Source organism: Crotalus tigris, unplaced genomic scaffold (assembly GCF_016545835.1).
Source record: "Crotalus tigris isolate CLP2741 ecotype Arizona unplaced genomic scaffold, ASM1654583v1 scf7180000024391.5723578, whole genome shotgun sequence".
In the NCBI taxonomy this organism is placed as follows: domain Eukaryota; kingdom Metazoa; phylum Chordata; class Lepidosauria; order Squamata; family Viperidae; genus Crotalus; species Crotalus tigris.
This window is the reverse complement of record NW_024100561.1, coordinates 3,169,159-3,313,337: the sequence shown is the minus strand read 5'-3', so window position 1 is coordinate 3,313,337 and position 144,179 is coordinate 3,169,159. Positions and strand designations below refer to the sequence as shown.

General features: G+C 37.0%; 1 long non-coding RNA gene across 16 annotated transcripts; it reads left to right on the top strand.

Moving 5' to 3' along the window:
* The first annotated feature begins 45,252 nt into the window (after positions 1-45,252).
* LOC120301751 lies at positions 45,253-107,409 on the top strand. Of its 16 annotated transcripts, none has more exons than XR_005555003.1 (9): positions 45,253-45,411; positions 49,102-49,225; positions 50,439-50,514; positions 50,919-51,021; positions 51,623-51,768; positions 58,312-58,411; positions 68,763-71,863; positions 80,458-80,646; positions 103,534-107,409. It is a non-coding gene; the product is annotated as an uncharacterized LOC120301751 (long non-coding RNA). The 16 variants fall into 16 exon arrangements; XR_005555009.1 differs by lacking the exon at positions 49,102-49,225 and having other exon boundaries at positions 45,253-45,430; positions 68,763-69,791; positions 70,810-71,863; XR_005555002.1 differs by lacking the exon at positions 49,102-49,225 and having other exon boundaries at positions 45,253-45,430; positions 68,763-71,473; positions 71,777-71,863.
* Positions 107,410-144,179: the final 36,770 nt, after the last annotated feature.

The window sequence follows — 144,179 nt, the reverse complement described above, 5'->3', positions numbered from 1 at the left end:
TTGTGGCACCCCTGAGATATTGGAACACTGCTATCATGTCCCCCCTCGTCCTTCTCTTCGTTAAACTAGACATACCCAATTCCAGCAACCGTTCCTTATATGTTTTAGCCTCAAGCCCCCTAATCATCTTTGTTGCTCTTGTCTGTACTCTTTTTAGAGTCTCAACATCTTTTTTACATCGTGGTGACCAAAATTGGATGCAGTATTCCAAGTGTGACCTTACCAAGGCATTGTAAAGTGGTATTAATACCACTAATAGTTCAGTGGTTCTGAGATCACATCTGCCAGTTCATTGAGAACCTTGGGGTGTAATCCATCTGGTCCTGGTGATTTGAACTCGTCTAGGTTCACTTACCATTTTCTTGTCTATCTTAACTTGTATTTCTGTTTTGTTTTTATGGCACTATTTTTGATAGGTTGGTCTGTTTTTTCCCTTTGTGTAAAGACAGATACGAAAAATGAGTTAAATAGTTCTGCTTTCTCCTTGTTGCTTGTCACCTTCTTGCCACTTTCACCCACTAATGGACCAATCATTTCCTTCACTTTTTTCTTGTTTTTTACATGTTGAAAGAAGCTTTTTTATTATTTTTGACTTTGGTTGCAAGCCTTAGTTCATTTTGGGCCTTAGCTTTCCTCACTTCATTTTTGTAGGGTTGGGCTATTTGCTGATATTCTGACTTAGTTATGTGTCCCTCTTTTCACTTTCTATACTTGTCCTTTTTATCTTTCAATTTATCAGAGAGTTCTTTATGCAGCCGTGCTGGTTTCTTTTGAGAGCTGTTATTTTTCCTCTTTGTTGGTATTGTGCTAGACTGGGCCTTTATTATCTCACTTTTCAAAATTTCCCAAGCCTCTTGAATTGTTTTCCCCTGGAGGATTCTCATCCATGGAATCCTTCCCAAACCCTCTCTAAGTTTATTGAAATTAGCTCTCTTGAAGTCCAAGACTCTAGTTTGACTGTGTTCTATTGCTTGTGCTTCCATAATGTTGAATTCCAATATTGAATGATCACGTCCTCCCAAGGTTCCTATGGCTTCAACACCTTTTATCATTTCATCTCTGTTAGTGAGAATTAGATCCAAAATGGCTAATCCCCTAGTTCCCTTCTCTACTTTTTGGGAGACAAAGTTGTCTGCTAGGTTTGTCAGGAATCTGTTTGATCTTCCACTTGGTGCAGAGTTTGTCTCCCAGTTGATGTCAGGGTAGTTAAATTCCCCCATTACTATTGTGATATGCTTCCTACATACCTTAGTTAGCTGACTACCAAAAAGTTCATCTACTGTATTTCCTGTGTTTGGTTGGTGGCCTATAGTATACATCTATGGCAATGTCGTTTCAGCCACCTTTTATATTGACCCATATGTATTCAGGGTAAAATATCTATAATTAAGATGAATGTTTTACCAAAGATATTATTTCTATTTCAGACTTTTCCAATACTTATAACTGATACTCCTTTTAAACAATGGCAAATGAGCAATTCTAAGTTCATATAGGAAAGAAAAAAACAAGAATTAGATATAAATTACTACAAGATGCTAAAGAAATCGGAGGTTTGGGTTTATCAGATTTGAAATTGTACTTCGATGCTTGTTGTTTGGTCTGGTTCATAGAATTGGTGACTCTCCAAAACAAGAGGTTACTTATCTGGAGGGCAATGAATTTTAAATTTGGATGGCATGCCTACCTATGGTATGATAAGATTAAAATAAATGTTGATTTCAACAACCACTTTGTTAGACGTGCCATCCTAAGGGTTTAGAATAAATGTAAAGTAAGGCTCTCTGCAAAGATGGAATATATTATCTAAGCTTACTAGAGGATTGTATTGTCCTCACCTTATTAGAAATAATACTTTGCCTACATTCATTTAACACAGTGGGGACACATTTTTATAGTTAGGAATTACAATATAATGATTTGGTGGAGGATAAAGACCCCAGTGAGTGAAGTAATGGGAACAGGTAGAATCTCACAATATGTATGCAGAATAAAAATATCCTGATAATGGGTAGGAAGGATTTTTGTTTTTAACTATGTTAAGACTATTTTAAGACTCTCAGCAGTTGTATTTGATATGATGTGATCTGGGCCTCCTATGTATAGTTCTTCTCCTTTTAAACCAAACAATAGCTTCCCTCTATCCCTTTTCTCAGAATTTAGCAAGTTTATTCATATTATAATTCCACGACATCACAGCTCCTCAACTAATGGCAAGATGCAGTTGATTCTTAGCTTATCTATATATAAATATTTACTTTTATATCAAGTCTAAAATAGGTTGCATGGAAGCCAGGAATAAATATGGTTTTATTGTACAGCATGTAGCTAGGCTTTATAACTATCCTCCCCTTAGTTTTCTTATCTCAGAAAACTGATGTGTATTGGAAAGTGATCTTTTTGTGCTGTTTGTGATAAGTTAGATATCTCAGAATTGGTTAGTGGTTACCTTGCCTACAAAAGATGAGTTAGAGATTCTGATCCGTAACAAAGAAATTGGTGGGAGGCAGTTTAAAAGAACAGGGTACAGGAAGAAATGACAAGGAACAGCAACAGAAGCAACCACAGATGGATAACTTGCCCTTGCCCTTTGCCTGTTTCAAATAGCAACATGGCCTGTTTGAGTCTTATCAGCTTTGTAGAAATGGCAGCATACGTTTAAGCTGGACTCTCTATAATGCATACTGTAAAACCCTTCAGCATTGCCTTAACCCCATTAAAAGAAAAGAGACATGCAAGAAACAGAAAGTAAACAAAAGCCATAATCACCTTGTGAAAAATTCTTCAATATACAGAAAACAGTTAGGCTCTGGGTATGATAGTAAAAGAAAAAAAAAAAAAACCACTACAAAGGAATAAGGTAAAAATAAACTCATGCTGATGGTAGCAAAACTGTATAAAAAAGCCTGCATTATCTTTTTCTTGTACAACTGAGTATAAACCAAATTAAACTGCAATCATCCATCTAAACAGACCTATAATAATAGGTACATTTGCCATTGAATCCTAGAACTTTAGAAACTCTTGGAAATTGTTCCTAACATTCAGCCCCTCTTTCATACCTTCCCTTTTAAAGACCAGGCCATTCTCTTTAATTTAGATATGTACCTCTTCCACTCACAAGACATGTATTGCTTTTATTGTACTCTCAAGATCCTTAGCAGCTGCCAGATTTTTTACTTCAAATTTGTCTCTCAGAGAGTGTAATGTGCTTGTAAGTTGTTCATGGCATACCTGATCTGAAACTGAGCTTCTTAATACTTCTGGCAGAGCTTCTGAGTGTCTTCCTTTTCTCGAAGAAATTTGTTGATGCGTATTGAAGCTATCTTGAAGAACTGCTAAGAAATAGGAAAGCTATTTTGGAGAATGGAACATATCTTTCTTTTCTTGCATTATTACTCTCTCCAGTTAAAGAAATTATAATCCAGTTGCTTTGAATCTAATTTATTGCCATTAACCATAGTTAAAAATAACCAAAGTTCACTTCAGCTGTATTCCTAAACTAAAGTTGTTTCTTCCAACTTTGCCAAAAGAAGAAACTAGATGAAGTAATTATACAGGGTTTTCCTCATAATACTAAACCATGGCTTTTCATGTTATACATGAACTATGTGAATGTAGAATAGGTACACAATAGGAAATAAAGTTCTCATGAAAATATCAAATTTCTTGACTGTCTTTTATCACTTGTGAAATATTCTGTGAGACACCAGTTTGCCTGCACAATGAAGAACATTTATATTTCAATACAAACTGAAAGGTATGTGTAACAATGCTACATACAGAACTGAAATAATATATTTCTCCCGATGTATTTTAATGCAAGGGCAAGTGGGCAGCAAAATCCTAGAAAATGGTTGAAATGTTAAAACTGGCCTTGAGAGACCTGTCAGTTATCAAAAGCTGTACAACGCAGGTGCCAAAAACTATGAACTAATATAGGTCTGCAAGGTCAGATATACTGTAACTTGCACAAACAAACAAACAAAAAATCTTTACTTAAGAACTGGTTAAGGTTAAAGTCTAAAAGAAGACTCCCATCTCTTAAATTAGCCATGTCAAACATAGGACTGTACACCTGATTCTATGGATCAGCTTAAGCAACCATTTATGTTCCCCCTGAACTGTAGAAGGATACTGTTCAAAATAGGCACCTTTGTTTTTCCATTGCTAATATACTTTGTTGTTCTAGCACCTATTTCCAATTGTAGCATCAGCAGTAGCCAAGCAAATGGTTCCAGGTAACCACAAAGAGAACATAAAGACAGTAGGTGTTTCCTGTTGGTATAAATGTCATCCTGGCAATTGGTCATTTGAGAGAAGCTACCTAACAGCAACAAAGAGATTTCATTTCCAAGAACAAGTCTGTTCTGAGTCAATGGCATGCATCACATCTTGAATTCTATAACAGTTCATCTTGTGATGAAGTATTTTCTTTCCTCTTTTCTGGCTTCTGTCAATCAGTTTTAATTGATCTTGGGTACTACTATCAAGAGAAAAAAATGTAAGTCCAATGCCTGTATAGGCAACTGGAGTTAAGCAATTTGTACAAAGACCAATGGGTTTGGACCATTATAATAGTTCCACTTTTATTTTTTGTCTATCATAAATTGTTGAAAACATACCTTGTCATAATCATAAACAGAGCCATAGACCAACTGAGTTTATTGTGGTCAAGTTGTGGTCAAATTGTGGTCAAGAAGTATTAGTACTGCTTTATAACACCTTACTAAGACTACACCTGGAATACTGCAGCCAGTTTTGATCACCATACTACAAAAAAGATGTTGAGACTTTGGAAAAACTTCAGAGAAGAACAACTAAGATGATCAAAGGCCTGGAGACTAAAACATGTGAAGAATGGCTGCAGGACTTGGGTTTGGCTAGTGCTAGTCTAAAAAAAAGAAGAAATAGGGGAGACATGATAGCAGTTGTCCAGTATTTGAGGGGCTGCTACAAAGAAGAGAGGGTCAAATTATTCTCCAAAGCACCAGAGGGCAGGACAAGAAACAATGGTTTGAAACTGATCAAAGAGAGAAGCAACCTGGAATTAAGGAGAAACTTCCTAACAGTGAGAACAATTAACCAGTGGAACAGCTTGGCTTCAGAAACTGTGGGCACTCCATCACTAGAGGTTTTTAAGAAGAGACCAGATCAGTGATGGCGAACCTTTTAGAGACCGAGTGTCCAAAAACTGCCTCCCCCTCCAGCCCACCTGCCTGCTCCGCTGCCAGCCCCTGCTCTAACCCCACTCCACACCCTGCTCCACCCTTGCCCACTTGCAGGGCCACCCACCACCTCCACGGCCCACCGCAGATCGCCCAGGTGGCCCTGTAGCGCCATGGTAGCCATGCCCTCCACCCGCACCCAGCAGCAGCATCTGTGCACATTGAGGTGTGATAGAGGAGTCTTGTCCCTGCTGCCTGGCTGCCATGTTCTTGGCTGCACTGCTCTGCATGGGCTGCTCCCAGGGTGACTCTCCGGGGGGGCTGCTGGTGAGGAGGGGCCACTGGGGAAAGCAGAGCTGGGGCAACAGCACGCGTGCCCACAAAAAGGCTCTGAATGCTGCCTATTTTTTGTTCCTGTGGCATATGTGCCATAGGTTTGCCACTACTGGACTAGACAGTCACTTATCTGAAATTGTATAGATTCCCCTGCTTGAGCAGGGAGCTGGACTAGAAGACCTCCAAGATCCCTTCCAGCTCTATTCTATTCTTCCTAAAATGGAAAGAAAACATCCTATTGAAATGACTAGTGTAGCATTTATTTCTCGACGGATATGTATGTACAGAATGAAGCTTTGCAAATAGCTGAGGAAAGAAGGGAAGCGAAAGGCAAAGGAGAAAGAGAAAGATACACCCAATTGAATGCAGAATTCCAGAGAGTAGCTAGAAGAGATAAGAATGCCTTCTTAAATGAACAGTGCAAAGAAATAGAAGAAAACAACAGAATAGGGAGGACCAGAGATCTCTTCAAGAAAATTGGAGATATGAAGGGAACGTTTCATGCAAAGATGGGCATGATAAAGGACCAAAATGGCAGAGACCTAACAGAGGCAGAAGAGATTAAGAAGAGATGGCAAAACTACACAGAAGAACTATACAAGAATGAGCTTAACATCCCAGATAACCACAATGAGATGGTCACTGACCTCGAACCAGACATCCTAGAATGTGAAGTGAAATGGGCCTTAGAAAATCTGAGCAACAACAAGCTAGTGGAGGTGACAGTATTCCAGCTGAGCTATTCAAAATCTTAAAAGACGATGCAGTAAAAGTGCTACACTCAATTTGCCAGCAAATTTGGAAAACTCAACAGTGGCCACAGGATTGGAAAAGGTCAGTTTACATTCCAATTCCAAAGAAAGGCAATGCCAAAGAATGTTCAAACTATCACACCATTGCACTCATTTCACATGCTAGTAAAGTTATGCTTAAAATCCTACAAGCTAGACTCCAGCAGTATGTGGATTGAGAACTACCAGAAGTACAGGCAGGATTTTGAAGAGGCAGAGGAACTAGAGATCAACTTGCCAACATACGCTGGATCATGGAGAAAGCTAGGGAGTTCCAGAAAAACATCTACTTCTGCTTCATTGACTATGCAAAAGCCTTTGATTATGTGGATCACAACAAATTGTGGCAAGTTCTTAAAGAGATGGGAGTACAAGACCATCTCATTTGTCTCTTGAGAAACCTATATGCGGGTCAAGAAGCAACAGTGAGAACCGAACATGGAACCACTGATTGGTTCAAAATTGGAAAAGGAGTCCGGCAAGGCTGTATACTGTCACCCTGCCTATTTAAATTATATGCAGAGCACATCATGAGAAAGGCAGGGCTAGATGAATCAAAAGTTGGAATTAAGATTGCCGGGAGAAATATCAACAACCTAAGATATGCAGATGATACCACTCTAATGGCAGAAAGTGAAGAGGAACTAAAGAGCCTCTTGATGCGGGTGAAGAAGGAGAGTGCAAAAGTTGGCTTGAAACTCAACATTAAGAAAACCAAAATCATGGCATCCGGCCCTCTCAATTCCTGGCAAAGAGATGGGGAAGAAATGGAGGTAGTGACAGATTTTATTTTTCTGGGCTCAAAAATCACCTCAGATGGGGACTGCAGCCAAGAAATTAAAAGACGCTTGCTCCTGGGGAGGAAAGCTATGGCAAATCTAGACAGCATACTAAAAAACAGAGACATCACCCTGCCAACAAAAGTGTGTATAGTCCAGGCCATGGTTTTCCCAGTTGCAATGTATGGCTGTGAAAGTTGGACCATAAGAAAGTCTGAGCGCAAAAGAATTGAGGCCTTTGAACTATGGTGCTGGAGAAGACTTCTGCGAGTCCCTTGGACTGCAAGGCGTTCAAACCGGTCAGTCCTAGAAGAGATCAATCCCAACTCCTCTTTAGAAGGCCAGATCCTGAAGTTGAAACTCAAGTACTTTGGCCACCTAATGAGAAGGAAGGATTCACTAGAGAAGAGCCTAATGCTGGGAAAGAGTGAGGGCAATAGAAGAAGGGGACGACAGAGAATGAGATGGCTGGATGGAGTCACTGAAGCAGTAGGTGTGAATTTAAATGGACTCCAGAAGATGGTAGAGGACAGGAAGACCTGGAGGAACGTTGTCCATGGGGTCGCGATGGGTCGGACACGACTTCGCAATTAACAACAACAACAAATGTATGTACAACTCCTTTTCAAGGCTGCAATGCTGTTAATTTAACAGCAAACCATATTGAGTGTGGCATTTAAAATATGCTTTAGATAAGCTATATGTACACAGTTGCTGGGATATTTTATACACATTACCTGAAATGGTTTGAAGCCATACAACTAAACATATTATAGAAAAATATAGTCCAAACATGAAAAAAATATTCCTTGAAGTGTGGCCCTAAATATTTGTTTCATTAGCTTTGGAGCATAGTTGGATGCATAAGTCTCTTTTGAAACACAAAGCAAATAATTAATGGGAAAAGCCCCTTAATTATATGTTGAGGAACCAAAAATTTGGTATACACAAGCTTTTGGTGTACTGTACCTTTGATGACTGAGAACAGATATGTTAAAACATGCCACAATCATATTTTTAAGAGATCAGATAATCTATTCTTTGTGTGGTTTGTGTTCAGTTATTTTTAATTCCCCCAAGAATGCATATTTTTCATAATTATAGTTCATCCACAGTTCTTCACTTCAATACAAAAAGGCATACATTTAATCCTAAAAAGAGAAAAATGGCAGATTAGGCGCGAGGCACCCATTTCTTTTATTCTACCTGTTTAAACTGTATTTTATTTAGGCCTGCATCCTCAAACCAATTGCCTTTTCATCTTTCTCATTCTGCTTGCTGTAATTTTCTTAGCAAAATTTGAGGTGCACCTTTTTGCTGCATAAATGTAAACAAATTGAATCCTATATGTCGAATGGGCAGGGTCAACCCTATATATTTTGGTTGCAATTAATAGGAAATCCCTGGCTTGCAAGCCATTTTTAGCCCCAGACATTCCTCTGGAGATTACCTGGAGCTTATCAAACTGTTTAAACTAAATCTAGCATGAGTTATGAAAGGCATGATCTCAAAATATTGTCATTGTTTGGCAGCTGAGCCAATTTATTCCCACCTCGTGTGGGGGACTATAGGCAGTGCACTGAATCAGACTAGTAGAAGCACTGGAATTCTTCAGGGTCTGGCAACAGGCCATTTTCCAATACTAAAGGAACACTTGCCTCCCCCATCTCATGGCCCCTGGTTCTTCCCTATAAGCTGATGTAGCTTAGTAAACTAAGCAAGGGAATAACAACTTGGTGGTGTGTCATTGTGGAGGCTTTTCAGAATTCCCAATTGCAAACATTCAACTATTTCACATGCCAAACAAAATGAGGTATATAGATGTGATGACACAAGGGTCCACTTCTGGACCCTTCTGCTGGCCAGATGAAAGGTACGCTAACGGCTGCATGGAGCATTTGGGAAGTGAAAACGGTGGTGTGGAAGTGACCTGGGTCTTCCTGCATATCATAAGCACCCAGCTTGGTCAATTTGAAAGTGTCCAGAAAAATGGATCACTATACAGCAACAATATGCACACAACCTGAAACTTGGCAAATCTCATAAAAGCTAAGTAGGGTCAGACTTGGTTGATATGTAGATGGAATAATATTGGGAAATCTCAGGCATGTGAACTAAGCTATGAAATCTCAGAGAACTCTCAGAAAAAGGCAATGACCACCAATATCTGTATTAATGCCAAAATAATTTTGTGGATTTCTTCATCTAGTCGCCAAGACTTGAATTAGATTTGATGGAGTCCTTATGGCACCTTAAATACTATATAAAATATCTGGCTGAGAAATCAGAAAGTCAGAGGCTGGGCATTCTAAATGGGAAGCAGTCAGAAGTGTCTCTGTTATTGAATGTAGAAGGAGCTATTTGTCCAGGACATGCATTTCCTTTTCCTTGAGAATTTTGTCTCATTCACTATAGGCTATTGGGTAGCTGCATATGTTTCAAGGTTCTCTGTTTCCTGGGACATTTTTTTAATGTTGATTCTAAATGAATTATTGTTCCTATGATTGCTTTGTAAGCATGTCCCTTTGCGTACAGCCAGCCACCAAGTTAGATTTTGAACTGAATTAAGACTTTGGTGTGATGTGGTGATACTTATTTTCCACGGCCCTATCAATTCAGCAGACACCTATGTTTATTAAGCTCCAATGGGCAAAGATAATTATTTCTCTCTGCTTTTATTGTATTGCTTAGACAGAGAATGAATAATAGAGCAGACCACCCACTATTTCCCAAAACCGTGATGTCCTACTTTTACTTTTCCCAGTTTTGTCTTCGTTGGATTCAGTTTCATTGAACTGCTAAAGACCTGGCAGAGATCTAGAGAGTCTAGATCTTCCACATGTAGGCACACCCCAGTACAAGACTTTGTCCTGGTAAGGGACCTCTTCCACCTAGTCCTGACCATATTTCCCATCCTTTATCCTGGCAAGAAATTAATTGGTGCACTATGAAACCTTGCGCTAGTAATATCTTGCAAATAATAGTATCCTTAAAAAGTTATGCCAGGAAAATAATGATCTGTGAGCTAGGATGTCATCATGCAAATGATATGTAATCTTGTCATGATATCTAGCTTAAGTATATCAACTGTGTCATTTGCATGATGAAATCATAGTATATCTATTGTCATTTGTCTCTCACCTCATCTGTGGACACCAACAAGTGCAACATTCTATGCAAAATGTATGACTAGGTACCCTATAATGTACCACAGTTTGTTCCAGAACAGCATAATGTGGCATCCTGTGGAGAATTCTTTCTTCCTTATTGGCATAAACTCAGTTCTTGATAGTTTCCAAAATCATATTAGAAAGACAGATGCAGAGTCTGTCCTATTTTTGCATCTTTTGTGGTGAGTTTTTAATGGATTTGTGAAATGTATTATTTGTTCTTTGAGCATGTGAAAAATCACTTCTGCAGCAGAAGGCTAAAATAACTTTTTTTTTAAAAAAAAAAAAACCCTTTAACTCGCTGTACTCGGGCATTTTTTTCATAAGAACAGCTGCCCTTTTATCACTTACCACTTCGATTAGCAAAAGTTGCAAATGTTTAGGCTGAGTCTCAGAGGTCTGAGAAATATATGCATTGATTTAGTTTGCTATCCCTTGAGGAGGAAAATTGTCTGTAGGCATAGCAAAGAAATAAAGCATGAAGAAATGTTGAGTTTCCAGCATTTCAGTGCTCTTGTTCAGAAAGGATACCACCTTCTGAATTTAAAATATGCATCCGTGACCAAAGAAATATTACCATTTTTCCTATAAAATGTTAGTTAGTTGCTAGCTTGTTATCATCAAATCAAATTATCTAACAGCAAGAGGAGTTTCTGACTTAATTTACTGAATCTTGAGTGCAATTGCTTATCTGTTTGGTTTAATTAACGTAACTGAAAATATTTAAGTAATCTCAGAATTATTTCAAATGGTATAATAGAAAATTAGCTTTGAAAACTAGCAATACCACCAACAACAAAGCAAGAAACAGAAGCAGAAAGAATTATGTGGAAACACAATAGTCTTTCAAATTAATCTGGCTTTCCAGATGAATAGATTTCTGTTACATTATTTACTCCAGTTTTGTTTTTTTATAGTGATTGACCTGAGTGATAATCAAGCAGAATAAAGAGTTTAAGAATTTAGGTCTATAAGTATGGTCTTCATAAGAAAGGAATATTTTTTTATTCAACATTATTTCAAAAGTCAATAATGGCACCTTAAGCGCCTGTGGATCTGTCCTTGTTTTGTTTTGTTTTCTTCTGTTTGCTCATCCATTTATAATTAAAATGAAATCCGCACTATAAACACACATGTACAGTTTGCTTTATCTTCATTTTTCCCCCTTCCTGCTGATTGAAAATGTTGAAACTCAAAGGATTTACAACCAGAACCCATGTTCCCTTCAGGAAAAATCACCAGAAATATCATTTCCTACTGAGCTTTCCTGATTTTTATTAGAACCTTATATTCTTTGATATCTAGTTCCGTCTCCAAAAGAACTGGTATATTTTTTTTGGGGGGGGAGGGGCATTTTTAATTATTTGGTTTTTTTTTCAGCATTTCCAATTTTTACCAGTCATGACCAAAGCACTCAGTTGATCTGCAAGGGAAATACTATTTATGCCCCTTGCTTCCTATTAAAATGCTTTCAAAATTATCCTTTATTTCATTTAGCTGCCTTCACTAGTCTTATGCTCTCACTAGATGGTGGTCTAATTTGACCTAATGTGGTCATTCAGTGACAGATGCTGTTTTATAGATGAAGCTGAGAAATCTTTAGCGCTTTTACATAAAACAATTTTTAGGGCCAAATTGTCAGACTCATGTGAAGTGAAGAGAGTAAAACAACTCAATTATGACATTTCTTTTCAATGTGCAGAAACTACATAGCATAAAGGCTAAAGCCTAACATTCACTGAAATATTCAGCCTACAACTGGTTATATTCATTCATTCATCAGCAGAGACAAAAAAGAAATGTCCACTATATGGTGGAGAGTAACATCCTTGAAGGTTTCTTTCTGATATCTCTTAATATGTAGTCAGTCCTACAGCCTGAAGCCCTTATTGTGTAGGGTTTGTCAGTGAAAATTAGATTGACATCTAATAAGTCCTCTCTGGAGTTCAAAGTGCTTCTAGGGAGCATCTGTTCTATTGTGGGTCCTGACTAGCTTACCTAGTGAAGACACAGTGAACACACTTAAATATACTTAAATGTGGTTTGTAGTGACCAGACTGGGCTACCGAACATCTCTGCTTTAAATTCTAATTTAAACTCAATGAACTCAATGTTAGATGCAAGCTAATGGCTCTCAAACCTTCAACAACTGAGATTAAATTTAAAGAAACATTTTATGAATTTCTAAGGAAACATATTAAGTGTTTTGAAAAATTTACAATGTAAATACTTATACCATGAGCTATGTTTGTGTACAGTTACATTAGGGAAGGAAGGGTACGAGGACAGGAAGCCTCTTTGCAAGTTCAACTGAGTGCAGCGTCCAAGCATGATAGTCCCACGTCTGGGGTGGGAAGGGTAAAAAAGGCCAGTGAATGTGTACATGACGGTTACCACACCGCTGCAAAGCAGCAGCAGCTTAACTCAGCTCTGCAACTAACCTGATGTTTTGCCAAGCCCCCTCCAGTCAGTTTGCCTTATTTAAATCCCAGCTGCTTTTGGGTACTGACTTTCCAAGGTGGGGCAATGGGGGGGGGGGAGAAACGGCAGTGGAGAGAGAGGATGGGGAAGGGGCAAAAAAGGTTAAACTGCCTAACAATTATTGAAGGGAGCTGAAAGGATGTGGAGCCCAATTAAGCCTTCCGTGCAGCTCTGGCTCATAAATGCATGCTACTTTTATTCCCACTGGATCATCTCTCTGAGCCAGGCTGAGAGGAACCCAGCAAGAACCTTTTCATGAAAGCTGTTACTGAGCCTGGGTCCAGCCCAGTCCTTCTGAGTGAGTGCCTTCATACTCCCTCTCTATTAATCATCATCTGGCCTTCCAGCACCTGGGACTGGCTTCCACCCCCACTGTTGCTATATTGACAATATTCCCTGTTGATTTCCTCATTTTCTCAGCCGGGGCTAGAATGACCTCTTTAAAATTCTTTATAAACGTCCATAATTGCTGCATCAAACTTCAATTCATTACTTTCCTGGGCCTCATGTATTTTGATGATATGAAAGTTGACCACATTTACATGCAAATTGAAGTTTTTATATTAATAAGGGCCAATAAAAGGAGAAGACTGCATGGGTAATGCTCCATTATGACTTTTAAATACATTTGCCCGTGTTTCGCCACTCGGCATTAACGTGGTCTGACCACGAGGAAATCATGTTGGCCTGATTGCAATTTTGTTTTCCAATTGAAAGTACAATTTCATCAGGTTCCCCTGTCATTTCTAATAATGGCTTAAGTTTGTTTGCTAAATTGAGGAATTTCTCCCAGTCTCTGGCTGGGCAAGAACACAGGTGAGCACCGGCAGCTGTTTTTCTATGAAGGGCATCATTATGAATTACACCAGAGTCAATCCCACAAGGTTTGCAAGTTAAAAGGAGCAAAATGACTGATGGCCCAGAACTACAGAAGTTCAATATTTTTAAGCTTATTTACTTTTAATGGAAATACAAGTTTATTACATATATTATGTAGCTTATTACATAGTTGTGTGTGTGTGTGTGTGTGTGTGTGTGTGTATTTTCTTCCTTCCTTGTAATCTGGAGATCTAAAAGTTACCCAGGTTGAGAAACATTGGCTTGGAAGATTTCTATAACAGGTGAAAGAGCAACTACAGGACCCATTTTCTTTAAGAGATAAGTATGATGGCAAGAAATAAACTTCTGCCTAATTCCTATAATCACAATGTAGAATTTTGCCTGATGATGTTCAAATGGGGATATGAAGTAAGCACAGATTGGAAGTTCACATTAAGAAACAAGACGATGCAAATCACTCATTTCTCAACCATCCCATTTGTAGGCTTTGTTAGCTCTCTTGCCATAAGATCTCCTAATGATTTGTTGCATGAAATGCCCAGTGTATACTCTTTCTAAAAAGTTAGGCATTTTTTTTCCTAAAAAAATGTCACTTCGTTCTTCTCTCATCTACCCCATCTTCTCACACAAGGCTTTTTTTTCTTTTTCTCAGTGGGTGGTTTTGGATAAGGTGCTTCTCTCAGGTAATAAGGTATTGCAAGCCTATGTTTTTCTCTGAATATACTTATCTTTTCCTTTTGTTCCTGGGTGACTCTCACTCTCTGAGTTTGCTATTAAAAATAAGGGAAAAGGAATAGAATCTCTTTTTTCCTTGAAGGATAACCAACTCTGTACCTAATCTTTTGCTTTTCCAAACTATTACATAGATACATTGTCTTCTAAATAAACCATGCTTGTGTGTGTGTGTGCTTGTTTGTGTATGTGTGTGTGTGTATCACACACACTGATTACCTGGACACTTTAAAATTTGAAGTTTCCTTGCCTTTTTTTCAGCCACTCATTTACTCCTGTTTTTTCCCCCTCACTTCAAGATTATCTTCATTTCTGACTAGCAAACAATGTAAGTTGTTCCTATAACTCTCTGAGCCACTGTATTGTAACATCAATGGCCTGGAGCGTACAGCTTTTCCTTACGACATTTCAATTTAAACATTACTGCACTGCAGCATTGTCACATCTCATTTACACTGTGGGACTCAATGGGAGACAGGGATCATTACGTGGAGAACATTGAGGAAAAAATGCATTACACTCTGATCATAACCGTAAAAGTAACTAAAGAGAAGTAGACAGATCCAGATGCAGTAGCAGTCAATATAATAAAGCAGAATAAGCATCGCACTGGAAAAAAATGCAGAAAGGGCGAAGTTTAAAGAGAAAACTAGCCACTTCACTAAAATTGCCCAGCTTAAGTCAAATGAGATTACTGCTGACACCTCTGGCTATAGTACATTGCTTTGAGATTCAGTTTCTCCACTTTTCTAGGTTATCACAGCCAAAGCAATTCTCTCCTGTTTCAGATGTTGAGATTATCATTTCTTATGTTGTTCTTGTTATTTCTTCTCCTCTCCCACCCCCTTGCTGAAAAGTAGTTGATGTGAGGATATAGGTTATGTAGATTCATACTGTATGAATTATTCTGTATTCTGGCTTGATCTGAATGCAAAGATTGATCCAAGCACAGAGAGTCTGTATGCAGTTGATGTAATTTATGGGGTGCCTCTGTTTTGTCACACTTTGCAATGCTATTTCTTTATCCCATAATTCAGGGGTGTTTCCATTTACTCCACAAATTATATTTTATTCATTGTTATTAATAGCTTTCACTACTAATTCATATTCAACTATTAGTATAGAATGCCAATATGTTTGTGGTGGGAGCTGTTAAATAAAGTCATGTGCTTAACTTGAGTAAAATGGGCAAGGATTCTTTTACTTCATATTATATAGCAATAATTATAAGGATTTTGATTGGTGTGTCTTGGCCTACTTCTCTATCATGGCCCCATAATGGTCAACCACATGCGATTGGAAAGGCCTTCAGCTTATGTACCCTGGAGTAAGGAATGTGAAGCTTATTTGCTCTGGTCCTGCAAATAGTCATGAAGAGTGTACTGCTATGGATGTGTCTAGTCATCTTTTAAAGCCATCAAAATTAGTAAGCAACACTGCGTCTAATGGTTTAATAGCAGAGTTTGATATAAACAAGTTCTTCCTTTAATCTGTTTCATGACACACACACTCTCTCTCACACACACCTCTTTTATCATAATTTGATGTCCCAAGGTCTAATATTAACAAGGAATTTTTTTCTTTACATTGGACATAATATTATGCACTGCTCTGATAACATTCTCCCATATTTGTCTATTTCCTAAACTAAACTCTGTACATGGTAATTGTTTTTCATAAGAGAATATGAAACCTCTAAGTGTGTTTTCTCACCTCTATCCTTTAGAACAGTAGTGATTAGATATATTTATCTTTATTTTCAGTGCTTATTGTAATGATTCTCTATATGAATTGGTTGTACTCTTTTGGTATTTTCATCTCTCTAGCCACCTCCCCAAACTCTCTTTTCCTATTTACTATAGGAATATTTAAATAATATGCCTTTAATATTTCAGTCTTGATGCTTCATGCTAAATCTGTGGTTAGGGGAAGTGGGTGGGATGTTTGCTCCACTAGTTACTTGCAGGACTCCCTCTTGGCTGTAATCTTATTCAATTAGCAATTCAATCCCTTCTGACATTTTTCCTTTGGGTTTAGTGGAAGCAGGGGAAGCTAGAGGGGTGGCAGACCACAGGAGGGATTATTGTACAATGAGGGATAGGACATTTGCATGTAAATGTTTATTCAGCTCATTACTAAATGCAAGAAGATCTAGACTCTGTTCATGGGAACTTCTCCAAAATTCCCTTTTCCTTTGGAAAAATTGCTGAAGGAAATTCTCTTCCATCAAATTGCATGAGAACTAGCAGGAAAAGAAAAAGAAGAAGAAAGCTTTGTTTGCCAATTGATTTAGAATTTAGAATAGAATAGATTTGGAAGGGATCTTGGAGGTCTTCTAGTCTTGCCCCCTGCTCAAGCAGGAGGACCTATATGATCTCAGACAGGTGATTATCCAGTCTCTTTTTCCCTCCGCCTGCCCCCACTGGGTCTCATTGTGCGCCACTTTACACTTCCTTACTCTAAATTATATTTGCCATTTTAAAAATCATTTCTCCAGGCTGAACAGGTCTTCCTGGAATTCTTAACTGGCCCTCTTTGTCATAACCACTCAAGTTAATTTGATATCTTCAGTACCTCAGTGCTCTCTCTTAATTTCAGAGCATATTTCAGATCATTTATGAACAAATTAAAAAGCACAAGGTTCAGTAGTTATTCTTTGGAAGGCCCACCTTTTCTCCTTGAGAGAATTGTTCATTTTATCCCTATATTCTGGTTCCTATTTTTGAATAGTTTATGATTTATCAGAGGGCCTCTCCTCTTATCTCATTATTGCTAGGTCTATCCAAGACTCTTTGTGAAGGGTTTTGTCAGAAGCCTTTTGAAAATTCAACTGAATCAAGCAGTAAAATAATGATGCACCTTTAAAAAGATGTTATTTTTTTTTTCAACCATTCTCTTCAGTGATGGAAAAGCAAAACCCCATTGATTTTGATGTTCCCCCACAATGAATGGAAAAACTAGGTGAAATTCTTATGTGGGTGTGTAGATTTTTATTATGAAATTGTACAGGATTTCTGACTTTCCTCTGATTTCCCACAATCAGATAAATCATGATACCACATGCACCCATAGTCCTAATATTTACTTTCCCCTATACAGATTCCCTCTTTGTTAAAACACAATTTAAATACCTAAATTAATTAAAGCCTACAATAAGATAACATAAGCCACAAATTAGCAGTGCATAAAATATTTTAGGCATTCAATCAGCCATACCTTGAGCAAATTTCAGATCCTATAGGAGCTATTACTTTCTCTGAGGTACTTAAAAGAATGTTGAGTAGGTGTGATAATGACTTACTAGTCTTATCCTCCCACACTATTGATGTTTAAATTTCTCCAACATGCTTTTAACTAAAATGACATTTGAAAGTTGAATCAAAGCAAACTTCAGGAAAACTTTTTTCCAGCCTCCACTTTAATTCTGCCCTGAAGGGCGCACCTGGATTTATAGAGCAGCTATGTCTGCTTCCCCTTTCTTTTGTGATGAGTTTCTGTTAGGATAATAATGACAGATCATTATAGTGGAAGAGATTTTCTTTCTTTCTTTATCATTATCAGTATTTATAATACTTTTCCATACTTCATGCCCCTACAGTCATGCCTAAGCACAATCTTCAGCAGTAAGATGTTTCTTCCAGAAAGATATATTTAGTATTAGTGCCTTAATGCTCTCTCCACTCCTACTCTTCAGTAAATGCTATGAACAAGATGAAATTGCAAACTTAGACTATTTAGAATCAACCATGCCAGACACAACTCAGAAATCCTGCATTAAAATCACAGCAAGGCTCGGGACACTTTCTTTTTTGTTGCCTACATTAATTTGTTTAGTGCCAGCTGAGTCATATTTACCTCCTTGTCACTGCATAACAAAGTCCGGCTTTTCCAAGAACATTCCAGTACTCCAGTCATCCCTTTGATCTTCTCCATCCTCATTATCCATTGTCTTCTCTTTCTTCTATTTCCCTCAATCTTGCCAAGTGTAATATTTTTTCTATTCCCAAAGTATGTGCCCATATGCGTGAATTTCTGCTAGCTCATCATTGCTGAAAGTCAAATTTCATTTGGTCCAAGATAGTTTCTTCTGCCTTCCACTGCACTCTTAATAACCATCTCTAAATTTATTGTTTGAAGAAATCTTTATTTTCTTTCAGTTTTTTAAAATTAATATTTAGTTGTGAATTACCACTAAAAAAACAACCCTTGGTTTCACTTTTTTAATCCTTGTTGTAACTGAAATGTCCTTATCCTTTATGATCTTGTCTGTCCTAGAGAAGTAAACAAAGCAATTTATTGTAGGGTGGAAGGCAATGACAAGCCTTCCTTCTGAAGAATAATCTCTTTTTTTACTTTTCTAACACATTGTCCATCTTTATCTATATTTATCAATTATCAGATGTTAACCATAAGTTCATTAAACATGCTGGTTGACATTACCATTTTAATATTGATCAGTCAGACTTTTTTTTTCATTTTTGATTTTTCACTTTCCTTCCAAAGACTTCTTTACCTTCAGCCAATAAGATGCTGTTTTCTGTATTTTTCAGATAGTTTGTATGTCACCCTCCAATTTTAATTCCAGTTTTCCTCTAGTACTGTTACTCATACTATATTTTCAGAGTAAGTGAAATAGATACAGAAACACTATGTTTTCCCATTCTGAACCACTCTTGGCTAAATACAGTTTTTACAGTGGCTTCCTATTTCATCTAAAGATTCCTCAGAAGAAGAATCAAGTATTATGGCACATTCATTAGTTTTAATATTTCATATTCTGACATGAGGCTTTGCTGTAGGAAAGACCTCCTTGTATTTTATTGTTTTCATCATTATCCACGATATGTTGGATATCATATCCTCTACCTTTTATGAAATCTGACTGTTCATTTCTATACTTCATTCTATATAACAGGGGTCCCCAACACCCAGGCCATAGACTGATTCTGGTCAGCAGCCTGTTAGGAACTAGGCTGCACAGGTGAGCGAAACTTCATCTGCGCATGCACAGGATCTAGGTAGCATGTAAAACCATTCCACCTCCTACCACTGCTGTCACTGCCAGTCTGTGGAAAAATTGTTTTCGCCAAAATTGGTACAAAAAAGGTTGGGGCCACTGCTATATAAGATATTAAACAAAACTTTGATATATAAAAAATGAATACAGTGATTTGGCAATTTGTGTGTTCTTTTTCAGAATAGGTACATGCACCTATCCAAGTTTCACGATCATGCTTCATGTACAAACATGGTACTGCTAGCAATTTAGCTGTGGCTTCTATAGTTTTTAAACAGTGTATCAATTTTCAGCCCAGAGTTTTCACTAAGGTACAAATGACCAGGATCAAAATTTTCATATTATGGACAAGTCATGCAATGTCCTAGCTTTGCTCAGAAGCCTATAATGCTGTGAAAGATGGAAGGAAAGAAAAGGAGTTAACGATTACTGGCAAGATAGGATAGACTTAGTTATATTGGTGATGGGTACATGAGGAGACTCAAAAGGTCAGGGACACTTAATTTTGGAGAAAATTTACCTATGTTGGCAGTAAGAGTCAGCACCAGCTTGATAGCACATAATCAGTCAGACAATCATTCATCTGGTGCTTTCCTATTTAACAGTTGGTCTATTTTTGCTGGTCTTTGATATTCCCATCGAACTGGTCCCTAAATATATTTTTTCCATACATTATCCTATAATCCTGTTTGTAGAGAGTTTCAGTGTAATCTTTCCATTTTCCTTTCATTTCTTTTGCTTGTATCAAACCTATTCTGTGACTGAGTACTCCTACTTTATCTCTAAGTTTATCTCTAAGTTTTCTTGTAATGTCTCTAATTTCCTCCTTCTATATTCTGTTTATTGACATTCTAGACTGAGATATCTTTCCTTGTTCTTCCTTACTTGTTACTGAAAGTCTGTGTTTAGTTGTCAACCACCCTTCATGTTACCCAAGGCTTGCATAGGATTAAACAAATACAGGAAAGAGGTAAGCATTTTTAAATGGCTGCAATAACTCAGCAATTCAAAGTTGTCATTTAACTGGTACAAAACCTTCATGCATCTCAAAGAAACATATAATGATAGCAGTGAGGAAACATAATACTGCCTGGCACAACTAAGGATTTTTGTACAGCAGATTCAATTTCTCTTGTCTCCAATCGCAGCTGAGGGAAGAGGACTAGGAAAGATCTCTCAAGATAAAATAAATGCTTTTCATATAGAAAACTGCAGATTCAGGGATTTGCTTCTCTTATCTCTGGAAAAGAATCTTCTCTAAGCCCTTAGAGAGCCACTGCTAATCAGAACAGTAAATAATAATGGGATGAATGAGCAAATGCTTCTTTGCAATTCTGAAGGCTTTTCACACTTGGCCTAACTAAAACATTGTGTTAAGAGAAGGAGGAGAGTCCCCTGCTATGCTCTCCATGTAGGATGTCCCTCACTACTCTCCTCTTGATGAATTTGTTTTCATAGTTTGATGTAATTAGCAAACTAGTCACAAAAGATAAGTGGGCATAATGAGAACTCATTACCTGAAAAACAGAGACAAGGTAAATAACCATGGGACTACTTGTTTTCAGCATAAAGTTTGAGGTTAGACATGCTTACTAATATTGTTAAATTGTTTGATTCTGAATGGAGACATATGACAATGAAGTATTTTTCCCCCAACAATTTGAAAGATAAATGTTTATTTCTCCATTCCCAGCAGCTTTCCTTACTTGTTCTCACCTATCCAATTGGTTTCCTTTGCATTCTTTTCATGTTTTTCCGGTTTTTTTTAGCCTTGTTAATCAATATGCTAATGATATGATACTGGTTCTCCACTGAGCTGTATCTCTTGTGCTTTCCAAACAGCAACAATTATTAGCTGACTGCTTGCCACCTAAGTCGAGGCTCAGAGTCATCTGAAAACAAGCTTCAAAAGTACTGGATTTCCAAAACAATGGAGCTTACCAAAGCTGAGATAAGTTAAGTAGAAGAGTGATTCCTTGGTGTAATCAGGCAAAGTAATGCAGTATCATACTGGAGATTAAAGCTTGATCTTTGAAACTGATCTCTCAAGCCTGGAGGATAAAGCTTGAATAGCATTTTGAAAACAATAGATGAAATGTGTATTATCTTTTATTCAGTGGTCAAATGATCACTGATTTCTCTTGAAGTCAGCCCTGAACTCCACAGTATTCCTGCAAGCTTTTGTTGAAATGCATTGCTTGAAAGATGCAATCCTATTTATCCTTGCCAAACAATAAACCTCCCAAAATACAGTAGGAATTATTGAAAAGTCTACACACATTTCTGATAGTTGATAAAGTCTTGGACAAAAGATATCTGGATATAAATTTTTATCAGCTGTGAAGTCAGTTGCTTTCAAGGCCCAACTAAAATACCATGTGTCTGCCTTATTTAAGTACAAATCGATGAATTTAAGGCAAAAGGTCCCACTTTACAGCTTTATCAACTCTTGTTCTCCACAGGGAATATCCTAGCACTAGGAATTGGAGTCTTGTAGCAAAGAGGACTGCCTTTCAACATCCGTGCTCCAAAAGGGTGATAGTATTGTACAGTTAATGGTAGAGATTATGTCTTCCATAATATGACATTCATAAATATCTGTTCTGAAGACAGGCAGGTTGCAAACTTGAAACTACTTCAGAGCAACTCTAGATCTTCTTATACACTATCTCAGAACAAATGAGATATATTTATATTTTTAAAAATTCTAGAAATGTTTTTAAATAATGACAAATCTTACACACTAGCTTTCTGTACTCCTTATATGATGGTGGATATATGCATACATGTTGAGTGTATTTGATCAAGTAATGTCATTATAGTCTACAATCAAGGCCTTTCTCAGCACTGAATAGGATGTCTTACAATGTTCCTGAAACTTCATAACTTGGAAAAGAATCTTATGTATGCTAGAAGTCCTTGTACCATATAATTCTTCTGTGAACAGAATTGCTAATGTTTTGAAGAATTGCATTCTTATATACAATTAGACTGTATTAGTCTTGCTTAGTTTTACAGATAAATCCAAGGCAACTAAATTTCTGATGCAAGAATAATTAAGTACATAGTATGTCCAGGAGATTAGGAAACAAACTCTCAAATATTATTTCCAAGAAAAGAACATTGATATAAGCATTGAGTAACTATGGGTCAAATCAATTTGAGGAAGTAGCCAGAAATGTAAAAACAATAAAGACAGTAAATAAATAAATAAATAAATAAATAATGCCGCTGATTAAATACTGATATGTGAAATCCTTGGTGTTCTCTGAGCTTGCTTGCAGAGATTTTGTTACCAGGGTAGGTAATTTCTTCAGTGCCAGTGCTTCAATGTCAGAAATTCTGATATTATATTTTATAATTTTAATGTAATTTTAATTTAGATTCAACAGATCTAAATCTGGAAAAAAATTTGCAAAAATCTGGATGACCATTAGAAAAGATATACAGAAAATTCCAAACAGATTTCTGCATCCAAATTTGCTAACTCTAGCCTAGGTATAGCACATAAGAGCTCATATCTGATGTTTGTTAAAATAATCAAGAAATCTCAGTGGATTTAATTACCTGGCTCTTAAATTAAATTATACAGCATATGAAGATACAATCTGACATACCAAAACTCCATCTAATTCAACATGCTGTTTCTAATACTATCAACCAGGTGCTTTTGAGAAATCTATAAACATAGCATGAAGGCAGCAGCAGCCATTTATCTGTGTTAGTTGTCCCAGAATCACAACTGGTATTTAATGATAGAAACACTGCAACAGATATGCAATATTCAGATCTCTAAAAAGCCATCCTTACCTTTTGGCTTCAGTAAATAACTAGGGAGTCAAGCAAACCAAATAATTTTCCTCTTATGCTTCAGTTTCCTTTTTTTTAAAAAAAAATAAATAAAATAAAATTCCAAGGCTATAGATTTATACATACTACATTTGGCCAATTCTTAATGGACTATTTTTATTATCACTAAAGCATTTTTTCCTACAAAATCCTTGCTCTGGTTATGTTGATATATCCATTCTGATTTTGGGGGGGGGGGGCAAAAGTGCACAAGAAGAAGCAGAAGAAGCAATAATAGTTTACTGTTTTGTGTAAAAATGGAATGGGATAACTAGAATAAAATAGAATACAGTATAAAGATAAAAATCTAGGACCTTCCAATAGCGATGGCAATCAAGCAAAATGTATATTCCTAGAAATTTAAATGGAGAAGAACAGATAAAAAGTGAAAACTTTGATTTCAGATCAGCCTATACAAGAGTGAAAAGAGGGGTTGTGAGTTCTGTACACCAAGCACAACAGAGGGGGCAGCAAGATAAACAGGGCCTCCTGTTTGATTGTTGTGTCCGAAAATATGCGTAAATGTTCTGCATAAACGATGTTATTATATCTCCCCAGCATCAAGGCTAAGGCAATGAGTTTTGCTAATGTGAGTGCTCTTTTGTGTATAACAAAAGTAATTCCGTAAATATAACTGGAGATAGTGACTATGAAAGAGGTCCTTGAGCAAGTAAGATGGAGTTTTTGATCTGCATTCTTTATATCCAGATCAAGGACTTTCTAGCTACTTGCACAACTTAGTCTATTCTGAGTGATATTGATAATGGGATGGAAAAACCATAGGAGGATAAATTGGCAGTTGTCTTCTTCTAAGTGGGAGTAAACATAGCTGTAAAAGTAAGTTGGTGGGTGATTTGCTCTAGAGCAGTGGTTCTCAACCTTTTTAATGCCGCGACCCCCAACCGGTCGTAAGTCAAGGACTACTCAACCGGTCGTAAGTCGAGGACTATTCAACTGGTGCAGCACCGTTTGCAGAATGGGACTTTTGGCGGGCTCAGCAGGGCAGAGACAGCCTGGACAATTCCTATTGGCTTTTGAAAGCCAATAGAATTAGACTCTATTCAAGAGAGTCTCTTCTATTGGCTTTCAAAAGCCAATAGAATAAAAGGGAGTAGCACAGCTAAGGAAAAGGGGGAAAAAATGGCGGACTGCATTGTTTGGCAACCCCCATGAAATGGTCGTTCGACCCCAAATGGGGTCCCGACCCACAGGTTGAGAACCACTGCTCTAGAGAGTGTGTGTTTCAGGTTTCTCATTTAATTCTCATTTAAACTGGTGTAGAGAAGAGAACCACATTCTAGCCAGAGAAGTGGATTTGGAGTGGACCAAGCAACTGATAAGAAGCATCTTATGAATTTGGATTGGAAGATTTCAAAATGTGAGGTATCAGAGTAAGCACAGAACTGGGCACCTAACAGTTCAACACCTTAGCATTGGAAATGTTAATAATAATATATATGACTACATCGGTAACTTTATATTGACTTGGTAGGCTTGACACAAGAACATGATTGGAAATAGGTGGTTAGATATTTTTAAAATAGTTACTTATTTAGTGGAATGGGCATTGGGTTTCCACATATGCTGGCAATGTTCCTTCATTTTGGAATTATTTATTTCCAGTCAGTGCCAAAAGGCTGGGACACAGTGCTAATTCAGATGAGGGAAATCATGACTATCTCATCTGTACAGGAATGTGAAAATTGATCTCTCATTTAGTTGTGGGAAGCAAAGTGGAATTGACATTTGCAGAGGACCCAAACATTCCAGTAACATGAAAGTTGAATAAAAGAGGGAAGGGTTCAGAATGCACCTTCTCCTGACTCCCATTTACATGGGGATTTAACAGTACCATTGACAAGGCATTTAACTTGCATTGTAGAGTCTTCATGTAGCATTTTAATTAGCTGCAGAAGCTGGCAATCAATAGAAGAGGCAGCCATAGCCACTCCCAGAGGATCGAATCAAAGCCACCTTCAAGTCAATGAAGGCAGTATAGAGGTTCCCTAAGGGAAGTCTAGAGGTTGTTTTTTTTTTTTTAGGCTAAATGTTGCAAAGTGATGCATTAATCAAAGATCGAGAAGCCTGGCTCAAAGTTGGCTTGTCCTACAGATAAAATCTTTTCTTGACTCAATCATTTTACAGTTTTGTTTAGAGATGCCTAGCATATATTTTGATTATTATGCTGAAGAGACTAATTGAGTGGTAATTGTCCTGATCAGACCTTCCCCCTTTTGAAATATTGGAATGGTAATTGAGTGATTCTACATAGCAGGTAAAGGGACAGATCGCCCCACACCAGTAAATAAACATGCTGAAACAGGAGACCACCATTTTGCGTTAGATTTAGAAAGTTCAGCTGGGAATAGATTGACATTGTCAGCTTTGCATATTTTTAGCTGAGAAATTAATTTAAGTATCTCAGGTATCATGACAGCAAGGCTTGGGAAAAGTCATCTAGGGGCAGGTAAACAGTGGCATTGTTAGATGGCTTGCTGAATACATCATAAAACTATCTAATGCAGATTTCAGAGGTGACTGAGTTTCAGGTGCCAAAGGCTTGCCTAGGGACTGAACTGGCAACTAAATGCTAAAAGGTGGGTGATTGCTTGTTTGGGCTGTCCATACCATGATTTCCCAAGCAGCCTTTTACCTCAATAGTTTCTTCTTCCCTTAAAGAGCCCTGTATTCTGTTATTAGGGAACAAAATAAGGCACAGGTGTCAAACTCACCACTTCATGTGACATGTCGCGACATATTGCGACTCTTTTTGCATTGCCTGCAATGGGGTGGGTGCGGCTTCAGTTTGATAAAACTGGCCCATGGGCCGGCAGTTTGACAACCCCTGAACTAAGGCATACAATCAGTCATCATTTTTCTTTGGTGTTTTTAAAGGCAGTTATTAAGCTGCTCTGTCTAAGATGCATCCTTTATCTCTGGGGTTCAAAGGTTTCTTTGCAAGCCTCCTTCCCCCTGGAGTAGAGCTCAATGTAAGGTGATCTTGTGTGAGCTTTAGTATGGATAGAAAGGGTTTAAGACTTCATGGTCATTCTTTGTTAGTCCAATCAACCTTTGAAGAGATGACACTTCATAGAAGTTAGTAGCTGGGACATTGCCTCAGTACTGATTTTGGACCATCTAGAGTTGGGGATTGTGTATCTATAGGGATGTTAAGGGAAGTGGCCACGTTCAGGGTGTAAAACAACTTCAAAGTCAATTTGGTCAATGAGTAATGTTAGATACTACCACATCACTGAAAATACTTCCTCCTCTAGGCTCCCAGAAAGTGAATTCTCCCTCTGGGTCACCAAGATCTGAGCCTTTAATCAATTAGATGTCTAAATGGATTGATGTACAATCTTGTGTTGTATACTTTGGCGGGGAGGGGAATTGTGTGACTTGTCAAAGGAACTTATTGAAATAAAAAAAATGAAGTATGAAAATGCAGGAATGTAATTCATCATCAAGCCTCCACCTGATTTTAAAATCAGAACTTAAAATCACCAACTAGGAAGAGGAGGAGGAGGAGGAGGAGGAGGAGGAGAAGAAGAAGAAGAAGAAGAAGAAGAAGAAGAAGAAGAAGAAGAAGAAGAAGAAGAAGAAGAAGAAGAAGAAGAAGAAGAAGAAGAATAAGAAGAAGAAGAAGAATAAGAAGAAGAAGAAGAAGAAGAAGAAGAAGAAGAAGAAGAAGAAGAAGAAGAAGAAGAAGAAGAAGAAGAAGAAGAAGAAGAAGAAGAAGGAGTAATTGACAAGAAGGACTATAAGTAATCATATGGGTCATGAGGCCACATTTGACTGCATTTCCACAGAATCCAAACATGGAACAACCACATCAATCTTTTATAGGCAAAATCTGATAGGTGAAGTCAAAGATTCAGGAAATGCCATTAATGCAGAATATTATTAATGTACCAAAAATGCTCATATAACATGTCTATCAGTGATCCTTTCTCTAGATCTTATAATCTCTGTTAATTAAAGGAATCAATATTCACATTGATCAAGACCTGTTAATAGGAAAAGTTTTACTTTAATGGCACTTTGATACCCATTAGTAGCCTGTTTCTAAGGAATTCTTTTTTTAAAAAAAAAATGTCTTCTAAACAACTCCATTGAATAAATGAACTAAATCATATATTAAAACAAATTTGGACAGAATAGTTCATAAAAATGTCAGTGTGATGATAGCAGGACAAATAATTGCAGCTGCTGTCAAAATGTGAACAAGATTATTCCTTGAAATTATTCTTTGAAAATTACCTTATCTCTCCTTTAAACAAGTTTCAGTTGTTCCACTGAGTAATGTGTGTCCTATTTTTCACATAAAAACCCCTAGAAGATAACTCTAATATCTCTTGTAGAACCAGGATTTTATTGAAAATATTAATCTTTAATGTGGCAGCTGCTAAATTCTAATATCCATTTAAGCAATTTACAAATAATAATGGTGTTAAGAAAGATTTACTGTGCATTTGTACAACTCTCAAATTTTGCCATTTCCTTCTGGTGCAACTAATATCGATCCATTAATATAATGTCAGCTCTGCTAACTCTGTTTTGTTAATCCATGTTCAAAAGAAATTTAAGTCAAGGCAGTTGGTAGTATATAAAATGCAGAGTTGCATGCATATATTCACGTATGTGCACCTACTCATCTCTGTATATTTATTCATTTCTTCACACATGATAGAGAGTCCCACTGATCTAAAAGGGAAAAAATATTTATCATTACCACGGACTGAACATTGAATATCAGTGGTAATGGAAATCACTTTTCCTTCTGGATCAGTGTGATTTCCTACAGCAAGGGTGTCAAACTTGCAACGTCATATGATGTGTCACAGCATATTGCGACTTTTTTGCCATTGCTGGCAATAGGGTGGGCGAGGTTTCATTATGATGCATCCAGCCTGCGGGGTGGCAGTTTGACACCCCTGTTGTACAGTGTCACAGTGTGAGTAAACAGCAGCTCTATGCATGCATTCAACCTACATATATCAGTAGTAGCAATGAGGAGAGAACAAGGGCTTGCACAATTCCTGCTTGGCTTGCATAGGGTAGGGACAAATTAAGAGGTATTCCACAAATGTTCACTTGAATGTAAGAACTGTAAAAGTAGAATTTTGCTTTGCTAAAGAGCCCACCCATTCCTGTGGATCTTCCATTCTTTCATTATATTATACTTTCAAATGATCGTACTTCTTCCAGGATTTCCCATTCAATTTGGAAAACCCAAGCACAGGAAGGTTGGAGATGCTGGAGGAAAGATGGGTAAACAGTCGCTCCCCATTTTTTACTCTCTATCTTTGCATATTTAATACTGCAGTAAGTCAGTTATTAAAGCCACAGTACATATTTATCAGAAGGAACTGACAGTATTGGCAGAGCACTATCGTATCAGAATTAATCCAACCACCACCAATCATGCAAATGCGAGTAGTACCACTTCAGTGGGAAGATAGCAATGTTCCATGTAGCTTTGGCATGTAGCTATGCTGGCCATATGACCACAGAAAATGTCTTCAGACATTGCTGGCTCCCTCGTACCAATGGATACGAACACCCATCCCCTAGAGTTGAACATGACTGGACAAGGAAACCTTTACTTTTAGACCCCTCCCCCCCTCCAGAAAGGCAACATCCAATTTTGTCTCTTTTACATCAAAAATGAAATGATGCTCCCCAAGACTTTTTGCAGATCCCGGCCTCTTCTGTGGATATGGTTTTATATTTTATTGCAATTAAACATATTGGATAAGGTTGAAAGGATTTGAGAGAAACTGATATAAAAAGTGGATGTGGAGTAGCTACTCCATTGGGTACTTCAACTACTTCAACTAGTCCTGGTAGCATGTGTTTATGACAGTTGTAGGGTCACATGATCACCATTTGAGACCTTCCCAGGGGTTTCTGGCAAGCAAAGCAAATGGGGGAAGCCAGATTTATTTAATGACTTGTGTGATTAGTTTAATGACTGGTAAAAAAAAGGTTGTAAAATCAGATGTGATTCACTTAGTGATCAAAGTTCTGGTCCCAACTGGCTGTATGCTGAGGACTACTTGCGCATCCCTTTCCTTTTTCTTACTCTTTTTGCCTCTGAAAAATTCCAGTTATATGTCTAACAGAATTTTATATATATATATTTGTTTTCTGAGGTTTTCGTGGGTATTTGTATGTAGGTCTTTGGTTGTTCAGGTTTTCTCCCGCGTAAAATTGGAAGTGTCTTGGCGACGTTTCGACGAAGTCCCATTCATCATCTTCAGGCTGGTGTTTTCAGCTTCGTGCTTTGAGCAGCAATGTGTGGTCTTAGCTGTTTCTTCCTTTTAACTGCCAGTGGAGGTATGAACTGATTGGGTGGGAGCTTGGCTGTGTTCTGATTGGGTGGAGGTGTGTTCTGAATGGTTAGGGGCTTGGCTGTGCTCTGATTGGCTGGGGGAGTGTTCTGTTTGGTTGTGCTCAGGTTAGTCTGAGTTGCAGAGGGGTTTAAGATTTTGGGCTGCCTTGCTATTTTTTGGCTTCTCGTTCGTGGTGTGCCTCCTCTTCATGGAGGGTGTCAGTTTGCTTCATGTATGGATTGGAGGGGTTTAAAGTGGCTAATGATGCAGCTGTGGTCTGGCTTCTGGTTTGTGGTCGTGCCTCATCATCGGTGTGGCTTTTGGTTTGTTTTTTGCGTGGATGTGTGGTGGTGACATCCTGTGTGGTTTTTGTGAGTGTGGGTCTGGTATCATTTTTTGTGTTAGGAAGTCGTTTGTCAATAAGGACGGGTTTCCAAATGGCTGGTAGGCGGGAGGTATCATCTCGCTTGTTCATGCTGTGTGGGCGTTTTTCTATCTCGATGGCTTCTCTGATTAGTCTGTTATTAAAATGTTCACTTTTGGCAATGGTTCTGGTATTTTTAAAGTCAATTTCGTGTCCTGTGGCTTTAAGGTGTTGGACCAGGGAAGATGTTGGTTCCTCTTTTTTGACTGAGTTCTTATGTTCTTCAATGCGTGCACATATCATTGTCTTCTAAACATAAGCTGAAGAAAATATGTTTCATTCTTACCCCTAGGAGTCTATCTTTAAGGAGAAAGAGAATTGAAATGGTCAGATTTTAAAAGAGCAGCATCTTCCATGTTTCTGTAGAAGAGTCATTGCTTGGAACATACCCAGAGTAGAAGGAACGTCTTAGCAACTTTCCTGGAGTCCAGCATCTCTCTATCAGAAATGAATTAATGACCAGGTACATCAAATGCATAAGTAGCATACAAGTCTATTCCTTTACTGGAATAATATGTGGCCTTCTTTTAATAATAATAATAATAATAATAATAACAACAACAACAACAAATATCTACATCTGTGTTTATGTTTTTCCAAAATAGATTGTTAGGGAGACTTCCGGTGGATTTTGCGTGCGTGATGGCGGCTACTTTGTAGCCGTCCTCCTGGGTAAGTGTAAGAACCGCTATGAACAGCAGATATCAGCTGTTCATCGGTTCAAAATCCCCCTCCCGGGCAAAGGGGGGGGGTAGAGAGTGTCTGAATAGTGGTAGAGCCTCTTTCGCACCCCCCAAGTTTTTTTTTTGGGGGTGTGAAAGGAGTGCTCCCACGGAGTTCAGACTTGTCTCCGCTTCCCAGCTGTTTTTGTCCTCAGGGACAAAACGAGCCGCCGCAAACACCTCCGTGCTTAAAGAGAACTGGTGAGTTTTTTTTTTTTTTAAATGGACAGAGCTGAGTAGAGGAGTTAGTTTTTGCTTTCTTTGACTTATTTGGATTTTAAGTTTTAAGATTTGTTTCTATTTTTATTCTCTCTTTTTATTTTTTTTCTTTGTTGAAAGGGAAATTAAAATGGCGATCGGCAAACTCCTCGGTGTTTTTTTTTTCTGGAAGTTAGAATGCTGACCGGCAGGCTTTTTGGTGTTTTTTTTTTTTTTTCCTTTCCCTTTCTCTTTTTATTTCCTTATGATTGGAATGGTTGTTTTTGGTATCTCTAAGTATTTTTTTTGGAACGGACTTTTTTTATTTAATTATTTTTTTTTTCCCTTCTCCCTTTTTTTTTCCTTTGAACTCCCTTTTTTTTTTTATTGTAATGACCCTTTTTTGAAGGACTTTTTTTCTGTTTAATTTTTTGTAATTTTTAAGAAGGAGTAAAACTTTTTTTTAATTCTTTTTCTCTTCCTTTTTTTACCTTTTTTCTTTTTATTATAATGACCTTCTTTGGAGGGAGTTATATTTTTGAAGGAATTTTTATAATTGCTTAAGAAGGACTAAAGGTTTTTCTTTAAGATGGCTCCAAAGCGTCCAGGGATTTCTACAGTTTCTAAATCAACAGTTTCACCCTCTTCTGGGGGTCAGCTAATAACTATGAAGGACTTGCAAGACATGATGGGAGATGTTATAATTCAAATTAGGGCAGAAATGAAAAAGATTTTAGAGGAAAACAATAAGATCTTGAGACAAGATTTTGTTTTGGCTTTAGAAGGTGTTGCTTCTGTTCTTGAAAAGGTGAACTCCCATGTGGAAGAGGTAGCTGAAAAAGTGGACATAATGGAGGGGAAAATTGAAAGTATGGAAAAAGAAATGGAAAATGAGATTCTTATGCTTCAATATGGACAAATGGAATATGCCTTAAGAATTAGAGGCCTGGGAGAGTCTTTGCAAGGAGATCTGAAGGAGATGGTTGCAAAGGACTTTGCATTGATTTTGAATAAAGAAAAAGAGGGAATACTTAGTGAAATTGAAAAATTATTTAGGGTTAACTCTGTGGTGGCAGCACAGAAGAATCTGCCAAGAGATGTGGTAATTTACTTTGGTAAAAGATCTTTACGCAATGAAATTGTGCAAGCCTATTATAAGAAGAGATTTCAAATTGCTTCACAAGATGTTATAATTTTTAAAGAGATCCCATCTAAAATTTTAAGAAGAAGAAAGGAGTTTGCTTTTTTAGCAAATGAACTTAAAAAGAGAAAAATTTCATTCAGATGGGATGTTCCGATTGGAATGGTGGTGAATTACCTGGGGACATGTTATAGACTTAATACTGTTTCTCAAGCAAAAGATTTTTATACTTCGGTCCTGGGGGTATGTGCATCGCCATCAATTAAGTTTAAAGCTTTGGAAGAAAAGAATGTAGAATCACAGTTTGAAGAGCCTATATTTATGAAAACTGGAGAATCTTTGTGTGAGAGGCCTCAACAAGTCCAGGTTGAGGAGCAGAAGACAACTTGTGCAGTATATAATCCCAAAGAAAAGCAGCAACAGAAGAAGGTTAAGGAAGTTTCATATTTAGTGGTTTCTGAATCTCTGGGAGATGTTAGACCTACAAAGTCTTTGGAGCAATCTTTAAGGGTGGAATTGTTGCCTGAAATGGAAACTGGGAAATCTCAGTCTGAGGGGCATCAACAAGAGAGGAATGGGCAGAGGATAACTTGTACAACTTACAATTGTAAAGATCAATACAAGGAGGAATTTAAGGAACCCTTATTGGCTTCGGAGTCGATGGGAGATTCAGGAATTTTGGAGCAGTCTCCTAAGGCAGAACTTGCAGCATTTCTTACGAGTTTGATACAAGAATGGAGAAGGGAAATGGAAGAATGGAAGAATGGAGAATGGAAAAAACTGGAATGTGAATAATTAATAATACTAATATAATTGAGATTGATAAGGATGTAGTTTTTTATGGATGGAATTAGTTATTGGTGAAGATTGAAATGTTTAATGTGTTTATTAACTTTGTTGTTTTAAGTTTTGAACCTTTAATGATAATATTGTTTAAATTTGTGTTTTGAAGGGATTATAATTTGCTTATTTTAGTGAGTGGATTCTAATATTTTAAATTTTAAAAATTTGTGGTTTTGGAGGGAGTTTATATAGAGTGATGATTGTATTTAGATTTGTTTAGGATTTAAAAGTGTTTTTAGTTTTTAAATATTATTATTAATATTTTTAAGACAAAATAATTTGTTTAATTAAATGTGCTTAGATTTGTTTAGGACTTATAGGTTTTTTAAGTTTTTTTTTTTTTTTTTTTTCTTTTTGGATAGGAGAGAAGATTATGAAGATTGAAGGAAATATGTACTTACTTTAAGTTCTTTAAGAGTATTTAGCTTTAATGGTATAACAAAGATTTGTATGTTTATTTTTTCGTTTTAGGATAAAGAAAGAGGGAGAAATTAGATTTTATATTATAGATATAGATATTCAAAGAAAGTAATGTTTAAATTTGTGTTTTTGGAGGGAGCTTATATAGAATGATGATTGTATTTAAATTTGTTTAGGTTTTAAAAGTGTTTTAAGTTTTTTTTTTTTTTTTTAATTAAGCCTGTACTCAGCTCTGGGAAGTCCAGGGGAGGGTTTGGGAGGCTGGGAAGGGGGGGGGTGAGGTAGGGGGGGGTATGGGAAGGGGATTTGTTTTTGTAAAATGTAAAAATTTTCAATAAGCAAAATAGATTGTTAGAATAGTGGCTTGGACAGAGTTCTCAGTATATTGAAAACAGTTCATAAAGACCAATATGGAATAGGGTTTTCTGTCTGAATTAGCATCTTGTACCAGTCTCTGCCCTTAGACATACTTTTATTTGCTTCTGGTGAGCAGAGTTCAGTTTTAATATTAAAAAACAAACAAAAATCAGATCCTTCAAATCTAAATTACCTATAAGTAATGAAAAATATTTTACAATATATCAGCCTCAGTTCCTTATCTATCTATTCACCCATCCTTCCTTAGCCATATTTTGTTTCTGTATGTAGAAAATGATAAGGAAGAGAGCAGATAAAGAACTAGACCAGACTTAGTTAAGCACTTGTTTTCCTAAAGTTGTTGTCTTCATTCAAGTCAGAAATTGCCTTTTGGAAATTGCTTCCAATTTGAATTACATTGAGCAGCCTGGAGACAGACAGCAGTGCCATTTTCCTCCTCTTTTCATTTAGTCAGAAATTGCAACTTCTATACTGTGAGTTGCGGTATCCAACTTTGTTATGCATTGGAAAGGATGATGGTCTCAGCATTCCCTTTAACCATAAACAAGTCCTGCAACAATCTTATCGTATGGGCTGGGGATGATTGGTAGTAATTCCACTTTGGAAGCTAAAAGATGGTGGGCCTGACATTGTTTATGGCATTTCTGTAAAGGTCTTTGCATTCTTCCGGTATCATTTTGAAGCTATGTGTTTCCATGCTTTTATCATGTTTGGCAGCTGAGCCGATTCATTTCTAGCTTAGTTCCAGCATATTTTTAATTATAGAGAAAGTTAACTTTCCGGTGGTTGTGCTGAAGTCCTACAGAGTTTGTGAATGGTTTGCTTTCTCATTGACAGACACCTTTGCTTTACATTCTTTCCCAGACACTGATCTTCAGCTGATGCTTTATTTTGTTCACAGATCCTTATTATAAAACAAATACCTTGGTGAATGTGCTTTCGTTATTTTCATACTCATTCTTAATGGTATACTAATTAGAAGAATCATAATCATAATATTTGTAACATTAATATCCAAAATTGTGTGTGTATAGTATAAAAATAGTAATTATTTATAATTACTCTAAGCCATCTAAATAGTATATTAAGAATTTAAGTAATCAAATAATATAAGGTATTAAAACTGGAAATTAGAGTAATAGATGCACTATGTGGCTAGATTTAATGATATGTTAATAGTTGAATTAGTTCTATATTAATATTTCATAGCTTTAGTTCCTTCAAATGTTACCCAGTTAATTACTATTTTGTATATTCTTGATTATACTAGTGATGTTATATTTTTGGTTGTACTTCATACCTTCTAGTTGTTATACTTTACCAATCAAAATTTATTTCACACGAAAAGCAGAAGTGGAAGGAAATGAGGAAAATATGGTTTCACATAGCAGCCTCTCTAGTATTTGTTATTTTTGTTCTTTTCATTTGTTGTTTTAATACAATCAGACACATGCAAATCAGCTTTCTGTATCCTTTCACGCTTAAGTTCAAGCGCTCTGCGACAGAGATGGAAGGCCTAGAATATGCCAGAAAAATAGTATGATATGTAGTTTCGTATTCCTCACCCATAAAAGGAGAAGAAATGTTTGAGAGCCAATATGGGATTGTGGTTGAAGACAGTGGACTAGAAACTGTGTCCTGTGAGCTCCAGTCTTCCTTAAGTACCAAGCCATTTTAGTGACTGTGAGCGAGTCACCCTTTCTTAGACTGGGGAAGAAGAAGGCAGTGGCAGCCCATTTCTGAAAAATGCTGCTAAGAAGATCACATGGCTTTATGTAGTCATCAAGATTCAAGACTGACTCAAAGGTGCCAAAGGAAAAAAGAAAAGAAAAACATATCAGTGGATATACTGATTGATTGGCTTAGTTTAAGTGTATGTTATATACTTTTTAAAAACAACAAACAGGTGATTATGGAGACAAGAGATTTTCAAAATCTCTTCTAAAAAACCCTGCCAAGAAAACTGTAGAACTTGTCCAGGCAGTTTCAGAGAATTGGACATGATTGAAAGGAAAAGAAGAAGAAAAAAATCATATAGCGAATGGATGCGTCAAGAAACAGCAAATGTGGGCCAGGCATAATTTCTTGGCCTGGCCCACCTGCACAATCAGGACAAAGGCTTACCTGATGGGACTGCTGTGATTCTGATACCACAGAGCAGATATGGATTTTGACCACGACTTGGTCATGGAGTTTCTATGGTCACTTACTTTCAGTCAAAAGTAATTCACAGGGCAGTTGTGGGGAAGACAAAGGTGGAGAGAGGGGAAAAAAAGAACAACAACCTGTATGTTTCAGAAGATATTCTCAGACTCAAGTCTTTCTCTGAAAATGTGAACAAATGCCATCTTTATAGTCTAAATTGCATAGTGAGGTTGCTGTGTTGTCGCAAATCACATTTTTTTCCCACCAGCAAAACTAGCGAATTGCCTTGCATTTGGAAAGCTTCAGAGACACTTTGCTGCTTGCGATTATTCATGCCACAACATGGGGCCATAGAGTCCAAGCGGACTGTTTGTTCTAAGGCTGAAGCTGAGGCGTTTGAAAACTGCAAGAGACAACCAGAGGCCCAGAGATCACGGCTAATGTGACACCCCCAGGCCTAATCTTCTTAGAGTACTGGGATAAAATAAGGATCCATTACAAAATCGGCCTTCATCCTGCCCCCTTCTGTGCTCTGCCTCTCTCGTAGCCAAAGCTTGAGACAATTGCTTGATTCGGGGGACTTAATCAGGTATTAGCAGCTAATGCAGTAGGAGAAGAGGCTAATCTCCATATTTATTCCATCTGTAATGGTGGACCTTGCTTACTTGCCACTGGGAGATCAAAAGGATCTGGCAAAAATCAGATTAGGGCTGAAGAAAAGAAAGGGAGGTCCAAGGAGTAGAAGAGGCAGGATTCTCCCTCTCTGCCTTTCTTGGTTGTGTATATTGTGTCTTAAGATCCTGCGCTGTAATCCCTTCCCATTGTCTTTAACTTTTATCTTGCTCTTTTCATTTTGAAAATGGCTAATTCTGTATTTATTATCAACTCATAAAATGACAACATTAATTAACAGTAGAATGACACTCTCCACATTAGCTTCTTGGCCCAAAACTAATTATTATAGCAAAATAAAATTTTTTTCACTCTCTCTCTCTCTCTCTCTCTCTCTCTCTCTCTCTCTCTCTCTCTCTCTCTCTCTCTCTCTCTCTCTCTCTCTCTCTCTCAAAAAAGGTAAATATTCACCTCTATTACACTAAGGATTATTATTCCTGCTGGCAGTTGCTGTGTTCTGGTTATGATGAATCATATGAAATGCTACCAATTCAGACATCATATGATAAATGAAATAACCATAATCCTCTGCACAACAAAGGTAACTGTTCTGTGCAGTGACTTTGTAAAGACAAATGAATTAATAAGGCTGGAGTAATCTATATTTTACCTGGAAATAGGGCATGTTGATCACAGTTGAGCTTATATTTGAGTAAACAAGCAGAGAACGGCACTATTATATAAAGGAGCAGAAGGTTTCGAACAACCAAAAACATTTGCCTGACTTTCTTCTCCCATTAGTGCTTTATTTTCATCCTTAATACACTTTAATTGTCACATATTATAGATAACAAGGAAATATTTCTGCACAGGTTGCAGTGCACAACTTGCTAAACAGATCATCCTGGCTCTTTTTAAACAGTTTAATATTTCACTGTACCAAATTATCAATTAGCTATGGATATATACAATATGATATATAGAATCAACAGAGATTGGATGGGAGGTAAGAAACCTCTATTCCAGTGGTTCTCAACCTGTGGGTCGGGACCCCATTTGGGGTCGAACGACCATTTCACGAGGGTCGCCAAACAACGCAGTCCGCCATTTATTCCCCCTTTTCCTTAGCTGTGCTACTCCCTTTTATTCTATTGGCTTTTGAAAGCCAATAGAATAGACTCTCTTGAATAGACTCTAATTCTATTGGCTTTCAAAAGCCAATAGGAATTGTCCAGGCTGTCTCTGCCCTGCTGAGCCGCCAAAAGTCCCATTCTGCAAACGGTGCTGCACCAGTTGAGTAGTCCTCGACTTACGACCGGTTGGGGGGTCGCGGCATTAAAAAGGTTGAGAACCACTGCTCTATTCAGTCATTATGTAATTGTTATGAAGATACTCAGATTGTACCCCTGAATCTCTTAACTGAATGCCATGATTTGAATCTGGGACCACCTGCATAAAATTGTATACTTTTCTGCAGAGCTGTGTTCCCAGCCATTCTGCATGGTTGTTCATTTGAAAAGTCAACTAAAGAATAGTCCTGCAAGACTTAGCCCCTGAAACCTGGATGGCTGATCCTAACAATGTTGGGATCGGAGATCAAAGAAGGGGAAAGAAATATTTGTTTGGTTGACTGATATCTTATTTTTTCCCGGGGAACTCTTTCATTTTATTGTTACAGGTAGGTTTGGCTGAGAGAGAGTCATCAACCTAAAACTATCACATGGTGTCTTTGGAATGTGGAAATCAGAGAATGAAATTGAGAATAAAATACACAGGAAAGCAAAAAGAGAAACGTGCAAATCGGCGTATATAATGCAAATTTGTGATAACCGACTTGCAAAAATAGGTATAGTTATGCCACTTAAATCTCATCATAAAAACACAATGAAATGGGTTCAGGAGTTATTTACTTCCATTAATAAATTATGTTTCCCCTTCCATGAGAATATTGGACTCCAGTAATAAAGCTGGACGAGATAAAAGAGGAAAAGATATTGGAAATTCACATACTCACCCTACTGTTTGTAAAGAGTAGCATATGTTGGCTGCAATGGGCTTCAAGCTAAGTGAAGCCTGTACAACAATGCAATAACTACCTTGGTCCCCTTGGCTTGATGTTACCTTAATGATGGCCACATCTTATCAAGCTTGAAAGTCTTCCTGTGCAGGGATGGAAGGGGGAAAGAGGCTGAGGGCAGTAACTTTTCAAAAGGCTACCTTGTCCTCCTTGTTGGAAGACATTAAAAAAGTCGCTTCTTTTATTTTGACTTCCTTGCAAGCCCCGTGGTGCCAGGAGAGAGCTGTGGTGGCTGCCGTCTTTTTGGCAACAAAGCTCACCTCATTAGAGTGGATTAAGTCACAATGCTGCGAAGGATAAAAGGTGAAGCTCGAGAACAGGGGATGGTGAGGGAGAGGAGCTGAGTGTCATTTGTATGCGGACGCCATTATTGACTGGAGCCCATGTGGGTCGCACTTTTCAATTACCATCTGCTAGAAAGGTGGTCCATAATTGCTAAGGCTGATGCCAGGGCTTTAAATGTCAGGGGAGCCTCCCTAACCTTCATCGCCTTTTCTTGATGCTTGACTTGAGGATGTTCAAAGGCCAAAGCCAGTGCCTCTGGATCCCCTGAGGAGGAAAAGGATGCCATTTATTTTGTTGTTGTTTTTCAAAAAGCTCTATTTAGCAACCACCCATTAAATTCACAGTCTGATGGCCTGATCCTGGCACATGGGACGATTCCCCAAAGGCTCTCCAACGACAGCATATGGTTGAGGTGTGCAGGGCTGATGCTTGTCCAGGAAGTGACTATCAAAGATTTGCAAACCTCTTCACCTTACTTTGCTGGATCTTTTGCTTTTGAAATGGCAGCTTCATGGAAACAAAGAAGCACTATTTGAAGCTGTTTAAAAATAACATAAAATATTGTGAAGGGAAGAAAAGCTTTGCAGTATTACCTGCAGGAGTTTGAAAAGCTAAGGGAGTATGATTCACCCAACTTGGGCAGAAAGAATGCCAAGTGGGAGATGTAAAAATAGGCATTAGGAGATTTGTATTTTGAGACTTGCAAGACTGTTGCCAGCCTCCCCATGTATTTGGAACAGACCAAATACTACTTTATTGCATTGCTACCTTAATAGAATCTTGCAAATCTGAAAGTGCATATCTCCCACCATTCCTTTTTACAATCTGATAAATTAGGGAAGATCCTTTCTGAAATTCTTTCTCTGCTGGTTAGGCAATTGCAGCCTCCTCCCCCCCCCCATTGAATCATTTCATAGTCAGCATCTCTTCCCCCTGACCCCTAACTCTGAAGGACATCCCCACCTACCATAACATATACTTCCAGGAGGTGAAGGAAGCCAAGGCTTGTTCTTTATGGTGACTCCATTGCTCCTGGTTGGAGATTAGATTGTCTCTCCCCAGTGGCTTTCAAAACATTTTAAAAAAACAATTTATTTTGAAAAGCATCTTCAGGATTTAATTTATTGCACCACTTTTATCATTTGTACCATTTTAAATATTTCCTTTTTTTTTGTCCTTTATTTTGATATCTTGCATAGATATTTGTCATTGTTACATGCCTTGTAAGCTACTGAGAGTCAATCAGTTATGGTGGAGTGTAAATCAAATAAATGAATGAAGACATGTGGCCACTTGTGCCAATATCTTGTTACCCCCACTTGTTATTATTGCCCACCTTCTCTAGTGCATGCAAAATACTAAGAAGGAGCAGTGGCAGCAGCAACAAGTGTACGGGACATGAAAGCTCTGTGATAAAATTGATAACAACCTCACTGCAAAACAAATTTCAAAACCAAAGGCAATTAGTAAATCAAGTCAGTCGCTATCAAATTTCCATCATTATTGGGATTGTGTTCAAGCTCTATATTGCTTATATCCTGATACATGGTCTTAATTATAGGCTCATAAGGGGGTCTAACGTTATTCCTTGTTTATTCAAGAATATAATCCTGCATTTCTCTATTGCAGTTTACTGGTTGATCTGGTACCTGTAATGAATTTCCAAAGAGTTAGGGTAGAAATATGGTCATCTTGTATGGAATATGCTGAATCCCAATTCTTTGTATCTCAGTTTATCATGGGCAGCTCACACAGGAGAATTCCAGATTCCTTGCTTGTTCATGGATGACATAATGTGCTTTGCCTGCTTGGTTAAGCTAGTCCTTTTTTTTTTCCCCAGTTAGCCATCTGCCTCTTTTTCTGCCTGTCTGATGTTGGGTAAAGTAGCAGCGCTCGATGGGTGTCCCAAAGCATGCTTGCATCTGAGATTGCTGCCTCTTGCTGTTTTGCTTTGCAGTTGTTACTTGCGTTCCTTGCTCATCTGGCTGATCTCTCAGTGCAGTACCTAATTTGAAGCACAGCATTAGCCACAACCAGACGAGAGTAGGTGCTGCTCCTCAGTTCATTAGTAGTTGCCTTAGTAAAAGTTTGCTTTTAAAAAGTGCAAAATAAAAATTCAATAGCATAAGGAATCTTCTTGTACAAAACTTCCTGGATTTATCTTTTTGAAATATAGCAAATTTTAGCCTAGAACAAAGACTATTTACAACATTTCTTTTTACTATAAACCATATCGACCTATAAAGGAGCCTAGCAGTAAAATTCTACATGCATCCTAAAATTTAGGAGATGTTATCTGCTCAGAAAATACTAAAGTGTTGGCAAATATCATCCAATTTAATTTCTACAAAAACCCATTGGTTCATTTCCAATAATAGACAAAGGGACAAAGCTTTCTGATTCAGTCCTGAGTCAAATTGGCCAGCTTCCAAAGAGTGTCCAAGCTGAATCAGGCTGTTTTACAAAATACTGGATTTAGGATGTAAACCTAATTTTGTAGTCAGGGCAGATCCAGTATCTTAACCTTGTTAACATTTCTGAATATGAAAATCTCTTTTTCTGCTTACTACCTTGTGTCTTCAAATGAAGCTTATAGGCTTTCTGGCAGGTTGCTAAAGCTGGCTGTGCCTGAATTTTTTCCCCTAAACACCAGGAACTCTGTTGTAGATGTCGTTCCTCTTTAAATAGCTTAGTGGTGCTAGGTCAAGAGTAGTTTTTTCTTTCTTTCTTTTTCTTTTATTACTGGTGACTCTCCAATAGACTCAGGGGAAAAGCTTTATCTCCCTTGGCCCTGAAAATTGATATTGAACATGGAAAAGGGGGAGGGAAAAAGCTCACAAGCTGATAGCAATTAGCTAAAAGGGATTTGCAACTTCACAATTCATGACACCAGGGGAATCGAAATCATTTGCAGACACTGTTTCCACAGGCCCTGCATTCTCCTCCAAAGACATACCTCTGTTTATCTTCACATCGTGATATGACATTTCCTTTTTCATGAGCCGTTTCCTTGGAAATAGAGGAAAGGTGCTGGGGCTACACCAGCAGTCTTTGATTATCCACTGTCTGCTTCTATGCCCTAATACAGTGTTTCTCAACCTTGACAATTTTAAGGCACGTGGACTTCAACTCCCAGAATTCCACAGCCAGCAATGCTGGCTGTGGAATTCTGGGAGTTGAAGTCCACGTGCCTTAAAATTGTCAAGGTTGAGAAACACTGCCCTAATAGCAGCCGGTGAAGAGTGTGTTCAAAAGGAGTGTGTGTGTTGACTTGTTATTTGTATAGCAGTATGGACAGATCAAGACAAGGCCTGGATGGCAGAAGGGAAAGAAGGTGCCTTCTCTTGCCACAGTTCAAATGATGGGGGCTGGTAGCTCCAAGTAGATTCCCTGCAGAGTCATATACACTTTTATTTAGAGCTCAGAAGAAAACTCTTGACTTACTTTGCTCTTTAAAAAAAAACAAATATCTTCAGTACTTGCTCTAAATTTTATTCTCTACACTCTTGATCTCTGGAAACTCAAATACTGTCCCTCCATTATTGGGGGGGGGGAGAATGGGGCAAGTGTAACCAAGGAATGTGTAACCATTATTCACCTCTAACTGTTTCAGGATTTATTTTTTTTAAGCATTAAGCCATTTTTCAGGCATCAGTAGACAAGTATCTGGTTGTTCAGTGACTTACTCCGAATGTATGTTGGCAAATGGAGACCATTTCTCTTTTCCTTCCTCTTTCCATTGCTGCATTCTACTCCAGTTGAAGGTTTTGAGTTCAAAGGCAGCCCCATCTAGAGTGCATAGCAGCAGTTACCCTGTGAGGTGCCCAGAGCATGTCTTGAGATCTCGATCTTGGAAAGGGCACTACTGCACTTTCATTATTTTATATTGCACTTATAGATACATAAGAAAGGGGGGAAAAATCTCTATTATTGTTACTTCTGTAATAAAACTAGACAACCCTTGACCATTGTATCATTGTTTCAGACTTACTTTGTTACCTAAACAGAGAAACAGAATGACCATGGGTGGGTAAAAAAAGCAATGGGAGTGAAAACAACTTCTGACTTCTTGCTGGCTTGCCCAATGACTTTGCATGTTGAAAGCTGGCAGGGAATATCATAAGTGTCCCTTCCCTTCCCTTTCCTGCTGCTGGGTGGGGGTGGTGGTGGGGGAAGGAGGGAAGAATTGAAGACTGGCTGGGAAACTGTCACAGAATTTTGAAAATGAAAATGCAGCAGTAGTCCAGCATTGCAGCAGTTTTGCTTAATTAAATATCACAACAATGAGATTTTTAGTGGTATATAAATATATCAGCAATGGTACTATCAATTTCCCTTTTTTTAATTCCAAAAACTAAAGGGCAGCAAGGTAATCCATGAAAAAAATCTAAAACAGCTATGAGAAATTTATAGCTTATATGCACGTTTAGAATGTGACCTATGAAATCTAGAAGAAAACAAGTCGATAGCAGATTAGGGAACAGGAATATATAGAGGGCAGAGAATCAAAAAGATGGTCACCATTTTTTGGATATCTCCCTGTGCAGTAAACACAGGGATTATATAATTATATATTTTTTAATTATTATTTAAGAGTTTAACTTGGGCTGAAAGTTTAAATAGAAACATAGCAGTGGACTGAAAAGTCCACTTCTTATCAGCAACTACAAGTGTCAGTATGCAGTGGCAGGCACAATGGGGTATCTGATGCTGATCATAAGAGATACTCAGTGCCACCCTCACGTACATGGTAGAAAGTACAAGTGTTAGTCTATGCACTTCTCAGAACAACAGAATAGAATAGTGCCTGGGTGAAAAGATACAGGTTCCCCAAAGGATTGATTTACATTTTTTTTTTCAGACAGAAAAACTGGAAAAATACTTCGTGAGGATTACAACAGACAAACTGATTCATACTAGAGTGAGCTGTATTCTATAAATGGTGTGATATCAGAGGTTCCACTCTGTTCAGGTAAACAAGCAGATTGCATACCTTTCCATCTTTCCCTAATTGTGTCAGAGCCACATTTATCAAAGACATGGAAAAAAGGAAGTGTTCTATGAATTATATTCCAAATCAGAGGCAGCGACTATAGAGTAGTTAAATGACTATTGACTGCGGTTTGTTCAGAGTTTTACAGGCACCCATTGTACTGGGCTTAGCAACTGAAATTTATGTATCTGGACTAATATTAAGACTGCAATCCAACAAAAACAAAAAGGTATTCAGTATTGCCAACCTAGTTGAATTTCTTCTGTGTTTTGGTTATTGGGAAAGTAGCATTACTATATTACAAGACAAATATGAGTACTAATTTAAGTTCTTTGTTGTGAATGAAAACAAGACTATTTCTGCTCTGAAATGCATTAATCATCCCAATGTTTTTTTAAGGAGAAATCTATTGCATATAAGTTGCTCTGTGACTATAGATGAATGTAATGTTCATCCAGAAAACTTTTATAAACAAGGAAAGGAAACAGTTCCAATGTATAGTTGCTCCTCAGATAAGACACGAAGAATCCAATTTTTAACCTTTTTGGGATTTTCAAGAAATGGGGATAAAATTCCAAGTATGTAGTGTGAAGCCAGGAAGAAAACTGTTTTCTATCATTTAACTTGTAGATCCTTAATTTTAACACAACGGACTTTGCTGTTCTGCTGGGCTCTAGGCATTAACCTTTATTTGGAATTAAAATGTCCCTTATTTAGGAATAATTTTCAGTGTTATTGACAATGATTTATATAATATATATAATTCTCTCTCTCTCTCTCTCTCTCTCTTTCTCCAGCCATCTTCTAATGATTGGTCTCCAGAGGATAAGGCAAGTAAATAAAAAATAATGAATATTGGGGGGGGGGAATCCCACATACAAAGCACATCTCTTCTCAATTTTAGGTGCAGTATAAATGCAAGACAGTAAATTTGATTGAACATATTATTAAAATTTCTTGAGATTGCTTGTTGTTGAACTCTGCTATTTTTTTGAAGGCTGCATTTCAAAATCATTTATTATTCAGTAGTATTCAAATTAAAAAAAATTTCACAGGTGTATCACTGAATGCACATATGAATCAGATTTCTCCAATGAGAAGATTGTAACAGATTGGGAATTCTTACACCATTACTAAAAACAAAAAACAAAAAACTTTAGGTTTTTTTCCCAAGATTTTTCATGTTATAATATCAACCTCATGAATTCTCAAATTTCCTCTTTCCGCTATATATTCAAAATAGACAGTGATTAATATTTATATGTATGGGTATGGGTAGATATATATATTTTCTTTGGAGAGCAGGCAATCGAATTTGTGTGTGTGCCAGTGTGCTCACAGCAGAAAAAAATGACAATAAAGGTTATCTTACCTTACCTTATTTTATCCTATCCTATCCTATCCTATCCTATCCTATCCTATCCTAACCTATCCTATCATCTATGTTGACTGAAATCCATGGATATGAACAGAATTAATGCCATATCTTATGGGTTTTTTTCTTCTTTGCAGAATTTGGAAAAGAGATTGCGACATTCATCTATACAATGGATGCAAAGGTTGTCCTCAACTTACAACTGCAATTAAGACCAGAATGTTTATTGTTAAGCAAGGCGGTTGAATGCAAGTCATGTCCAAGTGCCCAAATTTTGATCATGGAGATGCTGTGAGAGTTGTAAGTTCAAGGACCAGTTGTAAGTCACTTTTTTCAGTGTTGTTGTAAATTTAAATGGTCATTAAACAAATGGTTGTATGTCAAGGACTACCTCTATAGAGCTTAATATTAATACATGGCATGAACTTTAAATGTTCTTTATTATGCTTGTTATAACTGATTTTAATGTTATTTTATCATTACTTTTATTCTATACCTGTACCGCACTCAGTTACAAATATATAGTAAGTAAACAATTATTGACTAACTATATTGGAAAAAAATCTCCTTTAACGTATCTTGCTGTTGGCAGTGGACATATCTGACACCTTCACTTTTGCCCACATTCATTGTTTCAGAATCTCAAATGCTCCCCTTCCAATTTATGGAGTAAAGTATGCATTTTGGTCTATTCCTATTAAAAAAAATATTTTTTCATCCATCTTACATTAACCAATTCAGAAGGTATCTGGTAATCTGAGAGCCATAATGTATTGTTCTGTCCTGTTGTTACTAAAGATAGATTTGGCAGATAAAGAAAATTGTCATCCTAATTTACTGCAACAACCTTAATTTAAGTACAGAAAGATCAAACTGAGACTTTAAGCAAACTGTTATTCTGGCTTTTATTTATTTTTTTCTTACCTCCCCACAATATCTTAAACCTCAAATTTGTTCCATTTCATTGCTGAAGAAATGTAGAAATAACAGTAAGTTCTTGAAAAACGGTCCCAATGAAATTTTCATTCTTTGTTATTTGAGGGTAGTACTAAAAACTGACTGGCACTATATATTCCTGAAGGAGCAAGCTGCCAAGTTGGCCTAAGTTGCTTTTCCATATTCTTTAGACAACTTGTAAGACAATAACACAGATTGGTTTCTGACACAGTTAATGCTGCCCTGCTGTTCACATTAAGATTTATTGTTGCCCAGCAATATCTCCCTGATGTACGCTAGCAGCAGGCCAAAACTAACACACGTGTTAGCCTGCTTAGCAAATGTGTGGGAAAAGACTTTTGGAATAGTCACTGGACCTTTGCCATGTCTGGAGGCATCTTGGGCTTCTTTATTGAAGGGCACAGGAAGAACACACAAACACCTTCATTGACTTATCTCCGATCTCTAACCACCAGGTTAATCGGAGGAACATAACACCCTTCCCCATCTGAATTGATATGCTTCACATGGTGCATCTGTGTGTATGATTTTGAAGATTTCATACATTAAACAATTTATTTTCCTTTGAAAATCATAACACACATAGGGATGAAATATGTTTTAGCTTAATTTAACTGTAAGTAAAAAAAAGAAATGTAGCATGCCTTCCCACTTTTTGGAAAGTAGCTCTGCCAAAGTCACATGCAGCTCTCAGTTCTATAAATGTTCTGCATCTCAGTTCTAGATATTTTGACTGTAAAGAGGTATTTGTAACCTGATTTTTATTTAGCAACCTAATCAAGGAAAAGGGTCTAAATATATTGCTGCTGCTTTTTTATTTCAAATACTTGGATTTAGTCTGTGTTCACTGTAGACATAGCATAATGCTTTTTAGTGAAGAAACTCTGAAAAATCATTACCATGTGGTTCACTGATTTCCTAAACTAAATTATGGACAATATGCCACAAGAGCTAACAATTTTGTGACCACAACACTAGCTTTGTTTCACAAAATCTAATCCCTTTCATTGGCTTATTTTGAGCTTTTGCCCTCAACCCGTATTATGTAATGACACAAAATAATAATCTCATTTAGCATAATACAGGGGTTTTAACTATCTACAGTATTATTCACTTGTAGTTTTATTTTTAAAAATACTAAATAGTAATTTATATACATTACACAAACGTCATTTTAAAAACATACTTAGTGTATTTTTCAATGTTAGAAAATTCATGATATGCCTAAAAATGTCTATGGATTTTATATGTTCAAGCACTTATTTCTAATGGAAAACAATGGATTAAATTAAGATGGGACAAAACATTCACAGATCTTCAGTATTTGTCCGGTTAGAGTAGCTAGCCATAATTTTCTTATGAATTTTGGAAATTGGAATCCAAACAGTGGTGGGATTCAAATATGTGAACAACTGGTTCTCTGTGTGGATGCCACTTCTGGAAGTCCATTCTGGGCCTGGACAATGTAAAATTAGCTACTGGTTCTGCCGAGGTGGTGCGAACCAGCTGAATCCCACCACTGAATCCAAATATTTCTGAAAGACACTAGGTCAGGGAAGGCCCCTTGAAAATATGGTCTGTTCTGGAACTCAAGACATTTAATATAATTGCAATATCTAAGCAATTGATATATCTTTATATTTCTTGGATAATTTGTGACTAACTGCAGTTTTTTATTATCTGCCCATAATTCTAATAGCATTCAATAATATAAGCACTTGTTTTACTTTAAAACATGTTCCAAAACATTAAATAAATTTGACCAATGTTGCATTTAATTGAGTGGCAGACTAGTAGCAACGACCATCTTTCTATTCCATGCAGTTGATGGTAAGTACTAGTTTCCTGGAAGCAGTTAAGAAAAAACAGTAGATTAGTTTTCCATATAAACTTCATCTAAATAACCAATAAAGATATAATAATAAAAACCTAAACAAAATAAAACCTCGTATACATAGGAGGCCGTCCTTGGATCTAGTGGGAAAGATAAAGCACAAAATGTAGACCCATATAATAGTGGTGGTGTTCCTTCCCCCACCCAAACTTAACCATGTGAGCTAGACAGAGCATTAGATCAATATTATTTAGATAAACAACTTGAGCTCTCTAATCCCAGACTGCAAACCTTCCACTCATATTTCTTGAATTGCTTGGCAGTTCCATGGACTAAATGTGAAAACTTCTGTATTATTGCTGAGTTACAGAATCGGCCACTCCTACATTTTTACATTATTCAACATAATTTCCTTTAAGTAAAACCTGCTATTTTACTTAAAGGAAAAATGCTCTTAAAGGATGGTGAAGAAGAGTTAGATTGGTTGGTTTATGACCAGAACTAGCAACTCTGAATTGATCTCTTCCCTCCCCACACAGGAGGAGGAGGAGGGGGGGAGGGGGAAGAAGAGGAGAAGGAAGATCAATCCAGGTATTTTAAAGAAGATGGAATATATTCATGATCAAACAAAATAGATAAAATAATAAAATACAATGCAGTGTGTTTATGATCTTTTCACCTGGTATTTTTTTCTTCCTTCTCATATTCACACATTTATAGTGACTTTCCTGTATGAAACAGCCTTTATATGATGAGAAATGTATTTCAGTTTTAAAGGATTTTTTTAAAAAATGAACAGATTTTTCATTTAAACATTTAGAAGTTTTAATTTTTCATGATAGTGCTGTAAATGAAGCCTGGGTGTCCTGCCTTATGCATGTTTACAGATGTATTTACTTGGTAAATATTGCAAAACTAAGAACTGTTTATCTCAGGAGGTTTGGTTCTTCCAAATGCAGCCAGCAAATACAGTCAAGTGCAGTTCATGGTCTCCTGACTGAGATATGCAAAGTAGCTATGACAAACTTCTGCATATGCTTAGAAAAATAGTTCATTTGGGGAGTCATTCAGGATTAGGCCCCAATGATTAGCATCCTTCATGATGCTATTCTTGTGTGTAAGCTCTGTGCCTGAGGAATAAAACAGGTGATGAACACACAAATTATGCCCATCTCCTTAGTCAATCTTATTGGTTACAGGTACAGGGATATATGGAAGTTACAATGTGAAGTTGACAATATGAAGCAAAACAAAAATAGCATCAACAACAACAAAACACACACTGCCATGACTTTATCTGTGTGAATGTACATCTGGGAATGGGTGTGTATTTGTCTACAAGAGCTAATTTCCTATCTTTAATTGTTTAAGCCATCTAGTCAGATCCTACACAGACCAGACATGCAGACAATGCTTTAAAGAGCAACCTTGGCAAATAATGGGGGAGAAAAATGTTGCAGCTGGATTGTCCCCACATTCTTCAAATGAGAGTATTTCTTTGGGTCTCAGATCTTAGATCTGTGGTGGCGAACCTATGGCACGGGTGCCAGAGGCGGCACTCAGAGCCCTCTCTGTGGGCACGCACACTGTCGCCCTAGTCCTAGGCCTTCAGCTGGGTTTTATAAAACCTTTTCACTTTAGGCCTCTGCTGCTGTGTGCAAAAAAAAAAAAGATTCACTCAATCAGTCAATTTCAACTTCTCGCAGAAAAAAAAAGAGCTCGCAAAGCTGGAATTGATTGATTGAACTTTTTAGTCCCACCCAGTCTGCTGTTACCACTGCAGCCACGCCCACCTAATGGGCCACACCCACCCAATGGGCCAAGCCCACCAGGCACCCAATGATACATAAGTGGGTTTTGGGTTGCAGTTTGGGCACTCGGTCTCTAAAAGATTCGCCATCACTGTCTTAGATGAACCTGCCTATATTATGTCTTTGTTCCTTCCCCTTCTTTTTTCCCCTTTAACTACCATTTGTGAGCTGTGGGAGTGAAATAAGGGTAGATTATACCATTCATAACTTCAAAATGCAAAAGTCTGCCTAGAGTAACTGAACTCTCGACCATTTTTATATTTGCTATTTGGTTCTCAGTTTTAGACGTTTGTGGCCCTGAGCTTCACTTTGAATATAATGATTGAATGGCAATTTGGGAAGAGGGAAGCAATCAAGGATGTCCAGAAAAAGTATAGGAAAAAGCTTATTATAACTACCCAAATATAAGTCTAAAAGAACATTTTACTCATGTATGAATCTAAAAGTTAATAAATCTAAAAGTTAACAATCAACTAAGCTCTTCTAGAACTTGGGTGATTGTGTGGGCCTGTTAAATAAAAATCACAATGTTATTAACTTAAGAAATGCATATAAATGTTACAATTTCAAAGATTTCATTATATTTTGGCTTGTTACATTATGCCAATGCTGTAGCCCCAAGGAATCACTAATAATAGTACTTTTGGTTCAAGCCAGTTGGCTTTCATAAATTGTAGTTTTTGTTCCATTAAATCTGAATTAACATGTGACCATTTTTATTATAGGTTCTGGACTTGGATTTTCAAAATATTGCCTGGATAACATCATGGTTTAAACATCAAAATCTGGCCATGAGATATAGTAAGTAGCTGGACTTCTGTTCTGTGCTGCCACTTAAGCACAAAGCCAGTTTCTGATGATGATCTCAAGGTATTTATTACAGTCATAAATCTTTCACCAAAATAACATAAAGCACACTGCAAACTCCAACTTTCTGCATAGAAAATACTAGATATGAGAACTTGTTTTAGCAAGAATCTAAAGAGACAAATAATCAAGTCTGGAAAGATCCAAGAACAAGATTCCAAGTAATACAACAACAGTGTATGAACAGAGCTAGGAAATTTGAATATTTTTTGCCAGTCACAAAATCCATCTTTTTTTACCTAGTCTTGATTATCAACTTGAATTAATTAGCTGAGGCACATTTGTTTCTTTCAAATAGAAGTCAAGGCTTGACTTCCTTTCTTCTTCTTAATTTGCAGTGGATTGTTGCGTTCAGAACCTTGCCTGGATCAGCTGACTCATCCTGCACTTGTATCTCCTCTGGCACCATAATTTTTATGGTGCACACTGACATTCAGACAGGTCAGCTTCTTCAGTTTCTGACTCTGAAGTCTCAGACAGATCCCTAATATCTTCCATATATTTATTTTGTGAACATTTTATGGGCAGCTGTGGCTGTAGGTATCCCAACTGGCTGCCTTCCTAGCTTATATGGACATGGTTAAAAATGATGAAGTAACAGACAGTTGTGGCAGTTTTCACATGTGTATTCAATAGCCTTGAAATGGAGAGAATGTGGGAGCAGCTGCTTATAGCTGATAAGAGCTTTTGTAGTACTTGGATGATTGTGTGGGTCTGTTACATAACCATCACAATGACATTAACTTAAGAAATGCATATAAATTGAAGCAAACCACACTTGTCCAGCATTCATTAAGTACAGTTGTCATTTATTTCAGCAGCAGTGAAATTAAATGAGAACTCACTGCATGCATTGTTTTAAAAAGTGTAACAAATAGGAGGTCAGTATTTACCTAGTTTAATATTTATGTTAGATCTATAAATATAAAATACCACTCTAATGCATGAGTTACTATAGCAACAGTTTGGAAAGAAATGAATTGACAATGTGATTTTTGAACTTTAAAAAATATATCTTTATTCCTTTCTCTTTTTTTATTAGTTTCAGAGTTAAGTTTGAGCTTAATTTGTACCAGGAATTAACATTTTGAAATCTAAAGGCAGAACTAATGTTCCATCCGTAAGCTGACCAAATTAGTCTTCTATTCCTACAGAATAGCAGTTTATATTCCTTCTATTCAACAGGAAGTAAGTGATCCTCTAAATCAGGTCTCTCATTAATAGAAGGGGGTTAGCCATAATTTTTACAATGTATGGAATAATAAGTGCTAATGGACTTCAGGCCTCTAAATTGCATCCTAATCAAATGACCGTAATAAAACTATTACACTTGTATGCACTTGTAATAACTCCGGGGATCTCTGCTACACTGGCCAAAGCAAGGCTCAAGACAGGATCTCACAGATTCCTTTTGAGGATCATAGCTAAGTACTGGATCACACGCCACACTCTAGGTTTTCTGTGACTGGATGGCACAACTGTAAAGCTGCTCAGCAGCCAGGGATAAGTTAATATCAAGAGTGAGGGCAAGATGCTCTCTTTCTCTTTCTCTCTCTCTCTCCCTCCCTCCCTCCCTCCCCCATGCATAGAATTCAGGTAAATATTTTGATTCACATTGAGTAGGGCTCTTGTCCGAAGTTGCTGTTGCTTTATAGATGGTTCTTTTCCATAGACTTCCATGGTTTTGTGTTGTATAGTACTACAATAACCTACTGTTCTTGAATTACCATGTGACCCAGCAAAAGGCCTTGAGATCTCCTCAATTTCATTCTGTTGAGCTATTTAAGGCTACCAAAACATGCCCTAGCTAAACCTTTGTAGTTTTCCCCTATAAACTAAACACCAATTCAGTGGGAGATGACAGATTGCTTCATATAGCATGCACACAAGCCCAGACAATAGCCGTAGCCATGACTGATTGCCTCGCTGTAACCCACTTTATGTTAAATGCATTCTTGCTGTTCAATTCCACAACTGTAATTTTGTTCTTCTGCATCGCTCAGCCCTCTGTGGACTAACCAGGTTCCTTCAGTAATGATTTCTTTTCTATTGTATTGTTTTCTGCATAATCAAGTTGGTAGGTAGGGGTTTAGGTGACACAGCCATCTGTCAAGTTCATTTGCTCTGAAAATGCATGGTATAATGGCCTCTACAACTTCAGGCTATCTGTTATAAAGAGAGAATATCAGCTTTTACCCTGCCTGGCCTCACCTTATCATCCTCTTCAATTTTTTTTTGTTTTTTTCTGGACCAAAAGTATAAAAGCCCCTCAGTGTGACTGATTAAGGCTTTCTTTGGTTTAAATAGCCCGCATATGATTGCCTTATATTGCAATTTATGTAAATAATCCAATTAAGGAAAAAAGAAAGTAATGTTTAAGCTAACGTGCTTGTCTTGGAAATTAAAGAGGTTGTTGCAAACTGCAGCATTTTTGAGTTATCATCCCTGTTTCATTGACATGCTCACTGCTGTTTTCTTGAAGTTTGCATAACATGCAAGAGGAAAGTAGCTTGGATGCCAAAGAGAAAAAGAGAAGATAGTGATACATCTTCCTTTGCACAAATGAAAAAGCTCATAATAATTTCTATGAAACCTTTATCAAATAGAGGCTGTTTACGGAGCTGACAGATTTTCATGAGGAGCAAAAAAGAACCAGTCACGCTGCTCAACTTTTCTTTTTAGTTGCATTAAATTTAGGAGAGTTTGGGAATGAAGATAATTAGAAGCATAGAACATAGAAAACCACTGGCAAAAAAAGACCTAGTGGTCCATTGAGTCTGCTCTTTTTTTGTTTGTTTGTTTTCTTTTTAATTTATGCATTTATTTTTTTTATTTTTGTCAGTTCATGTGTTTATCCCAGGCATGTTTAAACATAGTTACTGAGGATTAACCCACTACAGCTGCTGGAAGCTGGTCCCAAGCCTCTATTTTCCATTAAGACAAGCAAACAAACAAAACCCCAATTATTTTTGTTTTAAGTTATCATGGCTAATTTAGGACAAGCAGCACGTAGTAACACTAAAAGCTGATATTTGGTGGAGAATTATTAGGTACATTTAATGATGATGTATGAACAATTTTGTTCATAAAATGAAGTCTATATCTATTACTTAAATTAAAATATTTAGGAACATGCCACATTCTGATTTCAGGCAAAAGTTATGGGATTAACTTGTCTCTGTGTGTTTTTATTGTTCTTTGTTTTTAAATGTTTTAAAAATTGCCAAACTATCCAGAGTCATGGGAGTTAGCATATAAATTTAATAAATTATGGTTGGTTACACAGTCAAAGATCTTTATTTTGGATTTGGAATTTTTGTCTATATGTCGAATCCTTTCCAAGGATCTGGGATAGGCAAATGTGGTTGTTTAATAATATTAAAGGTATTGTTGCACAGTGTAAACTGTCCCAAGTAAACCTGCCTTTTGCAATTGACTGGTGGTGATTTTGTCTATGCCAATGGTGTTCAAATGAGTCTCCAGTTGTTTTGGGATTGTAATCAAGGCATCCATTATTATGGATACTATCTTTGTTTTATTTTGCTACAGTCATTCTACTTCTATTTCCAGGTATTTATATTTTCGGATTTCCCCCCATTCTTTTCTATTCTACTGTCTCCACATATAGCAATGTCTACTATCTAGACCAGACATATCAAACTTGCGACATCATGTGACGTCACGCAACATATCGGAGCTTTTGGGGGGTGGGCGTGGCTCTGGTATGATGAAACCAGCCCGCGGGCCAGCAGTTTGACACCCCTGATCTAGACTTCTTTGTCTTTCTTATCAACAATTGCTAAGTCTGGCAGACGTCTATCTGAATTCTAAAATCCCAGAACACTAACTTTTTTCTTTTTTATTACTTTGTCTGTTTTGTGGTCCCACCAGTTGTTGCTTGCAGGCAAGTGATATTTTTTTCAGATATTCCAATGCACCATTGTTGCTACTTTACCCTGCCATTGTTTGTAGTCAGTCTGTGCAAACTTCTTGCAACAGCTGACAAGGTGGTCCCCTGTTTCTTCACCTTCTTTACAGAAGCTGCACTTGCTGTCTATTGCTGTCTATTGCTGTCTTCTCAATTCTGGCTTTGTATGCAGTTGTTCCTAAGGCTTGGTCTTGTGCAGCCAGAATTAACTCCTCTATCTTTTTCTTTCAACTTTCCTGCTCTTGCCAGGTCTTGTTGTTATCTGCTTTACCTGCTATTTTTTTTAATGTACTGGCCATATAAATCCTTGCTTTTCAATGTCTTTTTTATTCTTCACTTAGTCTTTCCTATAGGACAGGAGTGTCAAACTGCTGGCCCACAGACCGGATGCGTCGTCCAGAAGCTACGCCCACCCCATTGCCGGCAATGGCAAAACCATCCTGATACATTGCATTACGTCATGTGACGTCCCGAGTTTGACATGTCTGCTATAGGATATTTTGGTCTCTTTGGTATTCAGTAAGCCTGATATGGTAGACATGGTATATTAGCTTCAATGCATCTTCTTCACTGTCCTTCAGATACTCTTCAATGTCCTTTTTACTTCTTCAGTTACTCAGCTGCAACATGCCACACCCATCTTTACTCCTTGGTAAATAAGCCCTGTCAATCACTCTGTAAATGGAGTACATAAATACATTGTCATTATTTTTCTGATCTTCCTATTCATCTGACTCTTGTTATTTCTAGGTACTTGATTTTCCAATCATGTGGCAGGGAGTTACCGTAAATGCATTTTTGTAATCAGTCAAATTTACATTTAAGTTCCAAGATTATATTGTCAATTAGGAGCTGATCTTTTGTCTCTCTGTTCTTTGGGCAGTTTTCTTTCTGCTCCGATAGAAAGAGCTTGCTTTCAACTAGATGCTGTTGGACTGCATCAGCTTCCATACCAGTTAATAATTTCAAGTTATTGATAAGCAGGTAATTGATATGTAGCTGCCTGGTGCTGCTCCTTTTGTTTGATCATTCATTATCAGATAGGTTTTGCCAAATGTTAACCAATCTTGGTTTCAGCTCTTTACAGTTTGTTGTTAAACTGTTTGGCAATGAGAGAGAGAACAGACCAATCAGATATTTCAACCAAAAGCCATTCAGTTCGTCTTTACCCAAGCACTCTTGATCTTCCTTGCCCTATTCTCCACAATTTCTGCTTTATTACAAGTTCTTTTCATTTTAACTTCTTTTCTCCTTCACTACCTCCTTTCTCCAGGCTGCATTCTTATTGTATTTCTTGGGTTGGCCCACAGTTGTCACCAGAATTGCACTGTTTCCTCTTTATCGGGTGTCAGCTGGTTCTTTGCAATCCATTGATGGATTGGTAGAAATGTTTCTGATCTGACTGAAATTAGAGAGTCTGTTGATTTTCTTGGCAATGGCTGTTATTTGCTACTATATTATTTCCAGTGCTTTCTTGATTTTTCTTGTCTCTGAGTAATATTTCTTGATCAGGTATTCTTTGGTTGTCTTGTTCTTCAGCTTCTTTCCTTTCATCTGTTCAAGTTCACTTGCATCTGATCTTAGCATGCGGATCTTATTTTGCAGCTTGATCTTCCGTTTTGGTGGTGCACTGTTTGGCTTTCTTTCTTCTTTCTTGACTCTGCATCCAGACTCTTCAGTTATAACTACAGCTGCACTGTACATCAATCGAGTTGTTTCTTGCAGTGAGCTGGTGCTTATATCTGATATTACGGCAGTGTTTCTCAACCTTGACAATTTTAAGGCATGTGGACTTCAACTCCCAGAATTCCACAGCCAGCATTGCTGGCTGTGGAATTCTGGGAGCTGAAGTCCACATGCTTTAAAATTGTCAAGGTTGAGAAACACTGTATTACGGTATTGGTATCTTTTAATACTTAGACTAGCAGGGTTTTTTTGTTAACAAGCTTCATTGCAGGCAATCTTAGTCTGTTGTTTTTGTGCTGTTCTAGATGCTGTTATTCTTTGTGTAAACTCCTTTTGTTTTTCTAGTTAGAGGACTTTGTTCTTTATGAAGAGAAGGAAGAAGAGAGGTGCGTGGTTTGGGAATGAAAACAGTTCAATAACAATGCTGGCTTTATCTATGACTGACTTCTCCAGCTTCCCTCTACTATATGACCTATTTTTGGCAAATCTTTGATTTCTTTGCCCTGGGTAGACCTTTGCAGTTTTTCCAATTCTTTTTCCGTGAATACTTTTGTATCATAAACTGACGTTAACTTGCTAGGCTCTGTTCTGTTAGTTATGATTCTAGATGTTGTTCTTTCTAGAACATTTACTACTGCTACTAATGTTCTACTTTGTAGAATATTTACTACTGTTATTATTACCACTACTATTATTATATATAGAAAAATATGAACTCACAGCTATCAGTTCTTGGACCTCCTTCACTTCTTTTCACCTGTCCCTCCCTCCCTTTGTTCAATATTTCCAGATATTGAGGAAATCCTTTAGGTATTGCTCCAAGGGCCCTGATCATGATTGGTACAACAATGGAATTCTTTTTTTTTTTTTTCATAAATGTTCAGCTTTGAACTGCAAGTCCCAGTATTTTATAATGATTACCAATTATTTTTCCTTAATCCTAGCATCCCTGCAAGGCCTCAAATCAGGAGTAACGGCAAGGTGATTCTTCAAGCTGAGGTTTTTATTTCACACTTGTAGACAAAAATCCTGCTAGACTGAGCCCTCTACAATATACTCTGTAAACTACTGGGGAGGGGCTGTCTTTGCCTTCTTTCCCTCACACATAATATCTGGACTGAGTTGCCTCTTATTCCTTTGTTTGGCCAATTCATACTCACAGTTTATCTTGATTAAAATTGTTGCCAGTGGGCTTACTGATAGTATAAAGAATAAAGTTGTATGGAGTGTGTCACTATAAAAAGGATCAGCTGCCCAACTAGTCTCACTGTTTCTGAAAATCTGTACTAAAAGGCTACATTTTTATTGGAAAAGTTGACCACAAATTTCTCATGCAGTTCTGACTATGAGCACCGAGATTTATATTTATTGTTGACGTTAGTAAATTAGGATTCACAAAAGATGGCTTTGTTTTGCTTTTTAAAGATCATTTTGTTAGGTTTTTTTTTTTTTTAGTTTTGTTGTTTTAGTTCAAAGAACTGATTATAAGAAATTTACTAGGTTTGTTGTGGTTGATGATTCATAACTGGAGTGCTATGACCCTGGATGGGTGTCAGATTACATCAACCTGTTTCAATTATAAAGGAAAAAACGTTATATCTCATTTTTAGAGGATGGAGTTTTTCTAGCCACTCTGCAGATAGGCTTCGCTGTAACAGTAAGGTAGCTGTGTTGTCTCGACAGCTGGCTTTTTGCATGAAGGACTTCAGAAGTGGCCTGTGGTGGGATAAAAAATAATTGCTTTTGCCCAAGATATTTTCCATACCATTATATGCTATAATAATCAGGCATGTACATGGAAAGTGCCACCTGAAGTGAGCTTTCCCCAGCAGCTGTGTTGGTAGTAATGAGACCTGAAGCTTTGAAATAAGCAGTTCATGGCCAGTAGCATCTTTCAACTTGGGCTGCAAATAAGTCCTCAGAAGCTACAGCCTTATTCTTCCACATTTGGGAATGTTAGTCAAATGTGTCCTGGTCTCTTGGGGCCAGAAGACCCAAGTTTTGCAGTTGAGGTTAGATAGCTGCTGCTTTTGACTAGCGTTAACTATTTTTCTTCTGGACCTTTGATTCAGTCAAACTATTGAGATATCTGACTGTGCTCTCTCTTTTGCATCCAGTCCCAGGGAGATGGTGGCGACAAAATGGAGGTGCTGGTCTTTGGAGTTCAGCTTGTTGCAAGTGGAATTGCAGTTCCTCTGAACGATCCTACATATATAGGTTAGTGGAGGTCTGGATGATAGGGACATATTGGCAGCTTAGGCGAGTGTGACAATTAAGGCTTTACCTGAGGAGAAAATCAGGCTTGACCGTAGCCATTCATCTCCTTGATACAAGTTGAATTATTGCAATACACCCTATGTAGGGTTACTCTGTGTTTGGAAACTTCAGAGATATTTGGACAGATCACCTGCTTAAGCTGAACTGGCAACCTGTTTACTCTCAGACTCAATTTAAACTGGAAGCCTGACCTTCTAATGCTAGAAATAATCTGGCCCTCTCTTCGAAACCCAGAGGCCCTGCTGCTATCTGAAATCCATCTGTAGGGATCTGCCAGGAGGCTTTTGTGAAAGCAGGACTTGAGCAGTTGAATTATTGCGACTGCTCTTGCTTACCTTTCTTTCTGCCTATTTATCTCTCACTTATAAAGCATCTAAAATTTAAAAGGTAAAACAGTCCCTGCCCACAGGCTAATGTAATAGACACCACGCAGAAGGAGAGAAAAGAAAGAGGGAGGGGAGATAAAAGCCAGCTCAGGACTGGCATGTGCTCTCTAGCAGAGAAGAGAGAAGAAAGCTTTTTGCAATTATTCCCCTTCTGGTCAATAAAAGCAGTGAAAATGTTCCTCTGCTTGTCATATTCACTTTCTGAGAGATCTGTTAGTTCATAGTCCCCTGACAAATAGCAACGAGGAGCTCCTAACTGCTAAGGATGTAACAAAGCCCCCCCCCTCCGAGTTACAGCTATTAAGCTGTAGCCACTCTAGAGGTGTAGGATAGAAAGAACAGCTATCAGTGCTTTAATAAATAAAAATGAGCATAGCAAAAAGCTGCAACTGAATAGGGCAATCCTAATCCACCCTTAACAACGCTGTTTGAGAAGAATCCTCTGTCTCTCATATTGTGATATTATCACTAACGAAGAGGTACTGTGAAGATCTGATTTAAAACACCTGTCGGGAACTGTGAATGAATGTTGAATGCGGCTTGTCGCCCATATTTTACATATGCCTAAAGCCAGCGTCCAAAAATTGCACTACTTTACATACTTCCTAGAGGAGAGAGGAAACCCACCTCAGAAAACCTGCTGCCAAACACTTAAGGAGGATCTTAAGATTATTAATGCTGAAGATGCTGCGAATGGTCAAAGGCGCCTGAAAGCACTTGCTGCCTAATGTGCTCTGCATAGGAGATGATGATGATGATGATGATGATGATGATGATGATGATGATAATGATGATTGCGTCCTACCCCTACTTGGAAGAACTTTGGATATGGCAAATTGTCTGCCAGTGGAAAAAAGCTTCAAGCCCTAAATGAGACATGCAGAGTTGGCAATAGTCACTCTACTCCACAGAGAAGCTGAGAGATGGCATTAGTTGTCTCCCCAAATCCTACTTCAATAAAAAGCCTCCACAAACCTCCTTCTGGTTTTTCTCTGATGCATTAACATTAACAAGTGAATGTTTATTTCCAACAATGGTTGAATAACTCGCTTCAACCAAATCATTCTTCATAAAAGGCTAATGCACACACCTGATAATTAATTGAAGAAGTTTAAATTGAGGTCGTTTAGCCAAAAACCTGTTTGGATTCTCCTGTGTGCTTGAGAATTGAGAAGAACCTTCGGAACGTCATCTCAGCAGAGATTCTGATTTTTATTTATTTATTTTTACTTATTTATTAAATGTATAAGCTGCCCATCTCGCCAAGAGGCAATCTTAGTTCATGACAGTGTCATTACAAGAAGGGCTGGTAGAAGGAAATGGCCTTTTTAGAAATCCTTCAGTAAATGGCTGACCTTGTACAAGCTCAGAATCTAAGCAAGTTCAGGCTAGTTGGTACTGAGGCTGGTAACCTGCAAGGAATGTAGTCTAGACTAGGAAGTTAGGGGGAAACCCCCCCCCAAAGAATAAAAATTCCATATCTGCTAATAAAATTACATGATTATGGATATAGAATCACCTCAAATCACTTTTTTAAAGGAAGGAAGGAAGGAACTCAATAGAAAAAAAATGACATGATTATGACTTGAAAGCAGAAATGTGATCATCCCCTAGAAACTTATCTTATATTCCATTGGTTGTCTCTGACATTCTTAAGAGAAAAAAAAGAAGAACATTTTAACTCTTTTTCTTGACCAAAAAAACAGATAAATTTCTTTTGGAAAATTAAGATACTTCAGCCCACCCCCAAAAATAACCTGAATATGACTGACCTCCACTGCGTTGTTGAAACATATGTTACCAGGTCCTGTATGAATACAGAGGCCACTATCAAGAAAATATTAATTTCCTTCTTTAGGAGAAAGATAGCAAAACCCCTATACGGTCCACATTGTCCAACAGATTTATTTCTCTCACAAACATTTCCAGCAAATTTGCTGAAAGCTGTTTCCCACCTCTGCAGCATTGGTAATCTCCCACCTGTCGAGCATTAATATGGTGTACAGAGTGGCAGATTTATGAGTTGTACCAAAGACAAGCATGAAACAATATATTTTCCCTTTGCTTGATAGGGACTCTGCATGAGGCAAACTAATACATTATTGCAGCCGAACGCTCCTGATAGTTGTTTTCCTTTCCAGAATTAAAACAAAGGAAAAAGGAGATAAAACAAAGCAACAACACAATCTACCCTGAATTGTATGTATTCAGCCTAGTTACTGAAGCTTTAAAGTTTATTAAAGTTTATCGACCATGTGTATACATTTCTGGATTTAGGCTCAATTGCTTCTCTCCAAGCTGGAACATTGAATTAAGATGCAGAGCCTCGCTGTGGCTCTCATGGACTCCAACTGAGCTACAGGTAGCAGAAGTCTCCTTCAATTAGACATAATCATCACTCACAGTCAATAATTGTGCTAAAGGCTGCTTTCAAATCTGCGAGGGATTCGCATTTAATGTACTGATTCAGCTTGTCTGAGCCAAATTCACTGTGTACTGAAACCAAAGCAATTTAGATCTTGCCTACGGCCCTTCTGGCAGTTCATCTAGTACTCAACACTGTTAGGACTGTGAGATACAATTTAATCGGAGACATCTGTGTGCAGAGAGGACCCTTTTCCTGTGGCAGAGAAAAGACTAAGTAATGGATAAACTGTAGGATTTTATATGAAGAGCCAGGCTTCTGAAAAATATAACACTTAAGATATAGCAGAAAGATGATGGGTGTAGTTAATTACAGACACACACAAACACACACAAGGCCACACTTTAATGTGTGTCATGTTACACAAGAAATACACATCAGGGCAAGTCTTTTTTTTTTTCCTCCTTCAAACTTTAAAGTATAAAATGCTTGAGAATTTGGATTCCTTGGTTATCTGTTTAATAGTATCATAACATTAATTGTCAGCCATATCAAAATTGATGCAGAAATGCTTTACACTTCACATTTTTAAAGCAGATCACATTTGTCTGCAGATATGTGTGTGTGTTATGGAAGGGGCTTTGAAAGCTTCCTCTGATGTGACAATTTTAAATTAGCTAAATTAACTTACGCAACACCCTATGGGTTAGTTTTACAATTCTCATACCAAGAAAGAAAATAAGTGCATCTGTTTCTCTTAGTGCTTTAAGGAGCTCTTCATTAAATATCACATTATATTATGATATATAACATATATCAGAATATGCGCATGGTAAAATATCAGAAGGTAAGAAAAGAATATGAGTGCCTGATGGGTTATGTTAAAGTATAAGTCAAATACACTGCAAATAAATTTATACAAGCCCAGATTTTCCAGGGTTGTTTAAAACAGGGGTCCCCAACCTCTGAGCTGCAGTGAACCATAAACCAGGCAGTGCAAATGAGCAAAACCCTATCCATGCACAAGAGGGATGCAGGCAGCACATGACACCACGCCCCCTCTGGTCCACAGGAAAAAAAAAGTCTCTCCATGGAAGTCACTGGCACTCAAAAGGTTGGGAGGGGGGTGCTGATTTAAAAAAATGAACACTTATTACAAAACTAGGTGGAATGGAATTGTACCTGAGCACATGGGAGTACTGACTTCCAACAGTTTGCACACAGCCATCAGCCTGTTATACACTACAAGCTCTCTAAAATGAGTTCAGTTGTGACTCTGAAAACAAAGTCCTGCACTCAGAAAATTCTAAGGATCTAATGCTTTGGAAGTCTCATCTTGATAGTTTACTAAAAGCCAATGCAGATTAGATAATCATTATGTTAGATTGCCCACCTGTGCTTTGGGCTGGAGCTGGTAGCAAATAACACTGATATTTATTTCTTGCATTTCTTGCCATTTCTAATTCATGATCTAAAGCAGTGGTTCTCAATCTTTTTAATGCCACGACCCCAACCGGTCGTAAGTTGAGGACTACCCAACTGGTCGTAAGTCGAGGACTTTCCCTGCCTGGGAGCGCCGCGCATGTGTGGTGCCGCCCCCTGCACCTGCCGAGGCATAGCTGGCAAGCGGCAGAGATGGCGCATGCCGACCACCGGCTGGGCCACCAGCTGGCCCAGCCCAAGGGAGGTAAGGCACCCGCCAGGCCCCACACGTGCCAGCAACCCTCCCTGCGCCCGCCAGCCTCCCACCTCCCACCCCTGGCCCTCTTTTACTTACATTTTTAGTAGTTGCTCAGCAGGGAGGGGTGGAAACTTCCAGACAGCTCGCCTTCGCTGCAGACAACTTTCAGTACCACTTGCAGAATGGGACTTTTGGTGGGCTCAGCAGGGCAGAGACTGCCTGGACAGCCTGGACAATAGAGAGTCTATTCTATTGGCTTTCAAAAGCCAATATAATAAAAAGGAGTAGAGTAGCACAGCTAAGGAAAAGGGGAAAAAATGGCGGACTGCGTTGTTTGGCGACCCCCGTGAAATGGTTGTTCGACCCCAAATGGGGTCCCAACCCACAGGTTGAGAACCACTGATCTAAAGGCAGCTTCCATAATGCCCCATCTGCTTATATTTTTCCCCAAACAGTTACTATTTTTTTCATTTATTCAACTTATGGTCACAGTCTAAAATATAGAAAGGGGAGGGGGGAAAGGTAAAGGATTTATTGTTGTTACTTTTGTTTAAAAGTCAACTAAAAAAAGGGAAAAGACAAAAAGCAGTTAGTATCGTATAAAAGGGAAAGTATTTCTCTTCCTAGATCAGAATTTGGTTTCTCATCTTAAAGGCAGTAAAACAGAATTCAGCCACTGCCAGAAGTATAAGATTGTACTAATCATCCAGCAGTAGTTTAATGTAACAAAGATTTATAGATCCTGAGATGCAATTCTTTTTTAAAAAAGTTTTTTATTTATAATACAGTTAAAAAAAGCAAAAACATTGGACATGATGTAACATTCCAGTATAAACATTTCTATCAAATTATTTCTCTTCTTACATTTAGTTCTTTATCTCTATAGATACATATGAGTTTTTTATACAATATTTAATCCGTTTCTCTATTTGTTAACCTAAGATTATATACATTTCCATCTTAATGCTAATCTATAACCCCAACAGTCCTCCTCGATTCCCACCAATAGTAAAATTTATCCCAGATTTCAAAGGATTCTGATCCACTTTTATCCTTCAGTTCCATCATAAGCCTGTCCATTTCAGCATAAGATAGTATTTTATATAGTATCTCTTCCTCTGTGGGAGTTTCTTTGTTCTTCCATTTTTGTGCAAACGCCAATCTGGCAGCAGTCAAGATGTGCAGCATCAAATAAACTATCCCCTTACCATATTTCTCTGTGGTTATGCTCAGTAAAAAAAAGTTCAGGTTTTAGCTCTGTCTCCAACATTAATATTTCTTTCAACCATTTTCTTATCCTATTCCAATAATCACAAGCTTTAGGACATTCCCACCACATATGGTAGTAGGTCCCTATTGCTATTTTGCATTTCCAACATATGGGTGAGAGATTTGGGCCCATTTGGGCTAAACTTGTGGGTGGGAAATGCCATCTATAAAACATCTTGTAGAGATTTTCCTTATAAGAGGTAGCTAAGGTGAGTTTCCTGTTTCTTTCCCACAATTCTTGCCAGATGTGCAGATCAACATTAAAGCTGAAGTCCCTACTCCACATTAACATAGTTTCCTTGACTTGCTCTTCATACATTGCCTGATCTAGAAGGTAATGGTATATTCTTTTAATCATTTTGTTCTCAATTCCTAATAATATTTTATCTAGTTCTATCGACTGTTTTTATACCCCACTCTTTTTTACCTTCCCTGTATCTTGATTGCAGTTGGAGATATGCCCACCATTGCAATTCTATCCCTTCATCTTGAAGATTTTTCCTTGATTTCAATTCTCCTCTCTCATCTAATATATGTTTATACATTATTACTTTCCCTAATTGTATAAACATTGGGTGTATGTGCATTTCCGATGTTGAAATCTAATTGGGAACTTGCATATAATTTTGTTGCCTAATTTTAACCCATACATCTATTAACACTCGTCTGATGTAATGCCTCCGGAAGTACTGGTGAACCTTATATTTCTTGTCTCATAACATAGCATGCCACCCAATCTGCATATCATGACCTTCCAATCTTAATAATCTCCTATTTTTCAATTGTATCCAGTCCTGAGCCCATATTAATATTGTAGCTTGATAGTATTTTTCCAAATCTGGGAGACCGAATCTGCCCCTTTCTTTAGAATCTTGCAATAATTTTAATTTAGTCCTTGCTTTTTTCCCTTGCCAAATAAATTTAAGTATGGTTTGATTAAAATTTCAAAAAAAAATCCTTATCTAATTTGATCATTATGCATTGAAACAAGAATAGTATTTTGGGTAGCATGTTCGTTTTAATTACAGCAATTCTTCCCATAAAAGAGAGCTGTAGATTTGACCAGGTATCCAAATCAGTTTTAATCTGTTCCATTAATTTATCATAATTGTCTCCTTTAAGTGTGGCACATCTAGCTGTTAATTGTATCCCTAAGTATCTTATTTTCTTTGTAATCTGGATGCCTAATCTATCAAGTAGTTCATTTTTCTGGGTTCTAGTCATATTCTTAACAAGCATTTTAGTTTTTTCTTTATTTATCTATAATCCTATTTCACCATATTCACCCAGTACTTTCATTAGCCTTGTCCCTGATTGTAATGGCTCTTCAATTATAAAAACAAGATCATCTGCAAAGGCTTGCATTTTAAATATTTCTCTCTTAATCTCTAATCCTTTGATCTGCTCATCTTTCCGAATCATTCTAGTTAATACCTACAGGAACAGTACAAACAGTAATGGAGATAGTGGACAACCTTTCCTTGTGCCTTTTTGAATTTGAAAACTTTCAGTTGTTTCTCCGTTAATTATTATTTTAGCTGCCTGTTTGGAATAAATTGCTTTAAACATATTTATAAAATTCTCCCCAAATTCCATATACACCAGTTGGTTAAGCATGAAATCCCATTTCACCTTATCAAATGCTTTTTGTGCATCAAGAAAAATTAATCCCATTTGTTTTTCATTGTGAACCTCATAATATTCCAGTACATCCAATACAATCCTAATGTTATATCTTATATATCTTTTGGGTAAAAAACCATTTTGATCCATATGTATAAATTCTACTAAGAATCTTTCAAGTCTTTCAGCCATTATGGCCATAAATATTTTATAATCTGAATATAATAAGGAAATAGGCCTATAGTTTTTAATAAATGCCGAATCTGAGTTTTCCTTGGGGATAAATGTAAGAATTGCTTCTTCCCATGAAACCAGTATTTTTGCATTTTTTAGGACCTCATTAAATAGTTCTATGAATATTGGATTTAAAGATTCTTGCAAAATTTTATATATTTCTGCTGGTAAACTGTCTGGACCTGGGGCTTTATTGTTTTTTTGTTTCTTAATTGCCTCTGATAGTTCTAGAAATGTTAACTCTTTGTTCAACATATTTTTAATCTCTTCTGGAACTTTCAGTAGTTCAGCTACTTGCAAATATTTTAGTATATCATCATTACTTTTCTGTCCTTCAACCTTATATAATTTCTTATAGAACTCATAGGCCACCGTTTTCTTCCCTTCATTCTGATACACCATGTCACCTTCTTCATTGTATAGTTTACTAATCCTCTTTTTATCATTATGTTTCTTTATTTGTAAGACAACCATTTCCCCGGTTTATTGGCGTTTTCAAAAAAGTTTTGCTTGGTATGTTTTATTTGCTGCCCCAATTCTTCCTTTTCGATAGTGTTCATCTTGTGCTTAATTAGGTCTATTTGTTGTTTCAAGTCACGTCTTTGTCGTCCATTTTGTAGTTTTTCCTCAGCCCTACTAAGTTCTTCTTCTAGCTTTCTTTGTTGCTGTAGCTTGATTTTATTTTCCTTGGCCGTGTAAGCAATTGCAACACCTCTCATGTAAGCTTTGGCTATGTCCCATAAGTTTTGGCAATTTGTATCTTCCTTTTTGTTCATCTGAAAAAACAGACCCATTTGGTCTTCCATTTTCAATTTAAATTCTTTATGTTTTAGAATTGCTCTTTTCAGAGTCCATCTCCTTATTTTCTTTTGCCCTCTCCATCTAATTCTAAATGGGTTGTGGTCAGCTCAAGAGTTTGTTTCGATTGTAATAACTTCCACTTCCGAATTTAAATTTACGGACAACCATGCCATATCAATTATGGACCATGATAGATGTTGACCCGAATAATAAGTATACTGCTTTTTCCCTGTATTCCTCTCCCTCCAAATATCCTAAATATTAAACTCCTCCACCATTTTTAGGAAGGTACTGGGTAATATTCCTCTAATTCCTTTTCTAATCTTATCACTTTTATAATCTAGATGTCTATCCACAATTTCATTAAAATCTCCATTATACAGATATTGTCATATTCAAACTCACTAATAATACTATGTAATTTTTTATAAAATTGTTTCTGCCCTTCATTCGGGGCATAAATTCCCACTAGAGCTATTTTTATTTTATTCAATGTGACTTCTATTGTTAGAATTCTACCATCTTCTGAGATGCAATTCTTCTGTCCCTAATATCTCTGTAGAAGAACCAGTGTAATAAAATATAGTTTAAAGGTTCCACTGCATTTGAATCTATAAAGACATAATCTGTCGTTATAAGGGAATTTTTTGAATTTCCTTTCCAAGATAGTAGTAGGCAGAGCAACACAGCAGGCCAGGGTGAACAACAATAATTCTGAGAAATAGGCTGAGCTGAGAAGGAATCAAAGAGACCAATGACCTTCCATGACTGGGAATCAATTAGAACCTAGAACTTCTCATTCTTAATCTGGTATCCTAACCAGTATGCTGCACCAGTTTTAATCTTTGACTTTCCAACCTCTATAAACTACAGTAGGTTTGTATTATAGCTGCGCAGAACATTTAAAAGAAATTTTTCACAAAGCATGCTAGCATGAGCAAAGCACCCCTCTTTACTTCTCGCACAGTCACAGCAGAAATTTGTGCAGGCTCACACTCATATGGAAAACCAGAAATATAGCTGTTGATGCAACAGGCAAAGCTAACAAAACCTTAAAGAATTTGGCTGCTTTATCACTTTGAACAAAGATACTTTGTTAGTGGTAACATGCTTTGCATAGCATCTCCTTCAATTCCTTTGCACTGCTCTAGTCTGCATAGGCCTTCATCTATTTACAATCAGTTCAGGGCTTGGCTAGAATGTCAAACAGCTCACAATTGTGATAATCACATCTTTACCTTTTTGATGAAAGGTAGATCCACAGATTGCTTCATTAAATGTTTTGTTTATCCACAACTACCAATTCAGTTTTCTCTGCTCCTGTTCAGCTGGGATAAAAGGTATGGTAAGCAGTGCCTCTGCTGGACTTGCATAGCCCCAAATCATACATAGGAATAGATAATGAGATATTGGGAGTTAAGACAAAAAGAAAATCTACACTGGGGCTGAGATTCATAGTGAGACTAAAGCCTTGTTTTTAGACAGAGTCAAAGTAAAATTGGAAAAGGGACAATTATTATTAGTCCTTAGATTTGACAGATCCATAGGTTTTTATAGATTTCATACATGAATTCATATTTTATAGATGAAATAATGATGTGACATATAGATATTTTCTTAATATTATTATTATATATGCTCCAGGTTGGGCTTATCTCTCCCATGAGTATCCTAAAAGGCATTTCTGATTTAAGTCTGCTGTGATTTAAGCCTAACTCTTCCACTCACTTTTACCAGTATCAGAAATATTGTGGTATGTAAAAGAAAGAGTGCAAGTTAAAATGTCAAAGCCTCTCTCCTTAGAATTTTCTCATCTCTTTGGGCTTTAAATGTGTAAACAATTATAGACGGATGCATCGATTCATTTTTTTAAAAAAAGATTTTAAATATTTCATTACAAACTTTATAATTAACTTTGTTCATTTTTAATAGGACACGTTGACTTCTCTTAGGCCAACCCAGCAACCACCAAGGCAGATACAGAGTTGGAACTGCTACAATATGAGCCGTGGGTCAACAAGAGAAGGTGTTGTCAGACAAACAGGTCACAAATATTGTCTTGAAATCATTATGCTTTCTACACAGGAAGTGGCAAGTTCAGTGATAATTAGCCATGTCTTTATAGTGCATTTAATTTCCATGATGCCACAATAGCTGCAACAGAATGTTCACACAGTATGTTCAATGGAGTTGAAAGCTGGTAACCTTATAGGTGAACTTTAATTGGAGTATCCTTAAATTAAGACTCTAATAGATAATAAGATCATTATTGTTTAGGTCAGCTTCTGCTAATCTGTGTTTGTGTACTGCATGTATTTACCATATTAGGCCTGTCAGCTACAGTATCTGCACTCACACATGTACAACTGCAATATATGCTATTTTGCAATGGATTTTTGACATTTTTTAGTTTTTAAAAAAGCAAAGAGAATTCCATGCAAGTTGCCATTTTGTTCATTTACATGATTCATTTAAATCAGTTTTTAAACCAATGTGCTCAGAATGTATCAGCAGCAGCTCTAGGGATGCATATTACAATTATGACTTTGTCAGAATGTAAAGGCAGTGGGCTGAGTCATGAGATTTAATAGAGCCATTCTGAGATGCTGTAGCCAGGCACGCTGGCTGAGGAATTCTGGGAGTTGAAGTCCACAAGTCATAAAGGGCCAAGTTTGAAGACCCCTGCCTAAAAGTTTCTGGTTGGCTATGATCGGATGGAAACAGAATGCATGATTCTTTGGAAGCTAGACACAGTTTTAGTTTGATCCAGCAAAGCATTAAGCATTCATGTAAGTAGCACTTTATTTATTTCATAAGCATAAAAGATAACTAAATGCCTTCAAAAGCTCAGCTTCAGTTTTTGCTTTCCTTAGGGCAAAATATCACATTTCTAACACCAGAGAAGGTACTTCTCATTGGGTTGACATTACCAAATTAGAAGAGCTGCATTTCTTATCTTTGGTAACATTGTACTTTAATCCTCTTATTGTTCCTGCCAACATGTGACATACACACAATTTAGCTACATTATATAAATTATACAACTCGCAACAATTGCTTTTGATTGTTTTTATCACTTGAAAAAGGCACGGGCAATTCTTCTGAATCAGGGAGAAAGTCTATAATTGTATAGCTGGAATTATTGTAGCCATACAAGAGATGTGGGATGTCAGCTGATTTTGTGCTGGTTGTGTTCTAACTAAACTCATTCCATTAAATTTACATTGTCAGCACAAATAGTGCAAGTAGCACTTCACCAAGTTTTCTGTAAAAATAACTACTAGTTTTTCTTTGTAACTTGTAAGTAAATGTTAAAACGGCTGAAAATTGCATTTGTTATTCTGTCTTACCTCTACAGTGCCTTTGCACAAGTCAAGGTGGATAACAGAATCAACTAGTCATTGAAATAATACCCCCCCCCCAAAAAAAGGGCAATATAATAAAAACAGAGACGGTGGAACAAACAAAACAGCAGCTTTGAATCAAATCTTTTTAGCCAAAGAACAGACCCCTTTCTAAACTAGAAAATGGTGCAGTGATATAAGAGAGTGACTTCATAGAGTCCTAAGAGATTAAGTTGATCTCCTTGAAATTCTATAGCTCTACTGAAGTTCAACTGAGAGAAAATCCTTGAAAATCGCTTTAGGCAAAATCTGATGGTAGCTCAAGAATATATGAAGAGGTTCCCGAGAACTTGAACTGAAGTGGTTCAACTTCTATTGCACTTCTAGCAATAGTTGTAGATAGATCTATTTAGCATGTTCAGATGCCATGGGAAACCAAATGACCAGGCTTATGATTCTAGTGTCTTATATATAAAACTCAGTCTTGCCAGAGATGATCCATTGCCTCATTTCAAAGGGTTTTTAGTTCTGGTAAAAAAATAATAATACACAACACAGTAAATGTAGATATTTATTTCATGTGACTGTGAAATGTGTGCTTGTCTCAGTCTAGTTTTGTGTTTTGTTTTTCATAGGAAATGGTTGTGTGGGTGGACAGTATCCTGTTTCTCTGCCAAAAGCATACAAACAGAACATCCTAACCGCGCTTCGCGAAAGCCAGGAAACAGGAACGTTGCAGCATTCAACAAGCTTTATTCACTAAGTTGAAACTAAGTTAGCACTGGAACAAAGCACCATTCATTGCCCTAAATACATTCCTCCAACCACACCCAGAGTACACACCCCAATTAACGGTTAATTGGTCATCTAGAATCCACCTGTCCCCCTCCCCATACTTGCCTCGTGATAGTCCTCCACCCCACCGACACCCCGATCCAGCTAGTACTTATGTTCGAAACTTATATTGAGTCCATGCGTTCCGTTCACGCCATTCTCATTCCCAATGTCCCACTCAACCTCTTCCTATAATACCCCCTCCCGGTATCCAAGTGTTGTCAGACCCAGCGTCCCAGTTCCCATCATTCACAGAGTCACGGTTCCAGCAACATAAGCTATAACAGCTCTAACAGTATTCGGCTTCTCCATATTCCATTTCTACGTAGCCTCCGTCTGGTTGTGTGCTGGCAACATAGGATGTTCACGTGACCCATTCGGCCGCCGCTGTTGGCGATGTAGCTCATGAAGCTACCGGACTCGGCCGGAACACATGGTTAACTGGAACATTCCGGACTTCGGAAGGTAAGTATCACGCTGGGTCTGACATTCAGCCCCCCTCACCACAGGGCCCCCTGATGGTGAGAAATGGGAAATTGATTAATCATGCCAATGTACAGATACAATAACCTTTCTAGTCACTCCCTGGTTTGTGTGGTAGTGCGCTGTGATACCGACGGATTAGATTAGGGGCGGATATATCGTGTTTTTCTACCCAAGAGGCTTCGGACAGAGGGTATCCCTTCCACAATATCAGATAATAGAGTCTACCCCCCCTTACTCGTGAATCAATTATGTCCTGTATTTTATATCATCCTGGCGTAACAGGTCCTGGGGGTGTCTCATGGAACGGTCCTCCCATGGGTTTCAACAAACTTACATGAAAAACCGGGTGTATCTTACCAAGTAGTTTCGGTAAGTGGAGCTTCACCGTCACAGGATTGAGGATCTGGAGTATACGAAATGGTCCGATGTATTTTGGTGCTAATTTCCTGCAAGGCACCTGCAACTTAATATACTTGGTTGACACATATACCAGGTCGCCTACCCGCAATTGAAATGGCATTCTGCGACCTTTATCTGCCTGATGTTTTGATGTCTGAGCTGCCCGCTGCAGGGCGTGTCGTACTGTACTCCAAACCTTACCTACTCGCGACAACCACTCATTTGGTTGACCGACCTGGGTTTCCCAGTTTCTACTTTCTGGTAGTGGAGCAATATCATGTCCATATACCACTTGGAATGGGGTTAGACCAGTACTTTTATGTACCGCATTGTTATACGCAATCTCCGCAAATGGTACCAAATCTACCCAATTGGTCTGTTGGTAGGACACGTAACATCAAAGATATCTCTCTATAGCCGCATTGGCCCGCTCCGCCGCCCCATTAGTACAAGGGTGATATGCAGAACTCAGTACCAATAAACTTCAGAAATTGCCGCCAGAAATGGGCTGTAAATTGGACACCTCGGTCCGAAATAATCCGGCGAGGCACCCCATGCAGCCGGAACACTTGGTGTACAAACATTTTAGCCAATTTCCTCGCCGATGGTAGTCCCTTACACGGTATGAAATGGGCCTGCTTTGAAAATAAATCAACCACCGTCCATATAACTGTATATCCTTTTACATTTGGTAAATCTACTATAAAGTCCATCCCAATGTCCTGCTATGGCCGAGTTGGATTAGACACTGACTGGAGTAATCCCATTGGTTTTTTAGGAATTACCTTCGCCTGTGCACAAATATGACACCTTTTCACATAGCTTTCAATGTCCTTCCGCAAACTCAGCCACCAGAACTGCCGTCTCGCCAAATGTAGTGTTTTCAAGAAACCAAAATGGCCTGCTAATTTGGAATCATGGCACCAGTGGTACACTCGGTCCCATAACCCCTGTGGAATGTATAACCTATCACCGTACCAGGCTAAACCATCTCGGTAGGTCAACAATCCAGGATTAGCTAGTGACCAAGAGTCATTTAACAAAGCAGACTTTACTTCATCCTCGAATGCTGTCATTTTTTTGCAGGCATCTGCTCGTATGACTTCAACACTGCCAGAAGGCATAATAGCTTGGATCACCTCTTCCTTTTTGCTGTCGTATTGTGGTAGATGTGAGAGTGCGTCCGCTAAGAAATTCTTCCCTCCTGGAACAACTTTAAAATGGAACCTAAAACGTTGGAAATATTGCGCCCAACGGACATGTTTGGGAGCTAATCTCCTCGGTATCTGGAGGACCGTTAGATTCTTGTGGTCTGTCCACACCTCGAAGGGATGCTGTGCGCCCTCCAACAAATGGCGCCACGTGGACAGGGCCCATTTCACGGGAAACGCTTCCTTTTCCCATACCGCCCAGCGCCTTTCTATATCAGTGAACTTCTTGGAGGTATAGGCGCAAGGTTGTAGAGTACCTTGGTCATTACGCTGCAATAATACTGCTCCGACTGCTACGTCACTCGCATCGGCCTGTACAACAAACGACCGCCCCGGATCAGGATGTATTAATACAGGTTCTTGAGCGAATAATGTCTTTAGGGACTCGAATGCTCTTTGACAAGCAACAGTCCAGTTCAAGGATTGTCCCGGGCGGGGTTTCCCTGCAATATGCTTGGTATGCAATAACTGGGTCAATGGAAGTGCCACATCAGCAAAAGAGGGAATAAATTGCCGGTAGAAATTAGCAAACCCCAAGAACCGTTGTAATTGACGACGGGTCTTTGGGGCTTGCCACTCTAATACAGTTCGTACTTTACTGGGATCCATCTCTATACCGGCTGCTGAAACTCAGAATCCTAGGTATTCAATGCGCTCCTTGTGAAATTTGCACTTTGATAGCTTACAATATAGCCGAGCGTCTAACAATTTTTTCAGCACAATGCGCACCAACTTCACATGCTCCTCCAATGTTTGGGAATAGATGAGTATATCATTCAGATATACCAGCACACCCCGGTACAGATGTTCGTGCAAAACTTCATTAATAAGCTGCATGAATACAGCCGGGGCCCCTTGCAACCCGAAAGGCATCACTTTAAATTGGTAGCTGCCCAGCGGGCAATTAAACACTGTCTTCCACTCATCCCCTTTCTTAATCCTCACCCTATAGTACGCTTCACGAAGGTCTAATTTCGTGAAGATTTTCCCAGCAACTAGATGGGCAAGGAGGTCTTTCATCAATGGCAGGGGATATGTCTGTTCTATGCATACAGCGTTAAGACCCCTAAAATCCACACATAACCTTAATCCTCCATCCTTTTTCCCTTGTAATAATACCGGGGCCACTATCCGGGAACGTGCTGGTTCTATAAAGCCTCTGGCCAGATTTTCATCTATGTATTTCCTCATTTCCTGAAGCTCCAAAGATGTCATTGGATAAATCCTGGGTTTCGGCAACCTCGCACCAGGAACAATTTCTATTGCGCAAGCCGTTGACCGATGGGGTGGTAAACTATTACATTCTTGCTCGCTAAAAACTGCTGCCAGATCACTATACACCGCCGGATATCCAGGATCACTCCCAACCAGCCCTGATTTCGAGTCTTCAACCGCCCTATCCTCACTATGCTCACCCGGATGGGGTGGCTGGGGACCTACTGCAAGCCTTAAATGCCAGGACCCATCCGCCCACCACATGTTCGGGGTCCATTTATCCAACCACGCTAGGCCAAGGATGATGGATTCGGACATAGTAGGCACTACTATAAACCGTATCACCTCCCAGTGAATACCTATCTCCATCCTCACAGGCTCCGTCACCCAGTTGGTCGGAGCTCCCCCCAAGAGGGAGCCATCTACTTGTTCGAAACGAATTGGAGACTTTAACCGGGTCACCCTAATACTCATCTGCCGGGCCACCTCCTTACTAATCAGACACCTAGTGCACCCGGTATCAAGCAATGCCTGAAATGACCCTGACTCCCCGGTAACCGGACTCGTTAATGTTATTGGGATGGTGAATGGAACTATGGGATCACTCACCATCGGATCCTCCACCGGGCCTTCTTCTTCATATTCTTTCAATGCCGGAGAAATATCACCTGTTTGTCCTACTTGATGGGCGACTCGTGATTCCTCCGTCATCTTCTTTGGTGTAGTACCGGGTCTGCCCACGGCTGTTGGTATGTTAGTTGACTCGGGGAATGTGCACTCCGCCACACGGTGACCCGGCCGGTTACAACGGAAACACCGAAAAACCGGTTTAGGACGTGCATTACTACTTGGCATCTGATTGCTACTGTCCTTGGATTGATCCTGGCCCCTACGAGGCTGCAACCGTACTTCACGTGCTCCAGGCAATTCCCTTAGCCCAACATCTAACTCCACCGCTGCCTTGAACCATTCGGAAAGGCGTCCTACGATCCCTCTAACCACACATGCCCGGCGTAGGTTAATATCTAGTCCCGTGCGGAAATGATGGACCAGTAAATGGTCTGGCCATGATCTAAGCCTTCCTGCCACTTTTTGGAAGTCCCATATATAATCTTGTACTGGTCTGCCCCCCTGTCGCAGACCTACTAACTGTGCTTCCTCCCGTTGTAGTCGGGTTGGATCCTCAAATCTCATTTTCAGGGCGTCCAAGAATAATCCTATATCCAACAGCTCTCTGGCATGGTCGCTATACAGGTCAGCGGCCCAAGCAGCAGCTTCCCCTTGTAGGCTGGCTGTTACTGCAACCACCATCACCCAATTAGACTGACATAGTGTAGTAAAACGATCCAAGTGGCTGAGCACATGGCTTAAGAATACAGCCAAACGATCTGGATTGCCGTCAAAAGTAAGGGTAATGGGAGGTGGATTCCACATCATGGCTTGTGGCCAAGGAGCTGGTATCTGGCCTCCATATGGGATATTTTCTGGAAGTAACATGGGTCGGTCACCTGAGCCTACTGGGCCCGCGCCTTGCCTACCTGAATCCACCGGCGGAACTCCGGCCCCTCGTGCCTCCTGCCGGTATTGGGAACGTTCAGCTGTGCCCTGCCTCCCCATGGTATTCTGCAAGGGAAAGCGGCTACTTGGCTGTAATTTGAGCCTCGGACTCGCTAACTGGAAATGGGAGGACTCAGATGTTATACGCGCCCCTGGGGCAGCCCTAGACTGGGGAGGGATACTAGCGGGAACTGAATAACCCTTCTCCACAAACTGGTCTCTAAGAATGTCCAAGGTGTATTGCCCCGGCACCGTGGAATAGCTCCACTCATCTTCATCGTCTCCAGTGACCCGCTGTTCCCTCCATCCGCTCAAACTCGGCACCAATCCCCTGTCTCCGCGCTCCTCCGGATGCCGCAATGCAGGACTCAGCCACCACTCTCCGTCTGACGCTGTGGTCATTCGCGGTTTCACTACATGCTCCGTAGCCTCGGGAACCTGCAGCTTCTCCTTTGGTCGAACCACCAGTTGAGGAGCCTCTGTATCCCCAGCTACCGGCACCTCCATCTGCTCAGCAGCTTCCAACTGCTCCTCCTCCAACGGCTCCACTCCCTGTGTCCCCTCCGCCATTATGCTGTAAGCTAGATGGCTTTGGGGTGAGTGCTAACTTACTAAACAGAACGTCCTAACCGCGCTTCGCGAAAGCCAGGAAACAGGAACGTTGCAGCATTCAACAAGCTTTATTCACTAAGTTGAAACTAAGTTAGCACTGGAACAAAGCACCATTCATTGCCCTAAATACATTCCTCCAACCACACCCAGAGTACACACCCCAATTGACGGTTAATTGGTCATCTAGAATCCACCTGTCCCCCTCCCCATACTTGCCTCGTGATAGTCCTCCACCCCACCGACACCCCGATCCAGCTAGTACTTATGTTCGAAACTTATATTGAGTCCATGCGTTCCGTTCACGCCATTCTCATTCCCAATGTCCCACTCAACCTCTTCCTATAATACCCCCTCCTGGTATCCAAGTGTTGTCAGACCCAGCGTCCCAGTTCCCATCATTCACAGAGTCACGGTTCCAGCAACATAAGCTATAACAGCCTTAACAGCATTCGGCTTCTCCATATTCCATTTCTACGTAGCCTCCGTCCGGTTGTGTGCTGGCAACATAGGATGTTCACGTGACCCGTTCGGCTGCCGCTGTTGGCGATGTAGCTCACGAAGCTACCGGACTCGGCCAGAACACATGGTTAACTGGAACATTCCGGACTTCGGAAGGTAAGTATCACGCTGGGTCTGACACATACACCAGATAGTTGCAAAAGGGCACCTAAGGTTAAATACAGATAAGCACAGTAATATAGTTCAGCATGCTGAAGTTTGAAATTGTCAGCAAGTATAACTAATCTTCAGTAAAGTCATCTCCCAGGCACAACGAAACGCAACATTACTTTCCACTATAAACTACATTGAAAAGTAGCTATTAGATATAAATACTTTCACTTACTGAATTGTTGATGCTTGCCCTTCGTAAATCACAACATTGCTAAATCTTTCCTAAGGTGAACAGTATAAAAAAAAAGGGTTTATGTTTCAGCAATTTGCTGATGACACATTTCTTAACCACTGCTTGGTTACAGTCTTTAAACATTGACTGATATGTATTCCAGTTCATGCCATCATATGAATTTGGTGGATCAAATTGCCTATTTGGCTATTACAAATCTGTCCCATTACCTTTGCATTCATATATAGTAGGAAAAAAATGAAGATATAAATAATAAGTGCAAATGAGCATGTAGAGATATATATGGATACTGGATTCAATTCTTCTTTAAATATGAATAAAAGGTAGATTTTTTTGTATGCACAAGCACAAAAGCACAAAAGCACACACAAACATATACATGATGCCTCATAGCCAAATAATTGTATTATGGGAAGTTTCAGTGCAATTTTCCTTTAGAATTATTTTTTGTATGGCTGCCACGTTGATACCATGAGTGAACATTATGATGTACGTAGTCAGCCACTTTTGTAAACAAAATGGAAGGAATAAGCAAAATTAATTATAATATATAATTATATAATTTAATTATAGTTAAAATGAAGTAATATTTGAAGAAATGGATACGCAAATAAATGGTACATAATGTTTTTAAATTCATGAAGAATGACTGGGCTCATTCTATATTAACTTAAATTTTAAAAAGGTTGCAATTACAATTCATTCAGAAATTATCATATATGTAATGGGATGTATAATATATGGAATTGAGTATAACAAGAAAAATTGAACATAGACAAAACTGGCATAAAAATATGGATCGTTATAGAGGAAATACTAAGATTTAGTTCTTTCCACACCCTATTCCCTCCAAAATACAAAGAATTTTCTATAATACTAGCATTTGTCTTAGGAATTAATAAAAGTCAAGAAAAAGTGTTAAATGTTTGAATTAACTTTTACACAATTTTTGCAAGGGAACATCCAGGATTTAAAAGTTGAAAACTTTTATATATGGTTTCTAATCCAGCATTCTAAGCATGAGTCTGGCTTTAACACAACTTAGGCTAGTATTTCCAACAAGGATAAATGCTACTTAAGAATGGGTATATAGATAAAATTATATCTATCATAAAATTAATAATTTCATAGATGGATTCCGGAAAATAATTCAATAGTTTTCTTTAACTCTGGCACAGATTTTATTCAGTGTTCACATTACACATCTACTAAATCAAAATGCTTCCTACTGGATAGATAAGACATAGTTAGTGGGGGGAACAATATGTCCAAATTATAGTAAAGTATAAATGGGGAAAGTATTTGTGGAGAACAGCAATTGTAAGAGCTAATCAAAGAGGCCTTAATTATCTTTGGCTTATGATGATGATTCATAATCTAAGTTCTTCTTCAGATACTGCATTATCTATATTACATCTCTTTATTATGATTAACCGACTTTGTTTGCATCAGTAATTGTTAAATTCTGGGAGTGATTCATTGTTCTAGATGATAGAGCAATGCAGCTGAAATTTGCCAATGAACATGTGACTGTTATTAATATGAAAGATGCAAGAAGTATAAATTAAGAACTGCATTTAGCCTATCAGTCACAGTTAGAACACTTTTTTTATTTTGTGGAAATTAGATTCTGCAAATTAGGTGATGCAATATTACAAATTATTTTAACATACTCTGCCACCCTGCCTGGCAGGCATGGCTCTTAAGAGGTAGTTGGGAATTAGTGTTACATGTCAAGGAGATATCTAGACACCCACTCATGTCTATTATAATTCCTGGCACAGACAACTAGTAACTTTGCAGATTTAAAATATGATTGAAATTAAACTTTAAAAGGGAGTTACAAAAAAAGGACCACCCCTTATCTAGACCAGTGTGTTTTTTTCTGCAGTGGTCAACCAAAGCCTATGAGAAACTAACAAATAAGATATGAGAATAATTATTGATTAGGATAACTGAATAGTTAAATTACAGCTGTACTATGTGGTTATTGTACAGAAGAGTGAAGTTCAAAAACTGCCATTTCTTATTCAGCTGTGACCAAGTTTTTCAGTCCAAGGTCCACACTTATTGTCTGAGGCATGTGCTGCAGACTACTGTCAAAAATTAGCAAGGGACTAAGCTGAAAATTAAAAATGATCAAATTCATTTTTAATTTAATTAAATGTATATTTCCCTGTATATTTAATAATTTCCTCCCTCATTCTTACTAATTACACTTTGACATCAAATTTTGGAGGTGGTCTGGGAGCAACATCCAAAGCTTTGAGAGTTTGTAAACATTTCTGGAACCTTGCTTTCAATATTTGGAGAACAATTGATAACAGATAGGACAATCTAGATCAGGGTTGTCAAACTGCTGGCCCCACCTCATTGCCAGCAATGGGAAAAAAGTCATGATACGTCATGATATGTCATGTGACATTGCGAGTTTGACACCCATGGTCTAGATCAGACATGTCAAACTTGCGATGTCACATGACATATTGGAGGTTTTTCCCCATTGCCAGCAATGGGGTGAGCACAGTTTCCTTGTGACATGTCCGGCCTTCAGGCCAGCAGTTTGACACTCTTGATCTAGATGGTCAAATGGTTTGGTCAGTAATTAGATAGCTAATATACAGTAGAATAGCAGTTAAGAGAAGAAAAAAATGCATGTTAATAATCAGATTTAGACCATTCTTAAATACTACTGTATGCCAGTGTCAGGGTTTCAGCCATATTGAAGGACTGCATATAATAAAGAACATTCTGTTAATTTTGTAATATTGTTTAAGCCTATAATTTATTTCATTTAGTGTCTTATTTCATTTTTCACATGGAATTTAAGAGGATGGAGATGATGGTTCCAGGTACAATCTGGACCATTAAGGTTACTTGTGAGGGCCTTGTTCAGGTATCAGTTAATAGTATTATCTAAGATTAAATGTCTAACTGTTTTTATGCTTCAGCTAATCAGTGCTTGTGAAAAATTATTTTACTTTTTTATTAAAATGGTTATTAATTCCATCAATCCTTAAACCTTTTGTGATCTCTACATTATGAAATTAAAAAATGAACATCATTTTTGAAAATTAAACACTGTTATCAAATTATTTCATTAGATGACAAATTCCAGATGGCTAACCTATTGGCACTTGATGTAACCCAACAATAACAACGTGGGGAAGACTTGAACATTAAAAGATGAACATCAGAACACACAGTGCAGTAGTTTGGAGAGCCATGCATTGTAGCCTTATTTACCTCAGTAGCCTAATCACGTAATTCAAACCCATGTCAAGAACATGAAGGTGGGTTTCCAGTGGATTTATGGGTGAGAAATTAGAAACATCCTTTTAACAACTAATCAGCTTTTCTTATCTGATAGTTTTTGATAGCTGGTGTGTCTCAGTATGTTGTTTTTGAAAGGATACAGAAACCTCATGTTCAACAGCTTCCAAAAAAGAAGAATTTATGAACAAAATATAAATTCAGATTTTGCATTCAAAATGCCAGTGTTGGAAATGTCCAGTGCTTCAAATTTGCAAGCATTAGTTTAAGATCTAGACTGATTGAATTAATTATGTGACTGATTTTGATAGAAAAATGTGTAATTATATTAAATCAACTTAATTTTATAGAATGGAGAATTATGACTATTAAGTCCTTTACAATGCTATGGTCTACTTCTCAAGATGAAGATTAGGTTGATAATTTTTGGTCAAAATAAACTAAAATTGAAATAGAATGTGTTGTATATGAAGTCTGGCTCACTGCAGAGTTTAATTAGTTTGGTATGCAAAATTATCCTGTACAATTTCCACATTGAGGCCTAGATCCAAAAACACCAAGACAAGTATATAATATCAGTTTAATTGGCAGTAGAAGAGATGTCCCTTGTTATTGCAACCGCTTCTTTGAAAAAATTGTTCTAGATGTCCCCTATCTCACTGGATATACTGTAGCTCATAGGAAAAAGAGAATTGGACAACTTTCCTTATAATATGACTTCTACCAATAGAAGCTTGCATCATGGCCAATATTGTAACTTGACTAGAAAGATCAGGTAGGAGATTCACTACAATATTTATAAAAATGGAAAATGAAAAAAAGAGATACCAGAAAAATGTACTATGATTTTATCACCACATTTAATTTTAGGCAGCTTTAATCAGTAACGATGATCAAAATGTAGAGTTCCCATGCAAATATATTAGTTTTATCATTATGGAGGTATCACTCAGACTTCTCTGGATAAAAAAAAATACATCTTGGGATCATTGTAGTATGAAACATTATCCTGAGAATCAGCGAAGAGAAATTAAGATATTAAGAATATATGTTTTGTTTAATTCAGCTCCTTTTTCAAATAGGCATTTTGCATAATCTATTGAATGGAAATAAAAGAAAGTGTCATCTTATTCAGCTAGTGCATTTTTCTCTCACTTCCTATCTGACTAGCTTGTTTGTCTAGTTAATATTTCCTAAGCAAAAAGAGAAACGCTGCAATTGTCTCAGTTATATATTTCCACCCAGTTAGAGACTAACAGATGGACAAGGAGATGCTTTTTCCTTACTCTGGAGTTCTTCAGTTTGTCATGTTGCTGCTTTCTGGTTTATTTTTTCTGCATCCTATTGTCAGCAAGATTTAAAAAAACCCTCTCCCCAACCCTGCCAGGACATTAAAGATAGTGGGAGCCAGAGTGCTTTCCTTTTAGAAGGGAAAGGTCAGACCCAGTGTTAAAAGGGCAGCCAAGGGTCAGCATAATACAGTAAGAATTGGTGGGAGGGTGAGGGGAATGGGAGTCATTAGGTTAACATATTGTCCTGAAGTTAAGAGCACTGCTAAAGGCCTGATCCATCTTCATTCTTGTAATGAGGCTATTCTTACTTTCAAAGAAAGTGTTGCTACGAAACACATTGGCAAATTTGAGGCCTGCTTCTTTAAGTTCTGGGCCTATTGTTCTGGGTGGTGTAATTGGTGATCAAAAAAGCCATAAAATAGCCCAGCTATTAAAGTAATCTGAACTGAAGCTGAAAAGAGGGTATTTCTTCAGTGGTAGATTCTCTGTAGAGCCAACTTTTCACCCTCACATGAACCAGAGTTTATGGAAAGATTTGATGACATAGCTCTTGTTTAACCTCTAGGAGAACTGGAATAGGAGGGGGGCTCTTTGGAAGGGTGGGGAGAAGGGGATGGGAAATCAAAATGAAATAGAATTAATGAGCCTTCACATATTGTCCTGTTTCTTTTGTTGTGAAAAAGCCAGGAGAAAATGAAGTAGAAAGTCAAAGGATAGAACAGAGCCCCCATTAATATCAGGTTATAAATTCTACAAAACATTAACTTCATTACATAGCAATTACTATCTGTAATTGGCAGAACGGAAGATTCTACTTTCTCATCAATTGCTCATTGGATGGGACTCAGCATTTTCTCCTTTGCTGGCAAAGGTCATGCCACCATGGAAGAGAATACCTTCAATGCAAAAAGAGAATATAACAGTTGACTTTTTCTCATTGTAACCCAATTGTAACTTTAGCTGTAAAGAATTGCTAGTCTGACTTAACTATTATCAGTATTTTCCATCATCATGTGGAAGAAAACATAGACAACACTGAACTATGGAAGCTAATGGAAATGTTTGCAGTATCAATCATAACTTATTTGATACTGGTTTGGCACTTCAGAGAGTGTGATGTGCTTTGGGGAAAGAGATTAGGTTCAGTTCCAGGCTGAAACCCAAATGTCATTGGACTTCTTAGCATAAAGTAATTCACAGGAGAAAGGTCTTCATAAACACTACCCAAAATATCTTCTCTGACATGAGAGCAGCCATCAGACCTACATTTGGATGATGCAAGAATCAACTGCAGTATCTGCTGTGGCCTGGCATTGGTTACCATATATCTCTATATGTATTTTCCAACTAGGTCTTCTAGTTGTCTCAGACAGTTGGATTTAATCCTGCTTTAATTTCCCATAATTCTCCCTCTTCAGATGACAAAAGAAAATTTTTATTAAAAGACACTTTCCCAGGACACCTTAAAAGACAGAAGTAGAAAGGATACAGAAACAAATGCATTTTGAAATATGCATTAACACTAGAAACAGTCAAAAACCTGCAAAGAGACAATAGTATTTCTTCAGGCTAATTCACATTTAGATGTACATTGTTTAATTAGAACTCTGCTGGATGGGTTAGAATGCCTACATCCAATCCAGCATCCTGTTTCTCACTACTGTCAGCCAAAAGCATTCTAAATGCCATCCTCCAAAGCTATGAGGATAATGGGCTTTTCTTGATTTTCCTAAGTATTGAGACTTGGAGGTTAAATACTTCTAATATGTCCTTTTTTACCATTTGATTATGCAGCATGTTGCTGAGTAATGAATGCATGATCTAATTTTAATGAAGTATTATGACTGAGGAAATACTGGATAACATGAAGCATTTTATCTGTGATGGTTCATTTGCACAGCAAAATTGGCCATTGGCAGTTTCATAACACATCTAGTCATTCAAGTGACAGATTTCTTTTAGGATCAATTACATGGATTGATGAAACAATTTAAGATTTATAGAGCCCTTCTTTGAATTGGATTATTTATTCCCATATGTGCGTCTTCACGTATTCCATACAATATCTGAGACATAACCCTGTATACTTATCTCAAAGGCTAACATGCAGGGGTGCTTATTGAAAAAAGGGTCTTTTTCAAGTTGGCACCAACCTTGTGGATTCCTCTTCTTAGTTCTACTATAATACACCTTCAGTATAGGACTTCCTGTCTAGTTGAAATGTAACATATCAGAAAAAAGGCTTTTTAAAACTTGAAATTTGCTTGGTCTTTTCTTATTCTGCTGGTCGGATGTTTTACATAATGATTTTCTTCCTTCATGATGTGTTTTAATTTGGTGTGTAAGAAATAGACTAATGTATGAGAAAGAATGATAAAATATTCAAAGTAATAAGGCACTGAACAACATTAGAGAAATCAGGGTTTTTTTACTGACTCCAGTAACAGAAATAAACAAGTATAGTCATGGAATGCATATTTATTCTACTGCAATTTTTTGAGTTTTAGGCTCAAGACCTAGACCTTTGCAAAGATTCTGAGCTGCTCCCTCAGAGTAGCAATCTGGGCATTTGAATTATCCAAGACAAACGGGAAGGGACACAAGATCCAGAGGACTGAACTATAATGGGGAATGAATGTCAATTAGGTAGTCAGAGGGGCTAACTTTGTTTGGGCAAGAATGTAATGAAATTTGCAGTGTTAGTAAATCTTATAGTGGGGAACAGATGTCAAGAAGACAGGTTAAAAGGACGGGATGTTAAATGGAAAGGAATGTTTGCGAAGAATGATAATGCTCCAGAATATCATGCAGGTTAGCACACAATTCCCAATTGTGTTAAAAAAAAAAAAATACAACTACAAGCTGAAAATAAGAATATAAGAAAATGAAAGACAATGAGATGGAATAACTGGGAAAAGTAAGGATTTTTCTTAACCACCAAGCCTCTACAGTATACATAAACACACAGGTTGTGATTGGAACAAATAATGATAACCTGACCAAAATGATCAACCTGATTTAAAAGCAGCAACCTGTTGGTCACTGAATTCTATTCTTCCATATTAACATCGCTATTGTTGCATTTTTATATTAACAAGTAAAAGTGGAACCAAGTTTTGTGGCCTCCCAGAATTGGCAAAAAGCACTTTGATATTTGTTCATTCTATCTTGGATCAGTGAACATCTGTTGTAAATCATCCATGTTAACATCCGAGCTTTAGCTGAGCTCAGTGCAGAACTGTAATGACAGACCTCAGTTAAGCACCAGAGTTCCTCGTGACAAGTTTCTGCTTGGAGCTGTCCAAGGTTCTGCCTGCTCCTTATGAATTGACTCATGTAGTTAGACCAGGGCAAAAGATACCATAAGACAGAGTTAACATACTGTAGAAAGTGAAAAATAAAGACTTAAATGCTCACTTTATTTTTTTATAGGTGATTTGTGCGAGCCACATGCTCCAGACATAGGCAGTTGGCTTTGAGGCCATAAAAAGCTATTTTCTATTGCTCGGACTAGATGGATAAAGGACATCACTCAACATAGTCTAATTTTATATCATGTCCTATTTTCTTGTTGAGACCATTTTTCTGATATTTCATGATTTGAGAGGCTTCAAAAGCTGTATTTTATTCAGTGGACAAATTAAGCTATTAGCCCTTTGTTTTGGTCATGAGTTAGACTGCATCATTTATTTATTTAAGAAAATGGACTATTACAAACGCTTCACAACTTTAAAGTGTAATTATGGAACTGTAGATCATTTTATTATTTAAATAATACAGCAATCATTATAAGAAACTAACTACAATTTCTAGCATTTTGAGAAATACTTGCAAAACAAAATAGTTTGGCACGTCAGATAAGTGTCTTTACTACAAATGTGTTGGTGATGAGACTGCGCATTGATAATATTTTTCATTACACGAGTTTATAAAACGATGAATGAGTACTTTATTACTTCTGCATCAGTAGAGCTCTGAGCTGATAGTCTTAAGCCATTTATGGCTTAATGACATGGAGCAATTTGCAACATTATATTGAACTGATGTTTCACGCTTTTGTTCTGTTTTTGCTTTTTGACACATAATACACCTATCTGGTACTGTTTTGTACTGTAAATATAGTATAAATGACAACAATTGATGATACTCAAGAATTATTGAGCTGTCAACCCAGGATTAGATCAAATCTAGAAATCAAGACATCAACAAATATATTACTTTTATTAAGCTTGGCTATAGTAGCAGAATCTTTCCAGGCTGATTATGCTTTACCATCTCCCTTTCTTGCACTCATGTGGGGGATGTCATCAGAGGGGGATGTCATATTTAGGGGCTGCCACAAAGAAGAAGGGGTCAACCTATTTTTGAAAGCACCAAAGACAAGACAAAAAGCAATGAATGGAAACTGAACAAAAAGAGAAGCACTAAGAGAAGAACTAAGCAGAAATTTCCTGACAGTAAGAACAATCAACCAGTTGAACAGCTTGTCTTCAGAGGTTTGGGGTTTTCCAACATTGGAGACTTTTAAGAAAGGACTGGACAACTATTTGTCTAAAATGGTATAGGGTGTCTTGCTTGACTAGGGGTTTGGAGCAGAAAGACTTCCACAGTCCCTTCCAGCTCTGGTATTCTAAGATATTTATTCATTTCTTCTTCATTATTTGGGCTTAAGCAACATTCCCTCCTGTTGCTTTGGTAATGGCTTTCACCTCTTTCCATCAAGGCCATTCTCTTCATTTCTGCATCTGTACATGGATCAGCCATAGAAAAAGAGGAAGCGACATTAATAATGTGACTGCATGTATCACTTTATCTTTCTCCTTCTCATTCCAGACACTTTTGGAAGTTTAAATGATTAGGATTTTTTTTAAAAAAATGTATAAATAACGTATTGTACAAAGATAACAATAGAAGAACTAAATGTGTTTTATAATTACAATAGGAAACTAGAGCAAATTTTTTTTCCAATTTTTGTTATTGTAGTCATAGTTTGTTAAAAGTGTCCTCAGTTATAATCACCAATTTATGGCCTTTTTTAAAAGATAGAAACAAAAAGTAGAGAGATCATACTTGTGTCACAGTCTATGTTTTTCTGCTCTTCCCAAAATAATGTATTTTGTTTTAATTTTGTTTTGTTTTTTTATTTGCATTTATTTATAGATAAAATGTGTGTGTGTGTATACATACATACATACATACACATACACATACATATACACAGTGCTTTTTTTGTAAAAAAAAAAAAAAAAAAAAGGTGCCGGAACTCACACACGTCATACAACCCGCCTTGCCTACCCTACAAGGTTCCATCCAAAAAAGGTGCCGGAACTCCGTTCTGGGCGTTCTATGAGAAAAAAAGCCCTGCACACACACACACACACACACACACACACACATTTGGAAGCATAGGCATTATATAAAGAACATAATTCACTATAGAGAACCACAGCAGATGGCAGCACTTGGCTAATATTGGTTCATCCAATATTTAGTTCCAAACTAAATAAGGTTAATATCTGGATGGGAGACTAGCAGGAAATCTCATAGGTGCAGATTAGGTTGGAAAAAAAAAACATTCTGGGAGAGACAATGGCCAAACACTTGTCCCTGGTTGTAAGAAAATGATATGGACAAATCCATGTTGTCACGAGGGCTTGAGCTTAGTTCAAGAATATATTTACTTTTAATGCAGTATAAATCAATATAAATATAATTGATATAAATATAATCAATATAAATTGGGGGCATGATGGCTCAATGGTTAAAGATGCTGAGCTTGTCAGCTGGAAAGCTGACAGCCTGGATTCAAATCGCGAATGCCACATGAGGGATTGAGCTACCATTACATGTCCCAGCTCCTGCCCACCTAGCAATTTGAAAGCATGCAAATTCAAGGAGAGAAATAGGTACCACTTTGGTGGGAAAGTAACAGTGTTTCCATGTGCCTCGGCATATAATGTTGGCTACATGACCACAGAAATATCTTTGGACAATGCTGGCTCCCTTGGCTAAGAAACAGAGATGAGAACCACCTCATACAATTGGACATGACTGGATAGGAGAAACCTTTACCTTTACCTAACTCAATCCATTTTAATTTCTTTAAGGGAACAAAAATGACATATCATAATTTTATGCTACTTATTATCTTACTTAAAATACAACCTTTTAAAAAGGAGGTTAAAAAACTATTTCAACTTTTCTGATACTACTTCCAATTGATATAAGATTAGTTTATTCATTGGAATTATTTTGGAATGCAGGATTATTGGAATCCTTTTATTTGCTTTTCTAATTATAATTAATATGTAATATTACACATTAATTGAAACCAGGATTAGGTATTTTTAAAGAAATAAACCCAATGAAATCAATGGGACATAGAATTAGGGATGGCTATTCTAAATTACATTGATTTCAGCGAGTGTGCTGTAGGAGCAACTAAGACTGGATCCTATCCAATCTCTCTAGTAACTATTCAATGGCATAATGACAAAGCAGCTGTAAAAAGAAGCTTTCTGAACATGTGCAGATTGTCAATCCCTTGCCAAAAAGGAACCACCAACCCCCAACAACCCAACCTGAACGTAGGAGAAAAGGCCTCTGAGTCAGAGGAAGCTTTGGGTTTCAGATCAAAGGCTGATTAATCAGTGGAACTTTTCTTTTTTAGGAATTCTGTCCGGCCTCTCATAATCACGCTTCATAAATGAAAGTAATTAAAGTTAGGTCATGCTTTAGTGGCCTACTCTTATTTTAGCATTCACCATTAGAGAAGAAAAAGACAGGAGATTTTATAAAGAAGCTCTGTGTAACACTAAAAAGATTATTTTAGCAAATGTCACTTAAGCACCAACTCCATAGAAAATAGGGAAATAAGACGAGAGAAGACTTAGATGACAACAATGTCCTGATGTTACCCACCACCACCACCACTGTGACTCTTACTAATCACCTTCTGATCTCTTGCCTGCTGTTTCATTCTAGTTCTGGGATTATGCAAAGGAAAAAGTAAAATCATGCCATATCCTATTCTGCCTTTTAGTGGCCAAGTCAGGCTACTTTTTTTTATGTGTTACAATTAAACACAAGGAAATGTTATGAGTTTATATGCATAACTTCTATGGAGGCCACAGGATTTTCATCACGCACAGCTGGTTTTTATTTGTTTTGAGGGTTTTTTGTGTGTGTGGTTTAGTTCTGATTTTCCTCAGGAAAATGTTCATCAAAGCAAATGACACGTAACATGTGAATTGGGCAATCGCATACACACACACACACACACACATACCAATTATGGTCTGACAAAAAAAAGAGTCCCTGGTACATTGAGGTACTTCTAAGCAGTTTCCTTTAGTGTTCTTCGCTTATAAACAGAATTTTTTACCAAACCAAAGCAGATTACTTACACGATTAAACATATGTTCTAAGAACTCCTAGAGAGGAGCTGCCTAAACATTCCTGTCTTTTGCTCCTCTGGAATGCACCCCTTCCCTCATGGGAAATGAGATTGTATTCCACCACAGCTTTCCATACACCACTGATATTTCCACACCTCTTTTAGAAAAGAATAGAGCTGGAAGGGACATTGGAGGTCTTCTAGTCCAGCACCCTGATCAAGCAAGAGAACCTATACTGTCTCAGACAAGTGAATGTTTAGTCTCTTCTTAAAAATCTCCAGCGATGGAGCACCCACAATTTCTGGAGGCAAGCTGTTCCACTGGTTGGTTGTCCTCACTGTCAGGAAGTTTCTCCTTAATTCCAGGTTGCTTCTCTCTTTGATCAGTTTCCAACCATCATTTCTACTCCTTCCATCTGGTGCTTTGGTGAACAACCTGATCCCCTCTGCCTAGTGGCAGCCTCTCAGATATTGGAACACGGCTATCATGTCTCCCCTATTTCTTCTTTTCTTTAGACAAGCCAAACCCAAGTCCTGTAGCCATTCTTCATATGTTTTAGTCTCCAGGCCTTTGTTCATCTTTGTTGCTCTTCTCTTGAATTTTTTCCAAACTCTCAACATCTTTTTTGTGATATGGTGACCAAAATTGGCTGCAGTATTCCAGGTGTGGTCTTACTAAGGTTTTATAAAGCGGTAATAATACTTCATGTGATCTTGATTCTATGCTTCTGTTTATACCAGGGCTTTTCAACCTTTTCACCCATTGTGCCACTTTTAGGATATGGCAACATCCAAGTACCACCAGTCGCCTAGCAAGGTTTCAAAAACTTGATGACCAAAAAAAAAAAAAAAGGAAAAAAGTGATAAAGTACAGGTAGTCCTCGACTTACAACAGTTCACTTAGTGACTGTTGGAAGTTACAATGGCACTGAAAAAAGTGCCTCCCAAGCCACAGCCGAGCAAGACACCTGCCTGCCCACTTGGCGGCACCTTTCCTCCTGACTGAGGTTTTCATTGTTGTGAGCATTTCTGTTGAGGATTGGTAGCGGGGGTGGGGTGGGGAGGTGTTTGGTTTTTATTCCCCCCGTCTGCTGGGTGGTTGCAGCAGGTTTTGGTCACTTCACATGACCCTGGGACACTGTGACTATCATAACTATGAATCAGTTGCCAAGCATCTGAATGTAAATCACAAGACCCTGGAGATGCTGCAACATTCCAGCTGATCAGCGCTTCTTCTGGGCTCAGCAGAAGCGCCAGGATCAGCGCTGAGTTCCAGCTGGAGCCTGGCGTTGATCCTGGAGCTTCCACTGAGCCCTAATAGCCCTGCAGCTTCAGCCATCTCTCACTCAAGCTTGTGCGGTGCTGCCACCAGTTCAACTCATTCCCCTCCCCCGTTATCACTTTTCTAGGATGGTCACGTACCACCTGCCAGATGCCAATGTACCACAGGTGGTACCTGTACCACTGGTTGAAAAGCCCTGATTTATACAACCCAGGATTGTATTAGCTTTTTGGGTTGCTGCTGCACACTGCTGGCTCACTTAAAAACAGGTCTGAGAGGACACCAGAAAGTTTGTTCATTCAGATCCAAGAACACATAATATATATATTATATATTCCATTATATATTCAAGATGGACAATATTTAAAATTTATTTGCTAGGCATATGTAGGGATGTGGGTCTATACATATGTTGTTCATAGTATGTTTAGGTGTGTGTCATGTATGTGTTTCACTTTGAGAGCGGGCAACTAAATTTCATTTTTGATGTGTGCCATTGTGCCCACAGTATAAAAATGACAATAAAGGTTATCTTATCTATCTTAAAACAAAACTGATGAATGAATAAATAAAAGTGTTAAATTTCCATACTGATGAATGGTAAAAGAAAAAATGCAAATGGCATGTATATTTAAGAGTCAAAAGGAGAAATCAGAAAGTTGCTTGTACATGAAATACTTCATGATATAATATCAGGTAATATTTCAAGGCAATAGATTATATCATATTAAGAAATGGCCCATATCTGTGTTCTACAGGTAATCTATTCATTCAGCAACTGAACAAGGGGTGGTTACAACTAGTCCTCATAGTTGTGGTCATTGCAGTGTCCCCATGATCATGTTTATGCAATCTGGATGCTTTGCTATGAGCTCATAATTAGATGTCACAGCATCCCATGATCATGTGATTATATCTGCAATCTTCACTGCTGGCCCTCTGGCAAGCAAAGTCAATGGGGAAGCTGGCAGAAAGTTGAATAAGCTGATCACATGACTAAATGCTGATCACATGAAGTTGATGGATTACTGTACTCTAAGCTGATGCTCCGCCTTTGCAGAATAATGAATGTTTGAACTGAATGTTTCCTCTTGCTTCCAATGGAAAGCATTTCAGCAGAGGTATGTGAACTGAAAAAGGGGCAAGGTCTTTTCTCATTGAAATCTCAGAAGCTACATTCATGGATAAATACAATTTCCTATCTTGAAATGGGGTGTTATCTAAATTAGGCAACCACCAGTTTCAACAAGAGTTCATTCTGTTAGCCCTTCAAAATGAGAAGTAATTAACAATCTGAAGTAAAATGGAAAAATTACTCTGTTCCAATCACCTATCAAAAACCAGTTTTCATAGGAAAAACCTATTGGCCTCTCCATAAATCTTTTGTAGAACATCCCTTTCTCCTGATTTGGGGCAGAATTTCAAGTTAAATAATTTGCCATGTGCCAGTCCTCTGGTACTTCAGCTATTAGGTTTGGCCATGTGCAGGTTTCTTCAATATAATATAATTTTACATAGTTAATCTGAAGGAATTCTCTGTCCATGTCTCTAATCAATATCAGTCTGTGATCTTGTTTTTTATATCTACCATGTTAAATACAAAGCCCCTTGTTGAAAAAAAACTGAGTCAAAACAGGGACTAAATAATTTGTATTTAAAAATGAAATGAAATATTGCAAGAAATTCAATCCACGCTACCTTCAATATCATTCAATAGCTGCATATTTTGTTTATTAACCTATTATTTTCAAGAAACAATAGAAAAGAACTATAAAGTTCTTTTATAAAGAATTTCATGCTTTATCTCTGTAACCAGGTCTTGATGGTTCTTTCCACGTCTTTCTAAATTCACCATATTTATAGTTTTTGGTCCAACCATAATAAGCACTTGCAGCATTACTTTTCACTGAACCCTTGAGCAATAGTACCTATTAAAACATTTGAATGTGTATAGTCTTAATGAATTGATTGGTTATGATGCACTTATTTGCTGTTCAACTGCTTTTTGATTATTCTATCCAAAATTATAATAAATTTTGCTTGTCCTTCCGGGTTTGTAAGAACGTGGTAGATTTCTCATAATCATCCTTTGCAGATGGTACAGTAAGTATCTAGGATGTATATTTTTAAATAGTTTGTGCTGTTTTCCTTACCAGATTACCTTTTATGAATTATGTATCTTTAATGCCATTGAATACTACCTTCTATATATTGACCTGGGGAGCATTTCCTTTTACATCCTTCTTTTGATCATTTTGTGATCATTATCCATCAGTGTTTATTTTGTTTCTAAACTTTGGGTTTCTCCTGCCTTTATCTACAAGTTTGCCCTGAGCTTTATAGAGAGATACAACAGCTGTCCAGCCACTCCTTGATAATTCAGCAATATGTTGTACCTAGATAACAAAAATAATATGTTCAAGTAATACTTTTTAAATGTACACATAGAGGACAAAATGGAAGGAACTAATTGGTTTAGCCTTATGGGAATAATGAATGTATGTATGGGGACTGTGAATCTTTTCCATGGACCTCCAGCCCTATTGATTCTGATTGTTGAAAAAATGTGCCATATAAAAGCAGGAAATAATGTAGAAATTGTTGTTTAAGCCCTAAAATAGGATTACCATGGTTATGTAAACAAAATGGAAGCTAACTCTTCACTTTAACAAGCTAATAAAATTCCACTTTCTGTCAACTTTTTATCATTAACCTGTCCCTGTGGCCCTCAGGAGTCAGAAAACAAATATTAAAGGCAAACTACCATGAGAAAAATATTATCCCCCCTTAAGGGGAATTTTTTTTAGTTGGAACATTCTTCCAGAAGGTTTGTCGCTGTAAATTAAAAAAGAAAGACTCAAAACATTTATTTTTGTTGTCTTTATTCTAATACTAAAATCCTTTGAAGTATCTTAAAATAACAAGATAAAACAAATTTAAAATGATTAAACCAATTCAAAAATGAAAATTCAGAAAAGAACATACAACATATCCTAGTTTTATTCTTAGCTTTTTCCTAATGCAGGTACTTATTTAATTGCAGTTCAATTTTTAATTGTAGCTTAAATATACTTGTGTAATTATTTCTTCTGCTTCAGAAAAATGAAAAGGCAAAACCAAACCAAATCAGAATTTGAAAGCCCTTGAAATTTGATAGATCCAATGCATGATATAGCTGTATCTCCTGAACCATGCCACATTACCTGCATGTTAACTGTCTTAACGGAGCCCACCCTGTCAAAAACTGCTACTTCTTCACCTAAAGTGATGGCAGGTGAATCTGTAAATCCAACATGATGGTCCTTCCTGCTTATGTATTTGTTGACAATAATAAATATAACTAACTTTTGGCCCATCACAGAGTGCCCCTACAGATATTATAGGTTAAGGGTGATTAACTTTGTCTATTTATCAGGCAGGATAATCCATGCTTTGCATTAATAATAATAAATAATAGCTGCTCATAAATAATTCATCACTCATTTTCCCCTGGAGAAAAAAGAATGCTTTGACATAGCTGAAACAAAAGATTAAAAGTAAAGTCTACTGTATGGGTTAAATTATGGTATAAAATCAAGAAAGAAACCAACCGCCCAGAGAGTTCATGCTCTTGTTATATAGTCTGTATTTCTTTTTTATATCTTCTTTTGATAGCATATTATACTGCCAACCTGTGCTTAAGCATTGTGCCATACATATTGAGTACAATGTTATAAAAATAATGGACAAAATAAATGCCATTTATCTGTTGTGAAACAGGAGTAAGTGACATGGAGGTATATTATCTACATAATGTTTTGTTTCAGGATAAACCTCAGGCATGAGTTATGAGAATCCACATGAAAAGTAGGCAGATTGCACAAGGCACAACATAGATTTTGGGTAGTTCCCATTGATTTAACCAGTTTACTCACAAGGACTTATTGGTGGATTTTGCCCATCATCTTTCTCATGTTAAAAACAATTGCAGCTATGCTAGAGATATAAAAAGCCATTAAATAACAAAATTATGGTTGTGCTTGCATGTCAGAGTTATATGACAGGATGAGGATAACGATGATGATGGTGATGATGATGATGATGAGAAATCTTGTAGTAAAAACATTAAAATATAAATCTATCCATTTGCCACAAAAGTAAATAACTCAGAATCCACGAATCATGATCTAATCCAGAATTTTGTAAAAAAACTCGCATAAATATATATTCCCCTATATATAAATATAATTAATCCATATGTTTATGTAGACAGACAGACAGAACTTTATTTCATTGACCGATAAGACTATAATCAATGAAATGAATAACACAAAACTATGCCCTAACACAAGAACTATCAGCAACTATTTGCAACCATTAGCAACTATTTCTAGAGCAGAGGTCTCCAACCTTTTTGGTTTGGCAGCCCGGAAAAGGAGGCAGGCACCACACACCTTGTGCGTGTGCATAAATGGGCCCCACATGCCTGCATGTGCAAAAATGAGCTCCATGCACACACGCTCAAATGGGCCGTATGCAAATACATGCACACATGCAAATGGCCACACATGTCCTCATGCATACATGCAAATGTTGCTGCATGGGTGCTAGTGCTGCAAATGAGGCGGTGCTAGCACCGGCAGGATGCTTGGAGTGTTGCTAGTGCTGGTAGGACGCTTGGGGGTGGGGCAGCACTAACACTGGCAGGATGCTTGGTTGGCGCTAGTGCTGGTGGATGCTTGGGGCGGGGCAGCACTAGTGCCAGCAGGACACTCAAAGGTGGGGTGGCACTAGCACTGGTGGGATGCTCAGGGTGGCACTAGTGCCGGTGGGATGCTCGGGACTGGGTGGCGGGATGCTCAGGGTGGTGCTAGCGCAAGTGTGTGGGGGGGGAGTGCACATGTATGTGCATGTGCACTGGTCATCCCTTCAAGTGGCCCAGTGGCCATGTAGACATGGCCCGGTAGTGGACCATGACCCACGGGTAGGGGACCCCTGCTCTGGAGAAATAAATCTATCTTGATTATTTAAGTGATAATGCAAATAAAAGCTATCATAGTGCCCTGGAAATTTAAATAAGAGAGGGGTAATCAGCTGGCGGCCGATATCCCTGTAGAATTGGCAATTCAGGAGAAGATGGGCTGTGGTTTCTATGGTACTCATATCACAGGGACAGTATGGGGTTTCCTATGGCATTTTCCTTTATTTCCCTTTGAGGATAACTATGGGAAGAACTTTAAATTGAGCTAGAAATAAGACTCTTCTAAACTGTGATATGTTATAAATATAAATAAATATGAGACTGGTTTGGACACTATAATTTGGTTATTTGCAATTATATTATGAGAGAAAACAAAGCATTTCTGTTTGACTTTCCATATCTAAGATCCTTTGCTCTAGGATCCTGATCTAGCTTGGCCTGACTCTAAGATTAAAATGGCATCATTGGAGAAAGCATAAAGGGTCACTTTCTTTTGGATCACTGTTTCCCAGCAAGATTTTAGTTGTCTACCAATATTAGGTAGGTCAGTCCATGAAGGTTGTGATATAGTTTCAACCATAGGTAAAAGTATTTATTCCGAGATTGGATTCAGGTTTACTTAGCCCCTGCTTCCAGTCAAAGTATTGCATTTAGAAAATTATATTTATGTAATTAACCATGACATTTATGTCTAGAGAAGGCAGTACGGTTATCAAATTCTTTTCATTTGTTTCTTATTATCTGGTGCAGTATATTCCACTTTTCCAGGTCAGTTGTGGGAGGAGTCAACAAAGTTGAGATGGTGACTCTGATCAGGTGACTGAAATGCTGTCTCAACATGGATTGAGGCTTGTTAAAAAGATGGAAAGGTAAGTGCACAGTCATGGCTGCCATTTTGACTTTCTGACACCCCCTCCAACTGCCCTGGATGTAGTGGTGATGTGAACACATTCCTTTTGTGTATACAGTTGCTCTTATGCTTGAATTCAGAGGCAAACTTTATCTGGGATAGTTCCAACCTTGGAACACAAAAATAACATTATAGTTGATTAAGATAATCCATTATTCCCCTTATCCCCTTAGTAAAGGAGCCGTGGTGGTGCAGTGGTTAGAATGCAGTATTGCATGCTAATTCTGCTGACTGCTGGTTGAAAGCAGTTAGGCAGTTTGAGTCTCACTGGTTCAAGGTTGACTCAGCCTTCCATTCAAGGTTGGTAAAATGAGGACCCAGATTGTTGGGGGCAATATATTGACTCTGTAAACTGCTTAGAGAGGGCTGTAAAGCACTATGAAGTAGTATATAAGTCTGAGTGCTATTGCTATTGCTATTGTTATCCCAGTTCTATGGGCAGAACTTTTTAAATAAGAATTTGTCTCCTTTATTGCTGGGGGATTTGCTCGTTTTACCTCTTTGGTGTGGTTGACATAGCTGCTATGCCTAGATGTTTCTATGCTTCAAATGTGCTTTAATGATCAATTTAATTTTTTAATACCTTCATAAGCTACTCCAGGTGATCCATTTATTGAAAAAACAAAACCTAAAACTCCTTTAAATAATAAATACTTTCCTGGCACATGATTTTTTTTAAAAGTAGAAACGGTATATCAGGCCATTTTCTCATGGGCTGCAATACCCTGACAGCAGCAGAATGTAGCCTGAGCATTCCAGCTCAGGAGAAAATTTGTGTGTGTAACTTAACCATCCATTATCTTCTCCAATGATCTCCTTTCAATTACCAGATTCAGCAGAAGAAACCAGGGCATTTTGAGTGACACAATCAAAATCTTTTGCAGTGAGGTTTTTTTTTTTAACCCCAATTTTGGTGTGACATAATATTTTTGTTGGCCGGGGTCCCTGAGCTCAACATACATCATCACTAACTTATTAGGACTTGAAGCAATTAGCCGAAACAAACAGAAGAGACAAGATCTGCATTGAGCCATAGAAATTAGGGGAATGTATAGCCCTTGGCAGTCCATTATTTGAGAGCTTCATCAAAGCTCAGGTATTGGAATGGGTTTAAAGAAAGGTGCACATTGTTTTCATACAACATCTATACATTGTTCCATTATTTTCCAAATGATTCAGGTTACAGGAAAAAAATTGTGTCGGCATAATGAGGCAGTCGAAAGAACTTTTCAGTTTTCGTCTCAGGGGTCTATGAAGTGCATTGCATGAGTGGCTAAGGATTAAAAATCCAATTAGATCTTCCCCTGACAAGAGAAGTCAGATGGAGAAGACACACTGAAAGCCCTGTGCAATTAATAAAAATGAATATGCCATCAAGCGCCATAGATTAAAAAAAGAAACAAAGGTTGTGTGGGTCCTCACAATAGACTGATTTGGTTTATGCTCTGGGACAAAACTTTTTTCAGCTTTAATAATAAGGTCTCTTGTCACCTGGAGCTGACAATCAGTTGTGGAAAAGATTCACATATGCACACACACACACTTTATTTGAGGTCTAGAACATATTTCACCATTAATCAAGGATAGTTTAAGAGGCTAGAAGAGGTAGACTGGGACATAGTAACTGTTTCAAATCCAGTGTAAAATTGCTTGGCCACAAAGTCTGGTGGGCTTTAAATAACTATCTGCCCAAGTATTTATCACATATCTGTGGTAAGAACTTTTGGGCATCTGGTTACAGCCTTATACTTTCTCTATGTTTTCTTCAGACATAGTGTAGTATTATAACTCAATTAATAGTTGTTCCTGGCTCACTCCCAAAATAATCTGCTCCCTTTTTTGCCTTCCTAACATCTGAACTCGGTTGTCAGGGCTGCAAAAGTTTCCATGAGCTTGGGAAGAGAGATTTGGAAAACTTAGCTCTGAAAGGGGATGTTAAGGCCATCCACTCAATACAGGGCTTAAGCTAAAGTATCCTCAGGTGATGGATGTCCAGTCTCCATTTGAACACCCACAAGGAAAGGGAACTCATTCTCTTGCTACACAATTCCATTGTTGAACTGCTTTTACTGTTAGGTAGATTGCTCATAGAATATAGTTCAAATGCATAATTCTAAGTCCTATGCTCAAGATGATAGAAAGCAGGTCTTGATATTCTGTTGCATGATGTTTTTCTAGGAACTTATTTCCAGCCTCTTGGTTGTATTTTCTCAAGACATGAGCAGTCTCTTCAATTATTTTTTGTAGGCTTAGTTTCCAGTTCCTAATTATCCTTATTGGTGATATCTCTGCCAGTTCAGAATCTTTTTTTCATATAGTGCCCAAATCAGAATACATCACTTCATTGGATCTGCCCAACTAAACATTGCTGGCATAGTGGAGCTTGATTTGGAAACTCTCCTTATGCTGCTGCAGCAAAACTGCATTTGCGTTTTTAGCAATTAAATTATACTGGAGATTCATGTTCGTGAAGTAGTTATATTTACAAATTCTTTTCATCCATACTATTGTTAAGCCAGCTAGTCCCATTTTATAACAATGTATTTTACTCTTTTTTTCCCTTAAATGGAAAACTTTGCATTTCTCCCTATAAAATTTCATTGTTTCCCCCCACACACACCATTTCCTAACTATTATGTTGCAATGATTGTAAACTGTTTCTATTTTCCATATTATTAGTGATTCCATCCAGTTTTCTTTTTTCCTGGCAAATTTAATCAGCATTTTTTTTTTTTTTTTGCCATTTCATCCAAGTCATGAAGATGTTGAAGAGCAGCACACTCAGGACCAAACCTATATGACATCTCCCTTGATGTTTCACACCATTGGCAATCACACCTTAAATACAGTGTGAAATAAGGTCTCTCTTTATTCTCCCAAAACTCAGGGGACTGCAAGACTTGTGCATGTAATTAATTCTCAACTCACTCACTCACTCACAGAATGTAATCAGACAGTTTAATTTTAACTAAATTCTGTCCACATGTTCAGCAGTATTAGGAGACAAAAATGTCACTGTGCATATACAAACCTTTGAAAATATATGATGGGAACTAAAGTTAATCAGGACTTAACATGTGTCCCGTGGATTCCAGTGGATCTTGTCCAGCTTCGTGTGTCACATGGTACATTTCATGCAAATGAAAGATGACAAGTGGGATGAGGATTAGCTGCAATCATAATTTTGACATGGTGAGCATGATCTGTAATAATCAAAAAGAAGCAACTAAGGCCACATATGGTAGATATTACAGCATTTCAGCTGCAAATGTTCCTGTAATTCCTGCCATTAAGAGAAGAGGAAGGAAACACAGACTTGCTCACATATGTTTGGTCTCTTGTGCCTGAGGTCTAGCTCAGAAAAAAACACCAATAAATGGCCTGTGCCCTGAAGTCTACCATTTCAAACTGCAAGTGGGGAACTGTATGGTCAAATGCTTGCCATGAAAGAAATTTCCTACACAAATAAAATGATGACACAAGGGAAAAAAATCGGCTGCAACTCTTCTTTGTGACATCCAATTTTCTATGTTTGGGAATTGTTTTTTTTTTTTTTTCCAAAATGTGGAGAAACTATCAGAAATGGTAACTCCTCTTTCCTCTCTATGTGGTATGTATGGCTCAGAAATCCTAGATGAACCTCATTCATTTGGTGGGGCTATAAGCACACATGGCTAAATAAAAACAGCTTTAATTCAGAACCCAGAAAGTCCTCAAAGGTACTGCAGAAAAAGAATAATAAGAAAATAATCAACAGAAACAGAGAATAGAAATGTAAATATGTCTGCATATTACCAAGCATCACCATTACAAAGGGGGGGGGGGCAACCCCAAACATAAAATGTAGCATAAGATAGAAAAAAACTGGAAAGATAATTTTTTTCTTAGAACATTCCATTAACTTTCTCCTACAGTTATCTCAGTATAAAGAGGAAGCCCCCCTCATTTTACTATTTTACCTATTCTTTGTTTAACTTTCAGTCATCCTAAAGTTATTTTAAATGGACTTGATATGTGTCAATAGTCTTTCTTTTTAACTTTATTAAACACATAGCAGATCTATTCTAAGCATGCCTTCTTAAAAATCAGTGCAAAGGTGTTCAATGGGTCTTGCTGCCAAGTATATGCGTGCAACACAAACACACAGCCTTAATTAGTATGTTAAGAAATAGCCGAATTAACCCTATATCACGTTCTGAGCCTTTGTGAGCTAAGTAGCTTTTAGTCCAATTACTTGCAAAGAAATAAACTGAAGGACATGTTTAATACTTGTGTCAGAATTAGTGAGACTTAAAAGTGCTTAATGTTGGATTCTTTTCACAACTGGGAAATTGTATATCCGTAGTCTGAAGTATGTTTGATTCCTTAAGTCTAAGTGCGAACTGTGCTCAGTCTGTTTGAATTTCCCGGCATGGTTCTGAGAGAGAGGAAAAGAGGTTTTGTCTCATCCCATATGTATTATTACCAATAGATCATGCCATGTCCTCGTTTGGCCTTCAGCCAATATAATTATTTTCCTTCCCACTGAAAGATCCTTGGTTAATGTTAGAGGCATGTTGAGTTGCTAGCTTTACAAATCTTCACATTCAATTTAACCAACACACTTTTAAAAAGAAGAGTGTGTAAGGGTAGATGATGGTCATGCAAGACAAATCTGATCCCTTACCCCAAGGGCACAGCTGTTCAATGTTAATACCAGGCTGCATTAACTTTGACAATTTTTACAATGCTTGTCTTTATCAGTGACAGAATCGACTTTTTCAAGATGAGATGATGAAATTGCTAACTTCCATTTTACTTGCCTGTCTCTGGTTCCTTAAAACAGTTTGACATATATACATAAAGCTTTGCCATTTTTTAAACCTCCACTTTTTTTTTAAAGAAACTTCCCGTTTGATTTCTGGTCAAAATGCTCTTTATTGTATAACTGTTATTGTCATACTGACAATAAGTTTATAAGTTAGATCATAATTCCTGGGTTCATAAACAGATGTGATGTAGTAACAAGGATTATTTTTACAAGGAATTTTGAGTTAGTTTTTACAACTTTTTGAAACTGAGATGAATTCCTAGTGACTTAAAATACATGGTGAGTACTCGATCAGTATATTTTTTTTGTTGTTAAAGGGCTGATAAATATCACAGGTTTGAATATTATACTAACTCAAATTCTTCTGGTAACCTAATGCATATTTGTGTAGACTTGTTTGATATATACATATTGTTTGCAATATTTCAAGTAATGAATATAACACCCAATTTGGAAAAGTGCATTTGGGATATATAACTGCATATGCAGTGAAACGTTTGGGAAGGGTAAATGGTTGTACTCACATACATGCACCAGAATATCATATTCCATGACTTGTCTGAATGTATATTGTGGATACAGTGGTTATTTAGCTTTGGCTAGACTAATAATGGATAAAAGATATCCATTAAAGATAACTATTCACATTACATATGTGTTAGATCAGCATTCCATAACCTGCTGTTTTCTGGACATACTGGATGACAGATTTCAAGTTGATTGGAAACTATTGGGATTATAGACCAGCAATCTGGAGGCATCAGAATAGAGAAGGCTGTATTTGATTGTTCAATTTATATTATTTGTATTTCTATTCCTTATCAATCTTATGCAGAGATTAAGAAAAGCAACCATTGTAACTGTAAGGCATCCATGAGTGAACATTGGCAAATAAATAAAAGCATCTCAAAATTCTACACAAATTATCTACCCAATTATTACCTTATCCTTTTCCTGTGAGGGTTAGGGGTGCAATAATCATTCCATTTTACCTTCAGAACAATTATCTGAAAAATCATATATTGGAGACTAAAAATTATCTGAATTATTTGGAAGGAAAAGATACAATTTATGTTTCAAACAAAGAATCTTCTTTTCCCATCTGATTTAGACCTGGATTTCGGCATTCCATACTACATGGTGTTGTTTCTTGTGTTTCCACCTCTGTATATGTATTTTATTACTTAATTTGGTTTTCCCCAACCTGGTGTCTTTTATATACCATGCAGTATAACTCCTTTTTTCCCCAGCCAGTAATCATATTTTTGCCTAAGTTTTTAAGCAGATAGTTACACCAGCATGGTTTTCTATAGGCAACATTGAAATGATCCATGACTTTATCTGGAATTCAATGTTCTTCCTTCTTCTTTGCCACACTATTTTTTTTATAGTATCCTTCCTGTATTAATGTTTTTTTTCCCAAAGTCACTAAAGTGATTTACAAGAGTCTTAGCCATTTCATGTGAACACACTAAGGAATGCGAGGATTTTCTCAATTTTTTTCCCACAATAAGTTTCAGTTTGCTCATTGTTTCCTCTTGGTATCTAGTTTCGAGACATGATGTGCTGAATTACCTTTAATATCACTTCAGCAGATACAGTGCATTAACTGAGTCAATTAGACATAATTCTTTTATATATGATGTGCAGCTTTCATTGCTCTGTTGTCTGTAGCTTGTCTGACTCTCAAATTAAAGGCAATTGGAGAGATTGGCCCATAACTTGAGAGATAGCTCTTAAGGGAAAAGCAAGACTTTATATCTCTTTCAGGGAATAAAGATAAGAGAGGCAGCTGTTGCATACGTGTTAGTCACTAAATTTAGTTATCTCATTACTCATGTTTCCAGTGGTTGGCTCATATACATGGCTATTAGTTGTTGGCTATCACATTAAGTTGGTTTGCATGTGTGAATGAGTTGGCAGCAGTCTAATCTCACTGAGCTTTTATTTAACGCAGCATCCATTTTTAAAGCAAACCACTTGTTAATGGAGACAGATCACCCACTTGGCTGACAGTCATTAAGGAATAAATTTGTACATGCATGTTCTTCATTTTATGATTGCTTGCAGTTATGGTCTTTTTGTTGATTAAATATCCTAGTGATATTTTATTCACTGGTACTCCCAGAAGTCTGGAAATTTGGATGAAATTTCAAAAAATTGACAAGATTTTAGACTCTAGTTCTTGGTATTTACCTTAATAATATCTTGAGCTACAACATTTTCTTTTAACATTCTATTCCCTTGCATTCTACAGGCTCCACCCATATTTCTTGGCTCTCTCATAATGGACCTCAAGTATAACAGTCTTCCAAGGTTGCAGAGATGCCCAGCAGAAGTATTAAAAGAAAGAAACTACAACCATTAGGAATTGAATCTTACTCCTGATAGTTGAAGAGAGTCTCTGTCCATATTGGTCAGCAAGTCGCCCTCTTCTTTTAAAACATAACTTGGTATTTAGCAGTTAATGCAGCAATAATTACAGTAGACTCAACTTACATAGGAGTTAAGCTGTTTGCTCTGCCGTACATAATACAAGATATATATATCTGTATATTTTACCAGAAAATTCTGAAAATTTATGTTGTATACAAAAATACTGTTGGGGGAGGCACTCCCTATTGATACTGAAAATCATAATAAAAACATGTAATCATGAAAGCCAACAGTTGTACATACATAGGTTTTGAGATGGATGGTCATTCCCAGCTTACTGTTTTTGTTTTGTTTTGTTTCCAATTGTAAAATCTTTGAGGCTCATAGCAATTAATACTATTAGATGAAAAAATATAATTTAGTATTTGCAAACTGGGATTTTTTTTTCCAGAAAAGTCCAGTAAGATAATCTAGTTCAAAGTAGAGCATAGTATGGACCAATTGATTGTACTTTCCCTTCGGGTTTTAATATAATAGATCCTGTATTCAGTCCACAACAGGCTAATCCATGCATATTCACAATGGAATGGGTTTTTTCTTGTAATTTCTTTTCATATTTCTGTCATAATATTTTCATAGATAAGACAAGTGGCTAATTTACAGTAGAACTCTGCTCTGCATAAGCCACACAGGTGAAAATCAAGGATATGATGATATATAATAGATTATGGTATAAACTGACACTTGTAAATTCTCATTAATTTCAAATATATTTTGTTTTTTTCATTAATAGCCAGAGCCTATTCCCAAGGTCTTGTGCTAAGAAATAGCCATGATTCCCAGGAGTTTTCATTAGGAGCTGTCCTAGGTCCTGCTCAATGAGACTCAAGATTAACTGTTACTCAAAAGAAACATACTGCTATTTGTTATTGGACCTTCTTCAGTGATCAGTCTTTTCCAGGTTTTATTTCACACTATTTCAATCTGGGGCTGTAAAAAAAAAAACACCTCAAGGCCATAAAAATAGACTTGGATTTCTGGATAAAATAGCTTTCAATTTAGTCCAATTTAAAACATAAAAAGACATTAAACAATCTATATAGCAAATGTTTTCACATTTCCATCTTTTGCTATGCTATGAAATTCTATGTTATCATCCATAAAATAATTAAGAAAGGACAAATTTGGGGCCAGAAATCCTTTTATTTATACATCATAATGCCTTTAAAAACTGAGCTATCAAGCATATTCCCAGCTCTATATTCTTGTCATATATTCCAGTGGCACATGGGTAATATTACTTTGATTGATACACAATTTAAAAAGTCCTATATTTTACAAGGAAAAATGATCTACTCAGGCAAAGAGCCATTGTCATAAGCAAGCCCATGTTTCCTGGTCAAAGATGAATTACAGATTCAAAGGTTTATTTCCTTTTCACAATACAAGAGAAAAGAATATTTGACAGGTTTCTAGGACTTCAGAAGTCTGCTGACAACCAAAAATAAAATAAATAAAATAAAAAATATGACAGCTCTTAGATCCCAATGTAATTCAACAGGCTGCTGTGCACAAATCAAAGGCAGCATTCAAAAGGGAAATTCTTTTTTCCTCCATTTTGTATGGGAACTATGTGTGATATAGTGGATTAGTTTGCAGGATGTATGTTTGATAAATAGTATTCATTTTATTACTTGTGGGTTTTTTTCCTGCTTTGTCCAAAAAGAAAAGAATTCAGAGCTTTATTTTTAAAACTATATTTTAAAAAGTTTAAAATCTAAGTAAGCTTGCAAACCTTTAGGGAGAATATCTTGGTCACCAACAGATGGTTCAGAGATAGAGTCTCCAAGGGTGATTGAGGAGATCAAAATCAGAAAGTATAGTCCAACTTTGGAACTCGCTTATAATTTTTTTAAAAAAATACTCCTTCTAAAGTTCTTCTTTCTTCTATATTAGAGCTCCAAAATTTGGAAAAGGAATGGGGAGAGAAGAACAATGTCCCTTTTTTAATGTCTGCTGGTGTTGGTTTAGAGCTTTAATATTTATATCTTCAGAGTCTCAGATATGGAGATAAATTTATTAGTTCTGTGGTAAAGGATATTTCTGACTTGGCAAGGAAGCTAACCCAAACTCAAACTCTCTTGCACCATTGTGCAAGTCTAGAGCTGGCAGTGTTTTAGATGACTAAGAGGCTTTTGGATTATAGTTCTGCAAAATTGCAGGTAGATTGCCTCATAAATACTAGTCTATGACAAAAAATAAAGATTGATTGACTCGGGATTTTGATTTTAAACACATACACAGAGAAACACAAACACACTTTCTTTAATCATTAAAATACTTGAGACAGCAATACTACTGGATTTTCAATAGAAAAAAGCATGAATATTTGCATAGCTGCATTATGTATAGACCCAGTTCATTATAGTGATTTAAAACAATAGACATAATTAGTTCTAATCCTGCTTAGGCCCAAATGCAGCCTGGTGGCTTTGGGCCAATCAGTCTCTTCCAGTCCTAGGAAGAAGGAAGTGATTTTTTTTTCCAAAAATGTTGTTCAGAAAACTGCAGGGACTTGTCCAGGTAGTCATCCATAGTTAGTAATGACATGAAGCTCCATATACACACACATGCACACACACAAAACACACATACACACACACATGCATATACAAATCTGAATTTAAGAATGCTTAAGAAATTTGATTTTTGTGAACTGTTAAAAACTAACTTGACATAATATAATATATTCATCATTTTTTTCTTCTTAAATGATTTGATGCAATTTTTTGCTCAGAAAAAAATGAGAAAATATAATAAATATAAGGTTTGAATGGCATTTTTACAAGTTATTGCATGCAATACATTTGGAAATATTATTTTCGATTTTTAAAAAGAATCCAAATATTATGGAAAGCAGGCTAGCATAGACTTTTGAGGAAACACATATAAAACTGCATGGACTGGAAATAGACTGACCTACCCCTTCCCAGACAAGACCTATGGGAAAAAACCCAATTAAATTAGATAAATGGGATATAAAATATGGATATTGTCTCATTAGTAATTGAAGCAATCTGCTAATGAAATGACAGAAATGAAATCAAACCACAACAGAATACATATAAAAATAAAAACCCTCCTCTCTAACTAAAATTGATATAGTAAATGAATGATAACTGACCCTTGTTTTCTCAGGAGTCTGATACATTTACAAAAAGTAGAAATATATAACTTGCTTTTGTCACTGTTGCATAGTGGGTAGAATGTTATACTTGGATTGGGGTTCAACCCCTTTCAGCTATGATACTCAGTGCCTTTGGGCTAATTCTTCTGGGTTTGTCTAACTTCCTCTGGGTCTATCTGGCTTCCTAAGATATAGTGTGACTACTCCATCTATACTGGTCTGAGGTCTTTGGAGGAGATAAAAAAATATCTGTTACAAATGGCTCTGTTAAACCAGGGGTCTTCAAACTTGGCCCTTTTATGACTTGTGGACTTCAACTCCCAGAATTCCTCAGCTAGGCGTGCCTGTGTTAAACCATGCTATGATAATTAAAGTATTTAATATGTTGGTGCAAAGCAGGCACAATCATCCTCAATCAGCAGCTTAAGGCAAAGATCATGTTCACATGGCAAAAAAGAAGTGGCTGCAGATTACTTCCAATCTGGGAAGGAAATGTGCCATTTTACTTCTAAAATTTGTTTCCGTGGGTGGATTTCATTTAGTGGACTATCACTAAAAAAAAAAAAAAAACAACTGTCAAGAGTTTTTGAACTACCTGGAACTAAGGAGAAATTTCCTGACATTAACCAATGGGTCATTATTTTCTAAGAAAGAATGTGCCAGCTATGTAAGATCTTTCCCATGGGCATTGTGTGTTTGTTTTTTTAAAATGAATCAGGGGCATGTAAATAAGTCTGAGAAAAATAACCAGACCTATCTACAAACCCAGAAGGTGACAATCTGATGTAATAGTCAGAATCTTTATAGTTAAATTTCTTCCTTATTAGTATTGGTAAACAGTAGTATTTAACATGGATGAAACTTGCATTAATATACTGTAGCTGATAAAATGTGTTTTTTAAACAATTGTGACTTCATGTGAAGGTTTCTCAAAATATCTATTTTACATGAGGTACAAGCCTCAACTGACATTGCTCAAACATCTCTTTCTTGTTAGCTAACAAGAACAATTAGGAAATGTTTCCAGTAACTTTAATCTCTCTGCCTGAATACACACTATTCATTTTTCTATGTCAACAAATGCTGATACTTAAAACAGATTTCCATAAACTAATTTACCTATTTTTCTATCCAAAAGACATGTCTTCCCTGACTGTTAATTCCATTTGACAGTGAATGGCTGGGTTGCTTAGCCCTGGCAGAACATGGCATTGTTGTGAAGTGATTTCTAATGAACTCTACTTAGAAAAGGACCATAATACTGATAAATTTTGACAACAACAACAAAAAAATACATTATTAATGAAATAAAAACATTGACAGCCTCTGAGAAATAAGCTGATTCCAAAAGAATCCTTAGAAACCACCAGTCTCTCAGTCTAGATATCTACCTCAAAAAATCATGACAAAGAAGAAAATTTTATTGTCCTTTTTTCAAGAATAAGGTTGCTGAACCTATTCTTTAAGTATGGAGAGACAGATTTGTATTGTTATTGGTTGTTTTTTTAAATAAGAGCTCTACTATTGGCTTTTATTAACCAATTGACAAAGTTTTATGTAAGTATTTATTTGCTAGAATATTTGTCTATGGTATTTGTAAAGATTTATAATAAAAGGTTGTGAATAATCCACTTCTTCACAATAGTAGCCCCACACTTTTTCTGAATTCTCTGAAAATTAAAGATGTTACCAATATTCACAGTGCTATATAAGAAGTTTATATATTCAATCATGTATAGATTTCATAACATATGGGTTGCAATTTTGTCCATAGATATATTTATGATAGGTATATCCAGAAACTTTCAAGTGGCTGGTTATTGAGAATCAAATGCAAATCATTTAGGCCTATAAGTAAAACCAGACCGTGAACCCTTGAAAGGCTGCAAGGAGTTGACAGTGCAAACAATTTATTCTGCAATAAGTCTTAAAATAAATGAAAGTGATGGAAACATTTTCTAAACAGCCTAAATTGAATCTAATGACAAAGCTTCTGTGGTGGTTTAAGGTGGAATAAGGAATCTTATTGGAAGGACTTGCTTGATCCTTCTTGATTTGTTTCATAAGAGGTTTATAGATTAAAGCTGTTCAGTGAAGTTTGTTAATGATGCCCAGCTTAAACCGTATTGATTTTAATAGGTGTATTCTGGAAACTGAAGTCCACACATAGTAAAGTTATTGAGGCTGAGAAACACTAAGTTATATGGCATGGGGAAAAAATCAAATATAATCATTGTTTCTTTCTAACAGTTACTCATTTTTCATTCTTTTTCCTAATTTGTTTTAGAAATGGTGTTCCCAACCAATAAAACTCAAAATGGTAGAATATCTGACTTTATAAGGTCATGAATGATGGTTTAGAACATTTGTGTTAATGAAACATTATGTTTTTAATAAATTATTATCACAAAAGACTGAGGTTTATTATATATCATTTTTGTTTATTTCTATTTTTTTCATTTTTTTAAAAAAAAAACAAAAATATGTGAATACAAGGAAAGCACAACAAACTGAAGAATTCTATTACTTAAGTCCTAAGGGTTGACAGATTTCGGTGAACCATTTTATGCAAATGCACTTTCAAAAGCATGTGGTAGACTTTCTGCAAATGTTTAAACTTAAAGCTAAAGTTATTTTTAAATGGAAAAATTCAAGATTTTGAAAAGTAGTCTTTATTGAATTGATTTGCTCCCCATCTCGTTAAGAAACAATAGTATAATGTCTGTAAACCTGGTTCATCACAGTAAGTTTTCTTTTTGGTCCCTTCTGAACAGTCTTGAGTCTTGGAAACTGCCTGGACAAATCACTACAGTTTTCTTGACAAGTTTTTTTCAGAAGTAATTTGCCATTGCTTCCTTCCTAGGGCTAAGAGAGAGTGACTGAGCAAAGATATCCCAGTTTCTAGCTTAACCACTGCACCAAAGTGGTTCTCTTGTAAGAACGACATGACCGAAGTATGGCTCATGTCAGTATCTTAATACTTTTAAAATTATTTCAAACTATTACAGTAGGAAAATAATTAATCCCCCCAAAAGAATGAAGGGAAATACATTCAGATATGCCCCTTGTTTGGTCCAGATGTTTTGACAACTTCTACATAGCTTTGAATATATTAGGGTTTTTTTAAAGACTAAAACAACAATTCAATAGGACAATTTTTAAAAAATGCAAACTTATATTTGAAATATGTATCAGAAATTTACAGTTTCTGAAAATTACAATTTTCTATGGAACAAAACCAATGGTTTCAGATATTAAAATATTAAATAGATTTCTTATCTTAAAACAAATTGATTCAACTACTGCCTCAAAAAAAAGACTTGAACATTGGGTGCTTTCTAATAAAATGAAATTCAATGGTGAAAAAAGTAAGGTTTTACATTTAGACAAGAAAAACCAAATGCACAGGAATAGTATAGGTGGTACCTTGCTCAATAGGAGTAACTGTGAGAGGGATCTTGGAGTCCTAGTGGACAAACACTTAAATATGAGCCAGCAGTGTAACGCAGCTGCCAAAAAAGCCAACACAGTGCTAGGCTGCATTAACAGAGGGATAGAATCAAGATCACATGAAGTGTTAATACCACTTTACAATGCCTTGGTAATGCCACTCTTGAAATACTGCATCCAATTTTGGTCACCACAATGAAAAAAAAGATGTTGAGACTCTAGAACAGACATGTCAAACTTGCGACATCATGTGATGTTGCGCGACGTATCGGGACTTTTTCCCCATTGCCGGCAATGGGGTGGGTGCGGTTTTGGCATGATGCATCTGGCCCGTGGGCTGGCAGTTTGACATGCCTGCTCTAGAAAGAATACAGAGAAGAGCAACAAAGATGATTAGAGAACTGGAGGCTAAAACATATAAGGAACGGTTGCTGGAATTGGGTATGTCTAGTTTAATGAAGTGAAGAACAATGGGTGACATGATAGCAGTGTTACAATATCTCAGAGGCTGCCACAAAGAAGAGGGAGTCAAGCTATTTTTCACAGCACCTGAAGGCAGGACAAGAAGCAATGGATGGAAACTAACCAAAGAGAGAAGCAAACTAAGGAGAAATTTCCTGATAGTTAGAACAATTAATCAGTGGAACAACCTGCCTCCAGAAGTGGTGAATGCTCCAACATTGGAAGTTTTTAAGAAGAGAATGGACAGCCATTTGTCTGAAATGTTCCTGCCTGAGCAGGAGGTTGGACTAGATGACCTCCAAGTTCCTTTCCAACATCATCATCATCATTTTCATTATTATTATTATCATCATCATCATCATCATCATCATATTCAAAAAAGTTTGATGCCATTCTTCTCTTACTGAACATCAGTGAATATTTGTGGTACATCTTAAATCTAAAATCTGTAACATGACTCTTATACATATAACAATTTCCCTACATTTTATTCTAGTAAATATTCTCGAATATTCTAATAAATATGTAAAATATCTCCAGATCCATTCATAATTAATGAGACAATAGAATTAATGGAGAACATGAAAGTAAAACTATAAGTTGCAGTCACAGGATTTCTCGCTTAATGACTGTGGGCGATTTGCTTAAGAACAAAACAGGAGGCGAGGTCGTAAATCCATTAAGTTGACATGATTTTTGTTTTGTTTAGCAACTGAGGATTTAACAACAGAGTTGTCAGTCACAATAGTGGTCACTAAGTGAGGACTATGTGCATTACATGCAATATTAATTGAAGGCTTTTATGCATTTTATTTTAACAATTCATTTTAAATTTGAGAGGAATACTTAGGAATACATCTTTATTTGTTTATAGAATTTTAAGGCTGCCCATTTCAACTTAGTAACACTGGGTGGCTAACAGCTGCTAAAACCATAATATACAGCAAAATAGAATAAACATAATAGAATACAATGTGTCCCAAACAAACTTCCCATACTGTATTATAAAACGGATATAGTGGGCTCCACTAACAGCCAGTCCCATTGCCTGAAGAAAGGCCATACATTCATACTAACATGGACTATATTTAGGCCAAACTATATATTAGAAGAAAGCATTTCAGCAAATGACTAATTAGTTGAGATTCTTTTACACAAGAATTTAAATTGCAACCTCCCCCCCCTTGTTTATGCCTATTTCTCCACCCCTCCAAGATGCAAAGGGATTGAACCAAGACATATAGTGTTATAAAATTCAACTGGTTAAGTTTACCTGGTTTCATAGATTACATCCAGCCCTTTCTTGCTCCCTAAAACAAGTTTTGTTCTCTATTCCTGCATTGGAGGGTTAGGAGAAGGAATAATTGGCTCCCAGAGTCAATAGTGTGGTTTACAGCTTGTCTTTGATTTCTGTGAGGGGGTTTATGCCAGAGTAAGTTAATACATTTGGATCTTGGCCCTTGTTCATGCTTGTTTATTGGCAGAAAAGTTACAATATAATTTTAGAAACCATTCAACTACATCCAAACCATATTTTAAAAAATGTCAAGCAGTACAACATTTTCCGTAGCTCCCTGGAATGCCCTGTGGTAGAACATGAAAAATCAAGTATATTCATTTGCAGATAAGGTTACAGTGTGCCTATCTTCCAATGTACATGGACGGAGAACAAATTAGCTCTTGCCAGTTCTGTCTGGCAGGCAAAAGTTCAAAGTTTAGTAAGTTCAAGACAGGCTGTTCATTTGGCACAGGGATAAAAGGTTTAGTTTGGAAATGCAAAGATTGTGGCTTCCAATTCAGCCTCAGCTGCAATAAAAAAGGGATGGATTCTATTCAAACCTTGGTTGCGATAAAAGAAAGCAAAATGTTTAAAAATGCAAGAAATCACAAACGCTGGAAAAGGAGCAGAGGAGGATCAGGAAAAGATGAGACCATATCACCAACACCTATTTAACCAATGGGAACTAAAGGACATATTTTAACAGAAATCATAGTAAATACTTTGTTGTTTTGGAACTGGTAGAATTAAATGCAGGAGAAACAAATTATAATACCAATTCTTTAAACTGTCTCTTCTACTTTCTTCTTCAACTGCAGTACATTATTGAGGCTTGTTAAAAACTTGAAGAATTTTGTGAGAAGGGACAAAGAAAAAAAATGAAAAGGAATCATTATTTGAAGGGACTAAAGATCAAAATTGTTAAAAATAAAAGAGGGTAATATAAATGCTACAATTATAATAATGTAATTGATCAAGGTTAAAATAGGAATGTTATTATCTCTGGTAACAAGTTTTACTTACATCAGGACTGAAATTATGAGATTTTATGGATCTGTGTACAGATAAGAGATGGGATATGGAAAGAAGACATTGTTTTATGTATTTTAAAATATTGTGATAAGTTACTAAAATTGTTTGTTGTGGTAAAGGGGGGATATATCACTTCATTATATATTTTTCTTTTTCTTTACCATAGTCCTATTTTTACTATCTTTTCTACTTTCCTTTCCATTTGGTTTTTTCCTATTCTGCACCTTCTATTTTGTCCTTTTTAAAGTTTATATTAGTTTTTATTGTTGTAAATTAGGATCTTTAATAAAATTAATATGAAAGAGGATGAATTATAGGCGGCAATTAAAGTAACCCAGGTTCAAGTTCCAGATACCCCAATTGCACAGCTATTTTGTGCCAGTGAATTACACAAATTAGAAAACCAAGAGGCCTGGTGGCACTGTGGTTAGAATGCAGTATTGCAGGCTAACTCTGCCCGCAGTCTGAAGTTTGAGTCTGACAGGCTCAAGATTGCCTTAGCCTTCCATTCTTCCAAGATGAGTTGATGTCAATATGCTGAAATTGTAAACCACACAGAGAGTGCTATAAAGCATCATAGGGTGGTATGTAAGTCTAAGTGCTGTTGCTATTCCTAGAAAACAACACAACCAATAACTGTAATTAGACCCAACTCTGTCATGATACCAGTCAATGACTCTTGAAAATATTATTAATTTGCACAGGATATCAACAGTCAATGACTCTTGAAAATATTAACTTTCAAAGATATATACCCTATTCATGCAATCATAGATATTTCCATATTCAACAAATGCGCCCATTTAAAAAAAGAATTCCTTCTTTTAATATCTAATCTTCCATTGTTGTTTAAAGTTATTGCTTGCATTCCACAACAGTATCAGTATGATTCCACTTTAAGAAGACTGTTGAGAATTGGATTCTTTATTCCTGAAATGGAATTTTGGAATTGAGGACTATAAAATGCAACTTTCAGTCTGACTTTGCTAAGAGCCTTTTTGTAATTTAGGGGTTAGAGGGGCAAGTATTGTTTCAGTAGAAAAGAAAAATATTCTGCATGCTGGACAATTATTAGACACCTCTTTTAAAGGAACCATGATAAAATGTATTTGGCTGTTTTTTGAAGCAGAGGAAATTACTGAACTCTGCAGTATTTTAGATACACAACTATATTGTGAATTAATGCATTCAAAACATAAATAGAAACTATGTATTGTTAAAACTAAAGTGCACCATCACTTTGTAAGTACAAACATGCAACATTTATTCTTGTCTGGTTCATGCATTGAAAACTATGTCAGGGACTATCAAGATTTTACTCAAATTCAAACTACATATCCTAGTAATATTTTTTTCTTAACATTTATTTATTTGTAAAATCAGATGTGGGAAGTCAAAATCTTTTTATTAATGTTTATAGGTCGCAGTGTTAAACATGTTAGTTGCTGATATTATCAATAAAGGCTTTCATTTTTAGGTGTAAAAAAATACCTTCTAAGATTTTTGATAGGCATTTCTTCTTGCAAATTTATGATCATTAAAACACTCCAGGCTTAATAGTTTTGATAGTAACTAACAAAAACAAAAAGAGATTTGTGGTATTTCAAAGATCAATAGGATGAGCTACATTGTGTCACATGCATGAAATAATCTTATTCTACAACTATATGCTGCTATTACTGTTACTGTTTAGTTGTTTAGTTGTTCATTGCTTCTATTACATAGTGACCAAATTTACTTCTTATTGCTGTCATTAAATAGTATATAGCCTATGGCTTCTCCATGTGGTACGTGATTTTTTTTCCTTTAAAACCTAAAAAAAAATAAGTTAAAAAAATCAAATGCTTTGAAATATTACTCTAATAAAGAAATCAATAATAATTTTTGCTTTTGCTTTTGGTTCAGATACTACTTAGACTTGTGAAAAATTTTGTGAAAGTGATGAACAAGGAAGGTGAAAGTTTTTGTTCTTTGAGACAGATGCCTCCAAGAATAACTGATGCTAAGATTAAGGAAGGCATTTTTGTTGGTCGACGGATCAAATACATCATCAATGACAAATGGTTTGAAGATCTGTTAGTGGGGCCAGAGAAAATCATCTGGAAAGCAATCAAGGATGCTGTTTTCAGCACCAAACTACATTTAGCTGTTTGACAAATGTTTTACAGTATACAAAACCATGAAGTACATTATGTCACTTGAAGATTCATTTTCTGCTTTTACACTTGGACTACTTTCCCAAAAATCTAGGTGCAGCCAGTGATGAACATGGTTAAAATTTTCACCAGAACATTGCCATAATGGAAAAATGGTTTCAGAGCAACTGGAATCCATCAATACTGGCTGATTTGTGTTGATTATTATTACTGCAGTGAAATGCAGCAGACACTGGGCACAAACAGCAAAACATTTTTTTTTAGCCCTGTTGAACTCATGTAGCATGTTGGAAGCGTTATGCAATTAAATATATTATAGACTTTAAAATGCTTTTAAAAAAGCTGGCTAGAACGTAACAAATAATGGACTCTTTTTAATCGCAGATAAAATGCTATCAGGGATAGTATATTCCACTACTCATAATCAGATCTTACTGTAATCAGTGGCTGAAGTGTGATCCAATGTGAAGTCAAGAGTTAGTCTTGAGGTCGTGCTACATATGACATTCTATTCAGAGGGGAAAATCTGAGTTGCAAACATCCCTGAAGGAAATCAAAAGGCAGACATATCTCTGCAAAGCAAGGCCCCTCTCTCTTCCTCTCATCCTGAAAAGGCCAAATTATTCTAGAGGAGAAGTCCTGATCCTGCCAACTCTTGAAGTCAAACTTTCAGATTTCTTTTGCTCGCCAGTCTCTTGGGCTCCAAATGGCATGTATTACAGTGCCTCCTTAGCAAGAGATGTGTCTCCTAGTAGAGAGCTGATTGCCTCAATCTCTTCCCCAGCTTTCATCTGGGATGCCACTGTCTCCTGCACATTCTGAAGAAATATTAACTTTTCTTCAACAGACAAACTTACCGGAGGCAGGCGTGATATCAGATGAAGTAAATGAAGATGAATTTCAGAAAGATGAGAGCCCCCTGGGAGTTGTTTTGCTTTGAATTGACCATACATATGTTGGGGTGAAAGAAATCTCATCTCAATGCTTCTGTCATGGTATATTTGTGGCTCCATGGTATATAACGATATCCATGGCCAACTGAATGAAGAGATTCCATTAAAGCATACAAGGCACTTTACTTTAGCTTTACAGTTTGAATGACAAATATATGTGCTTATAATCTGATGATAGCTCAGCCATCTGTTTTGCTCCTCTCCTTTTTCTCCTTTGTATTTTTTTTTTAAATTGTATTTTTTAAAAAAATATGCACATATACTTATTAATCTACATTTTGCACTTCTGCTGAACTTTGACTTCTAAAAAACACAGTCTAGAAACAATCACATTCCTGGATCAGGGCACATCAGAAGAAAATGTGTTGGTAATGGCTCAAATGTTTGCCAGCATTTTCCACTGCTGACTCTGACTTGGTTTAAACAATTATGGTGCAAATTGGCAGGGAAAGAAATGTAAAACATTTTTTACATACAGGAGCCAAATTAGCACACTGAGAAAGTTATTTGTGTACTTCTGAAGATGCTCCTATTGCTCAAAGTTGCTGCTGATTTATTGCAGATAGACAAATTCTTGGGCATCACTGGTGCTGTCTGTGGAAATATTATTTTTCATCCTGTGGACTTCTGCATCAAGACGTAAACACTTGTCAGCACTGTCTCCAATCCTCTCATTGTGACTGGAGAAGCTGCCTCTCTGCTGCTCCCCCACCCTTCCTCACATGCCAGGCTGTGGTTTGCAAACAGAGTCAATCGGAGTGACGTAAAGGATCAGCAGGTCAGGTCTGTTCTCCACTGGGGATCAGTTTGCATTCCCAATAGGATACAGCATGGCAAAGTTCATATACACAAACTGCTCAGAATACATCTTACGCCCAAATCTCCAAAAGCTTTTCCTCTAAGGAATCTAACCTTTTAAAAGGCTGCCTTTGGAATGTGCAACTGTTCAAATGAGTGAGAAGAATGAAATTATATCAGCATTCAGCATTGTTCACAGGTCCATGTACAAGAGTTGGGATCGTTTCAGTTCTGTACATCAAAAGAGAGGCTCCGGTTGACTCAGACAAATGCCATATTCCATTAATGGGTTAATGATTTTAGCATGCTAGGATTTTCTTCTTTTTCTTTTTTTTCTTTTTGGAAAAGGCTTATTTAAATGTTTATCAGTTGTGCAAAGTGGAGCAGCACTAGAGAGACGCCAGGGAAAACCGATCATTGCCTATGCATGGCAGCGTTGTATGAAGATTAAAATAACATTGAGTATATTCTGTAAATGAAGGAGAGAACTAAAAAAAAGCCTCCAGAGTCCATTATAAATTTTAATAATACATCAAGGTAATGTAACTGAATAACCGATCTCTAAGGGAAGAAACACAACATTTGGCTAATATTACAATTTAAATTATGAAAACAAAAAGTGCTTTTAGTTAATCTTGTCTTTCTGCTTTTATTCTTCAGGCTTTTTATTTTTTTTATTTTTCCCTGAATCCAAAACACCATGTAAACAAATAAAAGTATGGGGGAAAAATAAACAGTTTGGCATCTCAGTAGATTAATTAATGCGCTTCAGCCTTGGCACCAGTAGGCGAAAATTATGTGCATAAATAATATCACTAATTAAAAAGATGCAGATTAACATGCAAATAATGTTAATGAGGATCTGCAATTCCAGAGTGGATTCGCATAACATCAACAATTTAATGGGTTGGAAGGCTTGTGTTTGCATTACATTAATAAATTTCAAAGACCTTGCATAAAAAAGTTCTGTCAGAGCCTCTGTAGCCCACTTGTGAGTTGTAAATTCTGTGGGCAGTTGCAAACACTCACCGGCAGATGCCCAAGTCATTATCTCAAAGGCTGCTGAGAAGGTGCTGGGTGCCAGTGTCACCAGCTGTTAGGAACCGGGCAATGGGCAGTCAACCCTGCCAATTATTTGTACTATTTGAGAAGGCTTGATATTTATTTAAAATAATTAATATTTAGTGCTCTGCATCTTGATCTGAATGGGAAGCATTTTAAATGAGTAAAGTTGCTTTTTTTGGGTTGCTTTTTCAACATCTCTTCTTAGCCTTTGATGTGTCATGGTTGGGTGAATGCATAATGGAATTGATTAAACAGACATAATTTCTAACCATAGGCAAAACAATATAAAATGTCTTTCATGATATAATCTAATGTTGAAATAAAATATGGCTGCATTAAAAACATAAATTAGTCATAATAACCTGCATTTTATTTTCTGTGTTGTTGTCAGTACAAAAAAAAAAAAAAAAGCCTGCTATTCTTACAGTCAGAAGAAATTTCTCAGAGGAGAAAGGGCAAATGTTGGATTAAAAGCATTTTTCCCCACCTCACCCCACCCCCGGTGGTTCTATTAAAAATATGGAATAGGTTTTGACATACCCAGCTCTATTATATTTTAAAATATTGCAATTATAAACATATTGTCTCAGAAATGAACTCTGTTGAATGCAAAGATTACTTCCAGGAAAAAGGACAGAAGAGAGAAACTCAGGCACTGTCTTTTATAAACCCCACTGCTATTACTACTTTACTAGAACCATAGGGACATAATATTGACCATATCTGATATTTCGAAAGCATGCCATTTAAAAAAATGGCTGATTTGTTGAGACTTGGACATTGACAAAATGGCTACCATGATAGGTATTTCCAGGCTCAAATCAAGCTTACCAGAAGGCAAAATGGTGAATTACTTTTAACTCATGAGTGTATCTTTTTCACTATTAATCTTCAGTTTATCATTACTTTTTTTTCCTGGTGTGGGAGATCATTTATAAATAGAATGCTGGTAAGCAGTGAAATTTAGGCTGCCAAAATACAAATGCCCACTAGAGTCTCTATCTGTATTTTGAATCTCTCTGTTGACCTTTAATGGTTCTCCAGAGTTTTGCAGCTCAGATTTGACAACTTTACACAAACCACTCATCATTTTTATTTTCTAAGATCAATCTAGAAAATACAATAGATAAATATGGAGGCAGGTTTTTTACTTTGAGTTATGCTGGTTTCCTTTTTAATTTTGGTATGGTTTTTCACACCCAAGTAAATTTATTCTTCTTTCTGATGGCTTTTCTGCCTGCATTAGATAACTGTTAGCATTTTCAAAGGAAGAAGAACCGTAAAAACACAGGTACATTCTAAGGAAAAAAGTTAGTGAGAAGGATTAATACAAAATGAAAAGAAAGGTAAGGAGAGGATAAATATCTCCTTCCTCTGGATAAAATATAGACAGCAGGCATATCTTAATAAGATCCGTGTAGAACTAAAAGCTGAAGCCAAAGAGACAAATGGCAATTGGAAGGAAAGATGTGTCCCAAAGTTGGCACTTCAGATCACAAGGATATGCTTTGGATGTGAGTCTTTACCACAGAAATATGTGGGTATTGATCACAAGGCCTGTGTATTTTAATTGTCTGCCATATGGGCTGCTAATCAAGGGGTAAAGGAAAACAAACTTTTCAGTCAAAAATACCTCAAAACTAAAACATAAGCAAGTAAGTGTAAGAGAAGTAAACCGTAGAGTACAACAAAAACCCATCACACCTTAAGAGAAAAATGAGACAGATAATTTTTTTAAGGAAAATGAATTCACATATATTTTAAACAGATACATTATTTTCCTTCAGATTATGACAGAAAAAAGGGATGGTAGTTCAAAGACTTACAATAACAGAAATGGCAGGGCATTATTAAGCTTGGGTAGATGCAGAGTTATATCAGTCAGACGTGGATCACAGTTACCATGAGATTGGGTAAGGAGATTGGAGAAAAATCAGTCAAGACAAGTAGATAAAAAGCAGGAGTAAATTGTCATCTTATATGAAAAGGATTGAGTTAACCTAGTTCTGAAGAGATCAAGCCTAAACAGAGGCTATCTTGTTTTATAATGTTATATTCCAAAAATACAGAATTTTACATTTTATGAGAAGGCTTTTTTGGCAGTGGGTCCATCAAAAGGATAGATCTGTGTAGTTGGGGAAAAAATTGCACTCCTGAGGTCAAAGAGTAGATTTAAGAGATATATGTTGTTTATTACTTTTAAAATGGCTTTCTATTCTAAAAGTGATAAGATGGTACAATATTTTTCAGTATGATCTAAATTTAATACTAGGTTGAAGAATTAAGCTAGTTATTCTCTTTTTTACATTTGAGTTTTATTTCATTACTTTGATCACAATCAAATTATTATTGTCATTATTATTTTATTACTATTGTATCATTTTTCTAATTATTTATTTCACCAAATAAGCAGCCATAGTATTTAGGATTATTATATCTGTGGTGCAATAATCCTGATGCTCACTGGATAGCAACAAATATCTAATGTTTTCAGTATACCTTTGCTGCCATCTAATAGATTTCTGGATTTTTGCAATTCAGATATAATGACTGTAATTACATATAAAAGCTGTACACTGACTCATGAGAGTTTGTAAGTCGTACAAACTTTACATAAGTGCTTATCATAGGAAGCATACCTTATTTGTATTTATTTAAATATTAATATTAATAAAATATAATCATATTTATATGTTTGAGCAGAAATAGAACAAGGAGTACCATTTTGGTATAGTCAAGTCGCTCAATGTTTATTACAATCAAAGACTAGTATAATTAAAAATACTCAAGGATTTGGGTATATTGATTAGTAAATCAGTGGGCTAGAGATATGGAGCCACAAAAGTTTTATACATGCCCAGAATTCTCTAGGATCTTGTCCGGTCTTTGTGAAGACTTAAACTGAAGCTTTTGTGTTTATACCCAGTTATCACTTTTGATAAACCTTCTAAGAATGCAAAGTGGCAGACTAATTGACTGGTGATTGATTGACGGATTTATTTATGATTGATTGAAGGGAATTATATGGATGCCCATCTTACTCACAATAACTCTAGATCACTCATAACATAACAACAAAATATGAAAATAATACTAACAGCAAAAACTAATCTAACTCCATATGGTGCATTTGATCTTCCTGACCAAATATTAATACAGATATTTTGCCTCTTCCAAAATGCCCAATCTTCTGGCCTACATTTAACTTTTTAATAATTCTTCCTGCCACCTTTCTTTCATTTTCTTTATGACAAGCTTTGGACTCTTGCATGTCACTGTCTCTGCCATAGCCACCCTTCCTTCCTGTGATCTGTTTACCTAGACCAATTTTCAAATGCAAGATATTTTACTTTTACTTTTTCCCTGGGTAAGAGATGCATTTGTCTGCTGAACGACATGCAGGATTCATCTTCTAAACTGGCTTGCAGAGCTGTAGCAAGAAGCGGGCAGGTCAACAAAACAGAAACAAAATTTGTTTTGATGTAAATTTATTTTAGAGTGCATCATTACATGCCATTTATTCTTATGTGTTTAATACTTTTCTCCTTATGTCACCTTAAAAAGTATAATTTGGAAGTAACCTATAGAAGAATCCTGCGTTCACAAGATGTTCTCCCTGATCCTAATGTGTGGCTTAACCTGCCTGTGGAAAGATATTCTTCCAATCTTGCCAAGATATTTTTTTCTGGCATTGTAACCTTAAACTAGTTATACAGCACCCATATGTAGTGGCAATAGACAAATAGCCTTTCTTCTATAAAAGCCCATTCTGCTAGCTTCATTGACTGCCAAATGCATAGCTTTATAGTTTTGGTGAAAAACAGAACAAAACAAAAATGTCCTCATGAAGATGGCAAGCCTAACCCATCTCTACTGCATTATCCTTCAGACGAATCCTGCATTTTAGTCTTTTCTGTGATTCAAGGCACCCACCAATTTGTCTTTCCTTTCCTACTGGCTGATTTTAATAATTAGGTGCTTCATCACTCTCTTTCTCTATTGAGTGATCTTCTTACTATAGATAACCTGTGAGGATTTGCACTCAAATCTAAGAACACTGAGCTATATTGCTGATTTTTTTACAAAGTTGGGATTTTTTTTAAAGATGCACAGTGGATCTTGTCATTAAAATGTCTTCAATGGATAATGTCCTAGCCGTAATGCTATTAAAGGAATGGCAAAAAAGTTTTCAGAAAGACAAACAAATTGCAGCTTTAGTTTGACTGATTCACTAGCAATCATTGCTGAATCCTGCACTATGTGGTACTTCAGGGACATAACTTCTGCTCTTTGAATTTCTGTTGGCATAAGATGTGGTAGTCCTAGGTACCATTATTATCACCCACTAAGTAAGCTGGGTTAGAAAAGAGGGGTGAACTATCAAGCTGACTCATGAAGAACAGGATTGATTGCTTTATTACCTTTTCCTTCCATTTTTCATTTGAGAAATTCAAGCAGTGATGGTTGAACCTGTCAAGTTTTATTTCACTCAGTTTCTCATTTCCTAATCTTAAACTTTTTCCTATTCCCACCTCGGTTTAAGATTTTAGTTAATACCAGCACAAAATTCCTTGTTACTTATTTGCATTCCTTCTGATATTCACATCTTTGTATATTTCCAGTAATATATGCATTTGGTAAGCTGCAAGCTGTGTAGCAAATTTATATGCTAGATAGATATCAGTGTATTGTTGTTGTTGTTTTCCTAGTAGTATCAGTAGACAAACTGTGGCTCCAGGAACTTAGGCAATCAGGTGCATGTACATGGAGGATGGGGGAAAAAAGTTAAGATGTATCTCAAAATCTCTCACAATTCTAATAATAATAAAACAGTCCTCTTTTTATGTGCATAATAATAATAATAATAATAATAATAATAATCTGGAGGAGGAAGATTACTACAAATACTTGGTTATGCTTCAAGCTGACAACATCAAGCACACTGAAGTCAAGAAAAAGATTAGAGGTGAATACATCAAGAGAGTGAAGAAGATCTTAAAGTCCAAACTCAATGAAGGAAATACCATAAAGGCAATCAACACCTGGACAATTCCAATCATTAGGTACACAGCTGGAATAGTGGACTGGACTCAAGCAGAACTAAATGGATAGGAAGACCAGAAAAATAATGACAATGAATCATGCCCTTCATCCACGCAGTGACATTGACAGACTTTATCTACCAAGGCAAATAGGTGGGCGTGGAATACTACAAGTACATCAGATGGTTGAAGAAGAAAAAAATGGCTTTGGAAGAATATCTGAAGAACAATGATGAAGATGCACTGAAATTAGTATATCAGGAAGGCTTACTGACTACTGAAGAGACCAAACTGGTCTACAAGAAAGACCAAATGAAGAACAGAATAGAGGCATGGGAAGACAAAGCACTACATGGCCAATACATTAAAAAAAAATAGCTGGGAAAGCAGATAATAACAAGAGCTGGCAATGGCTAAGAGCAGGAAAATTGAAGAAAGAGACTGAGGGACTAATTCTGGCTGCACAAGACCAAGCCTTAAGGACAAATGCATATAAAGTCAAAAATGAGAAGACAGAAATAGACAGTAAGTGCCGCCTATGCAAAGAAGCTGAAGAAACAGTGGACCACCTGGTAAGCTGTTGCAAGAAGATTGCACAGACTGACTACAAGCAGTGGCATGACAAAGTAGCAACAATGGTGCATTGGAAGATCTGCAAAAAATATCATTTGCCTGTAAGCAAAAACTGGTGGGATCATAAAATAGAGAAAGTCATAGAAAATGATAAAATTAAACTGCTCTGGACTTCAGAATTCAAACAGACAAGCACCTGCAACATAACACCCCAGACTTAACAATTGTCGATAAGAAAGACAAAAAAGTTTGGATAGTGGACGTGGCAGTGCCTGGAGACAGCAGAATAGAAGAGAAAGAACTGGAGAAGATAACAAAATACAAAGACCTACAAATAGAAATAGAAAGACTGTGGCAAAAGCAAGCAAGGGTAGTACCAATAGTCATAGGCTCCTTGGGTGCAATCCCAAAACAACTGGAGCACCACTTGAACACCATTGGCATTGACAAATTCGCTATTAGTCAATTGCAAAAGGCGGCCTTATTAGGAACTGCTTCCATCCTGCGACGATATCTGTAATACCATCAAACATCCACATCTGCCTATCCCAGGTCCTGGGTAAGGACTCGATAGGTAGACAAAATGCCAAATCCAGTCTGAACATCTGGCTGACTGTGCGATGATCAATAATAATAATAATAATAATAATAATAATAATAATAATAATAATAATAGACTAATAGCAAATTTGTGAACACCATTGGCATTGACAAATTTGCTATTAGTCAATTGCAAAAGGCGGCCTCACTAGGAACTGCTTCCATCCTGCGACGATATCTGTAATACCATCAAACATCCACATCTGCCTATCCCAGGTCCTGGGCAATGACTCGATAGGTAAACAAAATGCCAAATCTAGTCTGAACATCTGGCTGACTGTGCAATGATCCATAATAATAATAATAATAATAATAATAATAATAATAATAATAATAATAAAGTTGGAAGGGACCTTGGAGGTCATCAAGTCCAACCCCCTGCTCAGGCAAGTAACCCTATACCATTTCGGACAAAGTGTCCAGTTTCTTCTTAAAAACTTCCAGTGTTGGAGCATTCACTGCTTCTGGAGGCAGGTTGTTCTACTGATTAATTGTTCTAACTGTCAGGAAGTTTCTCCTTAGTACTAGGTTGCTTCTCTCTTTGGTTAGTTTCCATCCATTGCTTCTTGTCCTGCCTTCAGGCACTTTGGAAAATAGCTTGACTCCCTCTTCTTTGTGGCAGTCCCTGAGGTATTGGAACACTACTATCATGTCCCCCTCATCCTTCTCTTCGTTAAACTAGACATACCCAATTCCAGCAACCGTTCCTTATATGTTTTAGCCTCCAGTCCCCTAATCATCTTTGTTGCTCTTCTCTGTACTCTTTCTAGAGTCTCAACATTCTTTTTTACATTGTGGTGACCAAAACTGGATGCAGTATTCCAAGTGTGGCCTTACCAAGGTATTGTAAAGTGGTATTAATACTTCACTTGATCTTGATTCTATCCCTCTATTAATGTAGACTAGCACTGTGTTGGCTTTTTTGGCAGCTGCAGCACACTGCTGGCTCATATTTAATTGATTGTCCACTAGGACTCCAAGGTCCCTCTCACAGTTACTACTATTGAGCAAGGTACCCCCTATACTATACCTGTACATTTGGTTTTTCTTGCCTAAATGTAGAACCTTACTTTTTTCACTACTGAATTTCATTTTGTTAGATAGCGCCCAGTGTTCAAGTCTGTCCAGATCCTCCTGTATCCTAAGCCTGTCTTCTGGAGTGTTGGCTATTCCTGTCAGCTTGGTGTTGTCTGCAAATTTGATGAGTTCCCCATCTATCCCCTCATCCAAATCGTTAATGAAGATATTGAAGAGCACTGGGCCCAGAACAGAGCCCTGGGGCACCCCACTACATACTTCCCTCCATGTAGATGTGGTTCCATTGAGGACCACACACTGAGTACGGCCAGTCAGCCAGCTACGGATCCATCTGGTGGTGATGCTTTCTAACCCGCATTTTTTTATCTTGTCAAGTAGTAGGTTGTGATCTACTTTATCAAATGCCTTACTGAAGTCCAAGTAAATTATATCCACAGCATTCCTCTGATCCACTAATTTTGTCACCTGATCAAAGAATGCAATAAGATTTGTCTGGCATGATCTATTTTTGACGAACCCATGTTGGCTTTTAGTAATGACTTTGTTTGCCTGTAGGTGTTCGCTGATTCATTGTTTGATTATCTTTTCCAGAATCTTCCCAGGTGTTGAGGTCAGGCTGATAGGTCTGTAATAAGCAATACACATTTTTAAAGGGTAAAGCTTTGATCACATGACTGCACCTTCATTTGGATGGCTTTATAAGCAACTTCCAACTCTCTTTTGTCACCTTGGTAGCTCATGTCAATAATAAATGCTAGAAATCAACACTAGGAAAAGTCTTGTAATCCTTAAAATAATCTTACCACAAACCGAAAACTTATAACCCTTATTTGTTTAAACATTCAGGAGAAAGAAAAAAAATTGCCTTCCCCACATTCATTATGTTTTTATCACTTTGTATCGTCATCCTAGTCATTGCTGCTTTTATGCTACTAGTTACCAAAAGTTTCCCACTCCTGCTTTTAGTTTTCATAAGTGCAAATTAAAGAAACTTATATTAAAGCCCAGACTATGATATATAATTCTTATTTCCTATATTTTGCCCTTACAGCAACAATGTGAAGTAAATTAGATTGGCAACGAACAAATGGCCCAATTTAAGAAGTGAACTTCATGCTGAGTTCTCAGTCCTCTCTTAGATAATTCTTCACTGCATTTTTAAGCTACTTTTCTACCATGCTGAACCTAGCTGAAAATGAAATCATCTTTTAAAAATCTTTCTTAGATCTTAACCTCTTCATCTGCTTAGAACACAATGACTGTGAGATATTTCACCTGGGACAAACTTATCATGACCCTCAGTGGGCAGACTGGTGCTTTCCCAGTCAGGCCAGGAAAGCCAACTGCTTTCCTGGGCAAGTCTTCCAGTCATAGTCTCTCTCTCTCTCTCTCTCTCTCTCTCTCTCTCTCTCTCCTCCTTCCCTCCCTCTCTCCCTCTCTCTCTCTCTCCCCTCCCTCCCTCTCCCTCCCTCTCCCTCTCCCTTTCTCTCCCCTCCCTTCCTCTCCCTCTCCCTCTCCTTCTCCCTCTCCCTCTCCCTCTCCCTCTCCCTCTCTCTCTCCCCTCCCTCCCTCTCCCTCCCTCTCCCCTCTCTCTCCCTCCTTCCCTCCCTCTCCCTCCTTCTCCCTCTCCCTCTCTCTCTCTCTTTCTTCACCTTCCTTATGTGTTGAATATCTCTATCCTATCCTTAGATTCTACATAGCTGTCATTTTTTCCAACCACCTTTTTCACTGATGAGTATTGACATCCACAAATGTATCCAATTATTCAGAGATCTATGCCACAAGAATGGGAATACTCTTACTGTATAATTCCCAAGCAGATCAGCAACCATCTAGAGCCCAAATCAGAATACATCACTTCATTGGATCTGTCCAACTAAACATTGCTGGCATTGTGGAGCTTGATTTGGAAACTCTCCTTATGCTGCTGCAGCATAAGACTGCATTTGCTTTTTTAGCAATTAAATTATACTGGAGATTCATTTATTTTCATGTATTTTACTCTTTTTTTTTCCTAAATGGAGAACTTTGCATTTCTCCCTATAAAATGAATTGAATCTTCAAGTGTGAGTTGATCTATGCTGATTCACAAACTCATGATGCCTGTTATACTACTAGAGTTTACAGGTTGTTAATCCAGAAGCAGAGTAGACATGTGAATACTAACTAGGAAAAGCATGGGTGATAAACATGATGATGGTAATAAAATGTCACCAGTGGCATTTGGACCTCCCACATAATGGTGGATCTGTTTTTTTCAAAGCATACTTAAAAATATTGCTAGGAGTTCTTGGTTGAAGAATCCCAGAATTTACATTTGAGGGCTCTTCTGTTTCTCTTAATAATAAAAACTTTGAATTACTCAGGACAAACAAAGAAATCAAGGTATTATGGCAAATGGCTAATATGCTTCAATATGACTTGGTAGAAGGATGAAAGAATTGGCTTTGGTCTAAAAAATGTCTGAAGTTATGGTCCTTTTAAGCTCTTTTACGTTCACTCCACTCTACAAACTTTAATATTAGTGCTCAACTCTATTTTTTCCCTCTGCACTCATCACTTCACATACCTCTCAATTCCTAAACATGACCTCAGTTATTATCTCCTTGTTATTCCCTAGCCTCCCAATTTAATCTTTAGCCTGGGACTACAAAATTATTGGTTAAGAACCAAGATGTCAAAATATATGGATGCTGGGTTGTATTGGGCTCAGTGAATCATATATTTCAAGGAACTTAACCCCCCCCCCCTTTATTGAAAACTGGAACTTGAGATTCAAGGGTTGCAATGGGAATGTTCTGATAAAAATGTACAACTGGCTATTGTGAGCTAGATGTTGCAAAGCCACATTCTTCATGTCTCAATTTGTCTTAAAATGTTCCATTCATTTGAAAACTGATTTTTCCTCACACTCTGGAATGCATATGCTTATTCTTTGGTGGATGAAACATCATACATCTTACAATTATTGACAGGTTTTCACTCATGCTAGTTCAGATTACTTTATTTTATTTTTTGGCCTCCCTCCCTGGGAGAAGATATTACAACAACTGGTCAGTAGAAATTCAGCACTTAGCTCTCCAAACCATTGCTTATATGCCAGCGTTTCCGTATGTCACAAGTATCTTTGCAGATTTCTCCTTTTGCACTGCCAATCCTTACCCCTCTTTTCTCCTTCTTAATTTGTTTTCATATTTGTTTATTAAAAATAACTGGAAGGATGGCACACTGCAAAATGAAATGCCAATCTCAAGCATCATTACTATTTCCAAGAATGCTTTTGGACCTCAGGTGCCCCAGAAAATAAAAATGGCGAGTGGCCAGAAGCAATAACTTTGTTTTGAATTATGTGAAGAGAGATAAAGATAAAAATTATAAAAGTTATTCTGGGGAAAGTAGTGGAAAGCACACTAAAGGGAAAGATTTTTAGGAGGATCTTATTTTTCCTAAGCTTTGGATATGTACATTTGTATTAGCTATTTGCTTGTTTTAATATATTGAAGGTGTTTATTTTGCATTTATGTCCTTGCAAGATTGAGAAACTTATTTGGTATTCCTTATGCATATTTTTTTTTTTGCAGGGAACTTTATGTACATTTTCTCCTGAGCTTTTTTCTGTGTACATGTTTTTATATTTTGGAAAGCATCAACAATGCTACCTTGAACTTAGCTTGTTGGGAAAAAAATACTTTTCTATTTGCCTCACCAGAAAAATCTATCTTTCTAATTGGATACTGTCAGTGTGCAGCTATGCTATTTACATGCAACACATGAATATCATGTGCTAACTTCTTTTTAGTCACTGGATATAACCAATGAATGTGCCAGCTGTTTTTGCAGAAGTTAGTCAATGCTCCCTGATCAAAACAAATTCCAAGAGTTGGCTGCTTTAAATCTGAGGAGTAGCTGCCATGGGACTGAAATTCTAAGGAAATCCATGGGGTGGCTGTTTTGCATTGAGTAGAACATGGATTTTTAAGATCCCAGTCAATTGGTTAAACAAAGACCCTTTTTCGGCTGTATTGGCTGAAAATCAAGAAATCTAGGTGATTAAAGAATATCCAGATGCTAAATGACCTCAAGCAGACCACTTTAGGAAACAGTGGGTGAAAGTACAGATAAGTGGGATTAAGAATTCAGCCTTAGAGGAGGAATTTCTAGCCATTCCTCAAGTCCATTTGAGAAATACATAAACATCTAAATGGGCTTTCCATAACTCACAATTTGCACACATCTGGCATCAGCTACAAAACTGACACCAGGAGACTAAGACAACCTCTTTGCATTAACCATCCATGGATAGACAAGATAGATGTCTGCCCATAGGTGCTTTCTGATTAGTTTTTTTCCTGGGAGAACTAATCATTTTCTGGTTGTTCCATGGGGTATTTTGATAGCATATGTGACTGCCCTATATCACTTGAATGGGCTCTTGAGATATTAAAGTCCAGTGAACAAGAGCAAGGGCGATTTCCTAGCTACCAGTATTGTATTATGGTGGGTGGGACTAAATGATTCTTTGGCCTTGCTTGCGTGCCCATTGAATACCGGCAGTATACCATTCAACAACATGATAAGCAGGATCCTAGAACTGAACTAGTGTGTGGCATTGCCAACTAAAGGTTCCTCGATGCAACTGACTTGGCAAATTTCATCTTGTGCACTTAGTTTGGATTTCCCAAAAGGGCTTTTCCAAAAGGCACCTGGACTTCCTTGCTTTTTTTCTTTGAAAACATTTCACTTCTTATCTTCTTATCTTAACTTCAGTTCTAACTCAAGTTCAGTTCTGTTAGAACTGAAGAAGCTTCTTGGATGAGAAGTGAAATGTTTGCAAAGAAAAAAATTTTGGAAAAGCACTTTTGGGACAACCACGATCTGGAGGATTAAGAATCTCCATAGACATTTAGCCTTGGTTTAGGGTTAGGGTTAGGTTATACAACCAGAGCTTTTTTTCTCATAGAACGCCCAGAACGGACTTCCGGCACCTTTTTTGGATGGAACCTTGTAAGGTAGGCAAGACTGGTTGTATGACGTGTGTGAGTTCCGGCACCTTTTTTTTTTTTTTAGAAAAAAAGCACTGTATACAACCATCCTGCTCTCTCCAACTTTTACCTCTGTAAAGTAATAAAATCTCTCTCTCTCTCTTCCTCCTCCCCCCAAACTCTCACATATACAACTGATAAGAATATGAATTTATTTTAAACATTTATATACAGATGTCCTATAACAAACTCTGGGTAAGTCCCAACCAAAGATATATTCTGCTTGGTAGGTCACAAGCTATGTTTTTGGGTGAGACCCTTACACGAAAGGTTTATTTTAGAACCAAGGGCTAAATTTTAGGGGACGAGGGTTGGTTTTTCCCAAGTAAAGTGTAAATCAAAAGTTTCTGTGGTTCCATTTTTTACAAATGCCTTGGTCTAAAAAAGGAAAACAAAATTAAATAGAAGTATGTCTGTAGGCTGCTGTGCAAGTGAGCATAATATGTTTCAAGATCTTGGGTTCCTTTTAAAGATATTGAATCTTTTGCTTCCTTACTGCAGAGTGCTACATTTTATTTTATTCTATGTTTTATTGTATTCTATATTTTATTTTATATTTTATTCTACATTTATTCTATATTTTACTCTACATTTTATTTTATTGTTATTAGTCGAAGGCCTGTTAGAACGTTTTGACATTATACTTAAACTGCAATCTTCTTGGGACTTCCATATTCTATTATGTTTGGCTTCCACAGAGAACTGTTGTTAGATTCAAGAGAGAGCTCACAATGACCTCTTCAGCTGGACATTTGAGCAGCTGGCCAATAACTTAACTCAGGCTTTGCTTTATGCTTCCCTAAACTGTCTAGGGGACTGGATAGACAACATATAAAAATATGACAGGAAGATGATGGATGATCAGTCGCCAGTCTCATTTCAGCCATACAAATAAAACATCATGATTGTGTGTTTTGATAGTACATTTAAAGGATAGAAATTAGCAGATGTTGATTGCATTCCATTCCATGCAACATTCCAAAACTCACAGAGGAATGTTTAAGAGATTGTAAAGAGACTTTACCATGTTATGCCTGTAAAGTGGGATGTCAAGCAGCAAAACCACTGAGGAGACAGTTTGGACTTTGTCTGCATTTAGTTTTAAGTTTTGCTCTGCCACATTAAAACACAAGCAAACTGTGTCCTTTCAGTCCAAGCTGAAAAACAACAGTTTTCCTTTGCTGCTAAAGACTAGCAAAGCATTTGTTATGGCAGTTGCTTATCAAAATAAGTCCTTGCAATATTGTGATGGAGGGCAAATATCTGGAAATCTTCTACCTTTGATTTTAATTTCTCCTAATTTTAATTTAACTTAACCTTCTATTTTAACAGTCACTAAATACAAGTTTTTCTTCTCACTCTCTGCAAACTTCATCTTGCTCAGCCATTCCCAACATGTGTTTTAGAGCACATTCCTCTAATATTCAGAAGTCCACAATGTCTTAAGAGAACTGTGAATGGTCTGTCTGGGAAATAATCTAATTCACGAGATCTCACACCCAAACACTTGCTTTCATGATTGAGGTTCTTCAACATCAAGAGAATGTAACACTGGCAAGGGGAGGAAATGGCAGATGCTTTAGAAAGCAGCATTTATTTGGGTGACCAATTATATCCTGCAACAGTAGTAAATTATTCCAGAATGTGGATAATTTGGAAGAATAGTACACAAATTGTACACAGGCCTGTTTCATCCTTCTCAAAGCTCTGTTATGCAGAATTGTGCAAGAGAATTAATTGGGGAGGGAGGGAGGGAGGGAGGGAGGGAGGAAGGAAGGAAGGAAGGAAGGAAGGAAAGAAGGAAGGAAGGATTTTGTAAAGTCATACACCTACATTTCAATTTTTAAAATTAAAATCTAGTTATTTATATAAGTAAATCAATATACTGTTTAGTCTGACCCCAATCATGCAACAGACTCATCTGTATAAACACCATATTCCCCCAATTAATTTAAATGTAGATTTAGAAATGTAGTCCAATTAATTTAGATAATCACAAACTAATGCATGCACAAAGCTTGTAGTTCAGATATAATCATAACATATCTGCAGTATTATATTGTAACCCCTAGCTAACTGTGAGCTTCCTATTCTTGCAAACCCTCGAGGTTGGCGTATTTGCAGTTGTTAAACTGAAGACCTCATATGAAAAATAGGGTTGGGGAGCTAAGTCAAGATTAAGCCATAATCGAATATGCTAAGATTTCCCAAACTTTTAAAAAATCTATAATAAATTTCAGTGATGAGAAGGAAATGGACGGGACTTTGAACGTTCTTGGCAAAATATCTTCCTTCTCCACAAGTGAATGATTTTGCTGCTGCTGATGATGATATTGACTCAGGCTGTATCCCTGGAGTTTCAACTTTCTGAAGAAAATTTGGAAAATTGCCTACCTCTTTATTCTTCCTAAGTCATTTTGCAGTTCTTTCTATGGCATCAGAAGGTCATACAGCGTTTTTCTGAACCTATTTCTGCATTCTGATAAATGGAATCCATCATCGTCTTAATTCAACAGGGGACTCTTCTGCATGATGTGCTGAACTCAGCTCTTCTTTAAGTAGCCCTCAACTTACAGCCATTTGTTTAGTGATCATTCGAAGTTACAAAGGCCCTGAAAAAAACATTAGTTATAATCGGTCCTAACGTTTACAGTCTTTGCAGCATTCCCATGGTCAATGTGCTCACAATTCAGGACTTGGCAACCAGTAGGTTTTTACAACATTTGCAGCATCCTGGAATCAGATGATCACCATTTGCAATCCTTCTGACAAGCAGAGTGAATGGAGGAAACCAGATTTGCTTAACGACTGCATGATTCGCTTAACACCTGCAATGATTTGCTTCAGAACCATGGCAAAAAAAGTCATAAAATTGGGTGCAATTCACTTAATAACCACTTTGCTTAGCAATGGAAATTTTGGTCCCAACTGGATCATAAATTGGGGATTAACTGTAGGCAAATGGTAGTGTTTTTTTTATAGATTTCAATCCAGTCTCTGCTGATCATAAACTTGCTAGGTTCACTTTTTCCTGTGGTACCATAAAAGTCATAAAGTTTCTTTGAGCATTATCCCTAATTATCTTCACGCTTATGAGCATATTCTCATGGTTTTGATCTTCCATCAAAAAAAAAAAGAGAGAGAGAGAGAAAGAGCACCTGTTCCTTATTTTCTATTTGAGATTTTCATGCCATGAATGAGACTTCAGTGTCAGGATTTTGCTCTCATAGCTTCATTTTTATTCATTATATGGCTTATGATTAATTTACTCTAAACAATTGACCAACAGCAATATCATTTAGTTTTTTACACAGCTTAAATGGGACTTCAGTTTTCTTCTCCAAGGTTATTCTGGTGACATTCATTTTTTGCATTCCAAGCATCATTACTGGGGTCCATCCCAACTTCAGTGAGAGCAAATTTTATGGTTCTCCAACTACTATAAGAATAAAAGCCATTTTGACATCAGGTGATCTCATTAATATTCACATTTGGGTGAGGGGTTCATGTAAAGCAAATTAGTCTACAAAAAAAATTCTTACAGGTACTCAGATTTTCATACGGTAAGTATCCCATGATTAAAACTCAATGTATTGTCATTATATATTTCTGCCAAGTTAATGTAATATTTTAAGCATTAGTAAACATATCAGATGATTCCACTTTAATCATGTGGAAATAATGAAACATATATGGCCACATATTTTCTGCTTAAAAATAATTGCAAAAAATTAACACACTGCTATCTTTTTTGGCACTTTCCCCCAACTTCTTCCAATATAGACAAATCTATTTGCAAGGATTTAGCCAGGAATTAACAAAAAGAATGAAGGCAAATTGATATATCTGAGACATCTTGCCAAACATTCCTTCACACTAAATTCATTTTATATTTTTAACTAGCTGGATTTTAGACAAACATACACATTCAAATGCAATACAAATAAAGGCTGTCTATTTATTATAAATAAATAAATCATACTGAATTATTTTCAGTGGAATATGCATCTTGCTTAAAAACTGCTGCACCTTGTGGTGAGTTCTGTCATTGCAATTTCTTATTGAAAAAGCTTTGGGCAGTGATGGGATTCAAATATGTGAACAACCAGTTCTCTGTGTGGATGCCACTTCCGGAAGTCCATTATGGGCCCGGGCAACAAAAAATTAGCTATCGGTTCTGCTTGAACTGGCTGAATCCCTCCACTGGCTTTGAGGTTCTTTCTGTGTGTCTCTGTGTATGTCATTTATTATTCCAAGTAGAATTGATGCAAAATACACTGATGCTGGGAATAAAATTAAAGGCGAATAGAAAATATGCATGTCATTGTTCTATCTGGCTAAAATAAATATTAAAGGTATAGAATTATAATAATAATTTATTGAACTTGTATGCCAGCCAATGCTCAATGACTCTTAAAAAAAATCTATTATAATTGGATTGGCTTTAAAAAACGAATCTGCTAGATGATCACCAAAAATATTTTTACAGATTTTATTTCCAAGAAAAACTGCAATGTCTGCAACTGAAAAACTATAATCCTGCATGAATCCATACAGGTTGTAATAACAGAGGACTGTTTCTAGAAGGGAAAAATTGCTAAGAATTAATTTGCCCAAATGGCTCAGAATGATCCCATCTGATCCCAAATTGAATATAGTAATGGCTTTCCAAAGAAAATCCACAACCCCAGGGAAAGAAAGAATTTGCATCTCTCACTTCTTTCTGACCTTCTTTGTATAGGCTCATATGTCAGCTGTCCATCTAAACTTATGAAAAACCTCTGTGCACATTGAGAGGCTGGAATACAGGAAAGAGGCATTTGCCTAACTGCTAATTGGCCATATATTTTCTGTCCTCCCTATTGTGCCAGACTAGTAAGGGGGGGAGGAGGAGGAGGAGGAGGAGGAGGAGGAGGAGGAGGAGGAGGAGAAGAAGAAGAAGAAGAAAGAAGAAGAAGAAGAAGAAGAAGAAGAAGAAGAAGAAGAAGAAGAAGAAGAAGAAGAAGAAGAAGAAGAAGAAGAAGAAGAAGAAGAAGAAGAAGAAGATGATGATGATGATGATGATGATTCCAGAATTTAGAATGGACTATCACTGGCAGTAGATTAGTTTTTACCAGGAAAGTATTAGGGGTTGGAGACACAGAAAACATCTTTAAATTCTATGCAATTCCCACTCAACCCTCACAAAAACCTCTTCTGCAAGCTTGATTGCTGGTAATTTTAGTACTTCATTTTTATAAACAATATGTTGCTGCTGCTACTGCTCATGATGATGATGATGATAATCAGGGCTTTTTTTTGGTCATAGAACGCCCAGAATAGAGTTCTGGCAACTTTTTTGGATGGAACCTTGTAGGGTAGGCAAGGCAGATTGTATGATGTGTGTGAGTTCCGCACCTTTTTTTTTTTTTTTTTACAAAAAAAGCACTGATGATAATGATGATGATGAAAATTCTCCTCAGTGGCACGTAAGCTTTCATCTGTCTCAGAGTTGACAATATCAAATCATGTTTTTAAAGAAAAGGTAAAACATTTTCCCAACACATAATGTTGCGTACCTATTATGAAAACAGCCTGTTCTCACTGACCAAAAGAGGGGAAAAAAAAAACCCTGATCTGAACTACAGGAACTGAATAGAATTGTTAAATCACCCTTTTGCATTTTAAGTAACATTTAATTGGAAACACACTTTTAACCATCAAAACAATAAAAAAAAAAATCCACAAGATTAAATTATGAGTGTCAATTATCATAAAATTCATCATTGTAATTCTTATTAAAACTCGGTGTTTAGATAGGTAATGATTTCATAATGTGGCAATTTGCATAAGGAGCCCTGAGATGGCTTATTATTTCGATCCTACACAATTACAATTCCAGCTCCATACATCAGAGCTCTTAGCAATGTACAATCACGGGGCTAATTAATAAGCCATTTACTGACTGGAGCTAGTTATGGTGGTCCTGCAGCTGACCTCACGGAAGATGAGCCATCTCTGAAGTGGCTGTGTGTAACTACAAACATAATGATGTGCCAGGAGGGAATCATTAAAAATAATTTACACAAGCCTTCATTTACAAGATCTTTTGATAGTGTGCTTCCCCGGTGTTTAGATCCGCAGTGCAACCCCTACCATTTGGAAAGTGCCAGGCGGGAGAGTGAAGGAGGATACCTAAGTGGTTAATTAAGAGCCATTCGGTCTCCACAAGAGCCTCCTGAAAAATCCCTCTGATGTCGGCTGTGTCAAATGTCTCTCGCAGGCAAAGCCACAAGAGGTAGCTGCCATTGCAGGCTAATTACTGGGGACGAAGAGCAGCTGAGAAGGGCCTGTCATCCAGCCCTTGCTGTGAGCTTCCTCAGCTAAGGATGGAGCAAAGCTAGCTCTCTGATGCTGCTGGATTGGAAACCAGATAACTTAATATTCAAAACTGTGACTCCCAGTCAATCAGGAAAATATTATTATTAATAATAATACTAATCTTCCAGGATGACTCATTATCATCCTTATCACTGTCATTGCTATGATCCAATTTTCAGTGATTTTGAAGAAAGTCATTCTTGCCTATCCAAACAGCAAAAAAAAAAAAAAAAAAAAAAAAAATGCTAATACAATTTCACATTTGCTTTATATGGATGATCTGAAGGTTTATGGAAAATCAGAAATCAAAATCCAGTCATTAGCAAATATTGTATGATTTTTTTTATCACAGATGTAACAATGGAACTTGGCCTTGAGAAATGTGCTAGGGTAGCATTCTATCTGGGTAAAATTACAAATAGTAGTGGAATTGAAGTGCCAAATGACCAAAACATCAGGAGCCATCAGGATAGAACCTACAAGTGCTTGAGCATTGTACAGTTGGATAACATCACTGCATGAGCAAGTTAAAATGTGATTAGTAAAGAATATATCCAAAGAGTGAAAAGACTGCTAAAGATAAAATTGAACAATGGAAACACCATCAAAGCCATCAATACCTATGCCTTACCTGTGATATGACATCTGTAATTATTAACTTGACACAATCTGGACAGTTTGGGCCAAAAAATTACACAACTGGTGACTAGTCATGATGCATTAAATCCCTATAATAATGTTGATAGCTTATACTTTCCTCATAGAAATGCAGGCAGAGGTTTGGCACAAGGTTAAAAATTGGAACTTATTGGATGTACAGGAAACAATATATAAAAATAGTAGATTGTATACAGGACGATTGCACAAACTGATTAAAAACAACAACATAATGCAATTGCCAAAAGGATTCACTGGAACATCTATAAAAATTATCATGGGCCAGTAATGAAAAATTGATGGAATATATAGTTGAAAAAGTAGTAAAAAATTAGCAGATTAAAAATTTGTGGGATTTCCAAATAAAAACGGAAAAAACTTTGGCATATAACACACCACATTTAACTGTGTTTGAAAAGAAGAAAGTGTAAATAATTGATGTGGCGCTACCAGGGGAAAGTAGAATGGAAGACAAAGAACCCGAGAAGATCACAAAGTATCAAGATCTAAAACCTGAAGTTAAAAGATTACGGTATGATAATCCCAGTGGTTATCAGCACAATAGGTACCATACCAAAAACCTATGACAGCACTTAAAAATTCTATGCATTGATGAAGTTTCCATTTCTCCATTACAAAAAGCCACACCACTTGGATTAACACATATGCTAACTACAATGATATGTAATGACATCCTAGGTTCATAGAAAGAACATGCTGCATATGAAGGCCAGCACTAGTTAACTGCAGCTGTGATTTTACATTGTTGTATAAATAACAACAACCACTTAAACAGCCTCAATACTGATAAAATCACCATCAGTCAATTGCAAAGGGTAGTTTTACTCAGAACAGTTTACATCCTGTGATGATACCTTTAACATGATCGGACATCAACATCTGCCTATTCCAGGTCCTTGGTAAGGACTCAAAAAGTGAATTAAAATGCCAACTCCAATCTGAACATCTGGCTGATTGTGTGACGAATCATAATAATAATAATAATCCTATTGTAAAGCATCATTTTGTAATCTTTCCTCTAATAATATTGGGCAGTTCTTACTTGTTTTACAATAATTCCAGTTCTGAAAGGTAATTTTGGGTTTATTCTAAATTTAAAAACATAGTTTTGAGTTGGGGTAGATAAGACATGCTTTCACCAGTTCATAAAGTATATTCTGTCGCGTCCCCAACAAAGATTAATTCATTTACAAGGTAATCCTCATTTAGCAACCACGCTTGGAACTGGTAACTCAGTCATTAAGCAACATGATCACTAAATAAAACACAGCCCCACAACTGTGTTTATGGTCCTATTTCAGGTTTTCTTTGCTTTACATGTTGTAAATGTGAGGATTGGTTGCAAAGTTGCTTTTTCATCATCACTGTAACTGTAAAGGGTTGCTAATCAAAGCGGTCACCAAATGACAACTACCTGTATTTTGCTTGATCTTCCTCTCAGTTCTAGCTGGCTTTTTCCCCCTTATATTTATTGTTTCATCATAGAGAATAAAATGCAAAACAATGAAACAAACAAACAAAACAAATGCAGACATTCAACTCTAACAACAACAACAAAAGAAAAAAAAGTGTACAAAAGATGAAGAAAAAGTGGTCAATTAAATTTAACATTTAACCCGTAGGATCCACCCTGGCTGGGTGCTGAAAGAAAAGAAAAAGTGTAAATTCTCCTTCACAGATGATAGATAGATAGATAGATAGATAGATAGATAGATAGATAGATAGATAGATAGATAGATAGATAAGCAGTCAACAGGTTGAGCTAAATACTACATTAATCTTCAAATCCCTATGTTAACCATCTGTTATATTTAGCCTGTAGAAAGTCTATAAATGGTTTCCAGTCTCTTATAAAACTATCTAGTCCATTATCTCTAATCAAAGCAGTTAATTTTGCAATGTCTGCTAGTTCAGTCAATTTCAAAATCCATTCTTCAACAGTTAGCATCTCTTTTTCTTTCTGCATTGGGCAAGTACAATCCTCACAGCCATCATGTAAAAGAATAGCACCCCAAATTGTTCTAGCTGTTTTCAACAAACAACAAAATACTTAAGATCATTTGTCTATCTGTCTATATGTTTATCTATCAGTCTATTGAAAATTGGGCCTAGAATTAAGATCAAGAAAATTAGGCATTTTTTTTTCTAAAAGAAAAAAAAAGAGGGAATATGATTGAACAATGCTGGGTCCTTGTTCCAAAATCCAAAATTATCACAGGGAAGTACAGCATTTAAGTAGATTTGAAAGATGTTTTCTATACCACAGAGAGTTCAACACCAATCTAAAGTTGCCACCTCCTAAATTTCACTAGAAGGAAATGGTTAATCTACCATTAACTAAGAGCAGAAGTCTAGATTTGTAATAACAGTAGCAGATCCAAAGCCATCATACTGCTTGCCATTAGCAGTGACCTTTTCAGTTCCTTATTTTCTTATTGTCAAATGGCTGAGAAAATGCATTCAGAGGTAACTAGTTCAAATCTTTGTTACATTAATGTTATGACATTTGGAATAACTCAAAAATCAAAGTTACAGATGCGGTTCCAAAATTATTTATGGTTTTACCTCAATAATACAAGAATCTCTTAAGCAGATTTGTTTTGTTAAACTACAGAGAAGGAAAAAGATGATTTCACTGACATGTAACTGTTTTAACATTAATAAAACTTATGTGGTTCAAATCAGCTGCAGCTTTATAGTGCAAACTTTACAGCTTTATAGCTGAGACATACATACACATTCTCAAGACACAATGAATGTTCTATAATCCTATCAATATTCATTTATATTTCAATTCCAAATAAATAGGACAAGCCCAGATTATATGAGTTAATGTTCTAAATCTTGAACTGCATTAGCAGAAAAGTAATGGAATCAACTTGTATCTTAATATTCTCAGAAGTATCCAGTATACCCAAATCTTTGGTTGTTGTAATCTTACTTTCAAATCAAAGGAGACTACAGTAATGTCATATCTCGTAGATTATACATTGGGTAAGGTACTTGATAGTCCATTGACAGTCCAATATATACATTGTATATTATATATTATATACAATATATAGCACAGTCAATACATATCAGCTTAAATACTGTTATTTAGGTTTGCAGTCTCTTAGTCATCAGAAACAGAGATATCCATGTAGATTTTAAAGAAACTGTGTGTAGATCTCAGTAGGAGAAGACTGATTCCTGGTAACTCTGAGAACATAGACATAGATAGAGACGTGTGAAGTAAGATATTAAAGTACAGCATATATGGATTTGAAGCCAATAAATAATGAGTTGTATACTAACTGTTCAGAAGTACACAGAAGTATTGATGGAATCCCATCAGTATATATTTTACTAAACTGTTGGTAGGAGAAAAAAACAGTCTGTGTTTTTCATAATAAAGTCTGAAAATCAGTCTCAGGCTCTGATGAGTGATCTCAAATATTTAGCATTGTCACTAAGAAAAGAATCTGAGAATGTAGTATGAGAGACAGTTTGATGGAATGATTAGGGCACCACCCTAGAAACTGGGAGACTGGGAACTCTAGTCCCACCTTAAGCTGGGTGAACTTGGGCCAGTCAATCACTCTCAACCCTAGTAAGAAAGTAACGGCAAACCACTTCTGAAAAATCTTTCCAAGAAAACTGCAGGATTCGACGTTGACATGAAGGCACAAATATGTTTAAGGATGGCTTTTGGCTAGTTTTATATCACCTGGTAAGGTAAGCTAGGATTATTATGACCATTTTGCCAACAGAAACTTACAGAGTTAGCAACATGCCTAAAACATTTCATAGTAAAGATAAGGTAGGTAGCATCTAGTCATATACAGCAACAGCAGTAAAATTCTTCTCTCCGAAGAGAGAAGAAATAAAGCAAGGTAACTGTTCACTTTTAAAACTGAGAGATAATTCACTTTCTCTTCACATCACTTTGAAAATTTGCACAGCTCTGGTGAATACAGCAGTATACATGTACTTGATGATGAAAATGTTAGGTTCTTACCTTCTTCTTGTTTTGAGGAAACTGTATATGTGTCCATAAACTCATCAGGAATTGAGCTTGATATGAAGAAAGTTATTGTCTCTATGAGAAGTCAAATTTAAATTGTAAGATTGAGCAAAAAGAAAGCCAGCGGGAAGTAGATGATTGAATTAAAAGTTGCTTTCAGATCATGACTGAACTGATATTCAATTAGTGTAAGGGTTAGGGTTAGCTATTTTTTACAGTAATATATGAGAATTGCATACATTTATTACATGTCCACATGACTCCAATAGATGTCCTATGGTACTCTCTGTTTCAATGCACACTTCTACACACACACACACACACACACACACACACACTTTGTAAACCTATTGTTAGAATGGCAACATCTTCATATGCAGGAGATAATTTGAGCATTTATAAAATTTTATACTTGCTATATTATTATTAGATTCCTATACCCAATTAAGTTAGAGCTGATTTGACAGATAAGAATAAAAGAAATAATTATCTGAGCACATGTGTGTACAAGAGACTGCCCCTGCATCAAGTCACCAATTCTCTGAAACTAGCCTGTCTTCAGTCTCAGAGTGCAGGTGATAGAGTCTGCCTGTATTAAGGCTATGATGAAAAATATGAAATGAACTGGCCAGAAATGGTCATTCATAATAATGAATATTTTGGTGTGATGTCATAAGTCACATCTTCTTACCTCAAACATCTATTCCTTTCTTCTTGCAACTCTTATTCTGGTCTCAAACAGCATTGTTTACCTTTATTTACGGTTATGCAGCTTTGCTTTAATGCATTGGAAAGAAGCTGAATTGCTAAGAAGAAGGGAAGGGAGGGCAGTGGGGACCCATGCTAGCTAGCATGAATTCAGAACCTGCTACGAGCATATGGCAAATATAATTTGACTATGAACCTGCTATGCAAAGAGCCGCAGGCTTCCCCAAGTCTCTCTAAGCCTGGAAAGTCACCAGCACAATGTTGCATTTCAAAAGCTTCTTCATCCTCAAACTGAATTAGGGATAGGCCCCTTCTGTGTAAGCTTCTCAGTCACAAAGCTTTTATTTCAGCCCTTCTCATACGGGTTTGTCCCTTTTTCAAGAACACACATAGGTCATCTTCCTCAGGAAAAAAAAACATACACATAATAATGCTGCTGTGTAAATCTTTTGAAAGAGGTGCTTCACAACGTGTGGGAACACATACAAAGCACCCCTCTTCGACTCATTAAATCAGCTCTCTTCTTTTTTTTTTCTTTCCAGGCTAGCTCAGCTGCTCTGGGCTGGCTCTGTCCATGTGGGCACACTCAGCCACTTTGCTTTTACTTCCCAAAAGCTCCATATGAAGATGGTGGGTCCAAGCCTAGGGATTTCTGAGATGAAAAAAAAAAAATCAGGATATTTAATAATATTTCTCAGTGGGAAGTTTTATATAGCTGTTTTTTTCTCTTTATCACCCTTGTCTAAGCTGGTACCCAGCCAATATAAATTTGAAAACGCTATTCAGTGTTACCCAACCCATAGGTGTTATTTATGATGCAGTTAGTGAATGGTAGCAGAAACAATTTTCTATTGCATTTTGATTCTTATCTTTCTTACCTAATTTTGCTATGAGTTTGTGGGAACAAATCTGAAAAAATAGAAAGTTGAATACAGTCAACTTGAAAAGAGAGGGACTAATTGTTCAAGGAAGGAGATCATGACTAAAGATGTTTTTTAATCTCTGCCCAACTCAGACAATGTTTTATACAGCTATGCATCTTAAAAGTTGTATTTTGATGAAGGAAATAGACATAAGATAGAAAAGATTTCTTGTAACCAAAAAGATCCTGAAATAGGCAAAATATCTTTTTATTAGCCCAAACTCTTAACAGTGTCTAAAGTAAGGAAAGTTTGAGTCATTTTATGTAAACAAACAACAGAAAGGGGAGTTTGTTTGTTTTTTGCTTTTGGTTCTTAGGAGTTGTCAGGTGATATCAGAATTTAGTGGAGCTTCATTTGGACCCAGAAAGCTGGAAAGCTTCATGGAAGGTAGAGAAAAGAAAGAGCGAGAATAACACCGTAGTTTATTTTGTTGGTTGCACCATGCAATTTTTTAAGCAGTACTACCAACAGTTAAACAACCACAATCCAGTTCAATTTTGATCTCTTCTCTGGCAGAAAAAGTAAGAAAATAATCTGTTTTTCCTTTTTTTATCCTAGATACAATTAGGCAAGGTTTGTGCCAAAACTCTCCTGTTTTTCATTATAAAACATCATACTTTCAATGGCTGCTCTATAGGCATATGAGAAAAAATATTTTATGGGTGGACACAAGACTCATATCAAAAGAAAAATGGTAAATATAGCAGTTACAAGCTGTTGTCATGTTTGTTTCTTGAAGTTTGATATCTGTCAATGATCTTACAGTTCTCCACAGCAACAAACATTTAAAAATCAGGAATCATTATACACATTTGAAATTGTCTTGTCAATTTGTACTTGAAACACAGTAAAAAAAAAATCAGATCTTCTATCCACACTTTCCTCCACCATTTCTTTTCCCTTCCCTGAGAATTTGGAACTTTTACTTAAATAATTCTCTGTTGACCTCAGTTGGGCTGAATGAAAGGATATCACTAATTTTCTTTTCCCCACCAACCAGCAACGTACTCAGAGAGATGCTATTTCTCAAATAATCACAAGTATGATGGAAACCAATCCTACCAGGAACTTTGCGCACTGGAAGTTGACAACACATTTAATCTAATGGTACATGATAGGTGAAATATCTCCAAAGAACCATCATAAAAACAGGTAAAGAAGAAATTGGATAATGA